Source organism: Micropterus salmoides, unplaced genomic scaffold, assembly GCF_014851395.1.
Source record: "Micropterus salmoides isolate LMB-PRFRI ecotype aquatic unplaced genomic scaffold, ASM1485139v1 Ms_hic_scaffold_12, whole genome shotgun sequence".
In the NCBI taxonomy this organism is placed as follows: domain Eukaryota; kingdom Metazoa; phylum Chordata; class Actinopteri; order Centrarchiformes; family Centrarchidae; genus Micropterus; species Micropterus salmoides.
In genome coordinates, this window is record NW_024040263.1 from 7382621 (window position 1) to 7504516 (window position 121896).

General features: G+C 39.7%; 1 protein-coding gene across 1 annotated transcript; it reads left to right on the plus strand.

Annotated features, from left to right (window-relative positions):
* Nucleotides 1-48009: 48009 nt before the first annotated feature.
* Nucleotides 48010-121417, plus strand: nr3c2 (nuclear receptor subfamily 3, group C, member 2). The gene is made up of 9 exons (XM_038713124.1): nt 48010-48424; nt 49857-51683; nt 88323-88450; nt 97456-97572; nt 101080-101424; nt 103181-103325; nt 106936-107066; nt 114992-115149; nt 115935-121417. Exons 2-9 carry the CDS (start codon nt 49876-49878, stop codon nt 116088-116090), a joined length of 2988 nt encoding a protein of 995 aa, XP_038569052.1. The 5' UTR covers nt 48010-48424; nt 49857-49875; the 3' UTR covers nt 116091-121417.
* The last annotated feature ends 479 nt before the right edge of the window (nt 121418-121896 follow it).

A 121896-nucleotide genomic window follows, 5' to 3' on the forward strand; every position in this document is an offset into this window, starting at 1 on the left:
AAAGAGTGGACTGCAGCTGGAGTCAGTGCTTCAAGAACCACCACACACAGACGTCTGCAAAACATGGGTTTCAGCTGTCGCATTCCTTGTGTCAAGCCACTCTTGAACAAGACACAGCGTCAGAAGTGTCTCGCCTGGACTAAAGACAAAAAGGACTGGATTGCTGCTGAGTGGTCCAAAGTTATGTTCTCTGATGAAAGTAAATTTTGCATTTCCTTTGGAAATCAAGGTCCCAGAGTCTGGAGGAAGAGAGGAGAGGCACAGAATCCACGTTGCTTGAAGTCCAGTGTAAAGTTTCCACAGTCAGTGATGGTTTGGGGTGCCATGTCATCTGCTGGTGTTGGTCCACTGTGTTTTCTGAGGTTCAAGGTCAACGCAGCCGTCTACCAGGAAGTTTTAGAGCACTTCATGCTTCCTGCTGCTGACCAACTTTATGGAGATGCAGATTTCATTTTCCAACAGGACTTGGCACCTGCACACAGTGCCAAAGCTACCAGTACCTGGTTTAAGGACCATGGTATCCCTGTTCTTAATTGGCCAGCAAACTCGCCTGACCTTAACCCTATAGAAAATCTATGGGGTATTGTGAAGAGGAAGACGCAATACGCCAGACCCAACAATACAGAAGAGCTGAAGGCCACTATCAGAGCAACCTGGGCTCTCATAACACCTGAGCAGTGCCACAGACTGATCGACTCCATGCCACGCCACATTGCTGCAGTAATTCAGGGAAAAAGGAGCCCCAACTAAGTATTGAGTGCTGTACATGCTCATACTTTTCATGTTCATACTTTTCAGTTGGCCAACATTTCTAAAAATCCTTTTTTTGTATTGTATTCTAATTTTCGGAGATACTGAATTTGGGATTTTCATTAGTTGTCAGTTTTAATCATCACAATTGAATGAAATAAACATTTGAAATATATCAGTCTGTTTGTAATGAATGAATATAATATACAAGTTTCACTTTTTGAGTGGAATCACTGAAATAAATCAACTTTTTGATGATATAATTATGACTAGCACCTGTAGTGGTTAACGAGTGTTTTCTTGTTATAAAGTGTTTATTACAAACAACTTAAAAACATGGAAATGGAAATCTAGCCGCCCTACTAAATCTGAGCAGAAATCTGCTGTCCCTCATTGCATAAGTCATTTTTGACAATGTGTCAGTGGTTGGAATGTTATGCAAATAGTTCAAGATTTACTTCAGATGTGACAATGATTAAATTGTATTTGATGTCTTAGTCATTAGGTTTGTTGTCTGCAGACACATCAGTGTCACATTATCAGACTTTTTGTTTGACCTCTTTCCCCCCAACCCAGACTCATTATCTGAACCCATTTCCTTTCACTTTCTGCACTGCCATATGACTGACTCCTTGTAGCCCACATTTGTGCTTCGAAGATGATTCACTGTTAACCAAATGCCCTAATTGTTTAATTAGGTTGGGGCTAGGGAGTTGTGACAGCTGCAGCGTGATTCATGTATGCTGCATTTTCAGCAGCAGTAATGGGTGGTTGGCAGGTGGGGGGGGAGGGGTGGTTGGGGCGGATGCATGGAGCAAGGACTGATGCGGCCTTTGGCAGGAGAGCTGGCATCTGTCACCCGTGTCAGCATAATGGGAGTGAGAAAGGCAGTCTAAGAATGCTGCCAGGTAACCCATGGCCTCCATTTTTCACAATGGTTGAGTACAGCTCAAAACTGAATTCTCTACCAAAGTCAGAATTCAAAGAATTTTTTAATCCATTCTGTCTCTGTCCTACAAAATGCCTTTGCTGAATGCAGTAACATGCTGTTCTTCAAATACACATAAAGTGGTGTAATGTCCCTTTAATCTTTTAAGTTCTGACTCTCTTCTACTCCTCATTATTCACATACTCTACCTTTTGTTTCGGCTTGAATATAAATGTGCCAACAACAGTAAGTCACATGCATCCCCAGAGCACCATGAGCAGACTGTGTGTAGCGCTTGTTGAAGTAAATATTAATAGACAGGCAAGAGCGCTGGCTTGAATATTTCAAACCATAGAGGCTGTACTGTATGACTGTCCAAGCCTATGTGCTGCGTTTCTTACTGCTGTGTTCTCTACTACAGCCATCCCCAGGGCAGGTGCACCAAGCGGAGTACAGTACTGCCATAGCAATCTCTGCCGATAGTTTCCTCACAGGCAGCTGACTTTCCAACAGTAATGTTACCATGGGCAGAGTTGAACCAAATTTTGAAAAGCTTGGTATTTATGTCATTCATTATCTGATGCTCGCCTGCCCTCAGCTATACAGAAGGCAGGCAAACAGACACCCATTGTCTTTAAGGAATGTCTATATTGGGATAGGTGGATGTTAAACTTGTTGTAACATGAATGTTATGTGTTATTTGTAGTCAGGTAGTTAAAGGACCACTAAGGGGCGACCTAGGTGGGGGCTTTCTGGTGTGTTAAGTTAGGCTGGTAGCAGAGATGTATCACCCGATAAATCACCAGTGAACCGTTATGACTTCATCAGTTTTTTTTTGTGAGCTTGAAAATTTATTACATTGGCGACTAGAATAAATCAACGTGCAATTGATTTTGGAAGCCTGCAGCTACCGTAACCGAGTGAAGATTGCCCCACAGTTTGGCGAACGATGGCGACTTATGGGGAAATCGAAGAGTTTGACCTGGAACTCAGATGACTGTCAACAGTATGAGGAACGCCTGGATTTCTACTTTGTGGCTAATAAAATCATGGAGGCAGGACAGAAGCGGGCCATCTTCTTAAGTGCATGTGGTGGGAAAGTATGCTGTACTACGTAATTTGTGTCAACCTGGTAAGCCGGTGGATTTTTCCTTGACTGAGTTGCTGAAAACTGAATGATCACTTCATGCCCAAGCCCAGTGTCATCGTGGAACGTTTTAAGTTTCATTCAAAAGTACGGCAGCAGGGACAGTCAGTTACATCTTTTGTAGCTGACCTTCGGAGGCTGACTGAACACTGTGACTTCGGGACAACTTTGGATGACATGATAAGAGATAGGCTGGTGTGTGGCATTAACGACGACCGCATTCAGAGGCGTTTATCAGAAGCAGATGACAAACTGCTGTTCAAAGAAATGACTGACAGCACATAAAAGCGGTAACTTTAGATAGTTCTGAGAAACAAACTGATATCCAAACAGTATTTTGATTTTTACATAGCCCTACAGTAAACTTAACCTAATTAAAGGACTTCAATACGCACTTTGAAAGGAACTGAATCAATGAGAAAGGCACCTCTCTTTCTGGAAAGGAAAAGAGTTTTCCTCATCTCAGGGTTAACAAACTCAGAGTTTTTACAGTAAGCTTTCAGGAATAAGCCTACACACCTTAAGCCTAGTTCACACTAAACAATTTTTAGCCCAATTTGCCACTCGGCGAGCTCGGCGACCTCAGGCTGTGATCAGGGGTAAATCAGCGGTCGATCGGTTATGTGTGAACTACTCAATGACGCGTCAAAACAGCTCCCCAGCACATTGTCGACGTCTGCCAGATATCTAGCATGCCAAATATCAAATATAAGTGTCGGCCAACTTGATTTCCACATCCAGCCAATGAGAGCAGGCAGCTGGCGGAAGAGCCAGCTACTTCTCGCCGCAAAACACTTTTTACTCCCTCCAGCTCCCTCAGTAGCTCAGACAATCCCTGCTGCTATTTTTTCCCCCCTTTATAATTGCTAGCTTTATAATAACAAACAACAGCTGTTTTGTGTGTAGGATCGTGTCATTTCCCGTTTCACAAGTTTTTTCTTGACAAAATGTGGTTTGCAGACCAGCGGCTGTGTCACCAGACGTCATCAGCTCGTGTAGTGTGTGACCCCCTGCCGCCAATCAGTCACATAACGTGAACGCCACAACAACTTCAAGACACCCGTCACAAGACTGCAAGTTGTGTAGCGTGAACGGCACAACCACCGGCCGACGCTGAAAATTGTGTAGTCTGCAGGAGGCATTAACCGCACAAAATACAGCCTCCATGCTTGAGTCAAACTGTTAACTCATTCCTTCAGAATAAACGTTTCCCATTACTCACCATTCGGGTGAGGACGTTGAGCACAGAGTCCTTCCTGAACACCACCAGGTTCCCCATCATTGGTGACACATCAGCTCCTACAACACAGAGACCTGCTTACTGAACACAACATGGAGCAGAACCAGTCTAAAGGTTCTGCAGAGGTGAGTCCTGATCAGCTGTTACCTGTGTGGAGTTGATGACAGCTACGATCATGTTGAGCAGCTCACCGAGCCGCAGCGTCTCATCTGCAGGGTTTTTCCTGCATAGAGAAATTTTTGGCGCCCCCCAAAGAGGTTTTAGCGAGCGCCAAAGGAAAATCACCAGCAGCAAAATTATCAGAATGGAGGGGAAAAAGCGTTTCAGATATTCTCCTAATGTGTTTTAATAACCACTGACACTGTGCAGTTTTTTTTCTCCAGGCGCTGGATTTATAAACCAGCTGCTGCGTTGGTTTCACTGCGCTGAACGCTCCGCTACAAAGCTGAATTATTGACTGAAAACAACCCACAAAAATGAAACTGCTGTTTTGTCACTGTCGCCTCACAGCAAGAAGATCGTGGGTTCAAACCCTGGTTGCCCCGGCCTTTCTGTGTGGAGTTTGCATGTTCTCCCCGTGTCTGCTTGGGTTCTCTCCGGGTTCCGGCTTCCTCCCACCGTCCAAGGTTGATTGGTTAGCCTAAATTGTGCTTAGGTGTGAGCGTGAGTGGTTGTTCGTCTATGTGTGGCCCTGCGATGGACTGGCGACCTGTCCAGGGTGTACCCCGCCTTGCGCCCGATGTCAGCTGGGATTGGCTCCAGCCCCCCTGCGACCCTGTACGCAGGATAAGCGGTTGACGATGGATGGATGGATGGATGGATGGATGGATGGATGGATGGATGGACACTAACATTAGCACTAATCAAACCTTAACCACAGTGGTGTAGGCTAATATCAGAGAATGTTTTATTAGTGAAACAGCTGAATCTCAACTAATAAACTATCTGTATGCAGATTATCCAAATCCAAGTGTAACCTGTATATATGTTTTATACTAACATTATAGTTTACTTTTATGTCTTTACTTTTGGATATATTTGTTTGTCAATTGGTCAGATATAACAAGAAAACCCATACATTTCGTCCATAAGGTAACTTATTGCTTACTGTCGCGTGAAGTTCCCCCCCAAAGGCCCATTCTGGGCCAGGAAAAACCCTGATCTGGGAACTGATTCGAGACAGAAACATTCAGATCTGGATCTGTGTATTGTAGATGGTGCAGAGCAGCCAGACGTCGTCCTCCAGACACGCCTTCATGCTTTTTTTACCTCCCAATTCTTTAACGATACCATTATCGATACTTTAGTATTATTTGGTGACGGTTATTTGGTAAGACCAGACCCAACGGGCATGAGGTAGGCCTGCATGGTATGAAGAAAATATTCAATGTGCGATATCATTGTTATATATTGAGAGGAACTATCACTCTCATTAAATAAACATATATTGAAGTGTGCATATTAACTGCCTGGTTGAATAAATAGGATTAGCATTTATTTTAAATACAGCTAAATGCTGTTTCTAGAACAGCAACATTAATGTTTAAATCATAATACTGAGTGACATTTAGAAAGAATTAAAAACCTTAGTCTGTATCATTCCTCCTCCGCTCTGCTGTTATTCACTGCCTTCAGTTAACGTTACCTGGAAGAAGGAGGAGTGGCTGGTTTGTTTCAGCCAGCAGCTGAGTTTACAACAATGTGCCAAATTTTAAGGCTACAGACAGACTATTTTGCTTGTTTTTAACATTTGGGTAATTGCTAAGTTAACATTAGCTGTGCTAGTAAATAATATTGCCTACAGGATGATTTACCTTACGGACAGGTGTGTGTTAAGTATTGTCTTTTTGCTCGGGAAGGTTTTATTGCACATACTTACAGTAGGCCTAACGAGCGTAGGTGTCGACAAATCTAGTTTGGCGTGAACTTAACCGTCTCCACCGCGACATCTCGCGCTGCTGTGTGTGTGTGTGTCCCGACAGAGCAGCAGAGGCTGCAGCCTGATGATAAACAGTCCTGGGCCCGTTTAATACCCCGTTTTCGGTGCCATCATAACATTAGCTTTCTTTTCCATCACGTCTCAAGATAAATCAGATTAGACATGCGAGATATAACGTTACATTATAGGACCAACTAGTCTTGATAGTATGGTGTATAACATATGTGCATTTGACGCATAACAGTTAACATAGCACTGTAGCAGCTGGATAGAGTATTAGTGACCTTTTAAGGGGAGGGCAGAGGTCAGTGGTTATGTAGAGACTCAGACCCTTATATGGTGTCTAACAGATGTCTACACTTATCCTATAGAACTGCCCTTATATGGATTGGTGCCTTAGTTTGCAGACTCAGACCCTTACATGGTGTCTAACAGATGCCTAAACATGTTCTATATAAGCTATGTTTGATGTACAGAGAGACAGAGTGGCCATCGGGCTGGGTCACTCTCCAAGCTGCTGCAGAGCTTGTAATTGATGCTGAACTCCTTGATGTAATAAACTTTTATGATCAAGAACAGTTATTGTTCGGACACCACAATAGCAGTATTGATAAGATTGGACCTTATTGATTTTCGGGTTTTGAGAAATTTTGGAACTGGATCCTTTTAGAATCAGGTCTCAATCCCCATCCCTACTTAGCACTAGTCAAACTGATTAGCATGCTGGCCTATAGTTAGCTTGCCAGTTAAAAAAAAAGTTTGCCAACTAGCCCAGAGCAGACAAGGCGAGACAGAGAGAGGTGGGGAAAGCCGGTGTGTTTGCAGTGAGAGACCAGAGGTAAAGGTGTGTGAGTGAGTACAGGGAGAAGTTGAGGCAGGTGCAAAGCAGATACATTTAGAAATAATAAAAATAATGTCCGTGGGGATTAAAACATGCTTTCGCAGGGTGTAAAATGTAAAACATTTCCAATAAGGACGCAATTCCACATAATTTTGGAAAATTGTTATTATCACATCTGTGAATAACAAGTAGAGTAAGATTTTGAATAAATTACACCCAAAAGCTAAACAAGTCTATATACAGTAATGAGCATACTTATTGGTTGAGGAGTATTGGATGAGACACATGCCTTTGGTGTGAGAGACCTGTGTTAGACTGAGCAAGACACTTAATTCCTAGTTGTTCCAGAGGCGTGCCACCTTTAACATATATAGCAATTGTAAGTCGTTTTGGATAAAAGCATGAGTTAAATGACTAAATGTATTATATAAGTGGAATACACTTCACTTTACTGGCCCCACTGCCTTTTCAGCCCTAAGGTCTGCTGACTTTGCTTGGTGTGTATGATGCAGATGCTGCAGCAATATATTTAACTAACTTACACCAAAACTTAAGAAGCAGAGCTAAAAAGAACCAGTAACGTTGCAGCTTATTGTAGTGAACAACGGTGTGGATTTGTGCATTTTATATTAAATAAATTTGGAGCTACTCTAAATTCCTTTCTCCTCCCCAGAGAAGAAGGGGAGGGGTCAAAGTTGCTTTCTCTAAGTGCTATCCCTGACCATAAAACTGGCACCTTTTTGATTCCGAAGCTGATAACGCGGAGCCTGACTGTTAAACTGACAAAGGGACACAAGCCAGCCATTAGCATTTCCCTGAACAGCCTATCAAAACTGCCCCCCCCCCCACATGTTTCCGTGGCAACTGACTTTGCTCTATGTTTATTATCCCATCAAAGGGATATACCTTGTCTCACCTAAGTGTGACATAATCCAGGACAACCGAACTTTCAATGTAAAAGGGACTGCAGTCTCCAAAGACTCAAAGCATTTAATTAAGTTTAATTAAATCTTTAGTTACTTGATTACGTTTGCCTCTATTTGAGTAGTTAACATGTTGTTGCTATCTGTGTTGATATTAGTGCTGAGTAGTTATGTTAACCTTTGCAGTGTTTTTATTTTCAGCACCTTCATCTAATGTAATCAATGCTTGTCATAATACTTTCCTACAAAATTCCTTTAGAAATGATGACAAAGGAATGTTTTACTATACTCTTAACCGCCAGCTTGAATTTAAGGATGAATCAACAAAAATTCCCCGGTTCCTAAGGAGAGATGATCTTGGAGTAATCCAAGCTTTCCTCATGTAACCTGAGCTCCCCAAGTGACGAAATAAGTATTACATGCCCTCGTTGGAAATGCCGTTAAATGTATAAATATCCTGACCAATAATAACAGGCCAAAAGCAGGCTGTCTACAAGTAGTAAGACTTAACACACGTTCTGTGATCAGATATGTCCATTTTAACAAAAAAAAAAAAAATCATAGCATTAGTTTACTTTCATTAGCTCTTCCATGCCGTATGAGTCACATGCTTCCCACAATCGAACCTCCAGGCTCATTGTTCAGCAAATGTTTATGTTCCCTGTATCCAACCATCTTCTTATCACATTAGTTAGAGAATAAATTCACTGTAATATAATCAAGAGCTGTGTGTGTTGCCTATTTCTACGTCCCTGCCGAGAGAATTGACCCTTTAGATATGAGACTGACTGATTTAAGATAATTGAGCGATTATTAACTAACTGATCACTAGTAATAATTGTATAATTATTAAAACTACCTATAACAACTCTGGTGGTGCCCTTAACGAGGAACATTGATTTTATGAATCTTAAAAATTCATAATTGGGTATCAATTCTCATAAATGTATTAAAATGCATAACTATAAAATTAGGTTTGCTACATTATCTATACCAACATTACAATCTTTAATAATTTAACCTGGGGTTCATTTAATACCCATCCCTAAAAGAAAAATACAGTTTGTCAAGACCACCACCATAGCAATGTTTCTTTAGCTTAACATTACTGAGACAAGACTGTCAATTTTACATTTACTCATTTGGTAGACACTATCCAAAGCAACATTACAGGAAGATACAAGCATTAACAAAGCAAGATTAATTTAACTAGCTTGACTGCCAAACACACTTTTGAAAGGGCTGTGAATGTAAATTAGTAAGGTAACACTAACGTACTTATTACTAAATAGGCAGTTATTTTGCATGTGACACTAATTTGCTACGTGCCCGTATATTACAGTACATCAATCTAAAGTTAGCTTGTTTAACGTTAGCCGTCTCCTCACATGTGGACATTTTAACTGATTTATGGAAGATTCCAAATATTACAACAAAATTACTCTTCCACGAAGACAATGTTAACGCTACCTCTTGCCAACACGGTCTAGTCTGACACTAAGTTAACAAGTAAGTTACTTAGCTTCTCAATTTAATTGCACATTTAAGCTAACGTTAGCCATCAACTCGGTCACGTTAGCCCTTCGTATTCTGTTTAAAGATAAATCCAGCCAGCTGGAGTTTATGGTGAACATCAATATCAAGTTATTCTACAACACTGCTTCTGTTAAAATACAAAACAATGGTTTAATAAATAGGAAAGACTTACCACAGTTACAGATACAGTACATCGACTATGGAAGTATGTCAACGCTCGTTTTACTTTCACAAAGCGCATATTGTGTATATATATATATATATGACCATTCCTCGTGATCGATGACGTCCGAGCTTCTTACGTCACTAAGTTTTGGCGGCAAATGGTGTTGAAATATGAAGGGGCCGTGGCGGCGTGACCGCGACTGCAGGACCTTGACGTCACCATTGGATCTAAGCTGAATTCAGCGACAAAACGTAGCAAAGCATATTTTTAAACGGAAACGGTGGTGCTTTGAACACACAGTTGACACGCCCACCAAATGGGGAAGCCCATTGCACAATGTTGTTTGAAAAACTGTTAATTAATAACTAATTTACAAAGTTGGAGAGAAACCAGCCTTCTTTGCAGCGCTGTGAAAGTGTGTGGAGTCAGTTTGCCGCATTCCTGTTATGCTAACGTGAGCTAATGTTAGCAACCGTTAGCTAACGTCAGCTAAAGTAAGGTATGACCAGTGACTGAAACCTTTCCAGACAGTCGTCAACACTTATGATTTTTCATCTGGGGCTGCTCCTTGTTACATGTGCTTTGGTCCGGTAAGTGAAAAAGTTCTGTTTTCAAGTTAGTTGGCTAACACAAGGAGGTGGCGTTAATGTTCACTTTGCACTAGCCTTATAACGTTACTGTGGAGACAGCATAGACTGTATATAAGAAAGGGAGACAGGCTGTGCCTTCATATAAGTTAACAAGTGGTTTCTGAACCATTGTTTGTAGTAACGTTAAGATGTACTGTTCCTCAAAAAGTAAAAGCATTCATAATATAGGACATTATAGAGCCTAGTTTCACTGAGATAGGTTAAATATGATATGAAAACCCCTCCAGTTGGGAGAATTTCAATTCTGATCAGATGGAACTGTGTAATTATTATGTTTGTATTATAAGTATTTAATATGTTTATATTTAACTTAAATCTGTTGTAATCTGTTTTAATAGAGCTGTCCTCTCAAGTGTTGACTACTAGTGTTGATGCATGGCTGAGTGTTTCATTTTATCAGCAGTGAACCTAATAAACCCCTTCAATTGCAGACACAAGTTGCCTCATCTGAAGTGGCTGTAATATGTATTTGTAAAGCAATATTTTTCCACTGTGGTAATGAAAGTTGGTGAGGAATGTTCAGTTTTTATTTAAATTTAATATTATTTTTTCATTTTGGCAGATGTAGTTTGGAGTCTGGTGAACTTTATAACTTGCGTTATAAACAACTGAGTCTCTTTTATGTAGCATGACCTCACTGATATAAATGGGATAGACAAAATATCAGAAACACTGGTCCATGTGATCCAACAGGATCATACAGTTGCAACAAAATTCAAATCATTTTTATGAAGGGAGGATTTGTTGCAGAAATGTTGGATTAAACTGCATTAAATTTAGCTAGATGTACCAAATAAACTGGTAACTAAGTCTAAATACATATATCACAACAATAAAATCTGTCCATATCACATGTTTGTGAGAAGTGCTTACATGGCCTTTATTTTGTAAAATAATCAAAAGTTGGTGTTCATATATTGTGTGCCCATTAAGGACTAAACAGAGTGCTGCTGAAGGAATTTCACCTTGCCCATAATCACGACTTGCAAAATCAGCTCTGATATTGGTGAGTCAGATAAATTATAAAATATTGTATTTTTAAGAAAATCAGCATTTGATGATGTTTCTTGTTGACTGGGCTTATTGTTTGTTATATTTGCTCTCGCAGGATCAAATAGAGTATTGAGTGGCACTACAGCTATCCAAGGTATGTTATCAATTTGCATTTCAACTGTAGATCTATTACAGCATTAAGTGTAAACATTTTTCACTGCAGGCTCTGTTAAAGGCTGTTATAAACTTATGATGAGATGGTTGAATGACTCCTTTATGGTTCTTAAACTATTTAGCACCTGAAATTCTGTCTCAACCCTGTTCAGACCAAAAATGGCACTGTTGAGAAAAACACAAGGGTCTGTGTTGGTGTGGGAATGTTGCTTCAGATAGAAACTAAATGACGAAATATTTTACAATTAATATATTTTAAAATATATTTGATTGGCTAACTTACTTCTTAGCCACATAATCTTTCATTTTGATGCAGCAAAACCTAAGTTAGATTAAAGACATTTGCAGGGTGACCCTGCATTTTCTTTTCTTGTCAATGCAGTGGTCCATATCCATTTCTCAGGTAAAAACTATATTCATTTTGCCATATAGTCAGCCATCCTGCTTAAAACAAGTAATTGATGCATTATGTTTTTCTGTCAAGGCCCAAGGTGGAAACCCATTAATCTGCATACATTTATGTGTTTGCAGGTGTTTGCTGAGTTCATCGCTTTACAAATGTTGAACCCATGCAACCACTTCTACTGCGAGATTGAGAGATACACACCACAACTGATTGCCCTGTACATGCAGAAGGCCAAGAGAGCAGAGGCCTTGCAGAGATCCTCAGGATTTATGACCTTCAGGTAAGTTTAAGATTACCTTTGCTGTAGCAACAATGTTGATCACATAATGGTCAGTCAATACAGATTGGGACCTCTGTACTATAATAGTGAAATTTGATTATGATATTGTCTTGTGATGACTAGAAGGATAGAGCCATCTACTTTCAATTGTCATTTCTCATTTGCATTTCACAAAAGCCATTTACAAGCTTATTTTTAAATTCTTGGGCTGCCCTGAACACAAAACCCAAAACAGAAAATCCTCAATTTCGCTCAGATTTTATGTGCTGAGCATAACTTTTTATTTTTCTATCCATCCAAGAGGCCAACTCCATCCATGATTGGTTGCCATACGGTCTACTGACAGTTGCAGAGACACAAACAGAGAGAGATGTGTTATAGGCCTTCTCCACAAGCAGCTCACCTGCGGTTGTTAACACAGAATCGTGGGTGAAGAAGTTCAAAATGTGAACTGTGTTTTTTGGGTAGTAAAATATACGGCTGACAATGAAAATTGAAAGCAGGCAGAAAGCAGCCTGTATGTGTCTGTCGCTGTATGATACAGCAAGAAAGAAACTGAAAAGGGCGGTGCAAGCTGGTGTATGTGCAGCATTGTGTGGGACAGAACTGTAGGTGCTTGTGTGAATCTCCCCATCCCAAAATTGAAAATTGAATACCAACCCAATTAAGGAATAGTCGAATATTTGGGTCCAGCCCTACTGCACTTGCTTCCAAATCTCTTCTATTGTCATGTTAAAGGTTATAGTTAGCTTCAACGTCTCACCATTGTTTGAGTCACTGTTTGTGTAAATTTGACTTGTCTTTTAGTAGTTGCAGCTGGATGGATTTGTTGTTATTGCTATCAATATTATTACTATTTTAGAATTACATTGGTAGAACTGTTACACTTTATAGCTTGATGTGCTGCAAAGATATTTGTATAATAATAATTATTTTGATTGTTGGAACAACACGAGGTACACGAGATGCCATCCGACTCTCCGTGGCCTCCCACTGAACCTGGTAGCGGATGACTGACGTCTTCAAAACCTGCAATGTAAGTACTCAGTGTACTCACAGAAATGTTATTATCAACGACAAGTAATATGAAATGTAAATGTAATGAAATGTACTACGGAAAACTAACTCGAATGCCTCTTCCAGCAAGTGACAGGTTTATAGAGATGAAAGGATAGGTTTGTGTTTTTTTGTAGTCTATCTCAAAACAATGCTAAAATATGATGTGTATAGTGAAAAGGTTATTGTTGGCTATTAGCATCTCCTTCATAGGCATGGCCAAATTGTTAGAAATCAGGGACAAATCCACTCTTCTCTTTTCATGAAACAATGTTTCCCAAACCTCCCAAGACCTGGGCCTTGATTCTGTGTGTATTTATATTAGTAGTATTGTCTTTGAACAGGGCATACTTTTAGAAAAAAAAATGAGTATGTGTACCCAGTGTGGAACAAAGAAGAAACAGACATCAGAACATGGCTGGCAAGTGACCCTAGAGGGCACAGACATGTGCCCACTAATGAGAACAATAGGTCTAAGTTGAGCAGAATGAAGTATATGGTGCATGGATCTCAAAACCTAAATTCCCCCTATGTGGACACAGGATTTTAGGAGGCTAAGTTTAGTTGACGCTAAATAAGGCTTAAGCAGTCTAGTTAAAAAATTAAATGGATATTCAGGGCTACCTTGTGATTGACAGGTCGCTACCATGGTGAGCTGTCAATCAGGATAGAGGCCACTTGTGTCCGCTGCTCTGTGTAAAGTTTTTTATTAAATGGCTGTCAGCAGGAGAGAGAGGATGTCATGTTTGATTCTGTTAGTATGTTTTGTTTTAAAAGTAAATTATTTTGTTAAACTTTTTATTTTTTATCATTTTAACTGTGATTACATTTTAGTTTAGTTTTTTTATATCCAGGATGTATTTAATAATACATGTTATTATAATACATACATTAATACATGTTAATAGTATAACATAACTTGTAAGTCTTTGGTTTTGTTGTAACACTGGTAAATAACTTGGAATGAGGGCCAGTAAAAATTGTATTCGGGCCAGTAAGTTTCAAACCAACTGGCCCAGTGGGGCCCGATATTGTTGTTAGGTCATTGTATAGGTTTATTGTTTGAAGGAAGTATCCCACTGCTGCAGCTCAGCAAGTAAACACACAAAGACTAACTTCTAAAAATATTTAGGATATGTTTTGTGGCTTGTTTAAGTCAGACTGCTGAAGTCTCATAACTGTTTCTAATGAACTTTGTCCTCATTCTCTTACAGTTGAGTCAGATTAAGAAAGTTATAGAGTCAGTATAGACAGAAGGAATCAGAAGGAACAGCCACCAGTAACTCCTAAAATTTTGGCATGTGAGTATTGTATCAAGACAGGCTTGGAAAAAATAAAAAATATGTTTTTAAGTGTGTCGGGGGCACCGATGAGCACACAGTGCTAGCTTTCTTTTATATTTATCCTCATAATTGGAGTGTTTGCATGAAGATGAACCAGACATTGCTGACACTCCTCACTGTGGTCACTGACACTGACGTTCCTGGTGCAGTCCGCTTCAGCCAAAGTGAAACGTGGCTGTGGATGGAATTGTCTGTTTCTGTGGGGTTGGTGATGGAACAGTGGATAAGACACATGCCTTTGGTGTGAGAGACCAGGTTTAATTCCCCATTTTGACACGTCCACCAGTGTGTCCCTGAGCATAACACTTATGTAGCTATATATAGCTATTGTAAGTAGCTTTGAATAAAAGTGTCAGCTAAATGTAAATGTTAATGTAACTCATGTACAAACTCCTGAAAGCACTTCTGAACTGGCCGTTCAGGCCAGCTATGACGAGGTCTACGAGATGAGGTACGCACGCACTCACACACGCACTGACGGGTAACATCACTGTGGCGGCTGATATCACTTCCTCCTCCTACAGGTTCAGCGACCTGTTCGCCCTGGCGGAGGAGTACAAGGACTCCCAGACCAAGCCTCCCAAGTCCCGCCGTAAGGCTTCAGCCTCCTTGCCTCGCTTCCGCCCACCAACAACGAGGAGGAGCCTCCAGCAGCGCCTCAGTACGTAGCCCCACCTCCACCTGCTCCTCTGTGTGAGGACAACCTAAATCTGCGTCTTGTTCTTTGATTGGTCTGTTTCAAAACCACACGGATTTTTGATATTTAATGTGTTGATTTGTGAAACCAGGAAGCAGCTTTGTGTCTTCACCAAGCAGGAACATCAGGTTTGAAAAGTGAAGCCTCAAACCTGCATTCTCTCTAACAGCCGGCACTGGGGCGACTCCACAGGATCGTATATGGTCTCTGTCGCTAGTTTCAAGGGTTCTTCAACACAGCATGATGATCATTTAGAAAATTATGGTCCCATTTAGAGGAAAATAGACCAGAAAGCTTTATGGCTGGGCTACCTTGTGATTGACAAGTCGCTATGTTTGTTTGTGTTCTAAGTCTTAAATAATTTTAAACGGGTATTTATTTTCCAACATCCATGTAACTCTACCTCTAATGCTCATTGAAATGGCCCTGCTGGGCTCAAGAATGTTTTTTTGTTGTTTTTTTTTCCTCCTGTGGTGTTGTAGTTCTTTCTGTCGCTAGTCCAAATCAGTCCAAATATAATTTGCAGTATTACGACTACAAAGACAGACAGGTAGCTTTCGTGTTATTGCCGCAAGTCTCTTTGGGATTGTACCACGGATATAAAACGGATTTATTCTTCAGTTATGGGGAAGTGCAGCCATATCGGTTCTTGGATGGAAAAACAGACTCTGTCTTAGGGCTTAAAACAGAGTGGAAAATCATTAATGATTTTCAGTAAACAGTAACACTCAACGCATAACATTAGTCCTTTTAAGCTAATGAGAAGATTATTCTTTTGGATGTTGATGTACAAATGAAATGCTTGTAATAACAGAAGGGAGGTGGTTCTCATGTTGCCTATTTATGTTAATTTCTACAAATGTATAAAGCAGTAAATTTAGACACAAAAGGCAAACATGAATAATCCTATTTGTAATGATTCTGAGGTCATGTGTTTTCCTGCTATTATAAGGTGGTGAGGCTCAAAACAGCTTGGTGCTGCACAATAAATGTAAAATCATTGTGGAGAGCATCGAAACTAACCAAATGAATTTCCCAGATCTAATGGTTATAATTCAACCCCAGTAGACGTATTTAGCAAGTTTAGCTTTTGGGGTGTAGTTTATTATTGTCTCCCTGTCTGCTCCCCTGAGTTTATCCATCAGCAGTAGGTTAAGTTTTATAAAGTCGCCAAAAAGACACAGAACTCTTTTTTTTGTCTTTTTTTCCCCTGGATTTTTCTACAGTGATCCCTTTTTTTCACGTCAGCAGCTCCACCGCATGCCAGCTTGTTAATTACGTAGCTTATCAATGTCATCGTTCATCCCGGTGTTTCATTGTTGACATTGTCCAATGCCAATTTTGTGGACATCACTCAACCCTAATTTGAATACATTGATTTATTCTGCCAGTAATTTTGTGACTGCATTTCCTTTTGTGCGTCTCTTTTTTTAAGTCGTGATATAGGTTTTAAATTTCATTCATAATGGTCTTAAATTTGACCAGGTGAAACCTTGATATTGTTCTATTACCTCATCTACCTGACTTAATACAATGCATAGTGTGGAACTTCTTATTTTAAACAATCTTTATTAGCTATCTTTATTTGCTTCCATAAAACTACACATTTAAAGCTCCCTTTTATATTATTTAAGTAAAAGTGCTGCTGATGGAATAAAATTATGTATAGTCGCTTTTTCCACAAAACACAGTAAAGTAAATAGTAAAAGGAAATTTTAATTAGCTCAAGATTCAAGTTATTATCACTTAACACCAAAATATCTCATTAAGAATATGGAAATGGAGAATGTTCAACATTATTGTAAAAAGAATAAAAACAAATTGATTATCAAAATTGTTGCTGGTTAATTATCTGATCAAGCAGTCAATTACTTAGTCTATTCAGTGTAATGCAAGATGTGCCTTATTTTGTCAGTTAAATGTAGAAATGACGAATGTTGAAGGTTTTGATACTAATAAAGGGAACTTGAATTGTAATGGAGTTGTATTCGTATTTTTCAGGACTACTATGAACTATAGAAAATGGGCATTTTGTAAATTTCAAGTTGACTAGTAGTTGTTTTGTTGAATGAGTTTCCATTAGTATTTGAGTCTAGCACAATAGATTTTTTTGAGTAGATTTCCCTCAGAGTATAAGTTGTGCACAGTTACATTTATTGAGTAAAAAATTAGTGGAATTTAATTTTAATAAGCATCAGTGAATCAATGTAATTTAGTATGGAGAAATTAAAAGTTTTTTAAAAAAGTATTATATTTAAGTTACCCCTTCTATAAAAGTTTTAGGAAATCGGTTTCCACAAATATTTTGAACATTCTTAACCTATTTGGGTTTACAGTGTAGGAGTGTAGGTTAAATAGGGGTTTCTAGTTTTGAAAATGTATTTTAAAGGCTCATTTAGAGATGTACTCGACTTGCATAAAATTCTCAAGAATGCAGGAATAAAGGTCTCTAAAGACCCAGAGCACCCAACAAATGCTTTGTCTGGAGACTGGGCTGACCAGGGATAAACTCCACTTTTTTGCCTCTGTCCGTGACCTTCCTTTACCTTAAAAACTTGTGTCCTGAGCTGTGTATGTGTCTCTGCTATGTGTCCATAATCTATTTAAAAGTTGTCACACAGAGATGAGCATCTTGCATTATTTTAAGAGGAGAGAGGTCACAGGAGTAGGAGTAGAAAAAACTGAGGAGGACGAGCTTGTAAGTTGTAGTCCAATGGCATGTCATCAGAGTTTGCACTGAAGACAGTTCTCTGTTCACAAACATTTGTTGCAGGGAGAGTCAGGGCCAAGTAAAACACAGGTAATATCACAGACAGCTCACAAGTGTAACATTAGGATGACTAAATACATTTGTACTGTGGCTAGCTACAGCTGCTCCATGGTTTTAAGGTAGGTAATCAGTGGAGTTTTGTTCTAGTTATATTATACTCCATCTCTCTGACTGCACCCGAGTCTTCTAATATCCCCATCTCAGTCTATTCTCAATCTTCTCTCACTGCAAATACCCTCTTTCAGCCACACTAATAAGTACATTCTATTTTCAAAAGTCATTAGAAATGATCATTTAAGTGCTTTATTTAAAAAAAAATTCAGACCTTTAGTGGAAGATTCAAGCAGTTACAGTTACTTACTTGTGTGATAAAATATCCAAGAAAAACTGTTTGTGAGAAAATATTATACAAGTGTGCAACTCATGAATTCACATACTGATTTGCAGATGTGCAATTTTTTTACATGACTTCACATTTTTGATTCAGGTTTGTGAATGTGTATATGTTTACTGCAGCAACTGTAGAAAAAATTGCGTGAGTTATTTATGATTCGTAAAATAGGATTTTTTTCTGACTTCAAATTGATACACATTTGTGATTATTTTCTACAACTACAAATTCCACTGTCACAGGTGCTCAATTGTTTTGGTCCAGTAATATTCCCTAAAACATTTGCAAAGCTTCTCATTGAACCTTAATTGTTTTTACATCAACCTACTTTTAAAGCATAGAAAGGCCACTCAAATCACACACATTTTGGCCAACTGCAGTGAGCAGTGGTAGCTATTCCCATACTCATAGTTTGTAAATGCCTCTTTTTATGTGTGTGCAGGTACAACACAAGTTACAACCAACACAGAGACTCCTCAACATTGCTCTGCAGTCCAAATGCCACACATAAAACTACAACTTCATGTCAAAACCTGTTTTGGATACATCACATTTCAAGTGTTCAATGAATGGGCTAAATAAACATTCTGATCTAATTGGGAATGACATTTTTGTTTGTTTTGGAAATTTGTGCTATATACCACAATTCAACACTATGTTTTCCATTATAGTTGTGCTAGTGAGTTATTGTCTTGGTGTCTGATGTCAGCAATGTTTTTGAGATGCAAAGCAAATTGAGTTAGAGGGTTTTTATTAGGAGATGTGTTGCTGAATAAAGCTTTACGCTTGACAGACTTATGGTCAGCTTTGTAAAGGTGCTGCCAGAGCTTTATGGTTCTTATTTTGGAGAGTAAGAGAAAGATTTCCACTTCTTGCTTGGAGCATTGCTATTTACACCGAGGTCTAATTTTCAGAGCCACCCTACATCTCATCACAAAAGGAGAGCTCACAAGATATAGGATTCAGTGGGTCTAGATTTGTTGACATTTACCTCAAAAATTCTGGCTAAATGTTTGCCCCATTTATCAATGTTTACATGATAGATAGCCACACATACTTCACTGCCACACAGCTGTATGGACAGCAGGATGAATCTAGTAAACTGGTTTAACCCATTAAATGCAACTACAATGTTGTGATCTATAAATGCTAAAAGCTAAAAATGTTCTATACCTTTACATGAAAAGTATTTTATTTTAGTTGTTTTACTCAGACATAAAAGCAGCTCAAGGTAAAGTCCACAAATAGTATGCCAATTTAGTATGACTAGTGAGTATGTACACAGTACTATTGGATTTCATCTAGTTAACTTGAATCCTTAAAGTCCATTAATGTATTATTGCTCATCAATAACGTTGGGGGACTTTAAGTCTGTAATATTGGTCACACTCCAAACACACTGGATTCTACACTTCTCATAATGCAACGCAATAGTGTATTTCGTTAGACCCTCCTTAACTCATAAACTCCTATGTCTTTTAAACTCTGTCTTTTTCCATTTGTTTGTCTATTGCTGCGTCCCATTTACCTTGGAAGTCAGAAGTCGATGCTGGGAATGACATCACACCTTAATTGACAGCATTCCAGCACAACAGATTTCAGAAAACCAAGATGGACGCCTCTAGTCATTGCTAGCAATACCAGTTGATAACAATGCATTATGCGGCATTTTACACATAGAAACTCTGTAGCAACATCTCCACAGATATATGTTGGACAGTACTGTGTTTACGACTGATTTAATGAGACGCAACTAAAACAGCAGTGCGATAAACATTATATTACTGCAACTTTCACTACTGTTGATGCTCAAGCAGTCATCTTGAATTTTGAGGTCAGGGTTGGTGAGGTTCTCGCTGCTTTCTGAGTTGGAAATCTGACTTAAGGGGGCGTTCCAGCTGAAATTTCTAAACTCAGAAATTCCAACTTCTCATGTCAAATGGAATGCAGCATATGTCTGTGTGTAGTGCTTGTGGTGAGAGCGGCTTCACTCTGGGCACCTGGTTTCCTGTGACTCGTTGCCAGGTTGTTCCCAACCATGTGTGGTAGAGTACCTTCGTCCATTTTAGTCTCCAGTGTTTTTCCTGAGCTTGTTTTTGCGACTCTCTTTTGTGCCTAGTAGTAATTCATGTTGTTTTGTCCTGTGTCCCAGGACTCCTGTGCTTCCACCTGTTTCCTCTACAGTCATTACCAGCCATCTCAGCCATCTCCACCCTGTACCACGCCATCTCAAGCATGCCTGCCTCTTGCCACCACCAACAACTTCATCCGATTGTTTGTTAATGAAGACTGTTAACTTTTACCTCGCTTGCTGTGTTCTGTGTCTGCTCTTGGGTCTGTCTACATGAAATATAACGGCTCCTGTGACATCACCAGCAAGCATTTTCCCCCTATACCAGAATGATAATGGGTTCAGCTGTATAATGGCTATGCGAGACTAAGTGTATCCAAACCGTAGCAATTGAGGTAGTAATGCAAGCTATATATGATCCATAATTGTGAGTGTATTAGTTTTTAAACAAATAACTAAAAGCATGATCAGTAATACAGTAGAGATTCAAATTTTTTGTAAAATCGGTGGAGTTGGCCTTATTCAGAATTGTTTCGATCTCTAATTTGAATATTGAATTGATTTTTTTCAACTGCACAATATGACTGTTTCTCAGTGGTGCAGTGGGCTGCAGCATGGAGGTGATAGTTTGAGTAAACACTGAGCTTTGGATTGATTGTATAGTCAGTGCTGTATGATTTACAAAGTCAGCTTCATATTACCATTGTACAGTAACTCCCTCAGGGCAGTACAGAGCCAGTGCGTTCTTATACCTCAATATACTGTACATTTACAGCCATACAAACAGAGTAAATATCAGCCAATATAACAAATTAATATAGCAGTTATCAATAAGTAGTGTTACTGTAAATGGAGTTGACATTTCATGTGTATGGGATGCATTTTTGACACTATAGGTGCAACTTTTCTCCTCAGGTACTTTTGTGCTGAATGATAATCAAGACTCTGAATTTTGGAGGTGTCACAGTGCGAATAATAATTGTGATTTCTTGCAAAAAGCTTTTGGTACAAGACTCATTTAGAAAGTGTCAGGCAATGTCAAGAAAAAAATGGCTGTGACACTGGATCCTACAAAAAAACAATTCAAGAAATGAGAACAATTATTTGCTGGGAAGGTAAGAATTGTCTCTCTTCCTCTTGATTAGTCTCAGAAATTATACAGTATGGTTCATTATCTATGATGTGGTCTCTATATAAGAGTAGACAGATGCAGACTGTGGCATGTTCAAAACACACAAAGTGAGATTCCTAAGGATAATAGCTCATTGTTAGGAAACTTAAATTAGAGTTGAAGATGCACATTGGGTTTTAGGGTATTTCTAACATTATATGATAAGAATATACATGAGATATTGTTATTCCATGGTTGTGCACCGTGCGGAAGCACATTTGTCATTCCTTTTAGTTATTTTTTCACTTTTTCACCCCTACTGTCAATTGCAAAGACAGTAATACGAATTTAATTTCATTGAATGACAATAAATGTACCTTGAACCTTGTGTACAAGAATATCCTGTATTGTATGTAATGTATCCCAAAGGCATATAGCACTTTGAAATACAGCATAATGCATGTTAAATGCACAATGACATCAAGACAGAGATGTATGACTGATTACATCTGCATATATGGTGCTGTGCTTATAATAGACCATCTATTCCCCTCTGAGCCAAAGGAGATGAGGCAATAGTCAACAACGGCGACATCACTCCAGAAATGAAAAGTTTTGCTCCAACAGAAGTGTGGGTGAATGTGGGAGATAGTAAAAGCTCCTCTGGTATCCAAAGTATGACTTGGGTTCACGGGAAGCTCATTAACACTGCAAATCCCCTTGATCTTTTCCAATTAACTGTCCCAGTCAGGACGATGTGAGACACGCAATTAACAAAGGCCAGTGGCTGACTCACCCCTCATCCCCTGTTTCATTACTGGCAAGCCTTGGATCTGAGTCAAATTCAACAACTGACATATGTGCTTTAACAATCTGAGGGCTGTGAGTTTGATGCATAGCAGGTCTTTTTTCTCTGTACTGTAATTATGGAGATGGCCTCCTGTTATTGGGAGACTCAGCTCAAGGTCTCACTCACACGGCAAGGGGTAACATGTAAGAGTAAAAAATTAAACAGGGAATGATCAGAGATGTGTGTGACACTTATAACACAGACTTTGGATCTATATACTGCTCAACACGGTTGTAGCTTGTTGGTGTTTGATCTAACTGAGTAATTACTTCTCCAGATTGACCATTATTTCTTACATGAAATTTCTGATTATCAGATATGTCTGTCCATTAAATAGCCAGTGGGGTGTCTGTCAGTGATTTTAAAGTTTGAAGAAGTTTGTACTTGTATGCCTAGTGTCAGTTGTTTTTTAAAACAAAGAATTAAACCTGCAGAATTGACTTTTCGACGTACTGGTGAGTACCAGCCCACTTCAAGCACTGACTTTACTCTAATTAAGAATATACACACAGTGACACACACAGACACACACTTCTTTTTTTTGCTACACCTAAGGATGTACAAAGATGTTCTTTAATTAGGTACATTATTATTAGTAGTAGTATTTACTAAGTATAATGTTAAATAAGTTGATTCAACAAATACATTTACATACACATACTATACATGCGCACGAGTCATTGGACGTTGTCTGTTACAGTGAGAGAGAAACATTGTTCTTTTATATCACTACTGTTTTTAAAGCACACCATGTGGTGTGGCATCTATTTTTGCTTCTTTTGTCTTATTGATGGGCTACAACCTAGATATTCGGGTAGGTTGTAACAAGGGAACACAATACAAAACTGCGTTCTATAATAACAGAATTAGCAGTGCCACTGACTCAAGGAAATTATTTTCCACTTTTAAAGCGCTACTAAATACTCCTCCACCTCCACCACCCACAAACTTGTCTGCTGATACCTTTGCTGCCTTCTTCACAGGCAAAGTGGCGGCTATAACTAGCCAATTCTCTAAAACACTCAAACTCAACCATTGTAGCAGTCCTACTACATCTTTTCCTCTGCCCTCCCAGGTCAATGGTTCTTCACTCCTCTCGTTTACTCCTGTCACAGAGAGTGAAGTATCAGAACTCCTGACCCATAGCTGTCCCACTACATGCCCACTGGACCCTATTCCTACGAACCTCCTCTAAGCCATATCTCCTACCATGATCCCCTCAATCACTCATGTGATAAACACTTCTCTGACTTCAGGAACCTTCCAGACCACTTTCAAAAGGGCTCGGGTCACACCCTTGCTCAAAAAGCCCTCACTTGACCCAACTCAAGTTGAGAAATATCAGCCAGTGTCTCTTCTACCATTTTTATCCAAAACTATCGAACGGGCAGTATTCAGACAGGTCTCAGAATTCCTCTCACGGAATGACCTCCTAGATCCATATCAGTCTGGTTTTAAGAGTGCCCACTGTACTGAAACAGCGCTTTTGTCTGTAACAGAAGCCCTAAGGTCAGCTAAAGCTGCAGCCCAATCCTCGGTTCTTATCCTGCTTGACCTATCAGCTGCCTTTGACACAGTCAACCACAGGATCCTGCTATCCGCTCTCTCAGCAATGGGCATCTCAAGTGAAGCACTCCTGTGGTTTGAATCCTACCTTTCGGGGCGTTCCTACAATGTTTTGTGGCAAGGACAATGATCCTCCTCCCACTGCCTCTCCACGGGGGTGCCCCAAGGCTCAGTGTTAGGGCCCCTTCTCTTCTCAATTTACATCACCTCACTGGGGCCGATAATTCGCTCTCACGGCTTCTCTTACCACTGCTACGCAGACGGTAGGCAACTCTACCTATCCTTCCCGCCATACGACTGAACTCTTGATCATTCCAGCCAAGCAATCTATCCACCATAACATCAAACTACAAATTGACTCCTCTACCATCACTCCAACCAGGGTGGTGAGAAACTGGGTGTCATGATTGCTGTCCTTTTCAGACCATGTTGCTGCTGTCTCTCGGTCATGCCGCTTTGAAAATCAGGCCCTACCTCACTCAGTAAGCCAGCTTCTGGTACAGGCCATGGTTATCTCTCGCCTCGACTATTGCAATGCCCTCCTAGCAGTCTTCCAGCTTGTGCGGTGAAAGAATATACACACAGTGATACACACAGACACACACTTCTTTTTTTGCTACACCTAAGGATGTACAAAGTACTCGGTTAAAGTACAGGTTTAGCAGGGAGGTGTGCGATGCTAAACGACTGTACTCAGAGAGACTAAAAAAACAGTTCTCTGCAAACGACGCCACTTCTTTCTGGAGGGGGTTCAGACAGATCACAAACTATAAACCCAAAGTCCCCACTCCATAAACGATTCTCACCTGGCAAATGAGCTGAACCAGTTCTACTGCCGCTTTGAGAGTTAATTGGACACCATCCCCCGGGACTCCTCCGCTCAGCTTCAGCCTCAGTCCACCACATCTTCCCCTCCCTCCTCAGAGCTGGCCAGCTCCTCCCCCTCCCCTCCTCAACCCTGAAGCACTGTGCTGATCAGCTGTCTCCGGTGTTCACAGACATTTTTAACACCTCACTGGAGACATGCCATGTGCCAGCCTGCTTCAAAGCCTCCACCATCATCCCTGTCCCCAAGAAACCAAGGACCACTGGACTAAATGACTACAGACCCGTCGCCCTGACCTCTGTGGTTATGAAGTCCTTTGAACGCCTTGTGTTGTCCCACCTAAAATCCATCACAGACCCACTCCTGGAACTCCTGCAGTTCACCTAGAGAGCCAACAGGTCTGTAGGTGATGCAGTAAACATGGCCCTTCACTACATCCTCCAGCACCTGGACTCCCCAGGAACCTACGCCAGGATCCTGTGGATTTCAGCTCTGCTTTTAACACCATCATCCCGGCCCTGCTGCAGGACAAGCTCTCCCAGCTGAGCGTGCCTGACTCCACCTGCAGGTGGATCACTGACTTCCTGACGGACAGGAAGCAGCACGTGAAGCTAGGAAAACATGTCTCTGATTCCAGGACCATCAGCACCGGTTCCCCTCAAGGCTGCGTTGTTTCCCCCCTTCTCTTCTCCCGGTACACCAACAGCTGCACCTCCAGTCACCAGTCTGTCAAGCTCCTGAAGGTTTGCAGATGACACCACCCTCATTGGGCTCATCTCAGGTGGGGACGAGTCCGCCTACAGGTGGGAGATCGACCATTTGGTGACCTGGTGCAGCCAGAAAAGTCTAGAGCTCAACGCTCAGAAGACAGTGGAGATGGTCGTGGACTTCAGAAAGAGCACAGCCCCACCTCCCCCACTGTGGACTCCTTCCGCTTCCTGGGCACCATCATCTCCCAGGACCTCAAGTGGGAGCTCAACCTCACCTCCCTCACCAAGAAGGCCCAGGAGAGGATATACTTCCTGCGGCAGCTGAAGAAGTTCAGCCTGCCAAATACAATGATGGTGCACTTCTACACCGCCATCACTGAGTCCATCCTCACCTCCTCCATCACCATCGGGTACGCTGCTGCCACTGCCAGGGACAAGGGCAGGCTGCAGCGCATCATTCGCTCTGCAGAGAAGGTGATTGGCTGCAATCTTCCTTCTCTTCTGGACCTGTACTCCTCGAGGACTCTGAGGCGAGCAGGAAAGATTGCAGCTGACTCCTCCCACCCCGGACACAAACTGTTTCAGACTCTCCCCTCTGGCAGGAGGCTGCGGTCCATCAGGACCAAAACCTCTTGCCACAAAAACAGTTTCTTCCCGTCTGCAACTAGCGTCATTAACAAGGCCCGGGTCCCCCACTGACACTCCCACCTTGCAAACGATACAAATGTCTCTGCACATGTAAATACCGTTTCATCTCGTGTTGGGCTCAGACCTGGCACGTCGCACATATTTTTGTTGATTGTTGATCTTTGTTGTTGTATATTTTTATGTTGTCAATTTATGTATTTATATGTACACAATATTCTCTTCCGTTACGTTACTTCTGCACAGCACAGACCCAGAATAATGCACATATATATATCTGCAACGCTGTTCTTCAATTCCATATTTATATATTTCCACATTTATTTATGTTGACTGTATGTTTGTCTACGTGTAGCACCTTATCACCACAGCAAATTCCTCGTATGTGTAAAACACTACTTGGCAATAAAGCTCCTTCTGATTCTGATTCTGATAATACAAACTTACATTCCTTCTCGGCCACTACGCTCCTCCAACGAACGCCACCTGGCTCTGCCATCCTTTCACACAAAGCAATCCCAGTCCCGGCTGTTCTCATCTGTAACACCATGATGGTGGAACGAGCTACCAGATGCCATCAGAGCAGGGGTGTCCCTCTCTAACTTCAAGAAGCTTTTGAAAACTCATCTCTTCCGAGAACACTTCCTCTTATAACACCTCTAAGTCCTAACCTCTAACATGCACTTCCTGTGCTCTTCTTCTATCCCCTTACAATTATCTTGTATTGATTGCACTTTTTTTGTTAACTCTTACTTCCTTCCCTAAGTATTTACACCATTGATGTGATATGAACTATGAGCTCTTACTAGTATTTATTGCTGTAGATCTGTATTTGATGCTCTGTTGATGCTTGTATGTTGTTCCTCAAATGTAAGTCGCTTTGGATAAAAGCATCTGCCAAATGAGTAAATGTAAATGTAATGTAAACATTTAACATCAACTCACAAAGTCTGTGATATTCTTGTAGAGGATTGAATTTGTGCCATTTGTAGTGAACAAATGTCGGTACTTGTGTAAAAGGTTGAGAACTCTAGCTACAAAATTCAGTGAGTTATAGTTGCTGAAGCAAAAAGTTTTACAACCATACCCGGTCTCCCCTACATTTGTACGTGCACCTCAAATCATTCATCATCACTGATGACCCACACAAAGAATATTGTATAATTTTTAAACAGTACTTGGAATAGACCCGCGAGGATAAGTGACGTGCATGCAATTCTTGGCGGGCATGCACAACTCAGCACAAGACCAGTGAGTGGCGGACGAGCAGAGAGAAAAGGGTCAACAATAAGCCTCAGTTTAGCTATAAATTAATATTGTAAGTTACAGCGACTAATAAACAGAGACTGCACCTTTGCAGCTTCTCAAGATTAAAGGATGGGCTGGATTGGATGTGCAGTCTTTTGGGTGGACCAGTATCTGTCTTAGCATGTTCTTGGCTTTAAAAAACACAGGGATGTGGTGACATTTTCCTGAGATACTTCAGACACGTTTAGAATGACAATGTTGTTGCATTTATTCTTCTTTTCCTCAGCACACACAGCATTGCTGTTCTTCCTGGACCTTGTAGCTGTTTTCACAAAGGTCCAGTTTGGATATCCACAAGCTTTAAGTCCTTCGGGTATTTCTGTTCCTTCTCTTGGGCTTGTGCAGTTGTTGGTATGTTATCAGCTTTGTGGAGCAGGGTCCTAACTCCTACCTTATTTTCCAGTGGGTGGTGAGAGTCAAGAGTAAGTATTGGTCTATGTGTGTGGGTTTTGTGTATAATTTAAGATGGAGGGTCCTGTCCTCTTCAATGTGCAAGACACAGTCCAAGAAAGCCAAACTGTTCCAGACATCATCTCGTGTGAACTTGATGTTACTGTCCACTGAGTTGATGTGTTCTGTGAAGGCTTGCATTTCCTGGATTTTAATTTTGACCCATGTGTCTGTGCCAGTGGCTCGGTGCAATGGGTAATTACTGTTTAAATGGCATCTATGTTTATATGAAATAATATAATAATTATTATTATTACTTAATAATAGAATATAACTTGTGTTAAATTCACCTTGGGGCACCACTCTTAAAGAAGAGAAAATTGATAGCCAATTACCTAATTTAGTATCATAAAATATACTAAACTATCAATTTGGAACTCTGCTTAATTATTAAATTAATAACTATAACCAAAATGACCATCAATAGCTAGTAGGTTGATGTATTTGGAGTTAGAAGAGTTTGGCAATATATCCACTTATGACATTAAAGAAAGCAGCATGTATATCCAAAAGCATTTATTTAACAAATAAACAAATGAACACACAAGATGAAACTTAACTAAAATGTACTAAAAGAAAGAACAAAGGCATGTATGTGCATGTGTGTGATAAGGAGAGAATGTGTGTGCGTGTAGGGTACGCACCCGAAAGAATGTGCGTCTACACTGTATGTTCAGTGTCCACGAGCATGGACACATGTACTGCAGACAAAGAAAGCACATTGAAAGGGAGCTTTAGGTTTTATCTCTTTAGGTGTTTGTTTTTGAGGCCAAATCAGAGCTGTATGTGTGTGATTTGTGTCGGATAGCAGTGCCAAGTTAAAATGAGTTAGCATGGAAACACTGTGTATGTGTGGAGCACAACATTGCCATAATCGATTTAGCAGTGGCTGAGAACTATGGCTACATTAATAACCCCATGTTAACCATGATATGATCACAACAATACAGCCTCAATGAAAACCACCTCAATACATGTACATTACAAAAGCTAACAGAACTGTACTTAGCCAAGTAATGTTATGTACGTGAAGCTATGTTATGCCCAGTTACATTACCAGTCTGTAAAAGAAGAGAAGTTGTTTTGACATGCTAGTTGTTAGCTGGCAGGTCCATTGTGGATTGGCCAGGCGGGGAAGAATTGCGGTTCCGTTGCAGTCTTTTGCTGTGTCATTTTCTGATTGTGCAGATTGAGGACATGGTCGCTCGGAGCAGATAACGCTGGAAGCGACAAACGTCAGCTTCAGTGATTCAAGTACAGAGAAAAGAGAGAGAGCAGAAGTTGCACTGTTTTGTTGATCAGGTGAAGTCATGAGTCACAGGTCACTGACAAATTGTTGTTGTTCTGTGATGTCACAGCTTGTTTTTCTTGGATGGTGAGGTTAAAAGGGGTTGCCTTCTCATGGGAAAGGGCGGATACTTTAAGCCGGAGCTGTTTTGCTTCTGTTTGTTGTTAACTTTTTTTTTTCTTTATGGCTGATTTAGTAGTGGTAATGAGATCCACTATAGGTAGCTGCTGTGGTGTGATGGCAAAGTTTAAATATTTGTCTAGGATTGTCCTGGTTGGGTAAGTTCCCTATCTGACAGATTCTTCTCTCATCTGTTGTCTGTTTCATACCGTGTGAAATTGTCTTTCTTTTGCCTTCAGGTAATCCTACAGAGGCAAAATAGCTGGGACTCCCTGTCAGTCATTTAGAACTGCAGAAGCCTCTTGGATGAGAGGAACGTCTTCAAGTACCTTCAACCATTTCCAGTTATCCTTGATTTTAAACCTCTTTGGATGACCTGCATGACTGGGAATCTTCACATTTGTTAGCTCCATGAGTTTGAACACTTGTTTCCATCTTGTTTTAAAAAGAGAATCTTGTAAAATATGCACTTGATGGCTAAATGCATGATAAACATAACTGTAAAAAAAAAGTATGATACAGAAAAATCTAAAATAATACTAGAGCCCAATGCTGCTTAGGCATGATAAATGCGTGACAGACCTGCTGCTATGGTTACTAAGCTATGCTTGGACAATTTACTGTCCAGGGGAGTGGTTTCGGGAGCAGCCAATTAGAAAAGGTGTAATTTCCTCCAGAGAGGAGCTGATATCCATGAATTCAGCTAGGCAAAACTCATCACTTAACACACCTACAAGCAGAGAAAAAAACATAATACAATCATACTTGCATTTACTTGGGGTACCTTTATTTTGAGGGCAGAAGGAAGAAATGAAGGATGGGAACATAGAAAGCTGGAAAGAAAAGAAGAAAGGACTAATTTTCATTTAAAATCAAACAAGAAGTCCAAGGCAGATTGTGCGCGTACTAGGTGACTGCACAGTTCAGATAAGTGCAGTTGAGACCATACACCTCATTCGTCTATTGTTTCATTCGTCTGTTTTATATCGCCCATTGGGTTAAACTGATGTGTAAAGTCAATATACAGTAAAGTGTAATTAAATATACTACCATGTTTAGGAGATAATTATAAATCAACATAGTCAACATGCAAATCTCTTTCCAATTTTATAGAAGTCAGATTGAACGATGACCTCACCATTTTGGCACGGGTGACATAATTAGTGGAGAAAAACACGACTTAACGTCTCTTTGAAGCATGTCCTGTTGAGTGATCATGTTAGTGGGCACACAGACTCTCTGGCTTCAAATGAGGAATTTTCCGCCCACCAGCATGGACGCATACAGTACACACACCAGCCAGCACATAAAGCACAGTATGCACATGCACACACACATACACACAACCTGTACTAGTATACTTGTGAGGACATTGTATTGACTAACACTCCATACGCTGGAATAGATATTATTTGACCGTAGTCATGAACTTTAACTTTAACCTTTAAACCCCAGATGTTTTAATTTATGGGGGTGGGATTTTTGCCCACAAAGAAAATATAAAATATGATATTTGTTGTAATTTTTGTTTCACAATGAGATATGCACCATGTCTGCTTTCTTTTACACACTGCCCATTTCTGTCTGTTCTGTGTGTCCCTCTGTCTAGGTAGCTTCTTGTTTCACTTTACCGGTGTGCAGCTTCTTGTTCTCTGTGTGTGGTTGTGTGTGTGTGTATATCTGTGTGTCTACTACTGTATTTCTCTGCATGTGTGGGCTGCTGGAACTCAATGCATGCAAAGGAGTTTGAATTCACTCTCTATCACTAAAACTGTCTGGGTAGCTGGGCTCAGATTTCTGGCACTGCTAACATCTTTGCATTTTTTTTTGGTTTAGAAAGACATTGATACAATATTCATGATTGCATTACATTTGCATTAATGTTAATTCTCTTAAGGGCATTGCAGCATCAAAATGTGTATATCTTGAAGAGAAAATCAGACTATTTTGGTGACCTTGATAATGTTAGTAGTCCAATAACTTTGCATTTTCGTGGCAGTATATGCACACCCTAGTCACTCCTCCTCCCATTACGGTGAAATACTAATGACTTATCTGTGAAGACGATTTTTGACAGTAAAATACACTAGAAGCAATAAAATTCCTAGGATCTTTACAAATTGAGAGCATTTCTTAGTAAAGGGAGAACTAAAACTGAGTCAGTCAATAATCAAACACATTAGTTCAGCTCAATTGTATTTACTATATACTACCAAATCAAAACAGAGATTATCTCAGGGCACTTTCATATAGAGCAGGTCTAGACGAAACTCTTTATAATGTTATTTTTTAGAGACCCAACAATTCCCAATTGAGCAAGCAGTGACAGTGACATGGAAAAACTCCCTTTTAACAGGCAGAAACCTCGAGCAGAACCTAGACTCAGGGTGGGTGGCCATCTGCTGCGACTGATTGGGTTGAGAGAGAGAGGAGGAGAGGGGGAGAGAGAGAGAGCAGGAGTAAAGAGAACATAGAGTAGCACAATGCCAGTTCCACATAGACATTTAAAGTAATAGTAATGGTAATGGTGGTGTTAATATTTAGTAGTAATAATGATGATAGCAAAAATATGATAATTATAAAACTAATAATTACTGTTAGTCACATGCGTTGATGGGAAAAGAATTCATACAGATGGAGAGGGAGTGGAGGAGAGAGGAGCTCGCTACATCAAGGGAAGTCTCCCAGCAGTCCAGGCCTATATCAGCATAACAAAGGGGTGGTTCATTCAGCTGAGCCACCTCTATATAAGCTTTATAAAGACGAACACATGTGGAGCATGGAGCAAAACATGTTGACAGCTCATACTGTACATTTACTGCAAGAAGAAGCCTACTCTAAAATGTGGTGAAGGCGTCTGCCTTCCGAACCCAAACTGTTGGCTGGTTCCACAGCTTGATAGCTGAAGGTTATAGCTCCCATTCTACTTTTGGAGACTCTAGGAACTTAATGTATTGTAATTATAGGGCCTTTTATATGAATGTTCACAATATTCTTACTTGTTTGCATAAAAAAAAAGAAATGCCTTTAAATATTCATCTGCTGATTACACAAAAGTTCTCATCTTTGCTCACAGGTTGTGGATTGCTGAGAGATAATTGGTGACATATTCATTTGAATAGCTTTTGTAAGGTGTAACTTTTCACACTGGTTGCAGAAAAACATATGCAGCTGTAAGCAGTGCCTCAGGAATCAGCAAAGTGCAGAAGATTAAACTGAAATGATCTGAGACCTGTCTCCCTCTTCAGTCAATCTAAATAAAATCATTAGACTACCAGTCCTCTTTAAATGAATATGGAAACAAGTTTGGCATCAGTTACATCTTATTTATTTACAGTGCCTCTTAATTTCAGGGCTTGTTATGAAACATTCATGATAGATCATATTAGATGCAGTGACTGGACAAAATATTGAAAATGTAAGGACTTTGAAGTAATTAAATCCCAATCAAAGTCAGCTGCACCTGTGTGTCATTTTAAGATGAAAGTCAATTAGCATCATGGGTCAGCTTTAAAAGTTGTTTGACACTTCTATGTCACTTTTCAAAGCAACCCAAAGCAACTAATGAAGTTCTAAAGTGGTCACAGAGTTGGTGCCTAAATTGCAGGTGCATCAATCACAAGAACTACAAAAGTATTTAAAGCAACAAGGGTCTCAATTAGCAGATGACTAACTGCAATGGCAAAGAATAATGGTGAGAGGTGAGCGCCACAACAAGGTAGTATTATAGAGTTTAATCATTTCATTTCAATTGTGCAGATCCCAGTTTAAGCAAACAAAGAGTGCCATATCTAAAGCCACACAACTAAAGTGGCTAAGAAATGAACAGTAATTAAGATGAGGGTGTTTTGAATTTAGTCGAGGATGTCATATTGATATTTTGCTTGCTTTTACATTGTATGAACTATTGTATGAGCTAATGATACTCATTTCCAATATTATTCTCTATCCATCAAAAATGTCCATAAATCACCATTTTGCGCATCAAAACAAACTTTCTATTCTATAATTTCAAAAGTCAGTTAGATGAATGAAATGAATGATGACAGTTTGTCTCGGTGTCCTTTAGGTTTTACACTACTGTGGGCTGTGCAGCCTGAGAAGTCTTATTAACCTAGGTGCCATTCATTAACATCACATTATTCATATGCATTTCTATACTGGACTCCCTGCATTTCCAATCCTGCAACAATTACACAGTTATCAAGGATTAAGGGATCCTATATTTAGGAGCGGTAACAAAGATAAGCAATTATTTTCAGGATTGAACAAATTCAAATTAGAGTCACTCATGCAAGCTTCTCTCCTAATGACCATATAATTATATTTTATCAGACTGGCAGCAAAATACTTGCATTGGCGCACTTTGAGATAGATAAAAATGACCTTGAGCAACAGCTTGATCACATTGATGACTGCTAATAGATAAAATGCTATGATATTATAAAATACCTGGTAACTGTCTTTCCTATATTGGCTATGGGTTATGTATGTTTGGGGTTCTGATTACTGCCATGAGCTTAGTGCAATTTATCTTACAAAATGTTGACTGTGCAGGGCTTTGAATACTGGGTCACCTCCCTATGTTATGTTTAAAATGAACTGGGCTGTTGCCATAACAGCGCCGAGAGGCATGGCCAGCAAGTTCCCTCTTCCTGAAATAGCCTGCAAAATTGTTTAAACAGATAACTGGGAATCTGGCTGCTGGCCAGGAGCGTGCCCCAATGCCTCATGGGATATTAATGGCAGCCCGAGCTGAGGCAGGTCTGCAGTGAGGGAATAGATCCTAGAACCAGCACGGCACAGCTCCTATAATAAGTGCTTTAAAATCAGCTGTGCCTCTGCTAATTGGTTTCATTTCAATCTCAGAATGTCTCCATTTGCTATTGAATTAGAGCAGTGAGGGCCTGCTATGAGGCGTGTTATAGGAATACATGTTTCTGAGCTGAAATCACACTGATTAGGTCTCCTTTCTACTTTGCATTTGCCCGTAACCACAAATTTGTACAGTGCACGCAGGAGTTGCTCAACAATAGTGCCACACTTATATGTTTCCTCACTAAACTCTTCATCTTTGCTTCCTGTGTCCTGGCCATCAGGGCTGCTGGTAGATAAATATCAGCTCCTTTGGCAGCAGTCTCCATGTACATTTCCCCAGTGAGCCCATGGGCCCCTTGATGAAAGCCATCCGTCACTGCTGTTGGATGACCTGTCTGCACTGACCACCACACACCTCCACCCTGACCACTAGACTGTGAAGGGGATGTCTCCATGAGCACACTCACACGCTACAAAATCATGATTTAATGCTTTTAATTTACACTGTCTCGAGGGCTTATCAAAAGGTTAGCTCAGGAGCATTGAGACAAGTTTATAAAGGCCTGGCTGGGACACTGCTACATTGGACTGTGGGTGTACTGCAACACTCTGAATTTTGAAACACAGATTCTATTTATCTAAGTGATACAACAATTTTATTGTTGCTACAAGTTCCCATTTAGCATCTAGCGCTGCAGTCACAGCGCGTTTTGGCAAGCAGAGCCTGTTTTTCTGTCGTCATATCCCAAGGGACAAGACAAGAGAGAATGATGTGAAGCTGAGTGAGATTAATGCGTGGTAAATGAAACATGTGCTGGGATGACAGTGTAGATGAGGAATGATGCCTCTACAGTAGATGGAGAGTGACAGGCCGAACACAACATAGTAGAGTGGGGGATATTCCCATGAATATTCCACCCATATATTTAGAGAACATTCAACATAGAACTGCTTACAGTGGATGCAGGCTAAATCAGCGTTGAAGTCATTTGACGCAATTTGCTGTAATATTGTATCACAGATGTCACATAGCAACGGTTTAATTGAAAGTGATGAAATGGTGTATTAAACAAGCCTTGCTGGGCCAGCAGTGTGCAAAACAAATCCCATGCATGTTTTATCTATTGTGGGCCATCAGGACCAATTTATGACTGTCATCATCATCACTTCAAGTAATGTCATTGGAGGGCATATGGAACAGTAAATCCTGTTCCCAGGTTCCTCTTTACTGTAAATGTTCCTCCTACACAGGCAATCAAAGCGATAATTCACGTAACAGTATGCTCCTGTAGGCCAGAATGGGACTGAGGATCCGAATAACATGGAAGAAGAGAAGGTTTTAATGAAAAAGATGAAGAAGGTATAATATTTAAAAAATTTAAATCTTTTATGGGAAATACTGCACCTTCAAAATCTCCCATGGAGCAAAACATGTTGACAGCTCATAGATTTACTGCATTCTTGGCCCTGGACTTACAAGTGCTGAATGACCAATGTAATTTGTATATGTATACATATACAAGAGCCAAATCAAAGGTGTTCTCTTCATTTAGAGAATCTAGTGTTTCTGCTAGAGTGGTGACTTTAACAGATCCGTTAACCCAAATTAGAAAAAATCACACTTTGTCACTTGCATTTAGTTGTAACTGGCCATGCAGATAAATTTGGTTTTATCTGCCCAAGTTTTGACGTATTCATCTCTGAAGTTTCTGCCTCAAACCACAACACAATGACAAACACAACAGAGTTGAATAAAACATGTATTTGTGGTGCTCACAGCAATGAAAAACTAAAATTTAAAAAGTCAACAGCAACATCTGTGTCAAGGATAGCAACTATTTCTTTGGTATAAAATAGTTATAATGAAAACTGTTGACACTGAGGTCTGTGGATCATCAAGAATAATTGGGACACAGTTTGCTGCTGATATTTTTTTATGTAATTTTATTTTGTGGTGTAGCACTACAAAAAAAGTTCACCTCCATTGTAATGGGGTACAAGCAGAAACGTTAGAGACCAATATCTCAAAACCTGAAGAAATAAATCCCAAACTATCTGCATGGCTCCATACAAGTAGAGGCAGTGTGCAAAATGCATGGGCTCTCAAATCCACTTCAATTTTGTTTTTGATTATCTAACTGATAAAATTTAATTTATGTGTATCTGTACTTAAAAGTATACAGAATGTGCAAGTTAAAATGTTGAAAGATTTGGAGAAGCACAGAAAATGTGACTAAAAGTGTACAGACAGCTAATGTAGATCTTGGAGCTTCATGGATATAGATATATGGATATATTGCTGTCACTGCCAGCTGTGCGAACTATTAATACATTTACTCTCTATGGTCCAGCTTTTCTGCTATGCATTGAATCCCCATTTACGCTAAGTAAAATAAACAATGCATATGCTAAATAAAAGCCCTGATTTGTCCAATGGAAAAATTACAAAATTAATTATCAGCACTTAAAAATAAATAAACACATAAACAATAAGGGGCGGCGTGGTGGTGCACTGTCACCTCACAGCAAGAAGGACGTGGGTTGCCCCGGCCTTTCTGTGTGGAGTTTGCATGTTCTCCCCGTGTCCGCGTGGGTTCTCTCCGGGTGCTCCGGCTTCCTCCCACCATCTAAAGACATGCAGGCTAGGTTAATTGGTGTCTCTAAATTGCCCTTAGGTGTGGGTGGTTGTCTGTCTATGTGTGGCCCTGCAATGGACTGGCGACCTGTCCAGGGTGTACCCCGCCTTTCGCCCAATGTCAGCTGGGATAGGCTCCAGCCCCCGTGACCCTGTACACAGGATAAGCGGTTGATGATGGATGGATGGATGGATAAGCAATAAGATGCAACTGTGCTTAGCCTAAACTCTTAGTTTTAGTTGGGATTTCATTCAATGTTGTCAGTAACAATTCTTTTTTTTAATTCACACCCAGATGTTCATTTTTTTTGTCATTTTGGGTAAACTGACTCTTTTACAAGCCAACTACAATACAAGGCATGCTCTTGAATTAGACAAAAAACAGTATTTCTACACACTACACCAGACTCATTTCACAAATCACAACAGGTGTTCCCTGCTGGGCGGACTTTGGGCCCAGCCATGTGAATTACACTTGTTAATAGACACCAATGGTACAGTTTTTCTTTTTACTCGCAGAGTTTTTAATCCACTGTGCCTGCCAGTGTGATAACTGAGCTAAACTCTTGAAGGAGAAAAGGAAGTCTACTTTTTAAACTTTTTCACGTAAGTATTCCTTAATGTATGAAAGACTTGTTCACTGCCGATGTTCAGTATCAGTATCGACACCTATACCAAGTCCTTGGTGGATTTCACATTCCAAACAATCAACATAAAAGTAAAACTTTCATCCTTTCCCATCTGCCAACTCTTCCAGTGCAGAGGTAGTACAGCTGAGAGAATAAAAGGGTAAATGTTAAAAACCTTTTTTTCTTTATGGCACACATTTTAGCCACTGCCTGAACAAACAAACCTAGCAGGCTGTTCTGGGGCTTTAAGAAATTACTTAACAATAAAAGTAGAGATTCCACAGTTTGCCAGTTTTCTAATCCTCAGATAACAATGACATTCAAGTGTGTTGCTCGGTCAATATGTACAGTAACCACTTGGATGAAAGGAAGTCTATTCTTAAAAAGAGGAGGAGGATTTGTGTCATCATAAAGTGTCAAGACAAATCTTCAATGAAGAAAATGGAAAGATTTCTCTTTTTATGTGGCAGTAAAGTAACTGCTGGCTATAGCTAAATTCACAACAATACAATAGAAAATGGTTGAAAATGGGGGAAAGTTCTTAATGAGAAATATACTTGCTTTTTCTTGCTGATAGTCGGATGATAAGATTGAACCATTTCTGTAAATATAAAGCTACATCCACTAGCCGGTTAGCTTAGCTTAGTGTAAACACTGAAAATGGGGAAACAGCTAGCCTGGCTCTGCACAAAAGTAAAAAAGAGGTAGGTGGATGTTGTTATCTTTAGATCAGGGCCAGACTTGCTGTTTCCGGCCTGCTAACAGTTTTTATGCTAAGTCCACTTACCAACTTTTTCAGTGCTTTCAATCATATCACACAGTTTTCACCAGCAGATCACTCGAACAGTTCGTGTTCCTGTTCCACTGATGAACACCGTATGAAATGGATGAAAGCACCGGAAAAGGCGGGTAAGTGGACCTTGAGGTGGTACTTTTTGGTCAGTCTTCAATAATGTTTATAGTATTTGCAGACTTTGGGTGTGCAGGAAGCCAAACAAAGTTGGTTTTAAGGTACAGGGCAAACAGAGACACTCTCATGACATGGTCAACTAATGAACAGATTTATAGCCTAACCACTCTTTATTTTACATGAAATGCCAAAATAACTAGCTACAGCTTTGCTAAGTTTAATATTGCTCTGTGTTAAGGGGAAATGTGTTTACTCATTACAGATAACCCAATTCAATCGTGTTGGATATTCACACTGTCAGAACACACATATGTTCCTAATTTATCCTCCACATCGCAGATTTGTTTCATTTGCTTCAGAAACAAACAGAAACATATGAGCTTGCTTTTGTTACTTTGTACTGGAGACTTTTCCTTTTACTTTGTCTTAATTCTAATCTTAAAAATAAATGAAATTCCTCTGAGATGCTGAAAGCACATCTGCAGCCCTCCATACGCACAGAGATAATGAGGTTGCTAAAGAACAGAAAAAGAAAAAAGAAAGAAAAGTTAGTTTGTAAGAGGAGATTCCTCTCAGGCAGTTGAGGCTGGTGTGTAGATATAGCAGAGCAGCCTCGATTGTGTAAGGGGGTGTGCATGCTGATGGCCATCGATCGAAACAGAAGGTGTTGTCTGGCACTTCAGGCCATTCACACAGACTCCTGGCTTTGAGTGCAGAGTTATATTAACAACTTTGCCAGTTTGTAATTAATGTGAATCTGCTGTTGTGCTTAATGTGCCCTGTTTTTGGTTATGAAGCCATTTTGACATGTTGTAGAAATGCTTTCTGTGGAAGACTAAAGGACCTTAAGAAGGACAGGAATTTCATGTACTGTACAGTTAAGATGTCTACCATTTAAAATGCCTTAAATATAGTATTTTCTTAGATGTTTTACCATCATATAGTGTAAAGTGAATATTTTTTGTTTCGGACTGCGGTCTCTGGGAAACAGGGATCTACATTTTTAAAAATATTTTACAGGGAAAATTATCCATCCATCGTCAACCGCTTATCCTGCGTACAGAGTCGCGGGGGGAAAATTATTAATCAATTAATTACGAAAAGCCTTATTGATAATGAGAGTAATTGTTAGTTGCAGCACTAGTTCATAACACACTGAACTAGCTATTTATTGCCTGAGTCCTCTCATGTTCAACAAAATCTACAGTATATTAGTTTGACTCCTTGCTGTCAAATCTCCAGGAGTAATGTTTGAAATCCACTGATGGCTACTTTTAGTGAAATCATTTTATCTGATATCAGGAAATGTGCAATGTTCAATTGCTCCAAATTATTACATTTGTTCAGTGCCGTCTCCAGTTTGTAGGGCCGGTGTGATATTACTAGTCGTAATCTCACCCTCATCTCCTTGTTCACTCTTTTACAATCAGTTGCTGAAGACTCAACCTGAAAAGTTTCTAAGTCTTGCAACAACTTTAACCCTTCCCCACTGGCAAAAGCGAGGTTGTGAAGAAAATGATCATCAAAGCCAGACAAATTTACACCTTAGCAAAGTATCATGAGTCCTGCAATTTCACACAGACCCAGTTTTCCTCCACAGCAACACCAGGAAAACAGCCAAGTTTGCCACTTTCCAGATGGAGGCTAGGCTTTTGAATAATGACTAGCTCTAAAAGTTGCATTTGAATGTCTACAGTGTTTACAAAAGTGCTGATCTTTACACCGGTGCTGGAGTCACTGTACATTGATGCATACTGTACATAGAGTATACTGTCTCACACATCAATCTCAGACACATTTACATTTGACTGTGTATTTATTTTTGTCTGCATGTTTGGATTCTGTTAACTATTTTCACAACATTTTGTATAACAATTACCACGACTATTTCTATTATCTACCACTCTCAGTGAATTGAATATTTCTGACTTCTCAAAGTGTCACTGTGTCAAATCTACAATGATGTTTGTAGATACTGTAGATTGTAGGTGGACAGGAGAAAAATGCAAAATTGAATTTATTTCTTCCACAAGCTTGTTTACACAGCTCTAAGATGAGTCCTCCTTCCCTTCATTTTTATCAAGGCATTCCTCCTCTTCCAGTCACTGCTCACACACACACACACACACACACACACACACACACACACACACACACACACACACGCACACACACACACACACATACACATACACACACAAACAAACACACACACACTGCACATCTCTCTATGTAGCTTGCTTCTTCCTCAAATAGAAAATGTGCACTAAAACATGACAGCACTGGCGGCTAGTCTCCGAGAGCAGCCCCACTCTCTCTGGCCTAGATTCTTTCAAATCCGCTCTGGAAGTGCCTTCGTCCTCAGCTGCACTGCCAGCCCGCCAGAGAGTGAGTGAGCAAGCCATCTGGCTACACAGCACATCAAATCCCAATCTGTGTTAATTTGAGTGTTAAGGGCCATTGTTTATTTTTGAAAAAAAAAGAGGAAGGAAAAAAAAGCCTCGCTCACAGGATTAATAAACCCTTTTGTAGTGCATTCTGAGCAAAGTTTGTTCCAAAGTTTTTGCAGACATGCAGCGTGCCAGGCACACTGCAGGTCACTGCTGAAACTTACATGTGTCTACCTGGCAAAATGAAGGTTTAATATAGCTGCAAGACAATAATACATCATGTATTCTGTAAAAATGAAGTATGCATAAATGGAGCATTTTTATAAATAAAATAGAATACTATGTAGGCCAGTAATCATGCTGTGCAGATAAAAGTAATTGTGCTTTTGTTTCTACCACCTGGGGAAAACATTTGGGCCGCCATAGGCTTCCATTGATGTTTATGTTTTTGTATTCAGATCCCCATTAATTGTTACCATCATGGCTACTCTTCCACATGTTTTTAAAAGTCACTTAGAAATGAAGCTCATATTGATATAAGAAATATAAATATCCAACCAAAAAGCTATTTACCTATATAAACACTATTTTCTATAAATGCTCCACACAGATTATTTTGTCAGCGTTCAGCCCTTTGTAAGTACAAGACAACTATATTACTTCAAAACTTCCTCTTGGCTTACTGGAGCTACAGAAGTAGTTGAAGATATATCTCTTTTTCTTTGTCCCTTAACCCCCCCTTCTCTCTTTCTCTCTCACTCACACACGCACACACGCCACCCACCCTGACACATGGTGTGTTATGCAATGGGTGATGCCTAATTACCACTGACATCGCGGAGACTGTTCACTGTGAAATTAATCATGACACAGGCGTCAGCTTTTGATATTTTTCACCAAGTGCTCTGAGTTCGTACCAGCCGATGTAATTAATAAACCAATTGCACACAAATACTGATTAGACGCTGACACTGATGTCTTAATAATAACCAGGCACCTTAAAACCAATGCCAGGTGCCACACAGTAGAGATAACAGGAGGAAAGTAAGTGCAGCAGAAAAAGACATTGGAACAAATTATTTTCTAACTGCTAGAATGAGGTTGTTTATGGTATTGACTGTGGGCTAGCATAGATGGAAAATAAGGAAATGTTTAACTAGGTTGTATGAATGTATCTATATACAAATTTTTTACAGCTGTGGGTCCACAGTAGCTCACACAGGGCTACAGTGCTATTTATAAATCATAGAATTGTACTGGAAAGCGCTTACAGTATATCCAGCCATGCATAACATAAACAGTTGCTTTTCAGTTAGCAGAAAACCTCGCTGTTACTTTATTATTACAAATAGATGAACTGAGACTCCAAAAACACAGCCCACCCATTTCTGGCATAATTAATGTGACATGCAGCTCATCAGTGCACAAACCATCTACAAGTGCTGGTTGCTCATTTCTAGAGGTTTTTACCGCCTCAGTGGCAAATGATCAGAAGCCAAGCAGTTTGGGACAAGATGCAGACGATTTGGTTTGACATTTCACTTTTTGTTAAAACCAGGTTCAGATATTGGAAACCTCTATAAAGCTATGTTTTTTTCCACCACGCAGCAGTGGTTAGCTTTGATCTTCCATAGCCTTCAAAGTGTAATATATCAGAACTGTTGATTTGGAAAACCCAAAGAAATCTTCCTATTTGAGATGCATTTTCAGAAAGAACACAACTATGAATAGTGTGCAGCGTTCCTGTATTTTACAATTGGTTCATAAGTGTCTTGTGCTTTCCCTGCAAAGTGCACTATTAAGCTATTTTAGGAATGTATGATTTGTCTATCCAGTATGTGTATCCTTTCAGACCATTTCAACCTTGGCTTCAGCTATTCTCCAAATCCAATCCTCCCAACTACTCTCAGGCTGAGGTGGGTCACTGAGTGCACCTGGATAGGGAGGCTGCAGAACAGACAAAGAAGACTGAGAAAGATCTGAGGTTTTTTTTAAAGTTCTAAACACAACTTTATTTACGCAATGTATTTCAGGCATTTCGCCTTTATTTAGATAGTGGATGGCAGCAAGATAACAGGAAATGAGGGTATCATTATCCTGATTCCATTGACCTGGAAAACTGGAAGTGAAAGTCGTAATGATAATATTTATTACAATTATTGTTATTTTGTTGATTGTGATTAGTCTTTGCATTGGCTGTGAGTCATGTGCTGTAACCACACTGAATATGTTGTACCTGTGTCACAGGAAATGAAAGAAACAAATAAAAGTAAAGTAAGCAAACACAAGAAGATACTTTTGAGGTCCAGACTATCATGTAAACATTTTTATCAGTCTGTCTGACCAAAAGTCACATGGAAAAAGTAGAGGAAGAAAGGAGTGCGAAAAGTAGGCCAGAATATGTTTTCACAAATTATCAGCACAGACCCATATGTGAAAACGCTGTACACACATGCACACACACAACGCTGAAAGTCACCTGAGACCCAGCTTTATACACCACAGTTGTTTCCTTATGCCTGGATGTTAAAACTAAATCAAAGCTTCAGATGTCATTCATATTGCTTCACTGTCTATATTTGTTTAAAAAATCTATTTTATCTCCTGGTGAAATTGTATGCCTGTACACGCGGATGTGTGTACTGTATGTGACAGACAGAGGAGCAGAAGGTAACCTTTATAAATGACACACAAACAGCTAGACAGTGCATCAGAGTAAAGGTGGCTTTTCTAATCCTCTCCCCTCCTGTTGTCTAGTCGCCCTGTTCTACTGTATCTCTACATTACATCCCAGAGTGACACATTGAGCTTGGCAGTTTCTCTGGCTCTGGTGTTCCAACGTATTGTTTGTTTCTGGGCTTCACCTGTCTCCCTCCTTCAGCTCAAGTTGGAGGTATTGAAGGATAGGAGTAGTGGGGGAAGGGTTTTGTCCCTTTGCTTAAATCTGCTCCAGTCAATATTTTTATAGAAACAATGGATCAAATGACTATGTGTAGTATCAAAGTGGTCACTTGTAGTGACAAACTCACAGAGATTTATTATTCAGCTCTGCCGTTCCCCTCGGCTCCTTTTTTTCTTTCAGCTCAAGTTTTGGGTTTTATAGTAATTGTTTTGCTTCACTCTTACCGCTCTCATGAACATTATTGCTATGCAGGTAATACATGCTCAGCATCAAACTGCAGACAGACAAAGTTAGCAACTAGCTAGTGAACACAGTGGAGCTTTTAGCAGCTAAATAGCCCAATAATAAGTATTGTGTTGCAGTTGGTGGAGAGACCAAAGTAGAGCTAATACGAGAATGAATATTGGACTTAACAGACAAGTTGTCATACACATGACTCCAACAAATACTATTGTTCCTTTGTCTCAGCTGGATGTGTAAATAGACAACTCTTTGCTAACACATGATGCATTTTGTTGTTGAGTTTACAGCTTGTCATTGCCAAATGGCCAAAAGAATACCACAATGTGACAATATTTAATTAGAAGTAAAGATTGTGCATTCAAACTTTTATTTAAGTTCAGTGGTGGAAAGTACATTCACTTACAGTTTTGAGATACTTTTGCCGATGACACCGTCAGAGCAGAGTGTGGACTTGATTAATACAAGTGTGTCAAATTTCTTGCAACAAAACACACTCAAATGTACAAAATGCAATCCAACGGTTTTAAGCTCTCGTTATTGGCACGTAGATGCTGCAGGATGGGGACAATGTTTGCAAGCAGGTACCAGGAACATCAATTCATAATATATTTGACACAGTTTTGTTGAACAACACATTATTTAGTGATAATTCTCTGCATGTTAATAATCTGATCTGAAGCCAGGCTGTAGCCTATATGCACTGTTCCCACTGAATATGTATTTCTGACTACACACAGGGTAAACATGTTATTTAATCATCAACATGTTTTCAGTCGTCATTGCTCAAGTAGGATGAACAAACCCCAGGTGGTGTACACATAGTTGGAGACACTTTCCACAGGGAGGCAGGCTGAATGCCTATCCTCTATCTATCTATCTATCTATCTATCTATCTATCTATCTATCTATCTATCTATCTATCTAAAGTGTAAATTTTCACACTGATACAATCACACTTGAATGAATCTGTCTGTAATTATAAATGAGTGAATTCATTAATGTGGTTGTGTAACTCTTAAACATTGCATTTATTTGACTGCTTTCATACCAGTTACACTATGTCTATTATAATGGATATTGCTTAACTTGGATGTACAGGTAAAAGTGTAATATAATTTGTAACCTGGGTGAATATTTAATTAAGCAAGGAAATCAGAGGCTAGAAAATTCAAGCCTTTTGCACTTTCTGCATACAATCTCTTTCAATGAATAATACATGTGAGGGAATTCAATTGTCTCTTTTTTGACAATATGCCTACACTGACCATGGCAGCAGAGTTCAGGTGTCAAAGCAAAGCATAGCAAAGGGATATATTTCCATATCTGACCTTCACAGATATGAGTCTTTTCATCCAACTGTGAGGTTATTCAGTCTGTGTCCCAGATACGAGTGTGTCCCAGTCAGCATATACTGGTATACGCTATACTAAAGTCTACCTCAGACAAACATAATGAGACTGCATTTCCAATGAAATAATTCTTGTTAACTAGAAATGTGATTACTATTGCAAACAACACATTTAATGAAAACAAGCCAGCGATGCTTGCACAGATGGGCTCAAAGTTGCCACATATAGGCATGAAATGTACCACATGCCACATGGGTTTTCAACAACGAAAAGCAACGGCCAGAGTGGTGGGGGGTTGGTGATGAGGGTGTGTCTTGATCTCGCTCCACTACTCTCAGTCTACTGTGTTACTGGACAGTTGGCCAATACAGTTTATGGGCAAAAGCACTAACAATAAAATAGGGCTATTCATGAAACAATCAGTGACTTAGAATTTCTGTTAAAGCTGCTATAATTCATATTGCATGGTAACAAGTGATCAATGATGAATATGTGTATGTGAAGAGTTCACTTGTAGGGATGAACCCGCAGAGAATTACCACTAACTAAGCAGAGCGTTTCAGCGTCTTTCAGCTCATTGTTTTGGTTTTAAAGCCCCAACTTTAGTGTTTTGATTCACTTTCACAGGTCTCATCAGTATGGTTTCAAGACACGGCAGGCAGCTGTTTTCAGTGAGTTGGCGTCCATCCATAATCCATCCAGAAAGATATTTCTCCACCAACATCAGGAGTAGGTGAAGAGTAAAACAAAGCTAAAAGAAGAATGAATATTAGACTTGCATTCATCAGGTGCCCAAGAATGCTAATGCTGCTCTGTGTCTGCTGGATGTGTAAACTTTGCTATCAATCAATCAACAATCAATACATTTTAAAGGTGACTTAACAATCTGATATCAAAACTGAGCACATATGGTACGTGGTTAGATGCAAAGTCAACGCTAAAACATTTTAACCAGTAAAATCAAAGTTGTGAGAAAGAAGAGGCAACGGCTATTAGGCGGCCACTTTATGTCAGACTTCTCCTCTGATTAAAACTGCCTCTGTAATTACCACACACGATGGGGACAAGGTCTTCCGCTGAGTTGACGAGTGTTTTGTTTTAGAGTTAACATGCTCCAATTCACCTGTCCCCATGAGGCACAGCATACACCTCTGTGTTATGCCTTTGGCCCTCTCAGCTACTGGAGTTGTCTGCTATGTGTCTAAACTGGAGTGGAAGCCTGCTCCTAATCATAGCAATCACTCATCCGAAAGGATCCCCTCCTTCTCGAAAGATGGTTATTTTTAGCTCATATGTACATACAATGTTTTCAGGCCAGTGTGATTATCGTTGATTTGACTAAAATTATGCCGCTTGAAAGCTCAGTGATTCAATGGAGCTGCCTTGAATTTTTACCAGTGAAGGATGCAATTATTACTGGTTTCATATGAGCAGTGTTCGGCTGTCAGTCTGCAAATTCTTATGACTGTCACTGTGGAAAAATATGTGATGCAAAGCTAAATAAGATTTGCTCATGATGTGTTTGACTGGCACCCATTATGTGCTATGGATAAATGGGAGCTGCATGAATGGGGGTGGGAAACATTGGTTATATCTCAATTCTCCTGCTTTTTCTGAAGCAGCCCCATTCATGGGTGATTAACAGGCAGATCAGGGAGGTGGGCAGTGTTGCTTGGATGGCTTTGACTAATCTAACTGCTGCTGCCTAGCTTGGGTAATGGCTACAGGCTGGCTTGGAGAACCCAGACAAGCAATGAAGAGAAACATTCAAACTACTGTACAGAGCTCCACTCTCAAAGCCTAAATCCTATATGCACACTTTTATGCAGCCATGTGATACACTACAGAATGTGACTCGACTGACAACTCCAGAGATTAAACTGATTATTGGACGTTGCTGGAGTCTACACACACACATCAATGCCTCCACACATCACTAGTTAACGTAAATAACAGCTTAATCCAAGTCACAACACAATTTTTGTTGTTGTTGGTGTCACAGATAAACAAAGAAACATTGTACTTTCTCATGAGTGCGGAGGACATTATGACTGAGCTAATTAACTGTGGGTATACATTTCTTTTATCCATCATTCTTATGGTGGTTAATGCCTTTTATACAAGATTTCATTTTTGGTGCATGCTTGAATATTTGACTGAGTTTATAAACTCACAGACTGTTTGTCTTTTCACTACAATTTCAAAATCCTTAATCAAAAAAGTGTCTACCCTATAAGCATATATTTTGTATAGCTTTTATGGTATGTCAAATTGATGGTGGTTGATTGTTCATGAGCAAAGACACCTACAGTTATCACAGTTTGGCTGACCAAAGGGAACACAATCCTCTTAAACTACATTTAAAATCTGTTTTGAACACATTAAGTCTCAATTTTGTTTGATTCAAGGATGAAATAAAGAATTTGATCATAGTCTCATAGACATGAGGGGTGAATGGAGTGACATCTTGACCATTCAATTTCGATCAGCAATAGAAATATTGCTCCACCTAGTGGAGGCAGCCGTTATGGTGTAAGAGGGAAACAGCCTGATTTGATTTCACTCTTACAGTAGAATGACTCTTCACTCAGTATTTGCAGTTTTTTTAAATATCCATGTAAAGAGAGGCTGGGAAGGCACCTGATATATTTCCTGATGATCAGCTCCGTAAGGAAAACCTTTTCAGAGGTGGCACTTGAAAAGATGGCAAAGTAAAAACGGCAAAAAAAAAAGCACGGTAAGGGAAGAGAACAGATGGCTTAACAACAACAGAAAGAAATGTAACAAACTTGCAGGAAATATTTTAATTCAATCAAAAACACTGTTACCCTGAGTTTATTTCCAACAACACTGCGTTGAGTGCGGTGCCCTATTTCCAGGCGGCTCTGTCTACCTGCGCTGAGCCCCTCCCCTCTCATCTCTGCCTCCCCTCCACCCCTCATACTCCCCCTCCTCGGAGTTTGTGTTGCACTCGTTGCAGTAGGAGGGTCCATGTGCACAGAATGACGTCGCTCTGACTTCAAGTCCTACCGATTCCTTCGTTTGTTTTTATTACTCTTTTTATCCAGGGCACAGAATCGGTAATCTGCAAAATTGAAGCCATAATGTGAGATCATCCGCCGCTGTCGTCCGACCCGTCGCTGTCGTTCGTCCTGTCAGGAGCAGCCGCTCGCTGTGGAGGATTACTAGTGATAATACGCAGTAGACTTCTCCAGTGTGTCTAGCTGTCAAACTGAAAACTATGTATTGGAGAGAGTAGACAGAACACATTTGTTGATATTTATTGACTTTGCTTTGCGTGTCTTTTTTTGTCCTCTGGATTATCGCTGCCCAGCAACACGGCCACCTGACAACTCTGAATGTCGTAATTAAGGTAAGGAAGGACAGAGCTCAGTGTTTGACTGTACATTTTAATTTCGCGCTGGGTCTGAGATGATAATGAAAGCAAACTCCTTACTGTTCAGTGGGATAACTGAATAGCCTACTTACATCCCCGATGCAAATCTAACTTTCAACCGTGGCAGTTAGCCGTGTGTCTGGTCCATAATAAAAGTCGGACAAGAAGTTTATGTACTTTATGTACAAAGAAAAATAGTCACAGCAATTGTAAAACAATAAAAATAAAAATAAAAATCAGTAGATATTTCTCTACGCACCTGTCAAGAGGTGCTGAGAAATATCTAGTGCTGTCAAAGTCTTTCTAAAAATATGACTTAAATAATTTACATTTTCTTCCATCTGCACTTAGTCCTTCTTGCCTCTCAAAATGCCGTTAATAGGAAGACTTTCACACAGCAAAATATAACGTCAGCTGCAACAATATAGCGAAAATCGTCTTTTACTATTTATTCTGCGCAAACGCAAAATGGAGAGATATGCAGAGTTGCATGCCCAGAGGCAGGACAATCACGGCAGGAGCAAGAGGGCGGAATAGTTAAGCTGACTTCTCTTTTATTTTTCATTTTTGTATTCAATGATCTGCACGCAATGTGCATGGGATATTTTGCAGGCAACCTGAATAACTTTAACTCAGATATCTTGGCTGCTCCAGAGCTGCGAGCCCTTCAACGAGTGCACCGTATCATGCTAAATAAATATTAAAACGTCAAACATCAAGGCAATGCCTTTTCATTGCAATTTGTTATGTCAAGTGTATAATTTTTGTAGTATTATAAGTATTTTTGTTGCTTTTGCACATGACGGTGCTGCTCTAGCCGCAAAAGCAACATTTCAAGTTATGTCGCAGCTATGTTGTGGCTGCAAGAGCAATAACTATTGAGTGACAGCTGTCGGACCAATCCATGAATAGCCTGATAAATCTGGTGGATAGCTGGCTGAGCTGTCCAATAGAAGCGCAGTAGAGGTGGGAATTTACATAAAAAAGCCCAGACGACGTCACGTAGATAGATTAACCCTTACAATGCATTTTCTTCTATGTTATCATACTGTACATCCCCTGTAGTGCAGTAATAAGGAACTTTATCTCTGTGAGAGAGGAAGTACTGTACAGACTTGCGTTGGACCTTTTCAGATTTGACATTGTTTACACAGCATCATAAATGTTTTTCTCTTTTCCTGTGCCCTACCTCTTTTTTTGCTTCATTGGGTTTTTATCCACTGAAGCAAAACTTACTGCTTTGGCATCTATCCAAAACTTAAAGACTATATTTACACTTTAGATTTAAGAGCCATTAGCATATTCCTAAATACATTATTCATTCTCACATGAGACCTGTAATCTCTGTGTAAAAGTAAATACCCTTAATACACCAATTCCTAACTTTTCTCTTTTCCTTGTTTACCAGGTGAATCAATGAGCCAGCAATGGAGACCAAAAGATACCAAAATTTCTTTGAAGGAAGTGATACAGAGAACAAATGGTCACAGGTCCTTAGCACCATGGAGCACTGCTGCAGTACAGAGGATTCAAGTCTGACCAACAGTGATATCCTGATGGACATAGTCAATGTTAGCTGCCCTGCTGGAAGCCCGACCACCGACTGCAAAGACAACAATACAAAGAAGCAGGAGCAGCCAATGATTCGGCTCAGCCAGAACCAGCCATTTGTTCTCCCACACTTCAACAACTCTCTCCATGGTCATAAGCAGGAAATGGACTCCAAGGAGCTTTCCAAGACTGTGGCTGAGTCTATGGGCCTGTATATGAATGCTGCCAGGGAGGCAGACTTTGCCTTTAGCCAGCATGGGGGCAGTACCAGCCCTGGGAAGATGTTTCCTGTGTGTGGACGGCCTCTAGAGGACACCCAGTGTGGTTCTACAAAGAGCCCCAAGTTAAAGCCATTTGGTTTCCAGCAGCCCAGCACCACTCCCAGAGAATGCACCGCTGGGACTCCAGTTAGCTCAGCTTCAATGCTAGCCTCATCTCTGTCCTGCAGTCCCCAGACATCCAGCTCCATCTCTAGCCCAGGGGGCAGCAACAATATGGTGTCGTCAACCACCAGTCCTCAAACGTGCTTTGGACCAGTGTGCTCGTCCGTCAACAGTCCTGTAAGCCAGACGTCTTGTGCGGCAACTCTGGCCAACATCAAGCGCAGGAATTCAGCCACATGTAGCCCTGTAGAGTCCAGCACAGTGGGCTCACCACCACTCACCAGCCCGCTCAATGTCATGAGATCTCCTATGTCCAGCCCCCAGAGTATGAGTAGTGTGAGATCGCCTCCGTCCTGCAGCACTACCTGTAACATTAGGTCATCGGTCTCGAGCCCCACAGGTGTCAGCTGCACCAGCGCTGCTAACAACTGCAACACAGTAAGGCCCTCCATTTCCAGTCCGGCCACAGGGGGCAACATGGCGGTCAGCAGCCCACAGAACCCCTCCTCAGGTGGGTTTCCTGTGTCCAGTCCTGCTGGTGGACTGGGTTTGGTGCAGAATGACACCAACAGCCCAGAAGCAGCAGGTCTGAACAGAGATACAGACTTCAAGAACTTTGAATTCCCTAAAGTAGAGATGGTAGACGGAGAGGTGTTCAACGTCGGCTTAGACCAGATGGGCATGGTTAAGTACATTAAGAACGAGCCTGGAACTGACTTCAGGAGCATGTGTTTAGGCAGCTCCAAATGTAACGCGAGTAGCACACCTTTTATCACACAGATTAAGAGTGAGCCAAACAAAAATGAAGGATGTATGAACCCACAGCCCTATGGTGAACAGTCACCATCTCTTGGTCTCTTTCCTGCATCCGAGACCACATATTTGTCCCTGAGGAATAACATTGATGAATACAGTCTTTCTGGTATCTTAGGACCCCCTGTCTCCTCTATGAATGGGAACTATGAGCCCGATGTGTTCTCCAACAATGTCCTGTCTAAAGGGGTTAAGCAGGAGTCCACTGATGGCAGCTATTACCAAGAGAATAACAGCATGCCCACATCGGCCATTGTTGGAGTTAATTCCGGTGGACATTCATTCCATTACCAGATTGGAGCACAAGGAACAATGTCTTTCACACGGCATGATGTGAGGGACCAGTCCAACCCTTTGTTGAATCTAATTTCACCTGTAACGGCGTTAATGGAGTCGTGGAAATCTCGGCCAGGCATGGTGCAGGGGTCACTGTCAGCCAGAGGTGAGGGATACCCAGGTCAAAACTGCATCACGGACAGCATGAACAGGTAAGGGATATGAAGACTTCTCTGTTATCTGAGTGCCTTTCAGTGTATCGCCGTCAGATGTCTGGCTTACAAATGGCGATGTTTTCTCAATTGTGATAAATGTAGTTTAGCTTTACAGAGAGAATCAGTTTAAATTTTTTTCTAATTCATGTTTTTTTTTAAATCAATCTACCTGTATAATAGCATATCTCTCTAGAGGATCAGATAGATGGATAGCCAGTTTGTTACAGTCAGGCTCATATTGCACAAGGGATTTAGGGCGTTTGCTTTGAATAGTGCAATAATAACAACAGCCGGGCTTGGGAAAGACAGCGGGATGCTGGCTGGGGGAATAGGAATTGAAGGACGGGGTCCAGGTCATTGTTATAGTAGCATGTGATCACAACATCATCTCTGCTAGCACTGCCCTGTGTTCTACTATAACACAGAGGCGAAGTTTACCTCTTATCAGGCCCTTACTTGTACGTACAACAACAAATTTTATTGGTCTGTTATTGGGAGGTCCAGCTAAGAGCAATGCAAAAATCTGTTTTTATGGGCCCTAGGCCATTGGCAGTGTCATAAATTATGAATGATTGATCACATGCTTTTGTTGCCAAACTGATCAAATAAACAGTTAATTTTGTGATGGTGGGGGCTGAAACAAAACAAACAGGCCAAAGGGAAAAAATCTATAATAGCTGCCAATATGGCAAAGTACAACTTTGACACAGTTGTTTTGCTTCCAGTGTATTCTGGTGTCCTAGTTGCATATGAAGCTGAAGGAAGTAAATTATCATGAACGCTATTAATGACAGTAAATACAAAAGCCATTTGCTGGAACATGAAACACATGGTAACATTGTTAAAAATACAGGAAGTATGTGTATTCAGCAGTGAGAGGTACTGGTGTTTATTTACAGTAATAAATAAAATGCATTGCTATGGGATGTTATAAATTCACAGTTTTTATGAGCTGGTGCAAAAAAGCAATAAACAAAGTCATAAATGACTTCCTGTTTACTTGCGCAGCTTTGATAAAAGTCAGAAACTTACTGTAAGAAAAGCAGCTGGGATGTTGATGTACGTTGCTCCGCTGTGTTTGACTGTGTGTTGACCATGACAATTCAAGACTAACTTTGGACAGTGATGTTGAACAGAATCTCAAAATGGAGATTTATTAGATTAAAAGTTTTCCTGATTGAATTTCCGGAAACCAACTTCGCAGATCCCACTGATTGCTCCACCATTTAAAGTCGTCCATTTTCATTTTCTTCTGCTCAGCTGCTTTCATTCAGATTGCTGGGACAACTTTGGAGGCCGAGACTAGCAAAAAGTCTGTTTATCAGGGTTTCATCAATGTACATTCACATAGGTCATCAACCGCAAACTGATTTGCTGTTGCTTACAAATGCAATGCAAAACATTGCTGATTATGATGCTTGTTGCTTTTTATGTTAAGAATTTATGCATCTATCATAACTTTATCATTCAGCTTGATATAAAACAAACCTTTTACTGTTTTTTTCTAATATTTTGGAAGATGTGTGATCTGATTTGGTCACACTGGTCTATATATCTAACAAGAAGGGCACTCCGCCAAGACTAATACTCCAGTCTGCTATGATATGTTAATCTGCAAGCGCATCCACTAAAAACATTTGAATATATTCTTAAACAATTAATATCAGAGTATGTCTGGGCCTAGCTGAAGCCTCATCATACCAGCTGTGCATTTATTATGTACTTTGCGCTGGTCAGAAAATCTGGGTTTGCGCGATGTCATTTTGCCATAGATACTGGTGTTTGTCCTATCTCGCAATGTTAACGGAAATCCTTGAACAAATCATACATCATCATCGTCATCTCTTTTCAATATATTGTGCGTACACACATGTGTGAGTATATGGACAATAGGCAGTTGTTGGGCTGATAGTTGGAAAACTCTTACGATGTCGCCCAACGCTAACCTCAGTACAGCATCTCCATATCGGTCTAATAGAAAGGAGTATTTTTGCCGGGATTGAAAATCATGGCTTCGGGATTTCTGGTATACCGTAATACCTTGAATCCGCCAAAGCCTACGAGCCAATAGCTTTTCTGTAATCCAGCTGACAGACAAACAAAAAAAACAGCACCTAAAGCATAACCAATCTGCAGAGGCTAATGACCAGATTAATTCCTAAATAGTTTTCCTTTGTAATTTACTGCTCATAAAAACTACATTAGATTAATGGTCCTTGTGGTATTTTTACATTTCCTGTGACAAACATGTATAGTAAGCACGGTGTGTATGTGTGTGTATTTTTTCACAGTGCAACTCACCCATAGATCTGAACTGACTATCTTATCAGAATTTTGTTGTCTGTCTTCTCCGTTTGATTTTTATTCAGCTTTACATGTATAGTAAACCCTTTTCTAGAGAGTAGATACTCTGTGTGTGTATGTGTGTGTGTGTGTGTGTGTGTGCTATAACAAGGCTTGCAGCTCTGAGGAGACTGATACAGCCCCGTTACCTTGGAGGCGACCCATATGGCAAGAGCCAAAGCGATGTTGACGGGATCACTGCCACCTTGGTCCTAATGAGATCCAGCTTAGCCCTAATGTCAGACAGGGTGACAGAAAGAGGTGGGCCACATGGCAGCCAGCCAGCCAGCAGGCAGGGAAGCAGACAGACACAAAACACACATATACATACACATATACAATTAATGCATATACACACACACACACACACACACACACACACACACACACACACACACACACACAATGTCTTAAGAATGCAATAATCTAACATTTCAGAGGTTGTTGCCTACTTTCAGTGTCCTCTTACACCAGTAGTATTGTATTGATTAACAGCTATACTTAGACATAAACATAGGCTTACTGTATCCTGCCTGAAATGTAAAAGTGCACTGCAGGAAATCTGTGGTACTGTCAAGCTCTGGACTAACTACATGGCACCCGGGCCCAATATTTCATAGGCAAAAATGTTACGTAACCATTAAAAAGCACAACTAAAACTCTTTGATCCGCTGAAGCCTTGGATGACAGAGTGTAAAATCCCTTGGCTCTTTTTTTCTCACTTTGGTTTCCTCTGTAAATGGTTTTAATTAAAAATGGCTGCTCATCTGAGCAGTCTGGATTACTTTGTGCAAAAACGTTTTAACTCGGATTCACAAGAGAGGAGGGAGGGAAAAAAATGATTCACCCTAACCAAAATTGCTGTATTTATGATGTGATGTTTGATTTAAACTTAATGCACTGTTACTGCACCAACTGTGGTTGGATGTTTAGATGCGGAGATTATCTTTCTTAATTTCTTTTGGTGCAAAAAAGTTAAATTATCATATTATTCTTTTGAAGAATATTTGAAATGCTGTGCACTATAGTTTGAAGTCCATTATGAAAGAAATATGCTTTGTATAAAATATAGGAATATAGAAAATATCATAAAATGACCTACTTTGGTGTGCTGGATTATGTTTGCTCGCTTCCTAAATCTCCAAATCTCTTTTCACCCTATTTAGGGCATTTTTGTGGTGGTTTTCACAGTAATGTTTCACCAAATAGAATTAGTTTAAAACTTGTCAGGCCTCTGACCTAATAATTTCATAATCTGACAAATGGTGAAGACTCAAAATAGAAGCCAACAATGTATTTTTGCATTGCATTTAGCTCTCATTAAAATGTTACCCTTTCCTATAGCCATGGGAGAAGTAGCACCTTACTATAGGCTGACATTTTCTTTGCTTTAAGCTTACAGCCAGTTGCTGTAGATCAGCTGAGTACCCATCATGAGGAAGCCTCAGATTCACGCAGGGAGAATGCTTTGCACTGGACGCTGGCCAACTCTCAATGTTCTGCAGGGGGATGAAAAGGCATACTCCTGAGAGCACACTAATAAGGCTTTAATTGTATGTTCCTCCGCTAAATTAATGGATGGAAATGATTTGATTAATTCAGACACTGCTGGATACTAATATCCAATTAAATCCCAACACCAGGCATGCACAGGAGCTCCCAGTGCATTATGGATTCCTAACTATAAAGTGGGCAGCTGCTTGTTTGGGTTGTGAAAAGGATGTTACAGGTGAAGGTGTTGGGGAATGGCTGTGGGTCTCAGCTGTCTACACAGCAGATGTAATACTGTGGCAAATATGTTGTCTTATATTGCAAGTGTATTAATTATGTGCATTCTCATGTGTACTGTGAAAAATTCAATATACAGTAGTTATTACAACAATAAGTTATTTATGCTAAATTTGATCTTAAGCACATATGCTGCCAAACTTCAAGTGACAAGTTACTTGACTCAATAAAATGTTAAGAATGTCCGGTAGCGTCAGAACAATACATGAGAACCTTCTTTAATCTACATGACATACAGTAGAAATTGCTTTTTAAAGGTCAATAAAGAAATAGGTAAAGACAATATCACACTTCTATGTGTGTTTGAATAACGCTGTCATTATCAAATGTAACACTTTTCATGTTATATTTGTTTCACATGGACTCAGATATATTGAAAATGTCTTCTGGACTGTTGTCATAGCACTTTTGGGACAAGCACATGAATAAATCACTGTGTACGGGCCTCTTTGGTAGTTCAAACTTGCCTTTCTGTGCTGCGGTCCAACAGTGAGTGATGAAAATTAGCCTGTTCCCCCAAGCAGAAATTAGCCGTGTTTTCACATCAAGCAAAAGAATAAAGACCGACAGTTGCTGTAGAATTTCAACCTGTGAATCACGTAAAAAAAAAAAAAAAAAAGGTTGTGTGACACTGTCTGGCATGGAGGCAAGAAAACATATTGTACACTGATTGAGCATTGAAAATACATTTTTTTTTTAGCATAACAGCAATTGTCATTACCGGACAGCCTTGAAGCACCTGAACCACCCCACTGCCTTAAACCATTCCTCTTTCTTAAAAATAGTTTTACTAAATTTATTTTTTCAGTATTTTCCCTATTTTGTAAGGGGGAATAAATATGCATGGCAAAAAAATAAACATCAGCTGGAATATCATCTTAAAGAATACAACACCTGAATGAAAAAAAAAATACATAGAGCCCACAACGATCCAGTTCTTTTCTATCTTCTGGGACACTCATTGGTGTGGGTGGATTGGAGACGGTGCAGAGCAGAGTGGTGAGGCAGTATTAGAGTAGTAAGATTTGGAGAAATACTTCTGGATAAGATTTCATCCTTAAAAATGAACGGTAAAGATAAATGTGAGGCATTTAGACCTTGCCTGAAAGATGAAAACTTGTTGTTATTGGAGCAAAGGACTTAATAGTGCTAGTAATAGTTTTTTTTGGTAAAGGGTTAAATGGCTGCATAAAGACTTCTAGTTGTTTAGACTGTGTAGAGATGATATTTGTGGTTGCTCGTGATCTTGTTAAGAGATATTTTCACACTGCTCCGGCAGAGAAGTAGCTTAATGCTATCATGCCATTAATGATGTTTCATGCCCTCATATCGGGACCAACAAATCGACATTAATTGATACTGTGGACTTCCTCAATTTGGTCAGAATCATTGATGGGACTCGTATTTCATTGACTGGCAGACTCTTTCAGCGTCTCTGTACCTCTCAGCTCTAAGCCTGTTACTGTCTTTTAGTGCATCGTTTTTGTTTTCTGTTCCACAAACTCTTCCTCATTTCCATCCGTAGCAGGCAGCTGTTTCAGCTAAAAGCTCTGATAAAACCACTGTACAACACCTGTTCACCACCAAACAGCAGACAGGCAAAGTAAGCAATAACATGAACATAGGCATGATGAACATTTGGCTGCTAAAGAGCCAGATATTTCCCTCAGGAGTTGGTGGGGACCAAAACAAAGCTAAAAGAAAGTGTAAGTAGGTATTTTTTGCAAACACGTTCACAGCAACAACTTTATGAGGTGATAATATGTCATGGTTGTGTATACAGCTTGTTCTACTGGCCAAAATCTATTTATGCAGTTTTAAAGGGGAAAGTAAAGGTAGCTGCAAAAATGTTTAGAGGAACATATTCACCACTATCAGCATTTTGGCTTGGTTTGTTAGTAGCTCTGTTAAAAACCACAGTACTTTTGCTTTTTCTGTCAATTGCTCAGTCAAATATACAGTCAAATTGAATTTTTTTTTTATACTTCTCCTGGAGCTTCCGTAGCTAAAAGTTTTGATATCATGGTGGTCAGATTCAATTTTTTTTCTCTGACCTTTTACCAAAAATAGAGTGAAAACAAAGCTTAAAGACAACACATTTAAGAAGTTACAGATCAAATCTAAGTATTCACCAACATTATCTTAACAGCTATAGCCATGAGGGCATAGTGAAAGCCAGATTTCTTTTCCGGCTTTATGAATGGTTGTTTCTTACCTTGTGCTACTAGAATTGTTGGAGTAAATGCCTACAGTGGATGTAATTTTCATAAAAGAACCAAGATGATACTGTGTGGCACAATGATTGGATGCTTTTGTTGCACAGAAAAGAAACCATGTTAAAAGTCACCACTCTGCCTCTCCCACGCAGAGCCATGTACAAGCATACAACACGGTCGCCAACAACAACAGCAGCACACATTCTAGGCCGGAATTGACACCCCAATAAAAGTGTGGTTACTGCTGGCCACGGCTCCTGGGATTTGAATGCTTGTCTTGTCCTCATTTGAACTTCTTCCTGAAACACAGTCTGGTGACAGAGGGCCAGATTTCCGCTAGCTTCCAATCCTGTAGAGATCTACTCTCTATTACCTACCACTGACATTCCCTTCTGTTGTTGAGGTCATTAACAAACTGCATAAAGGAGGCAGAAACTAAATACCAGAGCGGCAACAAAGCATAGTGCATGCTTCTGTTGGCGATGAATGCCCAGATTTTTATAGCGTGCTGCTGTGTGGAATACTGTCGCTGAATGGCAGCCTATTATGTACCAGGTACTTTGTTTACCTAGCACGCAAGTAGCATAGTCTCCAAGATCTCCCACAAGTAGTCTTAAACATTGCCTGAGTCATGAGCTTTGTAGGTAGGTTTTGTGTGGAGGAGAAGCTGAATGAAATGAGCCGCCATCTGACATGATACAACAACATGCTGGAATCAGTAATAAAGACTGACTACAGGGAAATATGTACATCCTAAATCAGAAATTACAAAGATTAACTGGTCATAAGAGCCCATCACTATTGTCATAAATAAAAAAAAATTGTTTGTTGAGCTAAATGCAGCCAGATGTCTAATTCACTGTTTGGACATTATTCATTCAGAGCTATAAAAAACAATGAGATCTATATTTCATTTTTGGTGGAGAGGATGCAGAGAAAACCCATCTTGACTCTTAGCGTTTTATTGGCTTCCTCTTGATTCCTGATATACTTGACTAAGCAAACAAGGCATGCCTTTATCATTCATGTTTAATTAGAGTTTACCCAAGTATTCATGGCAAAATGCTTACGTTTAAACTCAGTCTTTGTCTTGTCAGTTCCTCCATAAAGAGGATGCCATAAAGGAAGAAGCTTAAAAAAAAAGTTAATTGTTCAGCTTGAAAGGTTCCCAAAGTAGGTCATGCATAGTTGGCTCAAATAAAGTGAAGTGTGTGTGTGTGTGTGCATGCTTGTGCTGGTGGGGGTGGGGGGTGTTATTTCAGGTCCTTTTACATAACACTCATTCTCTTGCAAACACACAAACATGGACACACACATCCACAAACACTTTTACGTCAGCAGAACCCATGATTCAGAAAAGTGCTGCCGTTGACTGTGACCTAAAACATTAATAACTTTGTTGATAACTTAATTCATAACAGAAATGCCCAAAGAGTAAACCATGGAAATGATCTGTTAAGTGAAAAGAATGTCTCTTTTTAGATTCCCCCGCTGGTTTGGAGGCTTTTACATTTTTTGTTGCAATTGGCAGCACACATTTTCAGTTCAGAGTTGAATGTGTACTAAACTGTGGATCACCTTTCATTGCTTTGATAGAAAATGCATTCAGTGACCACATCTTTCAAAATTCATATATTGTTTTCTCTCTACAGTCCATTTTTTACGCACTATTGTAAAAAGATAAAAAACAACAAAAAATTACTGTAAATTAGACTACAATTTGCTACATTCTGCTACATCCGGACCTACCCAGGTGATTATGCTTTTCAATATAATGCCATGTATGTACTGTAAAAGGACAAATCTTTGAAATTTGGGTTTGTCTCAGTAAACATGGACACAGCGAGACACAGAAAGACTCCATAGGGGGGTTATACCCCATAGAGCAATCCTTTTCTTCATGGAGGTGGAAGGTTTATGACCACAGTCCACATGATCAGATGTCTTTACTGGATGTAATAAATGGTGGATGTATGGAAAATACTGCAGAAGATTGCCAGGGATGAATCAGGCATGCAAAAAGACTCTTTCCCAGGTGTGTTGCAAGATGCAAGAGAGGACGTACGGTGTCATGAGGATGATAGGTTGTGGCCAAATGCAGCAAACAGTGCTAACTGGCAGTGTTGTGTATATACCTGTATCTGTAGCTATCCTTTACAAGCATTTGTGAGTCTGCACACCTTTTATTTTACATCCCATTGCTGGAATTACTTTAGTTTAGGAAAATAAAGCCTACTGAAGCATATTGCTGCATTTCTGATTCATTTAAGGCAGTACAAGCCATGCAGTACATAGGTGACATTCTTTTTAATTTAATGGAATTTTGGTTTCTGCAAAAATAAATACCTTAATTAATAAACCAATTAAATTAAATAAAGCTACTTCAAATACATTAGAGATACAGATAGAGATTGTTTTAGTGTTACTGTTGGGAGACAAATGTTCACTTCAATTCAATTCAGTTTTATTTATATAGCGCCAAATCACAACAACAATTATCTCATAGTGCTTTTCTTAAAAGAGAAGGTCTAGATCGTACTCTGTGATATTGTGTTATGTTTTGTCTTGTAAGAGTTGAACCTTAGATGATCAAGTTGCACTTGGTAAAGAGAACTGTGTGAAGAGTTTAAAAAAGGGAGCTCAGTATAGAGAAATCTTTGTTACCAGTTAAAACCTATAATGCTATGTCCTTCATAGATATTATTTTATATATACTTTTCTTTCAGGGAATTTTAAGATGTCAATTCTGTGATAACATTTTTAATTATTAACTGAAATAAATTAGAATATATATAATAGATGATAAAATTAGCTTTATCTAAATTGTGCATGCTTTAAATTAACTCTTGATTCAATAGCATGTGCAGCACTAAAATCCATTGTTCACCAAGTATGTTCACACATGTTCTAGCCTTGAAAATGTGTAATTAATTTTTTAAAATGGCCATCATGGTGGTGACCTAGAAAACACACATTTACTGGGCATGTCCTCCTGCTCTTCTGTGGGGGGGGACAAAATGATTTGTGTCCTTTGTCAAGATTTATTTGAATCCATAAAAGATCATCCACGGAATCCCTGTCATTCTAGTTTCTCCAGGCGCACAAATCATGTATGTAGCGCTGCGGCAGCCCATGACACACAAACCTAGCAGGTAAAATGAGGCCAACGATCAAGTGACAGGTCAAAAGAAACAGATACTTTATCATACTGAGTCTGTTTGGAGAGATAATTTCCTTGACTGACATTGCGAAAGGGTAAACGTGTTTGGCAGAAAGTGATTTTCTGTTTTCAGTGAAAAAAAAAAGTCATATTTAAAGGGATTTTAAAGAATTTCTCAAATAACAAACACAAAACTTTTTTTTTTGTTTCTTACCTCAGGTGGTGTCTAGTCATGCAGATAGTTTTGTTTCACTTATCTAGGTTTTGAGATGTCTCTCTCAGACTTCTGCCTCCAATAAAATTGGGGTCAATGACATTTGTTTATGGTGCTTAAAAATAGAATAGATGTATCCGTTGCTCTCAAGATGTTAAAACTGGCCAAATTTAAACACAAGTGATCTGCATAGATAGTATTACTATAGGTACGTTTTCTTTTTGTTAAACCATAACTTTATGTATAGAAATTATTTTTACGCATAAACATTATTTAATTCTAATGAATAGTGGGCGGTATTTGTTTACTGGTCGAGTGTTTGAGAACCTCTTTAAGGTCTGTCTATAAAGAAATTAGCCAGTTTCAACAGGAAGGCAGTCTAGGACACTATGATAGCATCAACTCAGTACTGTCCACAGCTCTGGGAAATACTCAGATCTGGCCATTCTCCCTGTAGAGTTTACTGCACTGTACCTGGCACAAGCGAACATTCCCCTGTTCAATGTCTGCTTTTTGTTTCGCCTGCCTTCCTCTGACTTGGCTACAGCTGCCTGTTTCACTCTGCTCTGAAAGGGAGACAGTCTGGAGCTTTTTTTGGGTTTTGACTGTTATGCAGGAGCTTTCTCTTTTATTCACAATCTTGCTCAGCTGCTGGACCTTGAAGAAAATGAAAGAAGCTGACGCACCATTGTGCTGTAATGTTGGGCTTTCAGCAAAGCACTATAGAAGAGTTTATGCACACTCATAGACAGATATCTGCTTTGTTGTGGTTTAGTTTCTTTAGAGTGATAATAAAGTAGGGGCAGTGCGAACAGGTAATGTAGGTCGTGATTCAGGTTTATCTGGTTCATTCCTTTTGACTGGTGCCACTGCTGCTCCATGATTATCTTTATTTATTAGAATCAGTCATGTATGTTGTTGTGGGTATCAAAACTCAAAATGTTTTTAAAATAGACAGACATGGTACTTAAAAGATTCTTTTTTTAAGTTTACCTTAATACAACACATGTATACTGAAAGCTATGCCGTAATCATTTCCATTTTGGGTCTGAAGCAATTCTTTAAAAAATCTACTGCCCTTGTTACCTGTGTAAATAAGTTCAAATGTTCAGTCTCCGCTAAGTCTAAGTCTGAATTCCTGGCAGTCACTTGGAGGTATATTATTATTTTGTCCCAGCAACAAACCTTGGCAGGTACTGTAAGATATATCCCACTGCCACAGCTCAGCAAGGAAACAGTCGTGTGAAACACAAAGAGGAAATTTCATTTTAAAAGACTTTAATTTAGAAGACACCCATTTGATTTGGCTACTAAAGCCTCATATAGGTATGGATAAACTTTAGAATGCATAACAAGGATTGTGGATTTTGTCCCCAGTCTTTTCAAGTTTCACAACCAGAGAGGAGGACTCTACTTTTTGTGGCTACTAGATCGCATACAGTATTTTCGTGATCATTTGCTAATTTATTGTTTAATGCCCTAGATTATTGTTGGAGTCAGGTAGCACATTGCTTTAACATTAAACCTGCTCTCTCAAGGCCCGTACAATTCTTTCAAAAGGTTGCTCCTGCTGACCCAGATTCCTGCTTTATTAAATACACACATCAACATACTGTAGTTGCGGTTTACCTTGATGGACATGTGCCAACAATGGTGAAAAGGTACCACTGGAGGTTGCAGCGCCATGTCAAGGTCACCCTTGTCATTATTGAAACATCTCAGCCATCTGAGATTGGTCTTGATATATACTGTACCCCTGACTCTGGAGGGCAAACATCTGCTTGGTGTTGTTGCAATTCTATGATACATCTTCATCCGATACAGAGAAAAAGGCTGCTTCCTTTTGTTGCTATTGTAAAACTTGTGGTTTTGAAAGTTCTTTCTTTGCAACCTGAAAGGAGAAGCAGCATTCTGCACCAGGTTTCTTTTGGGTTGCTCGTGGAGGAGGATGTTATCCTGCCTCTTGTGAATGTAGCTGACATGCCTTAAGTTCTTCCTTCATTCCAGTACGATTACACCCACTCGCTCCAGTGGCAGTGAAACACACTCTTTGTGGTACATCAGGGTCACCAAGAGAAAGCTTTATCTTTTGGTGCGATGCTGACACCGTTCCAACCAGCCTTTGGGATTGTCTGTTTGACCGGTTGAGTGGATTGGTTAATTGTCCCAGTGTAGTGGGACAAGTAAGTGTAGAGTGTACTTGGAACATGTTGTTTGAGAGCCCCACAGTAATATAACGGTAGATGTAGAAAAACATGTAAATTGAAGAAATTGATACTTACTTATTCACATGACCCACACTATATTGGTATCATTCATCAACAATATAATAATACTACTACTACTACTAATAATAATTATGTCAGCTGACAGCCTCATTAGAAATAGAAGTATTTACCGGAAAATTGTTACAAACGGATTCTTCCAGTTTTTTTATTTGGTATATGTCATCTGTACCTGATACAGAAGTTACTTCATAGCAATACAGCAGTTTTACCTAAGAAACTTCAAAGCTGCATTAATCAACATATTGTTAGCAATGGATGAAATGACCATGTGTAATGTGGTAGGGGTCACATATAGGTTGCGTCACATATAATTATCACTAGAGTCTGCACTTCTTCTCAGCTCTGTAGAGTGTTTTAGCAACTTTCAGCTCATTGTTTTGGTTTTATGGCACGCATGTTTATTATTCTGTTTCAGTCTCACCGCTCTCATCTAAAGCAAACCCACTGCAGATATTTCTTTATCAGGAGCTGGTGGAGATGAAGACGAAACTAAATAGGAAAGTACATATTGGGCTTACATTTGTCATGCGGCCAGAAACACACTCCTAAATGAATGCTAGAGTTGAGAATAAAATTGGGAATTTGGTGAGGGTTATCAGCAGGTGCAGCAGATGGCTGTGCTGTCTCTGTCCCTTATATTACATGTCAGTAGATCTCTAGGTGTCTCAATCTGAAAGTAACTAACTGTCAGATCAGGTACAGGTCCCATTTTATTGTTGTGTTATTCTCTTGGCCCTGGCATTAGTTATTAGAGCTTCCATCTGTGAGTTGTATTAGACAAGCTGTACTGAAGGCATGGTATTTCTTTCCTCTGTGAACAAAGCTGCATGCTCATTTCATGCAATATGAATTAAGGGCCAAACACTCACAAGTGTTTCAAGGGGTGATTTCCCCTTAGTGATTACACTGGAGAGGAGCCAGAAACTGAACAGGAGAAAATTACCATACTGTAGAGACAGAGAAAACCTGTTTAAAAGTATGGCACTCAGTGTGTGTGTATGTGTGTGTATGTGTGTTTCAGTGTGCGCACACGTACAGTATGTGTTTGCTACAGAGAGAGAGAGAGACAAAGAGAGAGAGGAATCTAGACAGAGAAGGAGGGAGAGGGAAAGTACAGTAGATAGAAGCATATTTTATTTTACTGTATCTACAAAAAGAATTTGAAGCAATTGAGAAGAAATGTCACAATCTTCAAAACACTTGTCAATAGTAGTGGATGTTGTTAGGATTTTACAGATACTGGTATTGATACCAGTGCTGCGTAAATGGTTGTAGACATACTTTTATCAAGACTACATAATCTTGTAAATAAAAATGGGGCATGTTGTGAAAGCAATTAAAACAGTATTCTTTTGCTTCTGGCAGGATTCATTTTTTCTGTCTTTTTTTGCTGTTTACTAGAAATAAACTGGACTTAAATAAGGCTACAGGAGACCAATATCTAAAAGTAAGCTAACAGCAATAGATTAATATATTTTAGAGTGCTCCAGACTGTGGCCTTTTGCGAAAACTTTTAGAGACAGTGTGACTAAAATGTATACATTTTGCTGTCATGGGAAACCTCCAAAATCTCCAGGAATAGCTAAGTAAGTGGACATTGCATTTAGAAAATTTACCATAAACAACATATAAAAGTGTGTGTACTAGTGATACTTGGAAATGTGCCATTTCTTCAATCTATCTTTGCTACGGGATCATGGCCCACCAAGGGACTAATATGTGTTTTAGTTCTGTCCGAACCAGAACCAGTAACAATATAAGACTGGTCCTTGGTTTTGAAACTACAGTCTTACTGTTTGGGTACAACAAGTGGCTAATGTTAGATATACATTTCATAGTGCTTCTCACAACAGGAAAAAACAATGTTACTACAGGAAACGTTTGTTGTTTTCTTTAGGTGTTGCACTTGTTATTCATTAAAAAATGTAGGGCATTTCCACTCCATTATCCTGTATTTCACTAGTGGTGACACCAAAACTCAGCAACACTCAAAAGAAAACCCTTCAGACTCGCTTCAGACTAATAGTAGTATAGTTATGATAATTATTTTGTGTTACCCCTGCTCTTTGTCCCAAAAATCAGAGAAATATCTGGTGGTTTGACAGTGGGGATGAATTACAACATCCTGTAAATCTAGCTCAACATTTCTTCATCTGCACACCTAGTTAGAAGATGACACACACCATTCACACAGTCCCTAGATGACTGACAAGAAAAAATGCTGAGTCAAATACTCACTCTACTGCATCACGTTTCACCCTCCTTTCTCCAACTCTCCCCCCGAGATTAATGATGTTGAAAATGAGGGCATGTCATGTGTTGATACGATGGGAGAGGCATTGGCCTCAGCAGAGCTAGCCTGAAGGCTCAGCTAGTGTACAGGCTGCTGTATGTACAGTCTCTTCAATACACTCCATGCTGCAATGATTTGAATAATATTCATTTTCTGGTACAAACTCACTATGAAAGAGTTTTTGTAAGGCCTGACGGGCATTAGCAGGCTTTATCAAATGTAGACATTTGTGCAATTGAACAGTTACTGTTTTTCACTTTTTTCACTTTATGATTCAGTTCCTCACACAAAAACTTCCTGACTTGAATAAAACTTTAGAAAAAATTAATTTTAAAATATTTATTTCAGCTTATAACCCCTTAAGGTAGCAAAAACCACATACATGGTAACAGGAATTGGTTAGGCTTGATGTGCTGGGGCAGCTTGTACACAACCTAAAACCTTTCTGGTCTCATGTGGTGTGAGTCTGTAATCCATTACCTGGAAGACTTTAGGTCAAGGGAGAGGACTAACCAATCTCTGATTAAGCTGCATCTCAACAAACTTCTGTCCCCGACGAGTGCTAGCATGCCAAGTATTTCGTTGTGGTGTTTGTATAGGGCTTATAGTCCTCCTCTTGTCTAGTTTACATTTAATAATGCTACAAGCAGGCTGACATGGATTCAGAAATTTAGATTCACATTTGTCTAATGCATGCTCACCACTGGTCAGACAGATTACTCCATTCACACAACAATCTGAAAGTTTTGGGCTCATCTTTTTGGTCTCATTGTGGTATTTAATAAACATCTGTGGCTGCATGATTTAGTTATTCCCCCTCAGTGGGCTCCCTTTGGTTTTGGTCCCCTTGTGGCTTCCTTTGGGATGTGTACACACACACACACACACACACACACACACACACACACACACACACACACACACACAGTAAAGCACACTTGTAAACAACCACAGCTGTTTAGTGGACATGTTGATATTTCAGTGTGGCTTCTCATTTTCGGCCCTGTTAAGTGTTATTCTTAAAGAATATGTATGGTTTGTTTTACCATAACGTGATGGACACATAGATCTTTAAAAGTGAATGATTATTACAATGATTCATTGGGAAATAAAGCTTCAATAAGTTTTACAAGTATGGTATGTTTACCATGTTGGTTTAAATAGTGAACATGATGTAATTATGTCTGTTTAAATGTAAGTACTTTGTTTGTACCTAAAACAATGACAGATCAGTCATTATGCATGTTTAAGAATGAAGTATAATGATTATATCAGGATAAAATCCTAACGTACTAGTAGTCTTCACAAATATGAGCACAAAACCCACAACTTACAAATACTGTGGGACGGAGGGCTCAAAGCTCCACTGAGCACAGTGAATGCATGACAACGGATATCTTTTTTTAGATAGCTTCGATCTATTTTGAGAGATGGGTAATGATACAGGACAGACACTGAAGGACATTCAAACCTGTCAACTCCTCTTTCTTCACACCTCATTGGTCAGAGGGAAGATGGCATTGATGAAAGGTCGCGGGGACTCTGATTAAAAGAGAATAAATTCATCTAATCCATGGGCAGCACAGGGTAGTTTCTACTCGTTGCCTATAGATGGATCGGGTAATTGATCCGATCTGTCCTCGCAGAATTGAGCTCACTCTGCCTCGAGCAGCTGTTAACCCTGCAGTGTATTAAAATCAGATTAAGCTCTGGTACATAAATGAGCGTGCCAAGTGGAGGGTTACAGCATGCTCACGTGTGTCAACACACCTCTGTACTCCAGTACGAGGAGGAATAAAGACAGAGGATCAGGAGAATCTCTGTTCTTGTGCTTTGTTGCCTTTAAAAATAAACGTGTGCCCATTAACATTTACATGGCCCATATATCACATTGAATATCAAATGACTTATTAGTGGCAATATTTCTGTTATACAGTATATCACATTGATCATGTTATGGTTATGTTTTTACCAGTTTAGTTTAGTCATTTATAGAAAATAAGCAGTTCAACAGCTAAATTATAACGTGACATAACTTTCTGTATTACTAAGAAAAGGGTGGTGTTAAGCTTCCGAAAGTTTTGACTTACAGTACAACATCACTTTGCAAGCCTATTACACAGTGTACGTGCAAGCAGGGTTTATTGGAAGCAATGAAAGACTTCTGTTTGTCTAGGATCTTTGTATTTAGATGTTATCCTTTGAGGTTTTTCAATCCTTTAAACAAAGGATTTTCCTGTATGCCAAACATGCACAGACATGATGGAAGAATGCTTTTTTGGCATTGTTGTGGTCCAGTACTGGTTTTCCAATATCTGTCATTTACAAAATTTCCCTCTCTTCAGCAAAATTTCTCCCTCTGTCAGCGGACACTGTGTGACTTGGAGGTGCCCTGTGCGAGACACATCAGGGCTACAAAATGTCCATATGTTTTATAAGCCTGAACAATCCAAATACATATTGTGGGGAATTTCTAAATTCAATGTGAGCTTATTTCATATGTCTGATACATGTATAAAATAAGTTAATTAGCTTGATGAAAGAGCAATAATGTAGATTAAAGAATCTTGTATAAGATATTCTACGATAGGGCTGGGCGATATGGCCAAAAATGTTATCACGATTAAAACAGTTCATGATATATGATATCGATAATTATCACGATATATGTCAAATCATTATTTCTTTCAAGTTTAAAGGCCGATTTTTGCTCCTGAGTGAAAATGGTTGGAGTGAAAAACCAAATGGTTAATCTCTCGTGACAAACGCTTGATGGCAAATATAAATGCTCCGTATTTGTATAGCTCTTTTCTAGTCTTTTCAACCACTCAAAGCACTTTTACAGTCTATACATCTGCATTCACCATTCTTTCACTGAGCCTAAGTGCTCAAACAGAAACTAACACAACAGAATTCACACACATTCATACTGACAGAACAGAGGCAATTCGGGGTTCAGTATCTTGCCCAAGGATCTTGCCCAAGGATACTTTGACATTCAGGAGGAACCCGGGGATTGAACCACCAACCTTCCGATTAACGGGTAACCCGCTCTACCTGCTCCTGAGCCACAGCGGCCAGGTAGTGCAAACAGTGGATCACTTTAAAGTCTGGGGTAGAACATTCAAAACTGTTATCTTTTTCAACAAATATGTTTAGTTAATCTTTTTTTTTCAACAAAATAAATATTTTAATAGAAAAATTAACTTAACTAACAAATTAATTAAGGCAAATATTTATTGACGATATATTGAACATTTATTATATTGTTATTGAGGAAAATTATCATTATTGTTTTATTGCCCAGCCCTATTCTACGATATTACATACTCTTGTGTGTACAGTAGGCTATACGCACAGTACAGACTCAGCTTAAAATTAAACTCACTAAAATGTATTTAGTGAGCCCTCATTTGTCATTTATTACAGAAGCCACTTAAAACTGAAACACTGAAATAACTGCAAGGAGAGTGTCTCATTTGGTTTATGTCAGTGTCCCTCTGAGAATCTGAGATTTACAGTAAAAAGATAACTGAGAGGAATAAAAGCAAGAGAGGCAGAAACAGATAAAGAGCTGGGATGGACAGAGAGAGAAAGACGATGATCTGAGATAAGCAGAAAGAGAAACAAAAGGGCAGAGGGAAAGGGCATGTCTGAGTCCCATTTCAGAAAGTCTCAATAATGTATAACATGACCATAAATAATCCCCCACACATCCACCCACACCTCATTGAACTTGTCCTCTTCTTTTTAATTATGGAAAAATGGGTTAGTCCAGCAAATGAATCGTGCTCTTTAATAATCAAATCATTATGTTTGAAAAGATGGAACGTGGACATGCTTTCATGAGATAATGGTCAGTTCAATAAGTCTGAATGAATTGATGGTTTGTTCCCATGCACTGTAGCAACAATCAAAAAGCATTAAGCCATGTACAGTAGCTGTTTATTTAACAACAGCAAGGGGAAATACCCTTTACAGAGGATGCCTAAAGGGAGAGAGGTGTACGGTGCAAACAAAGTCTCTTGTCCTTCCTGTCATCCTCTGATGGGCTGGTAGCCAGTGACTTGGGAGACATTGCCACTAAATGTATTATTTTTAAACATGTTTCAGCCAAAGCCTGTCTATCTGCCACTGCTGAAGCATTGCAGGCCAAGATTTAGTTTAACTTTGACATTTAAGTTGTGTTAAGTTGAGTGAATGAGCATAACAAAACAAAAAACCAATTGCATAGAGTGTGATTAGCAATTGTTAAAACGCTGGATTTTAATACGTTTTTATCACAGAGTCTGAGCTCTCTTAATATCATCAGAGAGAGAGAGACAAGAAAGAAAGTGGATACACAGAGTGATTGCTACTCTGCACATCGAACACAGTTAAGGGAAAAGACTGCTGCTTGGAAAGGAAGAGCGAGTAGACAGACCAGACAAACTTGGCAGGAAGACTGAACTCACATAAGAACGCAGAGGTTCGTTCCAAAATCAATGCAGCCTACTAATATTTGATTCTCCAAAAATTGAGGCTTCTATTGGCAGACACGGTGCACGTGCACAGACACACACTCCAACTGCTGTATAGATAGCTACAGCCAATAATGGTGTATGCATACGAGTGTCCCCCATGAATGAATAATGAAATCACTAACAGAACAAATTCAAAGTAATTATAACCCAAACTAATTTAAAAAGTACACCATTGAGAGAATGAATCAATGAATTTGATGAAATGCAGTCACTTTACGCAGGGGCTGTGACAAAGAAATGCACCGGTTGTGGGGAATCGACTCGTGGCTCTGCTCAAATCATACAGTGTATGCCCAGCTTCAGATGACTTACTAACTAACGGCCATCCACTGGACCAATTCAAAAATGTTTCGTACCTATTAAGTCAGTTGTGTCTCAAAACATGTAAAAAGAAAAGGTTTAAAAATTACGAAATTGCCCTTTAAGTTTAGAGAAACATTGTATTTTGGGTTAAAATTACCAGTTTGTTAAGGTTAGGGGACCTAAATGTAGGAGCTACCTCGCTGATCTGCTTCGACTCGCACGCGTTTGGTGTCCGCGCTAACAGCGTTGTTGCTGCTGCGGTGCTGCTAGTGCCAGCCCTATCTTTCTACATTGAGTTTGCTGTTGATAATGATCATCAGTAATAGATATGTTTCATTATATGTTTTATATATATTTAGTTTAGGCAGAAAAACTTTGAGAAGCATGTGCTCAATTGTGAAAAACCCCCCAATACATTTTCTGTCCATTTACTAATTGACTGATCATTGCATCTCTAATGTGAAACATCCAAGACTGAGCACACAGTACACAGTTACACAGTAAGAATATGAATGTCCAAAATTCTATGTGAAGGTAGAATATATTCAGCTGTCTGTCTGTGGAGTGTAATAGTCAATAAGCCACAGAAAATGATTAGAAATTATTGCTTTTGAGATTCCTTGAGACTGCCTTCATTACGGCTAATTGGATTGAATGGTGCCCACTCATTGGCCTACATTTATACATTTACATCGTATTTAAGGCGCTTAATCTGAATGGCACTCATATCAAGAGACTGACATTTAAGCTCTTAAATCCGGAGGATGTTATAAGGGTTTTAAGAGAGGGAGAAAGAGAGTGAGGGGGAGGGAGACAGAGAGAGGGGGGAGAAACAGAGAAGGAAAGATGGTGAGGAAGCAGAAGAAAGAAACCAGTGAGAGGGTCTCTGTGACTGTGTGCTCAGAGAGACGGTAAAACAAAATGACAGTGCGGGACTTTTGTTCGAAAGACTGCCAGCATGTCAATTCCAATGTAACATTTTTATCGACACCCTCCTTGCCACAACCTGACAGGCGGGCAGGAGCTCAACTTTTACGTTCCACACCAGAAGTTCAGGGTTAGTGAAACAGGTTCCCTTGGCAAACTTTGGAGAAAGTCTTCCTTTCCCCCCCTGTTGTCTGCTGCTAAAGAAAGTATGCAAGACTGGCAATGTTTATTCACCTGACCTAGAAAAAGCTCTTGGTATAACTACACGCATATTCAGAATTCACAAGTCATTTTTGATTTTATAGTGGAACTCTTGTACAGTGTGTGGATGCATAATGTACTGTATAAAGCTATTTACTGCATGATTTGCTGTTGTTTTAGAGGATCTCAAGGGGGACAATGGTTTGTTTTGTGGGCTTGCAGGCTTCTACACCAGGCAGAGTACTTAAATGTGATGTTCTAATCTAGAAATCTATAAATAAATATGCTCACTTTAACTTTATTATTTATTAATTATTACCTACGTCTGACTGGGACATGGGGATTTTGTAATTTTGAATTACAAAATGTAAAGCTATTAATAAACCAATTAATAGATTAGTAGATCAGCAGAAAATTAACCAGGTACAATTCTAACAACCAATTAATCATTTGAGTTACTCAAATGATTAATTGGTTTATTAATTAATGTTACGTCATTCTAAATGGAATATCTTTGGATGTGGGACTGTTGGCCGGACATACAAGCAGTTTTTTAGCAAAAATGCCAAAAAAGGTCTGCAAAATTTGCTAGTTTTCTTAAGGCTCAGTCACACCATGGCACAGCAAAAATTTATCTGTGCATCATTGCAAAATCCTAGAAGAAGTCCTGGAAGCTTGGTGATGTAGTGACTATTTATGTTAATCCAAACCCAAAACCCTAGGAATATTGGACTATTGGACAAAAGACATTTGAAGTCACTTTGGGCTCTGGGAGTCTGAAGTGAACATAGAACTATTTTCAAAATAAATACTATAACTATATAACAATGAATCAAGAAAATATTTAGCAGATTAATAAATTACAAAAGTAATCCTTTGTTTAAACACTTCTAAAAATTACAGAAAACGTAACTGAATGATTATCATTGACTAACCTGGAAACCATAACAATCTGAGAGTTTGTGTTTTATTTGATCCAGCAGATGCATCTGGTCCCCCTCCCTTCAGACAGATTTCCAGCCGACCTGGCTCGGGTCGGGCCAGTCACAACCGTTCTATATCTAATATTGCTCACCATTACGTCAAAATGGCAACCTCCGGGGCTGAAAAGTGAAGCAAACAAAAGCGCCAAAAACTACAGTTCATTGAATGGTCACTTGAGATTGGCACCAAAAGCAACTCAATCTCCAAATACTGCAATGTTAAAATGCCTACTTTGGTCTCTATAGCTAATTTGCACCTTCATGGCAACTTACCTATTTCAATTATATTAAGGCTTACTGGTCACATGACACGTTTTGTTGCTTTGATTCCAGGATGTTCCAAACTATTTTGCATTTGTAAATTGGTCTGGCAATGTCAGGCTAATCATTGACTGCATTCTAGTATGAAACTTTCACCAGAGCTTCCACGGTTTCTGCTGCCTTTCAGTGAAGCTGCTGTTATATTTAGCCTGTTAATAGCACTACCTGGCTGTAAACAGGAAGTGCAGCAGATTACTACACCACTGGCCATCTGGACATTAATATGCAATAGAAACCCAAAGCTATTTCACTGACCATAGACAGACTGTGTTGTTCACTGCTGGGATCAGTTTAAGCCTCGCGACATACATTCATCCAAATTCACCAGACTGAGCAGGGCAGGGAGTGTCTGTGTGCAGGAAAGATTCCTTTGATGTCTAATAAGCAATTATTGACATCTCAACACAATTTCTTCTTAAACTCACTAATCCTGAACAGCAAGTTGTTTGACGGCTTTATTCACTGCTAGTACTTTGATTGCTTTTGACCACCTCAAATGATGCAACCGTTCCATATTGATCCTGTGCCTTATGTTTGTTTGCCGATTGCTCAATAATCCAATTATTGCAGCACAGCTTTCCCTGAGCCCCTATGATGTGTAAAGAGACACTCCTTTAGCCTGCAGAAAGAGAGTGAGAGAAGAGGGGGAATGGGCAGAAGACGTGGGAAAGAGAGAAAACTCAGAGAGCAAGTGAGACTGTGTGAGATAACCTATGTGGGAGAGAGAACGAGACAGAGAGGGAGAAGGGGAGAGTGAACGAGTGAAGGAGAAAGAAACCACTAAGGGACTCTGTGGCTGTGTGTGTGTTCATGTGAGAGGAAGAAAAAGACAGAGGGGAACAAAACAGAAGAGAAAGTCGCAGGCAAAGCCAAAGTTACCTTTATAAATGCACTGACCTTGTGCACTTCACATTAACCTCCCTCTCCAAGAGAATTAGTCTGTATCATTCACACTCTGCTGTTCCTAACTGCGCCAATTGATTTCAGTGGACCAGAAACGAGGAAATTGAATTTCTTGTTACCCTGGCCAAAGACCAAGGGAATACATGCTAATGCTGCAAAGACAGACTTGAAACAACCTATGCTTACTGTTAGTCCACTGTTGTCTCTCTGGATAGATTTGGTGTGACTAGAGTGGCTCCCTAGGGTGCAAGACTGTTGGAACAGCTTCATAAGCTGTGGCTGCAAGGGATGGCTAAAGTCTTTCACTGCTTTCTCACTCCTCTTCCCTGTGAGTCAGGTTTCAAATGCAGGTAAGGAAAGGGGGACAAAAGAATGAAGAATGGGCCCTGTTAACAAATACTTTTTAGTGAATGACATGAAGCATAATAGCACTGTACTGCCCTATGGCAGCCATTCTAACACTATTAAATCAACAGTGAGCGTATTACTTCTGATTGATGACAGAGTGCAAGGAGCTCAGACAGATTCATTTACGCAGTATTTGCTCCTTGTTAATAACAACTGATGCTATCACAACAAAAACAAGTTTTCAAATAGTCCTTTGTGCGTTCAACCCGGGAACAAAAGGGCTTCAGGGCGCAATGAGTTTGAAGAGGCAGTTCAGCTAAACATGTATGGATTTTTTTTAAATGCCTTCGTTATACAGAAGATGCATGTCTCCAGCACGAGGCTAATGTTGATGTTTGGCTCCACAATGGCACACTTTGCCTTCTGCAACAAATGGCTCTAATCCACATAAATTAGAAGACGTTGCTCAGCAGGAGGGAAAGATTACAGGGATAATGCACGCAGTGTGTGTGTGTGTGTGTGTGTTTGTGTGGGAGTCTGAGTGAGTTTTGGAAAAGAGGGGAGATGTGAAGGAGTAGAGAAGCTCTGACGAGACTACTGAGAAAGCAGGAGTGTTTACAGAGGCACGGTGAAAAAGCTGCGGGGGTAAGGACCTTTCAGCGGCATGTTGAATCAAATCAGCAAAGAACGTAGAAGAAGGAGCTCAAACACTATGACAAAGTGGTTAACAAGGTTTAGTAAAATTGTAAACATTACAGTGCTTAAAAAACTTAAATCTGGTGAGGAAACATTTACATATTGCTGTAAAGAACACAATTTTGTAGATTTTCTGAACAGGAAAGCGTTTTGGATCCTAAGCTAGATACTTTGGAGAGAGGGACATAAATAAAATTAAACACAGCATACAAATCCCTGTTTCTTTGTACATTAGACAGGACTAGCCAGTTGCTGATTTATTTAGAACAGTAGAGAATCCTTCATCATCTACAGCACAGCAACAGGCCTCCAGGTTTGGGCCTTTTTGGATTTATATGACTTCATTATTTTAGCCTATAAAACAGAATGCTTTACACATGCAAAGCTATAAACCGCAACATGTATGTGTAGGTGCATAGGTGTTAAATGGAAATTATGACCTCTGTTTCCCAAGGGGATTTGGTGGTGACAGATCTGTTCAGAGCAGCCTGGCACTTCTTCTGAATTTACAGTAACCAGAGTTTGTATGCTTTGGCCAGGGATCCCAGTGAAATGGGCATGCCTCACACTCTAACATGGCTGTTATGACAGGCTTTCTCATATAAAGCCTCTGTGGACAGACAGACCCTGGGGGCAGAGTACATAAAGAGGAGTCAGTGGCACATTGAGAGGCCATCAACGTGCTACACGGTATATGGTGTCAGAAATCTGGTTGTAGTGTGCCAGTCAGGTCACGGTAGAAGGTACATGCTTGATGTGAGATTGACAAACATCTTTCCCTATTCCACCCATGTCTTTGTTTCACTCAGAAAAACCAATTACGCTCTATTTCCTCTTATAAAGCGTACTCATTAGCACTGACGGGTTTCGCAACATGAAGCAGAACAGCGAATAGATAGAAAATGTAGAGCTACAAGCTGCTTTTCTGCTGCACAAAGCCAGTGTTTCAATAGGGAATCCTTTGTTCACTGTGTAAATCCCCATAGCCTCCTGTTTAAGAGCTCAGTATGTCACTTGAGACTAAACTCCTGCTCACAAAAAAGTAATTAAAAGATGTTCCAACTGAGGTTGGACGACCAGTCTCCTTTTTCAGAAAGAGATCCATCTCTAGAAATACCATACAATTCCTTTAATTTTCCTCTTCATAAGTAAACCATCACCCTCATGCGCCTCTCAAATAAGACATTCTACATACATAAGATGTTTCTCCTCCCCTCTCCACCTGAGACATGTCTCGCATTCTTAAATATTTATGCGATAAGCTCAAGATGTCATGTATTTACCCTAATCTTCAGAGTTTCGCACACCTCAAACAATGGGATGCAGTGTATACACAAGACAGTGAGGGGTAGAGCAACAGAGAGAGAGAGGAAGGAGAGAAACCTCTGAATCGACAGTATTTCCCTCAGATGGAAAATGTGGGAGATATTTTGAGCCCCAGGAGTATTTGGTTGGGCGAATGTTTTATTTGAACAGGGCTTCTTAGTGGCAAAGCCTGATGTTATGATTTATTAAAAGTGCAGCGTGAAGGGAATTACAACGTGAAGGGAAATAGTACATATGTGTGTGTATGTGCCTGCAACTGTATGTTGATGAATATATTTGTGCGCGTGTGACTGGTAGCCTGAAGAAAGAGGGCAAGGACAGTTCAGTCGGATGATGAGTAGTGCCATTTAATTTCCTGCTGATTAATGTTTTAGTCTATATAATGTCAGAAAATTGAGAAGATTCTCAGTTTGTCACAGAAATAGTTTCCTAAAGCCAAACCTTACATTTTCAAAAGTCTTGTTTTTCACGACCAACCTTCTAACCCAAAGATAAAATCCAAAGATAAGCAGAAAATTCTCACAATTGAGGAACAAGAGAATATTTGGCATTTGTGTTTTAAAAATGGCTTAAATTATGAATTGATTACCGTTATAGTCCATTTTCTGTCGATAAGCTAATCCATAAAACAGCTCTATTCAATATTAACATTTATTGAACTTTAGTAGAATCATATTGTGACAATACAATCTAAGTGAAATTATTCTAAAGATGAATTGACAGTGTAATCTATAAAATACCAAACAATAATGACCTTTACAAATTCCCAGAGCCTTGGTGGCATCTTCCAGTTTCTTACATACACACAACATTATTATTATTTTGTACAACACTTAAAAACTCAAAAAATGCTCTTGCTTCCTTTATTAGTTATCCCGCTATTTGCTGTACTCCTCCTGTCTGCATCACCATTGCTGACATCCCTGGAATAGGCCGGTCCAAAAAGGTGACATGGGCGCCTGCTCTGAAAGGGCAGCCACATGCACCACTGCAAATCTTTCACCTTATTAAATATACATCAATAGTCAGCCATACCTGTGAGGCAGCTCTCACCTGTGCCAAGGTTACAGTGACTGATGTTATTTTTAACCTCTTTTGTTTGAAGAGGAATTTGTTACATATAAGTACAATGATGATGAGAGGGATGGATGAGAGGTGACAACAGTTGGTAAAAACAGACTCTCTCTTTTGATTTTAATGTCCCCATTGCTCTCCCTCTCCTTGTCATTCTGTCTCTACATAGCGGGCGCGCACACACACACACACACACACACACACACACACACACACACACACACACAGACTTTGGTGTTAAGGCAAGTCTGGGCATTGTGTGGTGATGGCCAAGGCCTGGTGCATGCCTTCTGATAGAGATGCAGGAGGTAGACATGCGGGAGACGCAGATATGCCATCCAAGCTGTATCCCTTGGGAGCAGTTGTAGAAAAAACATTGGCGTTCTGTATCCCTTTTCAAGAAAGCCATGCTAGTTGTGTTTCCATTTGTTAAGGCCAATTTAGTCAAATTTCAAGGAGCACATGGGGCATTTTGTCTGAAATGAGAAAATTAAGAAATGTCGATCTTGCACCTGTTCTGATGACTACGCTGGTGCAGGCTAACTTCAGTGAATGATATACAGTATTTGATTTTACTTTACCTGTTTGGTTAAAATGTGTTAACTGCATAACAGCAACAACAAAGTAAAACAGCTTCACACAAATATGACAATAGATACTGTGATAGATAGATAATGTGCAGAAAGTTACAGGTTACATTCTACATTCTAAAAACAATTCAGTCACACTATTTGGACCTGACTACCACCTTCCTTTGCAAATGGAAACATATAATATTGTCCTGCTTACAATAAGACATTTCAGGAAGCCATTCAGACCCGTTGAAGGTGTAGTATAGATTAAAGGGTTGGATTATACTATGGCTGTGGTCAGAGTTAGATTAACCCGGAGTTGGATTAGTCAGCACATACCTATGTGTTCCTTTGATAGTTCATTGTGTAGACTGAGGTTTTTCTGTTTGCAGGTATATATTTCTTTTTACGATAACCTAATTGCGCTATGATCCTCAGCAGGTGTTGCATTGTTCATCCAGTGGCCATCTGGGCATGTAATCCTTTGGAGGTGAACACACTGAATTTGAAAAAGGTCATTGCACAGACACATTTATTTTGGCCCAACATTGTGTGTGTGTTTGTGTGTGTGTGTGTGTGCGTGTGCGCACGCCATGTGCATGCGCGTCTTTGCCCTCTAACCTTGTTTTTCTTTTGTACTTTGTACAGCATGGGTGGGACCTTTTGTAATTTTGAGGTCAAAATCTTAAATTTGACCTTTTAGGAAAATAATGTTGAGTTTTACAATTAGCAGGCCTGATGCTGCTGGACAAACTGTAGTCATAATACTGTTGGACCATTCATTGTATTTGGAATGGGCATTATCCTCATACTCCGCAACACCAGATCACCATAACAGCAGAATATTTTGTAGTGATTAATTGAACCAATCAAAAATGTAATTGTAAAACAACTGATTATGGAAACAGAGCTATCCAATCTGCTTTTGCACCTGCTACCAGGATTTACCGTATGCACAGAAATGCTATTTATACAAAATATATTTAACCAAAAAAATCTCTTTGCTAAAAATCTATATTTCTGTAGTTGTGTTGTTGATGTTTCGTCTGCACATTTTTGTTGATTGATTGGCTCCTGACAGATGCTGTCACCAGCAGTTTGGACTAAGTGACTGAGCGCAGGCAGGGGTGCCACCAGAGAGTCCATGAAAGAATATAATATTTAATCCCTTAGATCATCCATGTAGGCCACATTGCTGTAAGAAACCACACCTGCAAAACACATTTGACCCCACATCTTTGCAGGCTGGAGTCTCTACGGTAGTCCAATGTTAATTACCTCAGCATCATAATTTCAACCACCGGCATTTTCTGATGACTGACTTAGAACACTTGTCAGGTGTGCACCTACTACTTATGCACATCAGTGCTGTAATTTTGTATATGGTATACTATAATATAGTAATATATCTGAAGAACTACTTTATGTAATTTGATTCTATGGTCATTCTGATTATTTGGTTGAAAGTAGCCCACTGCAGTATATTGACTAAAATGCGATTATCCAGTTAGAGAAAATCATACTTGGGGTTAAAATTAAAGGCGCTACCTTAAATACACTGCTATTATTATTATTTTGTGATAATAATGAGTTATTTATTTTGAATGATCTCTGCTCTGGCAGAAGTAGAGGAAGGTTGCAACTGGATTTAATCTTAAACCAGGATATTAACAAAATGCTAACGTGGCTGTGTAGGTTTTCATGAGCACTACATGGACACTTGCCTTTCTTGGAGAAAACAAAATTGTCACCCCTTTAACAGCCCTTTTCTGCCTGTCTTTCCATTTCTGGCACCCTGATTTCAGCATTCTGTACAGACAGCACCGGGCTTGACCGAGACAGGCTATCAATTAGTTTCCACCATTGCTGACTTGTGAGGGTAGCTAGGTAGGACTGAACCATTCAATGTCATCAGGGGTATAATATGGCAGGCTACCTGGATGATTTTAGCAATAAAGGAATGGACAAACAGAATTTATTTCTGAAATTCTAAGGAGCTAAAATATTATATTAGGAGCCCAAAATCATTTCATCAGATAAGTAATGTTCTATGTCAGCCAAGGGCCCTTGCGATCATCATAGCTTCCCCCCGCTTTACTGCCCCTGAGCACAGGCAAGACCTCTAGCTGGGTATACGACAGTTCTTCTGCTGTTGAACCTGTCAGATACTATAGAGAGGCTGACTGGAGAGCAGTTCTCAGCAGTCCTTGAGCTAACATGCAGAATGTGCTGCCATAGTGCTAACCACCTGGATCTGTGCCAACCAGATACTTGGCTTTGGCTGCCATGCACAGCCCACTTTTGAGGTTGTGGTTTCATACCCTGTGACTTTAGCCAGCCACTAAACTATAAACTATACATACAATAAACACTCCAGGCACATCCACTTGGCAGTCTCATAGCTAACTTTATCCCCTCAGTATGTATATTAATGTATTGTGGTTTCTGTGTACAGTGTTTCCTCTTTGCACAGGCTGGACTCCCTGCCTGCTCTTTGTCTATGTTTGTTCTAGCAGAATTGTAAATGACTGGTGGGTGTTGAGGATGATCGCATGTGACAGCTAATGCGTAGGGTTGCTGGCAACATGTGTCAGCGCCAGTGTACATTAACCTACATTCAGGGTGAGGCCTTTTTGAATCACATGGGAGAGGTAAAGGTTGCCTTTTGAATAAGAGATTTTTTGGCACATTTAATTTCTCTGGACTCACAAGCTTTGTTCATTTGTTTTTTAAAGTTTTAGAGTAGAAATATCAACATCTAGCTTATAGTGTATCATAATCCTATTGACTAGACCCTTCTTATACTTAACTGTAACAAGGTGAGGGGTAAATAGGAGTCGGCTGTGTGCTAACTGTTTCTAGAAAGTGGAAAACAGAGGTAAGGAGTGTGTGGCGTGGAGGTGGCTCAGGTCAGGGCTGATCCCTTTAAGATAATCTCCCTCTCTAGGGATTTGTTTTTCTCATTTGTCCCAGGGCCTCTAAGCTGAGTTTGGAGGTCACCTGCTGCACAGGCAACAGGACCCAAACCTGACTATAGACACATTTGTAAGGAGCCAGGTGTTGCATGGAGGTGGTGGGAGAAAGCATAGTAAGCAGTAAATAGAGTTGAAAAACATGAACACCAGGGGAGGCCAGGTCTAGAGTTCATCCATTCCACTGAAATCAAAGGATTTGGATCTAGAACAAAACCAGTTTTAGCAGCATAGCTTTGAAGTGGTCCATTTGTGTTTATGTTCGTGGTAGTAAGCTAGATTAAAGTACATTGTGAGACACGTTTCACGAAGGTGGTGAAAACAGGCTCCTTCTTGTGTATTTAGTTAGATTTAAGCCAACAACCGTGCTTATTTTTGTTGTTATCATGTAGGTTTATGTTCAGGAGGGAAATACGATTTAAGTCACTGAGCTGGTATTTCATGTTCCTTCATGTGTTAAACATAGTGTTTATCACCGGCCTCTTGTTTGCATTGTTTCTCGATTTCCCATGCCTGGAAATCAACCTGATGCCCTTCAATGTATTTCTCAACATGTCAGCTGAATTGTGTTCCCAGCTGTTTCGTGGCTGTTTCTGTTTTCAGAAGAAGAATCTTGGAAACTTGGTGCTACAAATAGAACCTTTTGGAATCAGCAACAGTGTGAGGACCACATGAGAACATAACTTCTTTAAGGAAGTAAAGACACATTTGTCCCAGTTCATCAAAACAGTGGTGCAGGATTTGACCAGGAGATTTGTTGTGTGAATCAGCATCAATGTTGCTTTCTTGGGGATGAATTAAGCATACAATAGTCAAGGTCGTAGTTGTGTTGTTTTCTATTATAATGTGTTCATGTTACATGCATTTTGCAGGGTTGTTGTTTTGCAATGCATTGTCCACATTTAGCTCTGAAAAATGTCTCTCTAAATGGAGAAAGTTTTTGAGGTATCCAAGCTAATGTGTGGGATGTACAGCCATAAGGTTTCTTCTCAGCCTTATACAGATACATTATTTCCACAGCTCAGATGCAAGATCCATCTAAATTAAGTTCCTTGCAGAATTGGAGATATTTGGCCTGATTGATGGCTTGTGTATAAATGAACTCTGTGGACCGCATGTGGTCAGAAATGAACAAGTGGGTGTGTTGACCCCATAAACTGTATAGGAACTGTTTACTTTCCTTTTTGTGGCATTATGTAAAATATTTTATAAATTTTAAGATGGCTGCAGTTTTGTGTGCAGTTTGAGAAGTATGAGAAACATGCATACCAGCATTTATTAGCAACAAGTCAGTGTTCACACAGAGTAAGTATGTCGTGCTACACATAAATTATGAACGAAGCTGTAGGCATGCAGTGGCATCCCATGCCTAATTTTGTACTGTATGGATGTGATCACTCCCTCACTGCCCTTGACAGGCATGAATTATGGGACTTTCCCGCCACAATAAGCCTCCCCAACAGATAATAACACCCTGCCAGATCTCCCAGAGATTCATCTCTGCGTGCTATAGCATTTAGCCAAACTATCTCAGGTGATTAATTTGATTCACTATGTGTGCCAGTGAGTGATTTAGGTAAAGTTAAAATGGTCAAATAACTCGTTAGTTAAAAGCAGCTGAGTTATACTCCTGCTGCTTTACAGGTATCTACTGTCTCAGTAAGACCCCTAGGTGATTCAGCTGCAGCTGCATACTGAAGAAAAGGTCAAAGTTCAGCAAAGAGTGGCTGTTAAGTTGTTTTATTAAAGTCAAAGACAGGTACAGCTTCAGGCATGTTGAGTACAAACTGGGTGCTGTTTGTAGATCAGAATGATTAGTGTAGTCTGTTTCTACCCATAGACTGAGCCTCTATCAAAAGAGGGCTGACAGTGTGTGTGTGTGTGTGTGTGTGTGTGTGTGTGTGTGTGTATGTGTATGTGTATACGTGCATGCGTTTCTGTGACTTGTCTCATTTCTTTGTTTACACTCAAAACAGTGGATTTATAGGAGAAAGATAATCATGATTTACTGTTATGGGCAAGGTCACCAAAAGTTTGTAGGCACAAGCGTTGGAGGGGAGACAACACAACAGCTTGGAATTTAAAACAAGGAATGCAATCACAGCTGGAATACCAGATTCCACTATACCAGAAAGCACATTTGCCATTTCTGCTGTGAACTACATATGATTTGATGGTGAAATTGCCTCATTTGCCCTGTATTTTAAGTCTTTATCCATTGTACTTTACCTGAAAATAAAGACCTAAGCACATTTGAGAGAGAAAATTTCTCCTAACTAGGATGTATGAAACTCTCATGCACAACATTTTAAGGTTACGATTTTTTTTTCTTAACCGTAAGTGGCAGCCAGTCAGAGTAGATTATACTGTAACCTTAACACAAGTGTAACACAAGCCTGACAAAGAGGAAATCTCATATTTCTGTATGCTCAGGTACTCTGCCCAATGCCAGGGTCACCTTCACCAGGAAAAATAAATCCCTGGTGGCTCTCTAACACTACCCATAAGACCTCTCTCCCTTTGAGAGGCGGTGAGTGGGTGTCAACATAATGTTTATACTGTCTGCTCATGGTTATGTAAGCGATTTTGTCCTCTTTCTCTTTCTCTACATCTCAGTGTGTTTAAACTAATCTACCTTTCCAATGTGCCAAGTTGTGTGTTACATAAATATTCTTTGAACTGGTCTAGCTTAAGGTTTTTCAGCATGCCAAGGTGTGCATTACATAAATATTGTAGGCCAGACTGTAGAGAGGTACTGTACCATTTATTAAATATTTTATTTTTTTGCAGAGTCAAGGATGCTTCTCTTTCATGAGGGGCAGGTTCAGGGAGGCTGTGGTACTTGTCTGAACTATCCCTGTGATAACAGCCTCTACAATGAACGAGTCAGTGTGTCTACTCAAACGCGCACACAAATGTATCTTTCCAGTGGGCGGTTGGCTCCACTGCAGTGTAAATACAGTTTCCAAGTGTGTATTGTTTTGTGGCAGAGTGTTACATGCATGACGAAGACATTATATTTCTATACAATAGAACTCTCCCTGTGGTTCAGGCCCTTGTTTACTGACTCTGTCATGCTAATGGACTTATTTGGGTCACAGGGTTCATTCTTACCACGTGGGACCTGTTGTCCTCCATCATACAGCCAACTCACAGCCCATTATTCACCTATAATGATGTTATCTTGATAACCTCAGAATAACTACAGCCCCCTTGACTTCCTCTGTATCTCTAATTTGTCAGTTTTCTTCGACTTCATGCTCTGTTTCTGTGGCAACTAATTGTTCTAGTTATGCCACGCTTGGATGACTTCTGACCATTTCTTGTGACCCATATTGACCTGTTTATGCTTAATGGTGATTATGAACTGAAAAAACAGGAAAGCTGCTTCAAATGACTTCCTTAATTATCAAGTGCAATATTTCCGGATTCTAATAAATCTTAATAAATCATCCTGTCTGGTCTTAGCTCACGCTGATTTAGCATTCCTTCCACAGCTGAGAGAGGGTGGAGATATTTGAACCATTTGGAGAATGCTCCCAGTGTGACATCTGAATTATTTGCAGAAAAGCATGAGGCCAATTTGAGCCTGAACATCTGTCCTGTGGTTTGGTCCTCAAACATTTTAGTGGGCACAATAAGCTTCGTCTGGTTTCAAGCTCTCACATTTCATTTCCTTTGTCGTTTCATTAATATCTTCTCTAATGTTCGTCTGGGAAACGGTGAAGAGGCTGCTAGAGTTAGTTGGAGATCCAAATTTCTTCTTGTACATTTTGGTGGGAAGAAACAAGCATTGTGTACTCGCACTCATCTGTATCCTCATGGGAAATAAACAGCAACTAAATCAGTTGTTAGCTTTGTGTGTTATCTTTAAAGATGAAAGGACACAGAGAACAATGAAACCGCTGCCCTGGGGTTTCTGTAGGAAGGGAAAAAAGCAACAACTGGAGCGAAGAATGAGACCTTTGATCTGTGCAGTCAGTCCCATTGAGTTAGTCTGAGACTGTACCCAGAAATAGGGAAGACAGGGGTCAAGAAAAAAAAGTCCCAGTCCCAGTTCACAGACATAGCCTACACATAACTGCAGAACATTTTAGGTAACTACACACATTATTGATATATATTATTGAGATATTGTTATGGTTATTATATAGGATTATTTGTGTGTACAGCATACTGTACGTTGCAGTTTTCTAAAATGGACATCTGTACTAAATTAACATTATCTCTGCAAATGTGCCTTCTCTGCACTCTGGCTTTGTGTTTTCACAATGAGATGAAAGGTGACACAAGGTTCTGCATGCGGGACTTAACAGTTTGAACTGCTGGCCTTAACAAGATGTTACTTCCAGTGGTACATCAACATTTAAGCTTTCATTAAAATAGACAGAAATTGCAACCTCAGAATATTTTAAGCCATGAAAATGACAAGCCATACAAAGAGGAAATTCATTTGCTGTGTCCTCGTGGCCTAGTGATGACAGATCTACACCATTTAGCCGCAATGTCCCAATTTTGATTCTGACTGGAGACCTTTTTTGCTTATCATTCTGTGACACTCTGAAGCTCATTAAGCTGTATTTCCATTATTATTCATGCCCACATCACTCGCTGACAAACTATAGGCTAACATGTCTGCTAAAACAGCCTGATTTGGGAATGTCTGGTAGGCTGTGTTTAGTTCTGGGCTACTGGCAGCCGTTGGTGCACAGTCATTGCAGCCTGGCCTGTCTGCTCTGGTTTCATAAGCAGAGAGAGTGAATGACCTATATACTTCTCTGAGGGAGGGGAAGTCACCTTGTTGGTAGACCAGCAGGCAGGCAGGCTGGCATGCAGCGACAAGTTTTTAATGTGCGGCACTATTAAAGGGTTTACCACTGACTGGATTTTTGAAGCATACTCATATGCAGCGTGTGATTCTTGGCCGTTAACTTTGTTGGGGTTTTTTTCTTGTTAACACTGCTTTGCAATAGTGCAAAAAGGCCAATGTATGGAGGAATATTCAGTCGATTAACATTAGAAGAAAAACACTTCTTGACATGGAATAGATTTGTGCATGCACACATACACACACTCACACTCACATTAGCTGAAACCATGGGGCCCAGTGCCAAAAAGATCTAGTCAGACAAACACCTCACCAGAGACTCCTCTAAGCGTCCTAACAAATTGAATGTGTGTGTAGATGGACATGAGGGAATTAGATCAGTGGTCCTGATTGTATCTGAGTGTGCTGTTGCTGTACCCCTTTCCAGCTAGTCCCCTGGAGGAAATGTGTGTGCATGAGAGAGGGAGGGCGTTAGAGAGATGGAGAGAGGTGGAGAGAGAGTGCTTGGCAGCTGGTTTGATGAAGGATGTAAGGAGAATGTTAACCAGACAATCACCTTGCATGTTATTGATTGAGATGGGAGAGAGGTAATTAGCACAGAAAAGAAGGGGAAGCTGAGGCCACTTTTAATGTTTTGATACAAGGTGTTCTGTCTTTGTACCCATCTACATGTTGTGTTCTTTGTGTGTGTGTGTGTGCACATAAAGGGGAATGTTTTATAATAAATTATACTATATATCATCCTCATTTTTGCATATATGTAGACCTAGCCTTGAATGCACTACTCTACTAAAAAGTAAATGTATGTTAATTTTTTTATTCTCTGTGAGAGCCAACTGATTCAATGTTATTCCTCTGACAAGTTGGATAAATAAGGAGCAATGTGCATATTCCAATTTCACTCACACCCTTTAGCTCCATGTGCGTGTATGGAGCCTCATCCATAGGGCATGTTTGCTCTGATTTAACCACGTCATGTATCATACCAGATTTTATTGGGCAGCCTACCTGTCACCTTCCCTCTGTCGTTTGCCTTAAATCTCCATTTAACAGAGCTTGTTCTGAGAGATAGATTTGGTCTGAAAGGTACTGGGTATGATTTGGGTATAGATGCTTATAAAGCTTAGTACATAGCTTAGCATTGAATCTACATACAGTATACCGACTATACTGAATTGATACTGGATTATCGAAGCCAACACTGATGTTTAAAACCCTTAAATTTGGTTATCAAAACAAGCTACCAACAACCAAGATATATACCAGGCAGGGCATTTTGTAGTTAAAAAACAAAGCATGTAATGGTTACTGTTTCTTAATGACATCAAAAATATCTTTGGCATTTCAGTACTGCAATTCCATGTTACTTATTAGTCAACATGTAAATCTATACTAACGTACTGGATCTCGAGGAAGCGATATCGTCAGAAACTATTGGCCTGCTAATTTATCTTCTGGGCTGCAATACTGACAGTTGCTCTGTTAATCTGTATTGACAATAAACAGCATTGATCAAATCAGTGACATTGTGAATGTCTTACCAACCTCAATTTGCTCACATTGGAGTTTTGAACAAATGTCTATAAACTGAGAACTGATCTCATTTGGAATAGGTAAACAGCGCTTCTTAACCAATTCTCCCTTTCAGCACTACATCAGTAAAAACATACTGTACATCCTGCGCTTTAATGGTCATGTCATTATAGAAATCAGTCAGTAGTCAAAGCAGTAAATGAAGAAAAAGTAAACAATGCCTTGGATCAGGCAGAACTGAAACAGACTGTCTTTGGTTGTGGCTCAGAGTAAATAATGACAACATGCCATGCTACTTACAGTACAGCACAGGTCAGCACTGATTCTCACCTTTAACCTTTGACCCTGAATTGGTTACACAGTTTACACTTTTACACAATAACAATTTTGCTCTATCACGCTGTCATGTCCATCACTCAATACTTTTTCCAGTGTCTCTCACTGATTATGCTGGAGACGGACAAGTGTTTTGGATCCTACTAAATTTGACATCCTGCTCTGTGCCTCTCTTGTTTATTGAATTTAAATAATCTCTATAATTATGTCACTGTCATCTCCGTAATCCCGGTGAATCTATAAATCTGTTGAGTGCAAAGCCCTCCTCTCTTGGATGACAGACATCTTTATGGCTAGCCACAGTGTGCTGCTACTGTACTGTGGGTCGTAAAACCCAAGACTGTTTCACAATGTGTATCAGGCTGTAGCACTGTTAGGAAGGGTACAGTCTGCCCTGGATTTGTTGTTGACTTTTGAAAATTCTTTGTTGATTTAAAACTTGTGAACTTAAAACTTGTTTGTGTGTGTGTGTGTGTGTGTCCTTTCAGCTCGCCACTGAGGCAACCGTCCTCAACGGCCAAAGTGTGCCTGGTTTGTGGAGACGAGGCATCAGGATGTCACTATGGTGTCGTGACATGTGGGAGCTGCAAAGTCTTCTTCAAAAGAGCAGTGGAAGGTATGACATTAACTCATGTTCAAACAAGATATCACTGGTTGGAAGGGGTGTTATGTTGGCGAGCGACACCATTGTTTTCAGTTGCTCTTTGGTATGAATGAAGGGAAGGGAAGCAAGTCATACCTGGTGAGAGCTGTTCTTTTTGTTGTGGTGTCCAAATCCACTCCCCTTCCCATACATTTGATTACTATCCTGGCGTATGCTGGCGTCGAATCAGATGGGGGGAGTTAAAAAGTTTTCTAATATTATATAGAAATACTATAGTTCATAGACACCTTGTATATAGTAAATTCAAAGTAGTAAATTTACTGACAAAGTAGAGGGATATGGCATCCCCTTGTATGATGTTTACAATGCAGATTATTGACATTAGGTTTGGCAAAACGAGTAATTTAGAAATGCTGCTAAACCTAGGGATGGGTAATCTGGCCAAAAAATTATATCACAATCACTCAAGCAGTGATTTTTTGGAATGACAAATTGTGTTTATTGTTTGAGTCATTGTCATGATCAAATGACAGATTAGTTAGTACTTTAATACAACCTGAAGATTGCCATCTGACAGTTTTTCAGTTATTGATCTCCCTTGCCCACTGATATCAGCCTTTTTTAACATTTAAAAAAAGAAAACCCATCGCTTATTTTGTTCTTTCGAGAATAGTGGCATACGTTTTTTAAACTCTTATCCTAAAACTAATACTTGTAAAATTGTGAGAGAAGTTTCATTCATATTGCATCATGCCAAAATTGGTTTTATGGTTGATTCATTGAATATCAAATATTTCAAACAATATCACCTTATACGTGTGGCCTTAAGAGTGATTGGCACACATTCTGCTTAGTATATTAACAGTGGTTTGTGGGGAGTAACCTAGTATCCTAGTAAGTTTAAATTTAGGTAAAAGCTTACAACTTTTCCAACTAGCAAATGTTAATGAGAAAATGTGTGCAAATACGATAACTTTCTGTAATTTTCATTTTTGTTCCCTGATAGAACAATAGCACAGTCAGACAAGGACATGGCAAAAAGCAATGCAAGCTGATCATTTTTGCAAGAATTATTAACCAATAGTTGATGCTGGTTTTATTTGCACCACACTATTTAATACAACTACTGTTTAATCTCTGTAGGCCTTCTAACGATTTGAAGGGGGATGAGGGGCAAAATGACCAAAATGCACCCCCATTGTTTACTTGCAGTTCCCTCTTCTCAATCCCCTAGTAGCAGAGAGAGTGCAGGGGCAGAGGCGTTGTTTAGTTGAATATGTTAGTCTAGTCTGCCTGACTGATTGATCCTTCATCTGACTGAAGTTTGTGCAAGTTAGTATCTATAGCCCCGACCACGGCTCTCAAATATCAGTAGCCTAACTGTGCCGTGTATTGATAAATCCTTTGTGCCGTCCATGGTGCTGAAGTAGCAGACAGATTTGTAATTGCGACTTTTTCCTCTGAGTCCCGTCATTCTGTCAGTTTCGTCTTGGATCAAAAGAGTCATTCATGAGTTGGTTTGCTGGTCGCGGGTGAACAAAAGTAACAGGGTCCATCCCCCGTTTAAAAATGAACAAATCGCCTACTGTTACTATGTTTTTATTTTTTCTAAAATATCATTAAAATGACCAAAAACATTTGGTACGTTACATATATAGACTGTGTCCAAGTTGAGTGGCACATTAGAAAAATAAAAACATTCAGTGGGTAATTCTCCTGCAGCAGCCCTTTATGTTATATTTAGCTTGGGGAAAATCAGCAGCAGTCATAATGTGCTTTTCATTTCGTGCCTGTTGCCCGAGGCATTGGCCTAACTCATTAAGATGAGTGTTTGAATGCAAAACACACGCGTACACACCCAGTGCAGGCGGGGGCGAAAAGCAGCAAAAAACAAGCCTGCCAGCCAGCCATCAGGGGCTCAAGGTGTTTTCCTGACCATTGGAGGAATTGCACTCATTCCCAATCAAATCATGCCTTAATTTGATGATATTTACACATCGTCATTACGGAGACCGGAAACCAGATTATGTGTCTGGGGTTATCAAATTAGACATGCCATTGTTCTTGCTTCAAGCGTGGCCAGTGGAGAGCTGGAAGCAGACGCTAAAGATCTGACTTTATGTGAGAGTGCTAGTCAGGTGAGGCTCTGAGGAGCTCAGATCTTTATATGCTCTGTGATTGTACTACTAAAATTCTATATGTTACTCATATGATATATAATTATACTGATATTGACTCAATGATTGTGTGATGCCCTTTTAAATCATTTGCAGTGCTCTTTACTTTACTTAAATGTCCTATGAATCTATCTTCTATGAAAGTGTGATTAAGGCAACCCAAACAGTGGTGTGATGTCATCAAAGTTGCATGCAACGTGTACGCCCCTCATGTGCAAAGCGAACTGTTACCTTACTTGACCCCACCACAGCTGCTGCTGAGGTGGAAAGAGAGAGGTAAGGTGGATGGAGGCACAGGATGAAAATAATGAGAGAAGGATTTTGCAAAGTGAAGAGAGATAGAGGGCAGTGAAACAGATACAGCGACGGGGGGGGGGGGGGGAAGAAAAAGTCAGATGCAGAGAGAGATAAAGAGAGGAGGAGCCGAGAGAGGGAGTAAGAAACACGGAGAGGGATGGAAAGCGATGTGTCAGCAGTGAGTGCCGGAGAGGTGTAAGTTAGGACATGAGGCGACGTTTTACTCCTCCCCCCTCCCAGTATTTCCTCCTCCTTCTCCTCCTCTTTTCTCTCAAAGATAAAAACTTAGACTCGGCATTTGAGATATAAAAGAAGACAGCGGAGAGTGGGCATCTGTGCAAGGGGAATAATCCAGCCCGTGCTTAATTTCCTTTGGCACTGCCTGCCTCGGGAGACACAACTTTTTGGTCGGCTGTAGCTCATTAGACGGCTAACTGGCTCACAGCTCTTTACTACAGAGCTAGTTAGCATTCTGGAGTCATCAACAAATCAGATGAAATCCTCTTACTGTGGTGGGTCTGGTTTCCCCTTTATGCAAGCCAGACAAATCATTGTTAGGTAGCTTTATTTTACATCACCGGAGCTTGGCACAGTTATTCTTTGAAGTCTACATTTTAGGTGTACATTTACACCATCTGTTTGGCCACATGGGCCTTTTACTGTCCAAATCTGTGCACTTAAAGTTCGCCTCAAGAGGACGAATATTCATTCCACTTAATTTTTGTCATATTTACCACAAGGCACAGCCAACTTTACAAGATGAAGTTTATAACCATGGTCCCAGGAAAGGCAGCACACTAAATTATGTGCTGCCTACTCTCTGGCTGTGAGCTTTTCAAAATGCCCTCAATTTATTCTTTAAGCGTTGACATGCACATATACTTATTTCATAAAAGAAACATTCATCCACCATCTCTCCTATTCACCACAAGGCATCCAGTTTATCTTATTAAAGTATGGCAACTCTTAAACCCACACATTTTATTTAGTTTAACATTTTAGACAAACAAAGGGATAATAACTTTTATGATGCTTAAAAGTTTTTGCAGTTGCATTGCTACTGTTGACTCAACTGTCACATGCAAACATGTAGCCAATTTATAGGCTCTATTGAAATGAATGAATTCTTCAGTATAAATGTTTATCCTGCGCTGTGGGAAAATGCCTTCTGACACAAAACAACAGTTTGTAAACATGTGTTATAATCACTAATGAAATGTGGAAATAGCTGAATGCATTCATGTGTGCTTCTCTCCTGCATCCACATCCACTAAAGACCAGTTTGTTGATACAAGGCAGCTGCACTCAATAAACGACTCCATGTGGAGAGCATTTGAAGAGTTGAACGCCATCTTATTATTCACATGTCATCAGTGGCTTGGCATGTCTGCTCTTTGTAGTAAGACTAGGCCCTGCTTTTAGCTCACTTGCTGTTTTTGCTGTTCTCTTACTGAACTGAGAGGTTTACAGAGACATTAGTCAACCTTATTATGGCCTCACTCTGCAATGTGACTGGGTCGAGGTTTCCATGGCGCTGCTGTCAATCTACAAACCTATTCTTCGGTACCACCTCTGTGGGAGAGGTCATCTGAGGACACGTCTTGCACTGTTTCTGCTTTGATTGGCAGCCCTGCTGTCCAATCGCATAGTTTTTCAGCTCAGGCTGGGGGAATAAAGGACTCCCTCCAGTGCTGGAGTGAAAGCTTCAGGTTGTGTCTGAGAGGCTCATGTAACAACGGTTGGAGTGAAGCCATTTAGCAGTGTCACCCTGATCCCAGCTCCCCAACACATGTTCACATCAGAACGTCTTTGATCAGAAACTGCATACAACATATATACAAATGCAATCACAGGCAAAAACTTAGCATGCACAAATGCATGGGTGCATACTTCTTCATAAGTAGTAAAGGAATTCAGGTGTACAGCATTAGGTAGAAATTTAATCTGTAAAGCTTACTGTAAGTATGTGTGTGACCCACATTGCTAATAGGCATTTAGGTTATAGAATGCAGCCTGAGGAAGGGTCTCTCTAATGCAACCTAGATACATCTGTGTGTGCATTTTACATCCTTACTGCTTTAAAAATAGACTCATACAAGCTCATACAATATATTATATTACAATATAATAATGTTTTTTTTTTTTTTATAAAACACATCTGCCAGTTGTTTTTTCAGTTAATTCATTAATTGTTTAGCCTGTAAAATATTAGAAAATAGAAAATAAAAATGTCCCTCACACTTTCTCTGAAGCTAAATCATTGTAATTCCAATGTATTCAAATACAGTGATGTAAAACCGAGAAATCCTCACATGTGAGAAGCTGGAACCAACAAACTTTTGGCATTTATGCTTGAGAAATGTGTTTTTCTTTGTCTAATAAATTATCTATTAATTAACTAATCATTTCAGCACTAAAATATACAGCATTCTGACTACCTATGAAGCCTCTTACTACAGTAACAAGTATGCTGTTTGGTGCATGTATGATGACATAACTCACTCATATATGCACACACTACTTCCTCTATGGCCTCAGTTCCCCTGGCCTGGGCTGACCTGCAGGCCTGATGGCCCTCCAGTGGATATTATCTGACCTCCATCTCTTCCTGCTCCCTGGTGATGCCTTTGTTCTTTGACATAAATGCAAAAAGGATCCAGCACAGTTAGTGGTTAACACCATTTGTGTTCAAACAAATAAGTTCCAATCTGATGGGCTTTATCAGTAGCTTCACTGATGATTGGTTTGTTAAAGATACAGTACTACAGAGTGTTATGACAGTACTTTTTGATGCCAGTAGTGGCTTTTCCAAGGTCTTTCCAAGGTCTTGTAACTCTATAGTTTGAGAACGGTTAACAACCTTCTTTTATTTTTATTAGAGCCCGGGTGATAAATGAGTGTGCTGATATTATCAGTCGATATGAGCTAATTGCATAAATTTCTGTATCGATGTTTGTAACAGCTGATAAGTGACAATTAAAAAAGAAACGGAGAGACGGATCCTTCTATAAGGTTATGAGTGTTGTCATTGCATAATTTGTCCACCAGAGGGCTCTCTGCAACTCCCCTGAAAGCCACAAATCCCTCATAAAACTCAGCAATCAGCTGTACTTTTGTTCCAAGTATTATTTATAGCAAAAAAATATATATTTTTTTTGTATTATATCAGGTTATCTTGGTGACGTCTCATAACTACACATAACTAGTGTTAGGAATAACCTTTGTTTATGTATGTGAAAAGAAGAAAAAAAAAAAAAGAATATCCGACTATATATTGGAATATTGGATTTTAGAATCCTCAAATGTCAAAATCAGTAGCGGTCTTAAAATACCATATCATCCATGGCCCTAATTTATTTGATTTGGAATAAAGTCAAATGTGTTCCTAGGTGTAACCTCCTAGTTGTAAGACCATACATATGTTTTTAATTTATACCAATAAGAATGAATATCTTGACAAACAATTTTTACAGTACTACTACTGGGAATAAAGTTATAAAGCATTAAGATGAAAGAGAGTATTGGATTCTAACTGCTTTTATCATAAACACTGCCATAACTGGCTGTTTTTGTACATTTGATTCGTCCAAATACCATGGCCTACAAAGGCAGCAGGTGGGGAACATTTTTGTGAGAAAGAAATGCATAGGGAAACTGATATATAGCACATTATTTAGATTATTATAGAAGTGGTAACATTAGTAAAAAAAAATAACAGCTTCTATTTTCTCCTATTTTAACTTCTGCACCCTCTTTTTATAATGATCCAGAGAGGAAAACTCGATTGTGTACAGTCCCATCCAACACAGCTGTTTGTGTGTTGTCCAAAGAACTGGAGTAGCAGTGCTATTGCAAGGCAGTGATTTGCATACCACTGGCCCAGTGGTAACAACAATTACATCTCTGAGAAGCCTGTTTTTTGGTTGTTTGGGATTTTTTTGGCTATGTAATTTGGGATGCATAAATACAGATCAATGACGATCACAGAACTGACCAAATGCACTGTGAGTGGGTAATTAAATGGCATTAATTTATGAGTCTGACATAGATTTCAGCACATCATTTATATCCCATCTTGAGTCTGCAGTAACGGCTTGCAACTAAGAAATCTGCAGCCACTGCTAAATACCGTTCAAGTTAATGTAGTATTATTGATGTGGGTCAGCTACTGTGTCTGAGAGGCTATTTTCACAACACACTTGTGTCTAGAAACTATTTAAAAATTATGCATTAAAAGTCGTATAAAGGCTTAAAGTCTGTCTGTCTTTTGTTTGGAAAGCAGATGTATTGTAGCTGCGCTGGTAGCAAGAGGATTGCAGGGCAGATTACTTTTTTTAAAGTGGGGTCCCCTTAGGAAAGAGTATTTCCCTTTCAGAGGAATATCCTCATAACTGATGTATGCTAGAGTTGACAGACAACAGAGACTACTCAGCGGGTTGTTGCCAGATTGTGAGATCATTAGCTAAAAGTAGACGTGAGTGGACTCCATTAAAGAACTCTGAGGGTTGCCATTAAATGAACAATGCTGACAGAGTGTGCATTGTACCAGCAGACAGGATTTTTTAGAATTATGTCAAATTTAATACTATCCAAAGAATCTTTATCTTTTTCATGGATTATTATATGAAAATATCTTGATAGGATTTGGCATTATTCATGAGTAATAGATTTTTGGGTAAGATTCACATGGAAACAAGAGTCTAAGTGAGTTCATAATTTAACCAGTCTCATAAGAGATGAAAGGACTTTTCCCCCTACAATTTTCCAAGGTAAGACCGAAAAAGTGTCACTCATCAGTAAGCCCGCCACGTGCCAGGTTGATAAGCAAATGCACATATTCAGAGGTAAACATGCTGTGCGAGGGCATGTGAGTGTATGCACACACAGTGCATAAATAAACAACTTCTCTCCCTTTCAGATACACACGCACACAGTCGCGCGCATACACACACCATTGGACTACGACTTCGCCTGTCTCATAAAGTGTATTTCACTCTAACAATTATTAACAAGATTCACGGGAATGAGCAAAACAGTTGACAGGAAGGCTCCAGAGTTTTCAGAATTGCCATTTGGTCCGGCCTATCCAAGCGAGTGTGTGCGTATATGCACGTGTGTGTGTGTGTGTGCACGCACGAGGGGGTTGGGGAAGGGGATGGCTGCGTTGTGTTTCCTGTGTCGCAGTTTACTGTTTTTTAGAGCAAGAAAAATGGGCTTATGTAACGATCATGTGATTTAGCCAGAAATAGTGGTGGGGCTACAGCTGCTGCCTCTCCTCCTGCAGCTCGGTTCCTTGGCTTTTGGCAGCAGCCAGACAGACACACTGCGCACTACTCCTGCTAGCTCAGAAAACAACTTCTGCTCAGTCCTACACACAAATACAAATCCTGTACTGTAGATGCAACAAAGGCAATGCACAGAATGTACATGTTTGAGCTAACTGCATGTAAACAACGCACAAGCTTCCATGCTACAACATTTATCCCAGAAATCTCTAAGATACTTCTTAGAGAAATAAACGATATAAAATAAACATGCAGAAAAACACAGACTGATATGCACTGACATGCAAACATGTGCACGCATAAAACCATATACACCATCTGAGATGTATACTCAATTTTAACATCAACAGAGAGAAGTCATGTACTAGGGTCACTGGTGTCAATACACCACACTATACCACTCCATCTGGTTTGTGTCGTGATTTCCGTGTGTGTATTTGTTTGTGAAAGCAGATACAACATTTGCAGTTGGGTTTTTTTATTGCCAAGTGGAGCAGCTTTGGCTGTGTGTATGTGCATGCATGTGTGTGCGTGTGTGTGTGTGTGTATGTATGTATGGGAGTGAGAGAGTGAATGACTGTACATGTGCACGAGCATCAGCCTGCCTGTGTGTGGGCGTATGGCGCTCTGAGGCTGGCGGACGTGTGGAAAAAGGGAAAAAAAAGAGGGATGGCGACGCAGGCGTAGAGAAGGAGAAGAGTGGAGGAGGAGAGGAGCTGTACAGTGAAGAAGTAGTGGAGCGGAAGGAAGCGCTCTGAAATGGGAGATCATTGGGTTTAGCTAAGGGCTAGGCAGGAGGCAGGAGGGATTCTCGCCATGTTAGCATCACTGTCAGGAATAGTCTAGCTGCAGCCAGTGTCCTGGTTCCAGTTAATGTTAATACCCTCATGCCATATACTGTAAAATAGACCATTAGTCATGCTTTGTGGAATGTGAAAGTGGAATAATCACAATTTCAATCATTTTCACAGTGATAATCATGAAATGTAGATCTCAGATATTGCCAGACATTTCACGGGTTTCTGTGTTGACCTACATTACAGTCACCGACAGAGATTCTACAGTAGAATCAAATATTTACTTCTCTTCATGTAATCAAATGTATACATCTATTATTCAGTATTGCATAAGTTAACCTCTTTTATTGTTCTTTAAAAAAAAAAAAATCTCTTTGCTGAACATCACTTATCACTGGTGTTTTATGTCAAGCTGTATGTACGGTTCACCATCTTACTGACGCTGTCTTGTCTTTCTGTAGGTCAGCACAACTACCTGTGTGCCGGGAGAAATGACTGTATCATTGACAAAATCCGAAGGAAAAACTGTCCGGCATGTCGCGTACGGAAGTGTCTCCAGGCCGGGATGAACCTAGGAGGTGAGGAGTCACACCCTCATTACACATTTTGCCTTGTCACGTGTCTTGGATGTGACATTTGAGTCAGCCTTGCTCTGCTTGCAAGAAATTACAGATATGGAAAAGTAGGTTCTGGCTGGTGTCACACGAGACCCAAGGATGTGTATATGTGTGCACATAGTATATCTAAGCACAGTATGCATAATGCATCTACCGAATTTGTAGATCTTCAGTACTCTATCCGATGCCAGCTGACAAAGCCTGCAGACAAGTTACAGTATTACATTATGAGGAAAGACGACACTGTAGCTGGGAGGCATGTGGTTGATGAAATGTATTCATTTATTGCCACTGGCTTATTCCAATTCAGGGTCGCAGTGGTATACAAAAGGCTAAAAGCATACTTGATAGGTTTTCAGTCCATTAGAGATATTGAAATTACAAAATGGTTTTTAATTTCATGCTCCCCAGGGATGCTGGATTTAACCATGAATGTAAATGTACTGTATAGGAAAACCCTGCGTAGGGTTTTGGTAGTGCTGTCAATTACTTGGGAAAGTAACAGTGGCCAAAGGGGGAAAACATGCACACATGCAAGTACTGCTGTTACAGAAAGTACCCTGAGTTTTGCTTCATGCCTTTTAATTAATTATTTGTGAGTCTTCTAAATGAATCCAAAGTGAAATGTTTGCAAATTGGAATGATATGTATCTATAGCAGTGGGGAGTTAATCAATGCCTAAAAAAAAGCAACATGGATATTTCAGAATCAGTTATTTCTAAGCAAGATTCATTGACTTGCTGTCAAAATTAACCATTTGCAGAAATGGCTATTTCTTAATGATCATCACCTAATTTTCATACCTGTTATTTTTATCTTACCCTGTCGTATATGATACTACAACAGACATGTTTAATTTGTCTAAAACATTTTAGAGATTTTATCTAGTCAGATATTTAATGACATGATAGTGTAAAAGCAGTGAATATTTAATATTTTAATCCATATCTTAGCACTTTGGACAGATTCTGTGACTTATTTAAAGTACAGTACAGTATATAGGCAACTGTTTTATGTCATGTCAAATCAATTTAAATTGTATTAGAGATTTAAATGGACTTTACAGGCCCACGATAGCAACAGCTTCCAAACTAGCTCAAGCTCTCTGTGGCTGTAGTCCTTGGTGAACTTAGCGATGGTTTCGTGAATGGCTGCAGGAATATCTTTCTTCATAATACTTTTTTTCTGATAAAGGGATGAGCTTTATTAAACAGAAAACTATTTAAACACTTGTTGTTAAGCTCAGTTAATATATAAGAAAAATCCAGGTGTACATACAATTCATGATGCTATATAAAAATGTTCCAAACACGGCTATTATCAGTGCAGTATGAAATGTGTTTTATTTGGAGGGACAATCACATAAATTATACCAGGAGGATAGCCACTTAAAATGAAGTGCTCACAATGAGAGTAAAAATGACTAACTACTAAAAATGTTAGTTGTGAGGATTCTCTTGTTTACATTTTCTTCACTAGGCCTAGGCCTTTGAATGTTACAACAAACACATGACTCATTTTTTTTTTATCTTGGATCCAAACCAAACCTCTGATAGAACAATATAAAATAAATAAATGGGCACTGATTCAGCTTTAACATAGTCCATTTTTCTTTGCTTTGACATCACTCTCCAAGAGCATACACAGAGATGATTGTGGAGTGACAGTAATAAACTCACTCACTCACTCAGGGGAATAAGAGTCTACAGGTGGATGCTGAGATAAAGGTGGGTCTTATGAAATGCTTTATGAGCAACTGCAGTACTGAGGTGGTGTTTGGAACAGTATACATGTCGAGGAGGAGTTAAAGGAGATGTGCAGCTGCATAGCATGGCAGAGCAGAGCATGACCATTGTCACTAAATCACTCATGTATAATACTATCACTCCCTTAAAACATACACTAAACCTACCACAGAAGAGACTGGAGAGCCATGGCAAAAAACTTTGAAAACCACATTAGATACTGAACCTGATGTTGGCTATACGTGGAATCTGATTAGTGATACCTGTGCTCTATCGTCACCCTCTGAGAAAGCAGCTCCAACAACTAGGAGGTTTAGTTCTGCTGCATTAAAATGGATAATTTTAAAAACAATCCACCAAGTGTCAATCACATACATACACGTCAGTTTAGCAGCAAATAATTATTAATTTAAGCATATTCCACGCACAAATCATGACTTGGAGTAAACATGTCTCCTTCTAGTGAAATGTCATGTAGTGTTGAAAAGCAGCAGATGACCATGAGTCATGAATAAAAGCTTAAGGTTGGCAATGAGTGTGGCAGCTCAGCTGTTTGGATCTAATTTTGATATGAAGACAAGTAAAAAAGCTAAAGAACAAAATATTTCTGTAATGCTTAGCTAAATATCAAATATGTGGAGAAAAGTGAGTGTGACTAAGTTTGCCTTGAAGCCAATATTAAGGACTGTTGTCTGTAAAGGACAACAGTCAAACCAATTAAGCCTATAGCTAAGTACAAAAACATCAGTCTCACCACTGTGGAAATCATGAGATTAGCATCATTTCAAACAAAAATGAGCTCATTTAGACACTAGATGGATCGTAGTTAGCCAATACCAAGGCAAATACCAATAACAGCCTGACAGGAGCAAAGACTTTGCAGCCAACAGATGCCATGAGCTGTAAAACTATGTCAAGCCTGGACTGTTAACAAGAACTGCAACAAAGCTGGAACACACAACAGCCACTAACAGTAACATTATTTGCATAGCTTACTGAAACCTCTTTAGCATGTTAGCTAGCAAGCAGCAGTATTACTGTGGTGGAGTTAAGCAGTAATTCCCCAAATCCCAGCAGGGAGAAATCCTTAGGCCTCTGTCCCAAAACACAGACAAGATAGCGTGAAAGGACACTTCCATCTTTTTAAATAGTTTATGGACAACAGTAAAGAAAAAAAACTTAAATAGCAATAGCAGAGCTAAATACTCGATAGATCATTTAGGTTAAAAAGACTCAGCACAGCGGCCTGTATGTGTTACAATGTGTAAAATGTGAGTGTTGCAGCAGACCTCAAGTTGATAGCCTAAACAAGCTGAGAGGCTTCACTTCAGTGTATACTGTATTAGCATGTATGTATTTATTGGCTTGTGTATCATCCCTGAAAGATCACCATCTGTGAATTACTAAACTATACACAGGAAATGAAACCTGATTATTGTATTATTGTGTGCTTTTGGTTTTACTGGACTTTATTCCAGATGGACACTTTCCAATTTGTGATTCACACCCTAAAATTAAGACACTTTCAAGAAGCTATAACTTCCTTCGGATAAAAAGATTGTACAGTGGAACTTTGATCAGCATGCCTTTAACTTTGAAATGACAAATAAAAACTACATTGGTTTAAAATGAAACATTTAACAGTAGACAATGTTAACACAGCGCCCAAGATACGTATGTATTATAAATCTATGTTTGGGTTTTTTAAATTATTCCCATACAGCACGAAAGTCCAAGAAGTTAGGGAAGCTGAAGGGAGTCAGCGAGGACCTGCAGGGCTCTAAGGATGGCCAGACTGCCACAGGTGTCGTTGGAGGCGGTTACCTGTCCTCAGAGAAGGAGTTGAACGCCAGTGCTGCCAATGCCCTGGTGCCCCACGGACCTGGGGTGGTCACACCTTTTCTGCCGCCCTCCATCTGCAGTGTGTTGGAGCTGATTGAGCCCGAAGAGGTGTACTCTGGCTATGACAACACGCAGCCTGACACCACTGACCACTTGCTGTCAAGTCTCAACCGCCTGGCCGGAAAGCAGATGGTACGCATGGTGAAGTGGGCCAAAGTACTTCCAGGTTAGTGACCACTAGAGCCGTGGGCTGAGGCCTTAATGCTGTTTAACACAGTTTTAAACCCAGAATTGGAAAGGAGTTTAAACAATCGACCTCAAAGATATGTGTAAAGATAATAAAGTGTGTAAATCACAGTTGTAGAGCTTACATTTAATGAAGATGGTTGCAGTATTTTAGATTGTACTACTAGTGAGTTATTTTCCCCCTTGCTTTTAAAGGTCAATAAAAAGGGCTACAGTAAATTCATTAGATTAAAGTAGCTTGTAAACCAATAAATTGTATATTTTCAGTACAATAGAATGTCTTTGACCATGTACATTTCAGTTATTTTTACATGTATAATGTTATAATGAAAGTATTAATAAACATTGTAGTCAGTTTTATTCATGGACAAGTCAAAAGAAAATGAAAAGTGGTAAAAATATCAGTCTAATAAATCAGGGCAAGTCTATGCTGTAATTATGGACTGGGGTTGTAATGAAGATAACATTCCTACATCTTCACTTTTGATCTCTACATGTTGAGAATGCACCACTTCAACACTTAGGCACACAATTTTGATGTAAAATATTAGGTCAGGAAATTATCCTGTGAAGCTTCAACAAGATTAGGAAGGGAATCCTATTTTACCATTAAATAGAATCAAGATTAAGATTTTCAAACAGAACTCATTTACATCGTTGTTGTCAGACGTTATGTTGAACAGAAGATCTAATGTCTATCTCATTGATGTTTTCCTATAAACCACAGCACAGGAAGAACAATTTTTTTTGAAAAGGAATAAACAAGTTTCCCTAAAATGCCAGTCAGTGGGAGACATATTAAAAGATGCCTCACAGGTAGCTCTTTGAGGCTGTTTAATTTGCTGTATTGCAAATATTTGATACCTCCACGGTGTCTGCTTGCCATATCCGGACGTATAAATAGAAGGGGAGCCAGACAGAAGGGTCAAAACGAGTACCTTCGACTTTCAGATATGCCGCCGCCTGCATTCAGCTTACATTTGGATGTGGCAGGACTAACACACAGGGCAACATGGAACAGTATTGTCAGTACCAACAATATGTACGCAGGAAAGTCAGACGTGTTTGTCAATGGGAGCTACATTATTAGCAAATACTTTTCTGATGTCTAGTTGCCTTTAAAGTTACCTTAAGAAATTACAGACATCAAACTCGACTAAGAATTTTAAATATCAGCCAGCCGTGTGCTCTTTATTTTAGTAACTGAATACACAGTGTAATGCCAGGCATTTGACACACCTACAAAAAAATATATTATTGTATTTTCCAATTTGACATGCATATTGACTAAAATAGTCCACAAGTCTTGATAAGTCACTTGTGTGTCCTCAGTTGGCATATGTTTTGCATGAGGAGTGTCTTGCCAGAGTTTGATTGAGAGTTTGGCAAGTGTCCTATTCGACTCTATTTTTGGAGCTCCACAGACAACATGCCAATAACTGGAGGCCTTGTGGGATTTGTATAAAACAAGAATGGGTGAATACTTAGTGGTTATCGTGTCTAAACAAATATTGGCACAAAAAAGCACACTGGAGCGAAGATACACAGTACGTAATGCACATGACCAAACACACAGGCACACATGTGAGTACTCGGCTAAATAACTGCCTTTTAAGTTTGGTAAGTCCAAATGCATTATACCCATGCCTGAATATTGACAGCTACATTCAAACATAGTGCTTTCTTCTCATTAGCTTCGTCTTTTTCTGCAATGTGTGTGTTTTTGTGTGTGTTAGGTTTTCGGGGCCTGCCCATTGAGGACCAAATCACCCTGATCCAGTACTCATGGATGTGTCTGTCCTCGTTTTGCCTCAGCTGGCGCTCCTACAAACACACCAATGGACAGATGCTCTACTTTGCCCCTGACCTCATCTTTAACGAGTAGGTCCACACTTCCATATCTGCAGTACACTGCACACATTGCGCTGATGTCATTAAAGTATACTGGTCATAAGGTCATAATGCTGCACCTGATTTCTGGCACTTCACAAGGAAGCACTTCTGTACTTTTTGATGGTTCCTTAATTGCGTCAGGCGCAGATGATCAAAGCCTAGCAAGGGCAGTCAGTGGCCCACTTGATGTGTGTTAATATGTTTGAACAGGAGAGCAAGTAGAAGGGAAGTGTATGTGGGCCTTTTCACATTGAAGCTTTGGTACGTGGCTGATGATGAATTAACCAAAAATGAGAATAGCAACCTCTGTAGGCAGCCTGCTGTAGAGGAGCAGGTTCAATCAAGGGCAGGTTTAAAAGCTCCAACTAATAGCTTGTGTAAGTCAATGTCAGTGGGTCAGTTTGTCCTAAATAAATAAATAAATAAATAAACAGCAGCGCAAATGCCATTGTGCAACACAGCCTCAGACTCTGTGAGCCTGTATTGTATCACTGTGAGCTTAGTACAGTTGGTAAAGCATTAGTTTGCCACATCAGAGATCCTCTGATCCTCTAATCAATTTAGTGCCAAGTGGATCACAGTTTATTAAGAATTATGTGTTTCCTTCTGTGAGATGACAACAGCTTTTGGAGAAGATCTAATTTTGTGATAGAGACTTAATGGTTTGTGTCTTTTGGCGAGTTCAGTTCGGAATAAGTTCTAACAGAGAAAAATATTGGAATTGCACATGCTTATATGTAATAAATGAATTATTTACTGTACAGTATGCCGCTGCATGTGATGAATTTACAGCGGGCCTGTCCGATTGACAGATGGGCCTGGTACTCAGCTTGACAGAGAAGATGAGATGTAGACCGTCTGGAGATGGCGGTGGCCTGGATTTGGGTCACATGCTTGTTGTCAGGGCAGCCTTGATGACACTCCCATCCCCACTGTGTCTTTTCGGGCCTGTTATCAGGTCAAGGTGTGTTGCTTGCTTGTTGTTGTTAACGTACTGTAGTCTGTCTGTTTAGTTCATTGATAATTTCGTCAAAAATGAGGACACAGTTGTTCCATAACTTTGAGTCCACTCTGTCTTTAGGGGGTTGGACATTGCACACTTGTTTCCATAGCTACTTAGTGCTTATTGACCCAGGGCATTAAGGCATTTATTGAATAGACTGTCCGCTCACTCAGCTATTAGAGTGGAATCTGTCACTGAGAGTAAATGCTGCAAATGTTCATTTTACATCGAAGACAAAGTTACCCTGCATAGTCTATGTAATTTAGTGTTTGATGTGTGGTAAATGCCTTAAAACAGATAAACAAAACTATTTCCCTACAAGTTGTGGGCACTAACTCATGATTCAATTAATGTATGTATCTACTATGTATAAAGAAATGAAACACAACAATTACTCCAACAATGCTCCTAAAACAATGACAGTATGTACAAGTAGGTATAAAATCATATTTGTTGGTTTCAAGAGAGCAAACCCCTGCCTGTGTCTATATCAGTGAGAATACTGTTTTAGAGTATGTAGTATAGTATGAAACTGCTCTATCATTGGCTGTTAGAGACACAGACAGCAACCACCAGTGAAAAGTGCACTTCTAATGTCAGTTTGCAGGTTATAAAGCCAATTAGCTATCTAGCTGTAGCATGTTGAGGATCTTACTGTAAGTTTTACCTGCAAATGTCAGTTCAGGTTCTATGTGGTGTGGTCTTTATTCGTCACTACTACTGTTTTTTGTTGTTTGTTTTGTTTTTTTGTTTTGTTTTTTTACAAAACACTGACTTTGGCTTGTAAACTGCAGTCTCCGGTGTAGGATGGTTTACATTGGGTCACTGTTCCCTGCCACTTCAGTGGTCAATCAAAAAAACACACTGGCCCACCCACACAGAGGCTTAAAGGCTAAAGGGGCATTTCTGATGTACTGTATCTTCAAAGCCCCTTTTCACTGTTAAAACACGTAGCAATACATTTAGGAATTATTTTGACACCATACATGACTATAAAAGGGAATGACTAATTGTGACTTCAGTTGAACTTCAGGGGATTTGCTTGGACATACTTTTCTGAACAAACTAAAATTTGTTGGCTTCCTCCAGCTAACCAAAGGTGAACCTGAAGTTTCCTTTCTCCTCAGTTCTGTGCTCCTTCCTGAATCTTTTACCATAGAAACAGAGAAAAGAGAGTGAGTTCAAGACTGAGAGGGAAAGACAGAAAAAGAAACCAAGTGAGAGCAAGACCGAGATGAGAAAGAAAGAGGGATGGAGAGACATTGCTGCCAGTATTTTTGTTTCCTCCCCAAAACCAGCAGCTCATTTTGGGCAGTGATTCAGCAAAATTGATTTCAGTAAGAGAGAAGGAGAGAGAAGGAGAGAGAGAGAGAGAGAGAGAGAGAGAGAGAGAGAGAGAGAGAGAGAGAGAGAGACGTGTGGAGACTTTACAAACTCCAGCCCAAAGTTGTATCAAATGATGTTATGCTGCACTTTGCGAAACTGCTCACATACACAGTGCTGCTCAGCAGGGAAACAGGTCTGCTCCTCACCCAGATATTGTCACAGTTTATCAGTTATTTAGTCGGGCCAACAGACACAGCTGTACCGTTAATACTGTAATATAATATGCTGTTTTATGCTTTAATAGCAACATTATGCACTCGTTTCCAATCGGGCTGCTTCTGGCCCCTTTTACAAAATGTTTACTCTAGTTGTTATCAGAGTGAAGACTCCACCCACTCTGCCTGTGCTTATGATGTGGTTTCACTGTATTGTGGGTAAAACTCTGACCTCTTTCAAGTCAAGCCACACCACTTGCATTTAATTACTGTGTTCTCGATATGATGGTGATTTATAGCAAAGAAAAGTGGCATCTAAAGCTAGAGATTCCCCTGAATCTGTGGCATCTGCAGAGCACATTTCTGATTGGCTCATGCTTTATCCCTTCTAATGTTTCTTTCCTGTTTTTGTGAACTCTGTGACGTAACCAAGATCATTTTGCTGATAAATAGTGTGTGAAAGAGAAGGGGAGTGAGAAAGTGTCACGCACAGAAAACGAGCACAACTGGCGTGTACACTTGATATATTTTCAGCACGTTGATAAACTAGTTTAGTGAACATGACCATATCTGTGTAGTTCACATATGTTCATGTGCATATCATTTCTGAAATTAGACATCCTTCCTAAGAATGTTTGTATGGATATTGGGGTTAGATATGGGGTCTTTCGTAGGATGCCACAGCCTTAGGAAAGTGGTGCATCTGTGCTGTGATACTGTATGCAGCGCTCTGCAATCTGGGGGGGATTTGGTATTCTGCTCTTAGCCCAGACTAGCAGGATCCTCCTCTGCACTGTGTGGAAATATTGTTTCACTGGCCTGAACTAGTGTGGTAGGAATGGAGTTAAGATGTGAATGAGTGAGTCAGTTGTGATATAAAATCAGAATGAGTGGGTACACAAATAAAAAGATGAGAATATGGATAAGTGAGTACTGAGGATGGATTGCAACTAATACAATACAGGAGTTCTGAAAGAAGTACTACTTTTTGTCAAGCTTAAACTGTTTTTGTTGTCATGTTCCCCTCCTTCGTTCCTCTCTTTTCTTTCTTAAGGGACCGCATGCAGCAGTCAGCCATGTACGACCTGTGTATGGGCATGAGGCAGGTGAGCCAGGAGTTTGTACGACTGCAGCTAACCTATGACGAGTTCCTCTCCATGAAGGTCCTTCTGCTTCTCAGCACGGGTAAGCAGTGAGCTGCTGTAAAGGCCTGCAAGAGCACTTGTTTATTCATTACACACCCACCTGCTCACACAGTTTGTCTTTTCTGTAGCACTATATTGTCCCAAACCTCCCGGCAAGCACAATTTAATAATTTGATTTGAAAAGAATTTATTTAAATAAAAATTAAAAAACATTGTTAGTCAACATTAATTCCAAGCAAGAATTAATTGAAATTTCAGGCTATCCATAACTCAAAATGACTAAATCACAAACAGTAAAATTAAAGGTGGAGTAAGCAATTCTGGAGAAATCCAACAACATGACAAAATGACCTTAATATAGAGCAAACAACGACACATTAAGTAATGTTGGCTAAGTTGTAGGTTAGCAAACTCACTACAGTTGCTGCTGCGAAGCTGCAGAGCGGACAAGATGGTCCTAGAGCCAGCACAGCAGCTCCAAAGAGCACTCTCCTGCTACTATAGCTTACATCACAACAGCAGCATGTCTTGGAAAACTTGAAAGTAAGCTGAATGTCTGTTGGCAACTCATTTAACATTACCTGACACACAAATCATGGCTGGAACGGCTGGAATAGTGTTGTGGGTTGGGGTGCAGGCCACTTTGTTTCACATTAACAGAGCCAGGGCTGTGTACAAACACCAGATTTATTTTTTCAGCGCAAACACAGAACGGATGGCTAGCGGACCCTGAGGAGATATTCGGTGAATTTGACAAAAAGAAGTGAATTGGATTAGAATAGCTTCCTCCACCTTTGATGCTGTAAATGTCTAAAACTTGAATTTATCACAATAGAGTTCGCTTTTCAGTACCACTTTAGACCATCTTTGTGCCTGATGGCAGCTGCCACATTTCATGGCAATGACTGAACTGTAGTGTCCCAGTTAAAGCTGACCATGCAACATCACTGAGAGGTGGATGCACCTTTCTTCAGATGCTGCATTCAAAGTCATCCCAAAGGTGTTCAGTTGGGATGATAACACATTGCCCATGAATGGTGAGTCTGATGTGATGCATTCATCGACCCAGTTTTTTTACCATTTTAATGGGACTCAAACCTGTGCATAAATCACAAGAAGTGTTGTTTATGCTGCACCTTGACTCAACCATTATGTCGGTGCATTTGGAAGCAGGATTCATCAGAATCAACTGCGCTGTTTTTAGTCCACTGATAATCTGTGGTTGAACAGGAGAGGTGTCTGTTCTTACATCACATGCAGGCAAAGGTGCCATGCTTTGTGTGTTCCCAAATTAGCACTTGTTCCTCACAACTGTATTGTGTTATCTGCCATACAGTGGAGTGTTATGGCCTGAGCCATCCAACGTCTCCCACATTCCTCAACCAAAAGACTATCTCTCACATAGGAAACATATTGATAAGGTGCCTTGTGTTCTGTTCCATCCACCACACACCTTTGAGCCTGTACCTGGCACCCATGATCATGCCTCAAAGTCTGTTATCATTATCATTTTTGGTAATCCCTTAGCATGCATAACAAGTGTGGAAATAGACTTGAGGTTGCATGCACCTGTCTGTGTAGCAACATACAGTATATGCAAATGGGAAGGGGAGCAGTCTCTTCCATTTTCAATTCTGAGTGAAGGCTACTCTGTTTTATATATATATATAATTATTTTTTTTAAGTGCCCATGGATAAAAAGAATAAGTCACTCACTAAAGAAGGTCTCACCGAGTTGCTGCTCTGCCAAACTGCGCCCAAAGGCACTGCAGCTGAACAGAGAGGATGTGTTGGACCAAGTTACTCAGTTGGAAACTGAAAGCAGTTTTTCAGTTCAATAGTAACAGTTAAAAACTTCCGTGATGGCAGATGTGTCATAATCGTCCACACCCACTCACAGTGGAACACGGGACCGGCTGTATACCTGCTGACCTCTTGTATTTATGCATGCGTCTACGTGGGGCCTCATCTGTGTGTTTTTTTTGTGTGTGTCGATAGATGTTCGATAGCTAGAGAGAGAGGGAGGGGGAGAGAGAGCGAGGTAACGATAAGGGAGGTGAGAGAGAGTTGTGCCGAGCTATTTGAAGAGTGTGCATGCTGGCCAGACTTCAAACTCTTTGAACTTCAGCACCAGCGCCAATCAGTGGAAATATTCATTGGCAGAGTATTTAGTTTTCAGTTTCTGAGGCCTCTGAAAGTGGTGTGTGAATGCTGGACTAAGATGGGCAAAGCACAACCTTGATATATTTCACTTCATCCGAGCATCAACTTCTTCCATTTAAGATTTACATTTTGGCCTGTTGACTGACACCATTATCCAATGGAGTCATAATGACTGTGCAACTGTAGAAGGTTATAATTCTGTATCATTAATATAACAAGCAATTGAAAGGTCAAACTGCTCAGACAATGTAGCAGATATTTCAGTGACTTCACTGGCTAATTATGTATGATTGAAACATTTTTTTGGCAGAAAAAAATAATTTGATACCCAACATAGTTCCTGTTTAATTGTTATCAACAAATGATGTTTAGTATGAATGTTAAAGCCCTATACGGTCTTGTAGAAATTTATACCTGGCCTGCTAGCTTAGCCCTAATTCTAATCCATTTTTGCAATACAGTTAAAAAAAATAGATCAGACTTCGAATACATTTCTTTTTCAAAGTATGGAAACTGCAGTCCAACTGTGCTGGAATTTAGTTTTGCAGTTTCCAAACCATAAAAATAAATAATTTTTTTGATGATTGGAAAGTTGTGATCATTAAAAAACAGAAAATTCAAAACAGTTTGCTTTTTGTGCAGTACTTGTAGAGAAAAGTAAAAACCCTTTGTCAGGCCATTAGTATAAGGTTGGTTTGGCTTCATAGTACATTGACATATGGAAGAGGAAACGCAGCTCCCTGATATAAACTCAGTGTTGTTGAGTCATCTGGAAGCAGGGGAGCTCCGGCTGGACTTCAGCTATTGGATGTTGGGTGAAACGAGGAAGAGAGAGAATACAGAGAGGATGAGAAACCAAGAGGGATAAGGGAGATTTAAAGAGTGAAATCAGACAAATGTTGACAGTGAGAACTTGTGTTTGTGAGAAAGAGACAGGTGCATAGCTATAGGGAGAAAGAAAGAGAAGGGGTGGAGGGGGGTTGGCAGAGCTGGTCCTTCTGTTGCTGTGGCCTCCCTCTCTTCTCCTTGCTGGTCCTCTGGAGGTTTTCCAGAGAGCCCTGCTGTACTTAATAAAGGCCAGTCAAGCACCAGGCAATGCTCCAAGACCTGCTATTTTTCCTCACTTCCTTCAAACGCGGGCTGGAATTTCGAAGGAGAGACTGCAGATAAAAGTAGCCAGGATACAGGATTGAAACAGGGAATTGAAGGTGCTTCAATCTGCTCTGGTTGTAGGATTTAGTCAAAATATAGCGGTAAACTATGAGGATAGGGGATGAAAATAATCATCCAGTGCTTTGTTACTGCTGTGCAGCAGCAAAATTCCTGTACCTGTTTCAGCAAAAGCACTTGTGAATAAATTTTAAAAAAATCTCTGGATTTTCAGAGGTAAATACTCGGGTGTTGTGGACGGAGTAGCAGCAGAGATGTTTACAGAGGAGTTGTCAGAACTTGTCAGTTGAACAAGTACTACGGACTCACTGAGCGTGTGTGTGCGCCTTTGGGCTGGTTTGAAAAATTGTGTGTGTTACATAGAGAGAGGGTGAACGAGTGATAGAGAAAGAGGAAAGAAGGGAAAAGAGAGAAAGGCTGTTATTACTCTCTGACCTTGGCTAAGGTTTCATTGAGCCTGCGGTGTCTCATGACCCTGTTTGAATTTGGTACAGGACCAGTGGCCTGCTCAAACCAGTTACACTCCTCACCTCTGCACAGACGTAGATTTTATCGCTAGATTATCTCATTTATTTGTTCTCTTACCAAACTGTCTTCTTACTTTTCCCCATATAGGTTTTTCAGCCTCATTCCAGATTGGTCAAGTGTACAGTACGTTTACTGTGGTGATGGGTGCGTTTCGTGTGACACATTTTACAGTTAATTATGCAAAAGACTGATAATTGCTTAGCATTACTTAACAATAAATGCTGTGATCATTTTCATTCGAACCAGTCAGTGTTTTTGGGTCATGTTTAAAATAAAATGTCCTGTTTGACAACACCCTCAAGCTCTATTAAGTTGTTACTGTAGTTATGCTCGGGGCTAGTTGTGGAACTCCCCAATGAAGTGTATCAAATATAGTATTAAATCTAAACTTAGTTAGGTGTGTACCAGTAACCCAGAGCAGGAAGCCGCATGTCATTGAACAACACACAGGCTAATGGCATCTTCTAGCTGCATGAGTTATGTTTGCCTCTTTATGTTATGTACATTAGAAAAAGAGCTTTCCCAGGTTTGTGGTACACATAATAATGCAGCTGCACTCCCAATAAGAAATATGGCCTAGTTGAAAACGATCTATACCTGCAGTGAAAATCTATTTGACACCAATTACGGTGGTATAAATGCCCTATTTTTGGGGCCGGTCATGGTAATGCCCCTAAATGCCAGGTCAGTTTCTAATCAGGTCGTATGTGGGTCAGTGGGAGAAAAACACAAGATCCAAATGCAGCCCTGGGTTTTAGCACATTCTCATCATGTCAAGCCAAGAAATAAAGCACTGAAATCACAGCCTCTGCACCAGAGTCCAATTTGTTCTCCTATCTGCTCTGCTCACCCTCATGGACAGTATGTCATGCTTGAAGGTGATTGTGCATCAAAGTAGGATGAAGAGAATTACATAGAAAGAGACAAGAGAAAGAGAGGACGAGGGGAAGGCAGACAAACACACACATTCTTAGTTATTGACCTACAAGTTATCTGTAATCCTGAATGACAAGAAGTAGGCATTTTGCTTGCGGCTATTCATTCTGCAGAACTCAAACAGGTCCTGTCAGTTTCTGGTTTTTGCTAGTGTTGCTACAAGTGGTTTAGGCGCATGAGGCATTCTAGCTACTCAAAAGTACGTAAGACAGTACATGATTTAGTTTGTAAAGGGATGTCATTTAATCATTAAATGAAAGATATTTTTGTACGTACGTTTTCAAAAACACAAAAAAATCTATAAGACATTCATTCATCACCATCCTCTCTTCTCGACATGTTTTGCCATGCTAGGAACGCAGAGGAGTCTGTGCCTTTGGTGATGGCCATTAGTTTTCCATAGCTGTTACATATGATTAGGAGATTCTTCTTCTTCACTGATGAAACATGAATGACTTTTCAGAGGTGAACCATACTGCTGAATGAGATATCACATTCTCTCAGTGTTGTTCAAATTAGAGATGCAGCGATCGGTAACTTAGCGACTGGACACAAAATGAATGCCAACTATTTAGATAATCATTTAATAGTTGAAATAATTTTTTAAGGCAAAAAATGCTATCACAGTAACACCTTGGTCCACCTTCTCAAATGTGAGCCTTTTGCAATTTCTTTATTTTATGTGATTACAAACCATTTGCAGCTGGCCTGGGGCCCCCTCTTACACTGACTCTCATGTCCCCCTCCTCCTTCCTTTTACAGTATACTGTAAATGTTTGCACATGTAAAGAACTACCATATTGCACACAATCTCTACAATTATTTTATAACTTGTATAATTTGTTTATTTCATATATTTTATATATGAAAGTTTATGTCTATTGCTACGCACCTAGTCACTAAAGCAAATTCCTTGTATGTGTAAAAACTACTTGTTATAGCTGTCTCTGATTCTGATGTGATTAATAGAGAAAATAAAGAACAGAAAACATAATGATTCTGATAATAATCATAAATTGCAGCCCTGTTCCACATAAAAATACTAATTACTTTTAGTAATTATAGAATCTATATCTATTTTATACCTGGATAATTATTAACACTGGAGTAGGAGAGAGGGATATGGATAACATCTTCATGTTATATGTAATGTTATATTGTGATACAGCAACATTTCTAGAAAAACTAAGAAAGTGTTTATGGGTAAATAGCCAGAAATGAATGTCTACTGGCTAATCCAGCTAATCAAATACCTGACAAAGCAATGCTGTACTTTAAATTGATGCAAAAATCCTACTGCCATAAAGCAGTGCTACTCATTGATTTGCAGCATTACCTAAAATGGCATGGCTACCTTGGTATGAAGGGTATGGCAAAAATCTCCAACAAACTCACATTAGGCCATATATATCGTCATATCTTAGTCTTGGCTGAAGGGCAACTGAAGAGTTCCCTCAGACTGATTTGAGGTGCGCTCTTTGAGAGGTGAGGTGTTTCTTAATCTGGTAGCCAGCAGCTGAATGTCATTTAAAAACTTTGGCAGACTTCCATATCTGTGACTTTGTTTTCCTGCACAGGGAGGGAGAAAGAGTGAGAGAAAAAGATATTGTAGACATTTTGATGCATCCTCATGGTGCAGTTACTGTATCTCATTCCTCCTCCATCTCCCATTACGCTTCCTTTTATTTTAAGTGCATTTATGCCACCATTATAATGTGAATGAAGATTGCAGTCATTTAACAGCTCTGGTCATTGAACAAACTGCTTGATGAATGAGGTTTGGTTGACAAAATGATTAAGCTCTTGGATTCACATAAGCACTGTTGTTCCCTTTTTTGTTGTCACCGTTGCTAACTTTTAATCAATGCCTTCCAGTATATCAGTCGTCTTTCATGAATCAGTGGCTACGCATGAACACTAATTACCTCTTGAAATGGTGAAAGTGGTTGTAATGAGTTGCTAAATAGGCTCAGGTCGTCAACACAGGAAAAATGTCCAAAAAAAGGCTTCTGTGTGGGAGTCGGAGGGTAATTCACTGATCACCTCTAATTACCCTTTACACAATTACACATTTCTACATTAAAGGAACATACCGGGTTGTTGTGCATGGCTTAGACCATTAACTGCGAACAGTGTTTAATGTGCATCTGCCAAACATTTTCTAAAGTGGACCATTAATTTTGGGTCCAGGTAGCTATTTTCACTCATCATTCAATATGGTAGGAAAATCAACTCAAAGAGCCATAAACTTGCTTGAGATAGATAAACCATCAGAATTGTCTGAGACCCAAGACCAAAAATAATAATAATGCCATTTTTAGTACATCTACAGCATGTTTGCTTATTATTTGTCCTCCAGGTTTGATATCCTGACAACATCGCTAATAAATGAAATGCTTTTGGATCCAAAGAGTTTTATTGAATTCACCATCAAGTCAGAGATGTCAAAATAGTCAACAGACCCCGCTTTTAACTGCATTAACACACATCAATATTCATACTTAATCTAAACACAACAGCCAACTAGGAGTGGGCAGTATAGATCCTTTATCACAGTATAGTAAATTTTTAATTGTGATATTGATTTATGTTAGGATATTAAACCAAAATCAATTAAAGAACTGTTGATGGATGCTGTAACCAGATGTGAATGTCTTTTTTGGCTAATACAGTGAATTACATACCTGACAAATCAAACTACTTCATCACGTTGACACAAATTAATATAAAAATCCAATATTGCCGAGAATAGTCAAGCTCATTAATTTACAACATTTCCCACAAAGGCCTAGTACAATCAGAAATATTAAAGTGATAACCATCTTGTTATAAATGGCATGGCAAAATATCTGATGGTTGATAAATGTATTTCATCTCACAGTATAAATGGTCCTACCGCCAAACCCTACAGTCAACTAAATGTTCATTGTAATGGATTTCAGGCTTCCAGTCTATAAAGATTGATCAGTCAATCCAAAAGGTTTTGAAAATGTTCAGCAGTAACATGAAGTATGCAAAACATGCAAAAAATGCTGTTATCTTTTATAATATAATATCTATAAATCTCATATCAGTTGAAATCCATGTTTTGGGTCAACAACATTAAACCTGTATTGTTGACCAATTATTAAATCCATTTGATGACGGAAGGATTTGTCTGTTTCCCAGTTCCCAAAGAGGGTCTGAAGAACCAGGCGGCATTCGAGGAGATGAGGGTTAATTATATTAAGGAGCTCCGGCGTTCAGTGGGAAAAGCAACCAACAACTCCGGCCAAACCTGGCAGCGCTTCTTCCAGCTCACCAAGCTACTGGACGCCATGCATGATGTAAGTACCCCCGCCCTTTTTGCCTGCCATGCCAATTGCCTACAGTACAGCACAGGCTTCCCTTGGCAGCCTCTTGGTATGCCATGCCTTCACACACGGCACGAGGGGGCCAGTGGCACTTTGGATCTCTAATATCACTGAAGCATGTTCTGAGTAAAATGGCAGCATAGTGGATTTGGATAATGCATTTACTTATCTGTTAAACGGTGTTGTGACTTGGAATAAGGATTATTGCATCCCAAGGGGGAGGTTATTTTGGAAGAAGCGGTGACCAGCCTGTATTGGTGAATGGAACAGAAGGGGATCAATGCCAGATCACAGTTTGCTGGATCAGAGTACACAGTGGTCACTGTAGCAAATGTGCTAAATCACCGCTCTCTTTTAAAATGCATGGGTCAACCAGCATGTGGCATAATGACAGTGTAGGCAAAGCCCCAAGAAGTGAAAGTCAACAAGCGAGAGGTCACAGAAATAAATGTCCACTATTCAATGACCCCAATGAGTGAATGGGGTCATTGACCCTTTAAAGGAGGGCTGTCCAGAAAAAAAACTCAGCGGTGCCCCCAAGTGGTGAGCCAAAAAGATCTGATAAGGGGTCAGTGCCCCAACAGAATGTACACTCACTCTCATGACTATAAAGTAGTGTACTTAAATTCTCACATTAAAAAAAAAGTTTACATATAAATAATATTATCCTATTAAAACAAGAAAAATCCTTATCGTCAACCATGAAAAGAGCAATATCATTTATGTTTCTCATTAAATTCTGTGTCTTTGTTGTCCAGCTGGTGGGGAACCTGTTGGACTTCTGTTTTTACACCTTCCGTGAGTCCCAGGCCCTGAAGGTAGAATTCCCCGAAATGTTGGTGGAGATCATCAGTGACCAGATACCAAAGGTGGAGTCAGGCCTCACTCACACAATCTACTTCCACAAGAAGTGACTCACTCAACAGCTGAGATAGAAGCAGCATTAAGAACTGGAAGAGAAGAAGAACACGTGCGAGGAAGGCCTGATCAGTTGGCCTGCACCCTGTCGCCCAGTATGCCAGCGTCCTCGTCTTGGATGGGAAAGTTAGGTGACGTGGTGACAGAAGTAAAAAGGGGAGAATGATTTGACCCTGCAGTCACCACGAGCAGGTCAGAGCTGTGAATAGTACGCTGAGCCGAGCGTGACACGCCGAGAAGGACTTGAGACAAATGTGACAAAGTATCCTGATGTACCCCCAACCCCACCCTGCCCCAAAGACAATAACAGTGTTTTCTATGGAGATAAAGCCATACATTTCTTAGGATGCGCTAGATACATTCATTGTGCGCACACACACCCACACAAACACACGTAGAGGGAAATTTACACACATGCTGTTCACATGCCTTCACACAAACGCACAGATGCACTCCACATGCAGTAAAATTAGATTCCCTTACAAATCTAGAGAAAATGTTTTAGCAAATATTAACTGTGGCTTATGCAGTCTTTCAAAATAATAGCACTATGAAAAAAAATGCCAATACTAGATTTTGCTTTGCAGTGTAGCAACATATACTGCAAGACTACAGGGCAAAGGATATTATGAGGAGGCACAGAAATTCTAGACTGTAAGGCGAAATGTCTATTTGAATATATTCCAAGGGCTATACAAGCGTCATCATAAGCTGAATAATTACATTAAATCTAACAAGTCCAAGTTTGAATCTCAATCGGTGTCATAACAGCCATCATTAACATTCACATACTGAGTTTTTTAATTAAGATATGTAATAAAACAATCAAAACTAATATGCAAAAGTCCAAAGCTAAAGCTGTTTTGAAATAAAAATGTCTCTCTTGTGTAAAGAAAGCTTGCACGTGAAGCTACCATGTCATAAAGTCACTGTTTCAGGCATTGTGGTGTAGAATTAAGACAATATTGATGAGCGATTTTACCTTTGTGCAGAAATGGTCAGGAGTGCTGCAGGATGGAAAACATCATGCATTTACGGAAATAATTTCAGTGGAGTCCGCAAGTAATGGATTTGACTGAGGTGCATCCATAGTAATTGTGTTTTGTGTTATCTCCAGAGCAGCTGTCCAAATGTCTGTTTTTACTCACAATGAAGCAAAACCAGCCCTTTGTGAACCAACACTTATCTACTCTTCCCAGAAATAATAAAAAGCATTTTATAAAAGTGTGTTGCAAAGGTTTAGTTTTTGACAAGCCAGTCATTTTACATTAAGGTGCTTCATTTCTACAAAGCCAGGCAAAACATAACGTGTACAGTAACTCGTAGACAGTCCATACAATACACTATATGGACGCACAGTTTAAACACACATACTCTGTAAAGTTGATATAATCCAAAATGGAGCATTACTATACATTGCTTACAGCAAATGGCTAATGTATCAAAACCAGGCAAATGTGTACAGGTATTAACAACTTCTTAAACACATTCTATTCAGCTGTTGTACAGATGATGTTTTGAGGTACGTGTTGATGAATGCTTGATAAAGAACTGTTGGTATGATCACTTTTCCCAATTAGTTTATTTCCTCTCTCTTATCTTTGGGCCAAGTACTACTATTTTAGGTATGGCAGGCCCAGTCATCTGGACCATTAACTTGTCTCACACCCCACTGGTTTCTGGGTGGTTATAGAACACTACTATGATGCTACTGAAAAGCGATAGAACCGCTGTGGAAGAAAACAGTGGGGGCGTGTAATTATTATTTTTAAATTTTTTTGTGCCCTGTGAGTGTGTATTTACATGTGTGAATGAAGCGAGTATGGCTTAAGTTTGTGTGTGTGTTTTTTCTTTCCTGGCAAGCATGTGCATAGTTGATCTGCTCTTTCAGCGTGGGTATTATGCATTTATGTTATAGGATTAGCCGTATCCTATTTCCACATTTAGATTTGCACAGAAGAGATACAATGTGAAATGAGGCATTAGTGCAGCTAGCAGGAATTTGTCTGTTTTGATCAGCAACTGTGATGATGCAGGAAACTACTTTCTGCATGGTCACCTGGCCTAAAGTTAGAAAACATGACATCACTGGCACAGCAGGGTGGTGGTAAACTATATTTGTGGCCTCTGCTATGATAATGATGGTGCTGTGCTGCACCATGAGGTCTCTTCTGTGGTGGTAATTGTGTCAAGATTTGTGTACAAAGAGACGGAGGTGGCAAGATTACAAGGGTCATTAGGGACTGTATGAAAATTATCCGGGGCGGGGGGGAGCTTATGTATTTTTAATTTTTGCTCAAGGGAGGGTAGTCTATATTTGTTGGGAGACCAGGGAAGAGTGTTTCAACTTCTTCCCAGCCCAGAATTATAGCTTTCTCTGTCAGCATTAACACACACGGCGCATGGTCCTGATCCTGTCTTTCAGTGGCTATTAAAGACCTAAGACTTTAGGAGCTATTTTCTTCAAAAATCAACACTGGCTGTATGGTCACTATTTTGTTGTTTGCCATAAATATATGATTTTGAGTTATTGGGGAGAGGGCCCAAAGAAAATAATAATATTGATGTGTAGGGTCCTTCTTATTTATGAAAGAAAATATAAGATTCAGTCCCTCGCCCCTGCCCACTAATTTTCGTACAGTCCCTTGTCAGAAAGGCCTCATTTTACAATCCGTCTTTGTTGTGTATTATTGTGTTGAAGTTGTGAAGGACCCTTAAGCTAATCTCTCACTGTTTCTTTATTTTGCCCCTTTTTACGGAATAAAAAACTGTCTAAAGGTTCACAGGATGAATGGGAAAGTATTTTTGAGAGAATTATATTTTGCTGGAAAACAATATTTAAGTACTTTGTCTAAAAATGATATCCTTTTTGTAAAATGAAATGTTAATGCATGCTTTTTGATGAGATGTTTACATTGTATTTAAAAAAGGGAAACTTGTGCCTTTTTATCTCACCTGATTTACAATTTTACAGTATATATTGTAAATAATACAGCAAGTCCTTATGTTGAGTATAGTATAAAACATTTCTACTTTAACCATCTTGTTGGAATATTGGAAAAATGTGTGTTTCCCACTCGCCATGTTCTGTGTGTTGGATCACAGAGAAGAATTTACAGCGCCAGAAAGGGCCAAATAGAGAAATGAATGTATCATACATTGTGAGAGACTTATGGAACTTACTACCTGAATGTTAGAGAGAGGAGAGTACATTTATTATCTTCATATTAAGTAAAGTTATTTGATTTTGCATCTTTTTTTTTTTTTTTTTACTTTTTGCATCATTGTTCAAGTGGCTCAAACAAAAAATTATAATTATCAAAAAGTATTTCTTATTTTGTAACAAGATGTATCAAGTGATGGATCCTTGAGTTGTTTCTGTTGAAATAATTTCCTAGCCCATGGCGGTATTGTTGATGAGCACCACAATAAAATCAAAAAAATCATAAACTATTGAAAAATGGGATACATGAAAAACAGTTCTTGACTTTTCAGTTTTAAAATAGAAACTGTAGAAGAGAATGTAGACCTGAAGTTTAGCCAATTCAAATTTGACCGTTTTGACCAGTTATTTACTGGACATATAGCACTGCCAAATTTCAATCTTAAAAGAAACAAATTCGGCCAAAGAATGGCAATGTAAAAAATTAAAAAAGATCTACAGAGAAAAAGGTCTCTATACACAGTAGATCCCTGATAATGACAACACTTACCAATGATGTGATCAAGCCCCTTAAAGGTACTATGTGAAGCAACTAACATGTATTAATCACTTTGTGTTGCCAATGTGTGAACAGATTGTAACGTAACTTAAAAACCTTCCCTGACTTTCTTGGCTGAGTATGGACTGATTTCTATGTAAAGGACTCGGGACAGTTTTGCCCGGAAAATCCAGAGGATGTGATGTTCATGCGTGCTCCCGAGTGCCTTGCCTCTCTTGACCTCCCCATCAGCAGCAACAGTGTGCAACACTAATTAACATTAGCTTAGAAGTGGAGTCCGCTAACATCAACAAACTGACTGACACCCACCCATGATAGCTACAGTAGCTTGAAAATAGCAATATGGGGCACTGAATTAGATTAATATAGGCCTACTGCTTATCAGATCCACAAGTAAGACAAGAATTAGTTTAGAAAAATGAGATGCGAGCAACAGAATGCTGACTGCAGGCCACCGGTGTCATAAATAAAAAGGAGTTTTTGAAAATTCCACATAGTACCTTTAAAGACCCTTTTGCCCTCCAGAAATGTAGGCTTTGACTGTTGGCAATTTCATTTTTTTCAAGGAATAGTTAGGGAAATACCCTTATTCCTTTTCTTGCCAAGAGTTAGATGACAAGTTTGATACCACTCTCATGTCTGTATGGTAAATAGGAAGCTACAGCCAGGAGACTCTTAGCTTAGCTTAGCATAAAGACTGGAAAAAGGGGGAATCAGCTAGGCTGGCTCTGTCCGAACGTCAGAAGGTTTAATCCACATATCATCACCTCTGAAGCTCAATACAGAACATGTACTGTAACTTGTTGGTTTAATTTATAGGAAAACCTATAAAGACTTGTTAATTAAGTAATGATATATACAGGTGTGGGTAAGCAGATTTTTTTTTTTTTACCTTTGGACAGATCGAAGCTAGCGGTTTCCCTCTGTTTCCAGTCTTTATGCTAAGTTAAGCTAACCTTCACTTGGCTGTAGCTTCATATTTCCCTTACAGACAAGAGTGGTATCAATCTTCTAATCTAACCCTCAATAAGAAAGCATATAAATGTCAAACTATTCCTTTAAAGAAACAAAATTTATGAAGTGTCTGTTTATTGGCCATCAATCACCCCCTACTGCAAACAAAACACACACAAAAAAAACCTTTCCCCTAGTGGAGGAGAAACGTTATCTTAAAAGCTGTCTCCATCTAAATGAACTCCTTTTAGGCATGAATGACTCAGAATGTGTTCAACTGCTGTTCCACAGTACACTATCGCGTCACTGTATGTGGAGTCACGTCATTGGCATTTTCTGTTCACGGCGATGAATCGGGTGTAGAGAGACTAAGCCATATCTCCACAGCCATGGCAGTGCATTTCTTATTAATATATAAATATATACAAATGCTTTTTTTTCCAATTCCAAAAATGACTTTCTACTCAGATGCTTTGTACAATATTTCTCAGCAACTATCCAGCAAACATACAGTAGACATCCTTCAACATAAACCAATAAAATCTTTGAAACCAGTTACTACTGTATATCTTGATGCAGATATTGCCATATTTGTGTTTGCAAAACTATTGCAAGATTCTAATAAAACTGTTAAACTGATAAGTTGATGTGATCTAAGTTTTCTGTTTGTGTATGCTTGTATGGTCTGTATGTGTGTGTTATGAAAATTGTACCATGAGACAGAAGCTAGGAAACGTACCCTAAAAAAATGTGCTGTTTGATCTGGATGAATTCGAAACAGCTGCATTTGGTGGCTAGGGAGGATAATGAGCCAAAAAACATAGAGTTAGCATAGAAAAACAGAAATGATGTGGAGCAGCAGCAGGTACAGCAGTCACAGGGAGAGGAGATGAAGAGAACAAAGACAAACGGAAAAAGAAGAGAGTGAAATGACAGAGATAAAGCGTGCAAGGATTACACTTTTACAGTAAAACGGTGCCTGTGGAGAAAAATCACCATTAACCTTGTTAAAGGCTGATCTGAAAACACGCCTGCTTTGCCAGACTGTAGAGCAGACAGTATTACTTTTTTTGCTCATTTTCTTTTTCTCTCTCTCCGAATCCACAGCCCTCTCCAAATCTCCCCC

Coding starts and splice junctions, on each gene's coding strand:
- nr3c2 (XM_038713124.1), top strand. CDS start 49,876: ATGGAGACCAAAAGATACCAAAATTTCTTTGAAGGAAGTGATACAGAG. Junction 103,326..106,935: donor CCTGACCTCATCTTTAACGA/GTAGGTCCACAC, acceptor TTCTTTCTTAAG/GGACCGCATGCAGCAGTCAG. Junction 115,150..115,934: donor TACTGGACGCCATGCATGAT/GTAAGTACCCCC, acceptor TTTGTTGTCCAG/CTGGTGGGGAACCTGTTGGA.